This window comes from Vanessa cardui, chromosome 7, assembly GCF_905220365.1.
Source record: "Vanessa cardui chromosome 7, ilVanCard2.1, whole genome shotgun sequence".
In the NCBI taxonomy this organism is placed as follows: Eukaryota; Metazoa; Arthropoda; class Insecta; order Lepidoptera; family Nymphalidae; genus Vanessa; species Vanessa cardui.
Genome location: NC_061129.1, coordinates 4,521,628 through 4,665,806, shown reverse-complemented (window position 1 = coordinate 4,665,806; position 144,179 = coordinate 4,521,628). Strand labels below are relative to the sequence as shown.

The following is a 144,179-nucleotide window of genomic DNA, read 5'->3' as shown; positions in this document are numbered from 1 at the left end:
TGTGCCCTCTGAAGAGCTCCGAACAATCGAATGAAGACAATAAGCAGCGATACTCCGAGACAAAAAGAGGCGAAATAAAGGCTCACTTGTTTCCTGGCCGCATTGTGAGGAACGGGAGAGGGCAGAGACAAAAGCGTAATGTGCCACGGGCCCAAACAATAGGGACTGAGCCATTATTGTTACTGTAGCGCCGCTTTAGCGAAATATGTACGCGGTGGCACCAGCGAACTTGACATGCTGAGGCGGCCTTGCGTTGAGTTGAGCGCTCGGCGCTCAGCGTCGACTCACCGAGTTGACTTTGTGACGCGAACGCACTGATTCGTGTCAATCGTGTAACAGTTGAAACAAAAACGACTATTTTTCGGAAATTTATATAATATATACTTAAACACTTTAAAAAAGAAACTCTTAATTGTGATAACAAATGATAGGAACATTTTTATTAGAACCTGTTTCATGATATTCAAACCAAAAATATTAAGCATAACAGAATACTATTTATTAGTTTGAATATATTTAGAGACACAGCAAAAAAAAATAGCCAGCATGGAATAATTATTTAGGCACAACTACCAATCACATCATAGAATAGAAAAAAGTATAATTTGAGTAAATAATATTTACATACTCCTACTATATTATACTATACTATATTTACTACTACTTTTATGTCTATAAAAAAAGCAGAAAATATCTATACTATATCTAATGACTACGTTTAAAAAATATTTTATTGTTTGAATTAAACACTACGTAAAGTTAGTAACAAAAACAATATAATAGAATACCGTATATAGACCATGTTATAAAATCAAATCAAATTCCTTTATTCAATATTCAATTACACTTACTTATTGATTGTCAAATTAAACATTACCAACGGGTCGGAAAAGAAAATAAGCTGACCTGAGAAAATCCCGCTAAAGAAACTCAGCGACAGTTTTTTTATTTATATTTCTTAAATATTAAATTCAAATTCAATCACCAGTCATTAAAGCTGTCTTTAGAAATATGGTTATATTAGTTGAACAATATTATAACAGGCTGCTGTAAAACAATACAGGTACTTATGTACATATTGAATGACAAATAAAAAATATAGAAACGTGTTCAATACGTCTGTATACAAACGTCAAGATAATAAAAGGATTTTCGAGTTCTTGGATTGATATTATTTATTTCAATATTTAAAACTAAAAACTTTTCATATAACTGTTGAGACACAAGCCAAACTCCTTTGAGGTTTTGTTTCTATTAACATTTTACATTTGAACAAAATAAACACTTTTTTATTTACAAACCACAAAATATTGTAATATTTATTTGAAGCTACGAAGTGGTTGAATCTAATTCATTAATAAAATGAAAATTGAAATCTTTTAACCGGCTTCAAAAATAATATCTTCCAATATCTTTATAACTAAATTTATCCAAATATTCTAGATCCCCAATGTGGGCAGCACGCTCGGCCGGCTATGAATAGCAACCGAGGGCAAATCTCCAGACCCAACCGGAACGTATCAAAATTCAATCTTTCACTGTTACATTGCATTGCAATATGAAAATTGAATTTTACTCATCGGCATACGAGTTGGGGAGCACGTTTTACAAACATTTTTAATATAATTTAAAACGATTTTATGCGTTGTGGTTGATTTATCTGTCATATCCTGTCTGTTATTAGTTGTAAAGAAGTATACAATAATTAATATTTGTCTGTTTATTCGGTAAAGAATAACAAAGTAACTCTCAAGCATAAATGTAGAACAAAGATCGCTTTTCTGACACTTTTTAAATTGTACACTTTTGAAATACTATCTCCTAAAATACTCCATTATATGTATATAGAAAACATGTAAAAAAATAAATAGACAACATAACTATAATCTATATTCCGAAGTGGTAATAGTTTTACGTGAATTAATTAACATTTAAAATTAAAAGTTAAACTTGTTGATTCTGGAATTATTTTAAAATAATAATTATCTTGACTTAAGAACATTGATCGTTATTGTAGTTATGAATCAGCAATAAAAGATCCATTCAACTCAACCCTATCTTTGCTTGATTAATAAGATTTCGCTGCGTAGGGGTCCTTTGTCCATTTTATTCATATGCTAACTCCGGCTACTTCTGTTTTAGCAGAGAATCACTTCATTGTACTTCATAACAATAGCGAAATTGCGACGCGAACATTATCAACAGAGGCTACACGTACATATTAGGACTTGTTTTTTTGCAAATGTATAAAATACTAACGATTCTGTCGCTCTATAGTATGAAGTATCGCGGTGGTGCTTTTTGTAAAACAATACATATTTATCTATTGTTATTGTTATATATATAAATAATTTTGGAAATTATTTACAGGAACATGACATCTTACAATTAGTTTCAAAGATCAGTGTTGCATTTACGATATAAGAAATTATTTGTATTACTTACAATCTGTTTTATGGGTGGCAGTGACTAATTACCATCAGCCTCATTTGTCAGTTCATTCATAAAAACAATTGACATAATTATTCGAATCATGTAAATATTTATGAAAACATAAAATTGTGTATGTGCCTATGTACTCGAAACCTTTTAAAAAAATGACATGTACATACCTTTTAACTAAAATGTATTAACAAAATCAAAAGAAAAACCTCTTCTATAAACTTTACAAGAATAAACCTCAAAATATTTTAATTATATTTTAAATTTCGTACAATCTTTCGGTAAAAAATGGAAATGTTATCTATAATTGGGTTTTAAAAATATTTTATAGATTTATTACGACTTTGAACACATTTTAAAATCTCTTGAAGAATAAAATTTTACTTTAACGTAGTATGTCTTATCGTTTAGCATCAATAAACCTATATCAATATTGGCAAGTCACTGCAAACAATGAGATAGTTCCAAAGCGCAGGTTCGGTTCTATTGTAATGTATTAATTAATAAAATAAAGGGGGTCAGGGGGTCCTTTTGTCCAGCTAGGATGGATCAGATCTCATTAACCAGTCATTGTGAACAGAACAATGTGGTGGTCAGCGCCCGCACACCGAAGCTATGTCGCGTCATCCTTCCATACAACCTGGCTTTTCTAACGACCCATGATAGAATAGGTTATAGATAATTAAACAACGACTTTTAAGAAAAGCTAATTTTATTAGGATGTTGACTATTATTATTCTTTAGGACAACATTGTAATATGTATATATATATAAAGTTTAAAATTGTACAAAAATATAAAGCCTTAAGTGTTACACTATAAATCTCGTAGCATTACGTAGATGCGCTACGCGAATTCTACGGCTGTGCAGTATCTTAGTTCTCCGGGAACATTATGTATCTGTAAAGAATGCCTTAAATTATAATGCCTGCTATGGTTCCGAATTTAAATTCTAGATTTATTTTGCCTATTAAAATAATAATTAACCATATACTCCTACACATTAGATACAATAAAGTTCGAGTTAGTGAATAACGAATGGTTGGAATTAATGACTTGTTTTTTAAAGGAAACTGACTCCGATATCTGTATAACTTTCCATTATATCGGAGTTGTTAGAATGGAAGTTTCTAACCAGACACCCAGACTTTTGAAAACGAACAAAAATCCTTACACAAAAGTCTCCGTCGGACAATAGATGGCGCTTGATCTAGATAACGATATGTTAACATTGTCACAATGGCGGCGGTAATGGTGCGATTGTACTTTGACACAATGCTTTTAGATGTCACCTCCAACAATGGACTCGTTCGATAACTGCTACTGTTGTGCTCAGTCAAACGCACCAATCTCACGAAAATATTGCTCAATAAATACTTTGTACACGCAAACAACAATATCGTATACTCTGTGATACGACGGCACTTTATCGAACTAACTATTCAAAACTTATCGGATAGCATTTTTGTTATGAATACGTTCAAGTAGTTCTTAATTTGAAAAGTCAATCGCAAATGATAAAAATATTAAAAATCTTGACGGAAGTTACGATACCGACGTCGAAAGTTTATTGTTGTACATTATTTCTTTATTACAGAGCGAAACCTTTGAAACAGCAGGACTTGGACTCGTGTTTTTGTTATTATAAACTCAAATTGCTTAATCAAGTAAGTTAATGAAATAGCATTGATTTTATGAAAAATGTAATCGTTACATAAATTTTAAACAGTGAGCAAATAAAATTGTTAATTGTATTTAAATGTAATAAGCACTGAAATACTTTGTTTACATACATTGTAGTAGTACCAAATTCAACCTGTTCAATTTATGTAAGTTCATCCAAATATTTGTATAATTTGGATGAAAAGAGGATAACATTTGAAATAAATTACTACATAAACAAATGAAATTTTAAAACTGATAAATATATATAATGTTTAAATTAAATATATACTAATATCATAAAAGTGAAAGTATTTCGGTTTGTCTGTCTATCGCTCTTTCACTACCAAACCGTTAAACCGAATTTGATGAAATTTGATATGAAGGAAGATTGAACTCCAATAAAAGACATAGGCTACTTTTTCAACCGACTTCCAAAAGGAGGAGGTCATCAATTCGTCTGTATTTTTTTTTTTTTTATGTTTGTTACCTCATAACTTTTCACTGGGTGGACCGATTTTGATAATTTTTTTTTTGTTTGAAAGGTAGTGCTTCCCGTGGGGTCCCATTTTTTTTTATTTTTTTTTCCGATGATGGTATCCATGTGAAAACGACATAAGTCTTAAATTTGCGTTATGTATATGCGCGACAAATAGGTGAATAACTGAAAATCACGTTAACCAATTTTGATAATTCTTTTTTTATTATAAAATATATACTTCAAGGGTAATTTGGTGAAAGTTTGGTAAGGTTCTGAGCACAGGATCCATGACAAAGTGACGGAACGGAAGGGAACGGAACAATTCTGAGGAGCACGTTAGCGATACTCGGTCGAATCTTTTATTTATAGGTTATTTGGATATTTGAGTCACCTTCCGTAATGTGGTTATGTTTATGTAATTATCATAGTCGAATATTATAATCAACTAGCTACCCACCCCGGCTTCGCACGGGTGCAATACTGATACTAAATATACTACAGAATTTGTTTATTTACGACATCACATCGCAAACTTCTAAAATTATCAGTGTTTCTTTGCTATATTGTTCATGTATTATATACACAAACCTTCCCCTTGAATCACACTATCTTTTAAAAAAAACCGCATCAAAATCCGTTGCGTAGATTTAAAGATATAGGGACAGAGAAAGCGACTTTGTTTTATACTATGTAGTGATGGAACTCCTATACGGCTCGCAGTTAGGGTGCGATATGGGGCAGAATTTCTTACTATCTTTAATCAAATTTTGTGTATGTGATGTGATGTCATATGATGTACGAAATATAGTTGGTCTTTTTCAAAGTTTTTTTGCTGAGTTCGATTACAGCTCTTTCGAGGAATCCTTGTAGTTTACGCCGCGTGACGTATTAAATCCTCATTTTCGAAAGTCTATTTTTGCTTTATTCGCAAGTTTCCTTTGAAATTGTCCTCGAAGTAGTTTCTGACTCATATAAACGGAACGCTTAATCTATCCATATTAAAAAAAATTAGTTAGTCAACATCAGCTTCACTTAAAATCAAAAAATAAATAAAATTTTAACAAAAAGAAAAACCGACTTCAAACAAAACACTATTTTAAAACAAATGAATATGCACGAAAAAGTAATCAAAATAATTGCGTATTCAACATATTTTTTAGAGTCTTCCTAAGTTAAATGAAATGAAAAATATTAGACTACTTAAAAGTCGATTAACGATTATATCATGTAGTTATAATTATTGTTATATTTGGAGTCGGTGTCAGCCAATAAAACCCTACAGTATATCTATCAAAAAACAATACGAGAATACTTTAACAAATATGTTTTTTACAAATTACCTTTTACACAATAATATACTGGATCAATCAAGGGGCTCGTATCGCTTCTTTCTTTTGATTGTTGGGGCAAGGGCACCGTGGCTGACACCGGCTCCAAATATACCAATAACTATAACTACATGATATAATCGTTAATCGACTTTTAAGTAGTCTAATATTTTTCATTTCATTTAACTTAGGAAGACTCTAAAAAATATGTTGAATACGCAATTATTTTGATTACTTTTTCGTGCATATTCATTTGTTTTAAAATAGTGTTTTGTTTGAAGTCGGTTTTTCTTTTTGTTAAAATTTTATTTATTGCCTAACACATGACAACCAAACCACTAAAACGCGAGCGAAGCCGCGGGTGGCAACTAGTTCCAATATAAAACCATTTACATAAAAAAGACGAAATGTAATTATATAAAGTTGTATATTTATTATTACATCTGTAAAAACTTAAATGTATTATTGATACAACAACAAATATCATTGCAGCATTAAAGTGCTACATAAACATAAAGACATTTAGTATAATTTAAGTAATATGTAATTATATAAGTTTACGTCAAAAACAAGCAGTTAATGAAACTATTCAATACATGCCTATGACAATTCGTACTCAAAATCGACTCCACAACAATAGTTCAGTGCTACCAGATAAACTTGATCTATCCCCTCTCTGCATTCTCTGAAATATGTCCTTAAAAAGGACTTGCTCAGAAGTTTCTAGAGATCTTGTAAAACTGGCCGTGTGGCATAAGCCAACTATTCAATGTTATGTTATTCAAATCCGGTGATGGATCACAATTTTGGAGAACATTGTATGAAAACAAATGGTATAGAATAAAGCAGTGAATGTGGTGTATGACAGGCTTTGTTTATCAGCAGTGGAGTTACGTCAGTGTACTCGTGAGAATAGATTTCGAAAATTGTACGTCTTTAATATTGTTGAGACATAATTATATCTGTATTTAGGTAGTAGATAATTAGAATATGAATACTAAATATTTTAATGAAGTACATGAAAATTCTGTCTTATCATATATGGTATTATTATTTTAATATTTCTTATGCTACTGTTGTGATTTAATAGTATTCGACATTTTAATGAATGAATGAATTACTTTTCACAGACATGTATTAATGTTGATAATTTATGACACTTCAATATTCATTTACAAATACAAGTTTTCATTGACCTCTTTATATTGTATGACAGGTGTCTTCCTAAACGATATCCGATCAATCTCCATCGTGTCTTCTCCATCGCACGTGACATTGGCGAAATAATCTGTGCCTTCTTGGCACAAATAAAAGCCACGAAAAAAAAAGTTTGATATTCTATTATCGAATAACAATTCTAAATTGGAATTAAAATCGTCTTTTAAATTAAAGTCTTCATTATTTTTCTTATCATTAGTTAATTTTTCACATCTAAGAACCTTGAAAAATGGATTGTCAATTTGTCTTTAAGTAGGTACGTGGTCTGCTGATTTACAAATTCTGCGCATGCAACTCGCACTTTCGAGGTATAGGTAGCACAAATAAACATAAGCTGGCTGTACGAATAAATGGCTGCTATTCTAGAAATTTTAACTTCGATGTCGTTAACTCATGACCAATCGGAAAGATCTGAAAACGGAGTCATGGCAGAGGTAGTAGCTAGTATACCTAGTAAGAACTTGTTTCTTACAACACCAACACTCAATCACCCCCCAAACACAACTATACTGAGTATTGGTGTTTGGCAATATAATATGTGATGAGTTGGGCCCAGATACACAAAGCTCTAGCACCAAGTAAAAGCATCAATGTATATAACAATAATAAAACCTCAAAATGCATCAAATTGAGAAATACAACAAGCTGGGTAAGTTGGAACTTATGAAAAGACAAATTCATTTCGAAATTTTTAGTGTAGGCAAAGAACAATTGAGTGTTATAACTTGTTGCTTTTGTTTGTGTATTTTATTACTTACGTTAAAGCTTAGAATGTATTTTAATTAATTACTAGTCTTAAAGATTGTTTTGTTTTTTTGGCAAAGAATATTAAGGAAGTATGTTAAAAAAATATAAATTATGCCTCTAATAACATAGTGTAAAATTATAGATTTACATTCAATCTATTCAAAAGTAAACGCAACACTGTTACTGACAATGGTTATTCAAAAATATCATAGTGTGTGTGGCTTCAATCTGGCGTCTAAAAATGTTTGGCGCAATCTCGAACTCTAAGCAATATTCAGTCCTAAGTTACTCGTGTTTTATCATAGCCAATCGGACTTCAATATACATAAAAAAACCCATAATATAGGACGTCATATCGTGAGGCATTGATAACGGAATTGTCAATTAATTACAGGATACGAATTTGAGCGATACGGGGGTTGGTCGAGACGACCCGTGATGGACGACGTTAAGGGTCATCCACGTCATAATATGGTATTGATTCGTTTGTTTTTTTAAATTGCGCCAGCGTTTGAGTTGACAAAAAAATATGAAATCTCCACTTGTACGTACTCAAATATATTAATAAATTAGATCGAGAAACATTTAGAACGCGTCATCTGTTTTGTTCTTGTAAATACCGTACATAATAGCTTAATCCTCTTAAGCAACTTGTCAGGCTGTTCAAAATATAAATCACCTATTATGTTATATATATTTATTGATATATTATAAGTGACTACATTGTTCGATTTGATAATACGAAAATCTGTCAACAATATACATAACGGTAGGGTTACTACATTTGGTTGTTATATAAAGTAATAAATAATAATCATTATCACAACATACTTAAGCTTTCCAATTAGATTCTGTGTTTGAGAATTTAGATTGTCATAGTAATTTCTAGATTTAAATTTAAACAAGAATCTCATTCGTCATATTCTATTATGAAAAAAACACATTACTTACAACTAAATGAGCTTAGGGATTTTTTTCTTTAACTCTTGCAAACAATGCTACCAAACAAAAAAGTATCCTAAGTTTAAGCCTAGTGGTATTTTATTAATTCATTACGATGGTATGGTACGATGATACGATATTATTTATTAAAATATTCTAAATAACTACTTCAAACATAAATGTAAAAGATTGAAGAGGATGAAGTTTTATAACAACTTATGCACACATTGAATAAAACACGTCCTCTAATAGAACACAAACACAAAATATATGTATATATATATGAGACAACATCACATACATTACTCTGATCCCAATGTAAGTAGCTGACGCACTTGTGTTATGGAAATCAGAAGTAACGACGGTACCACAAACACCCAGACCCAAGACAACATAGAAAACTAATGGTAATCTACATCGACTCGGCCGGGAATCGAACCCGGGACCTCAGAGTGGCGTACCCATGAAAACCGGTGTAGATACCACTCGACCATGGAGGTCGGCAAAGATATCTTGTACATAACAGAAATTCAACTATTTCGGAATTGTAAGCAATTTTTAGTGATTTATTTTTGACTTTATTATGAGATCTCAAAACTTTTTACGATGGGCAGCGAGGGGCTTGGCATTTTTTTACATTTAATGTTTTTGGTGGGATAAATTTGACTTACATAACAATAATGAGATTGACTTCTTAATTTGTTTTTTTTTAATATATTTTTTTTTGAATAGTAATACTATTGAATTTGACATGCAAATGAAAACTAAAAGGAATCTTCAAGGACATTCAGAAATTCGTATATATTCGAATACAGGCTTGATAAAATTATAGTATCAAAAAAACTGTCTTATATCTTCAATATAGTGATGAGTATATTGACGACTTCGAAGCGTTTTTATATATTATTATTTTAATGAAAATGTTTAACAATAGAGTTATTTAATTACTTCTCAATCACAATTTTACGTGTGACATTAAATCGACGTGTCTATTCGAACATTCGACACAAATCATCAGATTCTTTATGATCAACATGAGCATAGTACAGATGAGCACTATGTTGACTTTATCTTTTTTAATTTTAAGTTTCATGTATCAACCCTAACGGGGAACAATGTAGGAAGTTACATAGATCAGGAATTAACAGTCATTGTCCTTGGCACAATAGACCGCGGACGGAGTCGACGTCGCACAATCTAATTAGATAACATTACTATTTCATACATCTAAGTTTGCGATTCATGTATAGATGCAATTCACATGAGAAGCAATGTTAAATAAGCCCTCATTGTTGAACGTACTAAGTCACTGTAAAAGTGCAATGTATTAGTTATTTTAAGAACATACTACATTTAGGTACCCACTCATCAGATATTCTATCGCTAAACAACAGTACGCAGTATTGTTGTGTTCCGGTTTGAAGGGTGAGTGAGCCAGTGTAACTACAGGCACAAGGGACATAGCATCTTAGTTCCCAAGGTTGGTGGCGCATTGACAATGTAAGGAATAGTTAATATTTCTTACAGCGTCATTGTCTATAGGTGATGGTAACCACTTACCATCAGGTGGTCCAAATGCTTCGCCAACCCATACCATAAAAAAAAACACTCAAATGTAACTTAAATGAGACCTATGGTAACAACTGCAATATTCATTACGTCTATGATTATTGTGTTTGCAAGTGAATATTTGGAAGATAAGAATACGCATTTTACATAAATAATGTATCACAATGGCAATAAAAAAAACAATACTATCAACAATACAACAATTTTAACTTAAAGAAGAAGTAGAAATGTGTAAAGTAAATTTTTATACACGTTTAATAGACATTTATTTTTGATTTGTCATCTTATCCACAATAAAAACTTCAATTCTTTAAATCTTCAATATAATTAATTAAAAGAATTGTATTAAAATTTTAAATTGAGTATTCTAAATGAGTATTATTGTCGGCAAAAAATAATGCAATTTCATACAAATTATTCATCCATATGCTACTTATGTAACTTATAACTTAACTGTATTTTATAATAACTCATTACCCTTAAAATCTGGTAGTTAACAAAAAACAACCATTTACATATCGATAATATCCAGCAAAATTAATATGATGTAATAATAAGAGATATATAGATACACAAGGTGGATCTATAACAAATAATATAAAGATATTTGTGTATTTCAAATATTACTCGAAATAAAGTCACACACAATAACATGCAAGCTGATACACACATACGATCTGGCTCTGCCGTATTTCTGAATGTAGCAGTATTCAGTTTCCCCTTCAAAAATGTGTCTAACGCAAATTGAATGTTTGCATTGCACTTCATTTAGAAACTTCCGCGCGCTACAATAATGCTTATCTTAGTTTTCTCTTCATGTTTCCATATGTGTTTATACGTATATCGCTAAATGTGTATGCGTAAACGTTCTAGAAGTATCGTGTTACTCTTTGACAGTTAAAATATGTATTGTAATTGTATTTTTATTGTAAGATGACTCCGAAATTAGTATTATCAATATAAAATATAGAGATAATATAATTAGACTTTTATTATGTAAAAGTTTTATGTTGGTTATCTATTTTTGATAAAATAAAAAATATAAAAGCATGCCATTTTTCTTTTCTGTAATTTCTATTGTGATGTATTTTAATAATGAAAGTGTTACCAGCTTGCTTCGCTCAGCTTAAATAAAAAGTTTAGTAATTATTTTATGAAAAATTAAAAAGTAATTTATGTCCCAATTTGCGTTATTGAAGCTAATACTTTTTTCGGAATTATTCAAGCAATTAGACTAGATTACGTAGCTGACATGCAAACTTTTACATTTAAAATAATGTTATATAAGCCTGATATATTAATTTTAGACTACAATAGTGTTGCCATTTAAAATAAATACATAAAATTTCACGTCTCGTACAGTTCATAAATTCCCCAATAATTAGTAATTTATTTCCGACTGACAATAACCTGCAGTCTCGCCGCTCCAGCGATCGTATTCACTCGCGGTCACTTTAACTACCGCAATGTGCGGGCCCTTTATATTGGGAGACAGCAGTTTTGTTCGTCTTTGTACGATATAAATGTTATAATGGGATCTTTCATGTCGACTTTCTGTGTTATTTGAAGATAAGATGAAACTTTTGTAATACGATTAAATCATAACAAAAGCCACTGACTTCTGGTTAAAGACATTTTTAAGAATTACCTACTAATATAAATAGTATTCTTCTTTTTCAGTTGATAGTTGTTAGGGTGATATACAAAGCAAGGAGTAGAATCAGTCAGAGTAAGATCATTATTGATTGACATGAAACATTATAATATGATCTTTTAATTTAATCTCATGAAGATTTGGGGACGATTAAAGGGAATGAAAATAAAACACATAAAATCAGGAAACGTTTACAAATATGTATTGCAATAACTTATTCATTGAATTTTCATAAGAAGAAATGTATTAAGCTATTACTTGGGACTATAAAAGGTTTATGTATATAAATTTTAAGATTCACGTGTAATATAAAGTCAGCATTCCGAATAATGTTATAAATAGACTATTAGAAACTGATTTCTTTGTTTAAAACAAATGACTACGATATTCTATGGATAACTGCTTATCCGCTTAGTCGATATGAATAGACGCGGGCGTGTGCGTCGCAACTTGCAGAATATACGGCACCGCAGAGTTCTTTTGTCACGATTATCGTGGAAAATCCGATCGGGGGAAGTGTGGCGGTTGCTTTCAACGGCAAACTGCATTATGAGTTATCTGAGTCGCTGCGCCGACTATATTATATACTCGAGTTTTGTGTAACTAACTTGTACTGTCCAAGTCCCTAGTTCGCGATGAATATTGCATGATAGTTTCTATCAGATTGTCAATAAAATATTTTGTAATAAATATTCGTTGTGTATGTTATAGGTACTTAGCTAGCACCAAGAATATTTCAAAAATGATTTTCATACATCGAATAAGGAAACAATGTGTTTGTATCTTTGCAACTGTCTATAATTCTTCAAAAAGTGTTACCAACATTACGGATTTTATCATTGGTGACAAAAGTTTACTACAAGATTTTTTACCTTCGATACATTTAAGCAACATAAAAGTTACCAATTTCAGTTAAGCAGATGCGTGCTTTAAAATCAAAATTGTTAACAATTAAAACCTTTAACTTGTTAGAAAGCATTGAATATATTAAATTAAAAGTACAAAAATAGATATTAGTCTTAAAAAAAACGATTTCGTTACTGATTAGCTGTTAATTAAAAGTACATTACAAATTTAACTAGCAGAACACCCATAAGCGATTAATGGTATAGAGTTCGCAACTTCATTCTCTGATTATAATCCATTGAAAATATCCATAAAAGTCGAACATTACCCAAAACAAAGGAGGGGAGGGCCGGGTATTAGGTGCTGCGCCGCCATTGAACAACTTTTGTTCCATTGTGTGTCCACTAGAGGGAGGCCGAACACAAAGACACGGCTCAGACATAGACCGAAATTCATCAGCAACACGATTGTTTGCTACATAAAGGATGCCATTGTCGACAAATATGATATAGTAATACAATGTGGATGCTCTAATTAGAACGAGGAACTTTGCTGAAACAGTGGACGGTATAATAGAAAGTTTGAGTGAGATTATCTCTTTGTTTTATTAAAGTAAAAGATAACGATGATATTGATGGAATATTAACGTGCGAGTACCTACACGACTGAATTAAAAATCATCCATTAACTTCCATTTGATTGCGTTCTTTTATGACTTCGAATAAAGTAAAATCTGAAAGCCACTTAATAGTTATGGTATAATTTGGTCTATTACATTGTCTGTTGAAGAACAGGCTATGAGTATTTAATGTGATGCACAAACACCTCTTTCCATAACGATCTACATAGCACCAAGCATCCCTCGGTCATGTGCCGAAGTGATTCCCGATCACAATGCCTTCAACTTTCCCTTTTTTCGTATTTGAACTCACTTAAACCGACCGCGATTTGCGGTTTTCTCCCTTTTGTTTACCCTATTTGCTTGCGACGTCCTTTCATATTCGCATGGACTTGAGTGATGTTATTATTGTATCGTTTTACAAAACTCTGGGGTTTCTTTTCGTTTTATTATTCTATATCTCGAATAAAAACGTGTTTTGAATTAAAATGTTTACACAGTTTTGTAGTCGGTGTATTTTTGTTAACAAACTAACCAAAAAGAGACATTTTTTTTTCCTGTAAACGTTAACAAGGAAACCTATCCAATACCATTCATCCTATACCATTCTCTGGTACTATAATAGGCGGAGGTGGGAGGGGTGTATTATATTAAACCCTGGCTAGGGAAACAGTTTTTTCTTAAATCGAATTAATTAGTATTCAAAATCAGTTATTTGTTAATTAAGACTTGTTGAAATTTTCTGTCGATAAATTTTTAGTTAACACTCATATCTACGAAAGCTTGTTTAATGTCAGTCAGTGTTTGGTTAAAACTTGGAGATACCACCCATACATCAGATGTTCTGTTGCCAAACAACAATATTTAGTATTGTTTTGTTCCGTTTGAAGGGTTAAATCAGCTAGTGTCACAGGCGCGAGGCATTTGGTTCTCTAGGTTGGTAGCGCATGTGAGAAATGATAATTTTTTCTTACAGAAGTAATGTCTATGCATATGGACATAGCATAAGGTGGCTCTCTTTCACATTTGCCTTCGAATACCTAAAAAGAGAACCTTAACACTTGCCGGTCATGACAGATTTTCCGTTCCATCGAACTTTATCATTTTATGAATAGAGATGCACTTCATTTTGCGTACATTTTGTGCACCAAATTATATTTTGTGCTTGTGGCTAGTCATAATACATACATTTATCATTGTAGAGTTTACAATTAAATTCGTTGTTACTAGTGAAATGTCGAAAACCTATCATCGATATACCTTTTTGATAAGGGTACCTATCTTAAAAAAATGTATATATCATACCTACTCGTAGTCAAAGTCACATATCAAATTCTGAGATTTCACGCTCGTATTCTGCGGCGTGTTTTGAATGTCTTCTCACAGGCGAACTGTATGACCCATACTGCATAAAATTGTTTTTGTATTAGATAATTTATTTCCTGGTGAAGATTAATTACTCTTCACGACAAAAAAAGAAACAGCTCACATAAACCTCCATTTTTAACCACCCATAAAATTACTAAGTTCCGTACACTTTATCTATTTAACAACAAAAACAACAGCCTGTAAATTCCCACTACTGGGCTAAAGGCCTCCTCTCCCATTGAGGAGAAGGTTTGGAACATATTCCACCACGCTGTTCCAATGCGAGTTGGTGGAATGCACATGTGGCTGAATTTCTATGAAATTTGTCACATGCAGGTCTCCTCACGATGTTTTCCTTCACCGCTGAGCATGAGATGAATTATAAAGACAAATTAAGAGAGAGAGAGAGTCGAGATGGCCCAGTGGTTAGAACGCGTGCATCTTAACCGATGATTGCGGGTTCAAACCCAGGCAAGCAACGCTGTTTCATGTGCTTCATCTATTTATTAAAACGAAAATATATTTTTTTATTTTTGTAGTGCTTTTTTATGTATAGTTGGTTTTTTAAGCGCGGTAGCGTTTAGTTTACCCCAATATACTTATATAGGGTCTCAGGAATAGTAAAAATTTAATGTTGACATTTTTGAACTTTATGTGTGGTACGACTTGTCAACCAATTGTCTTTGAATCTTGAGTGTACATAAATGCCAGTACGATAGTAGTGTCTTCCACACTCATGTATTGTATACTACTTTCGGGCCACGATATTCCCCTTTTGTTAGGTGTTTTGTACATTTTCTGGAATAAAAAGCCACATATATACTACACTATAATCAATTTCTTTGCCTAATTTCATTCAGATCCGTTCAGCCGTTCTGACGGGATGGAGTTACAAACATACATTCAATCTTTCGCATTCACAGTATTACCAATATGGCTGTGATGGTTAATTTGTGGTTAATATGTGGTACAAAAAATGTGATGCTAACCGATTTCACACTTGTATCTTAACCAAAAATTTCGGGTTCAATCCGGCACGAGTACCTAATTGTCAATGAATTTTCATATGCCTAATTCGTGTCATAAAGACACATCTCTTCCTTGAATGTCAAGAAAAACATGTCTGTTACCTATGTTGGATACACAAGTGACCTGCAATCATGGCCGTAGGCAGGCGGGGGTTTTGGGGGTTCAAACCCCCCCCGAAATTTTTTCGCTAACCGCTATCGTATTAACAAAAAATATTTTGCGGCAATTAAACTAACAATTTAAGCATTTAAAGGTTTTTCTCAGAAAATTAAGCCGTTTGCTCTAGATACGACAATAAATCTAAACAAAATGAATCATTTTACGCAAAGGCAATAATAATCATACCGTTATTCACATTTTATTAAGATACTAATTTTTTATGTCAAAATGTTATGTTAGTAATTTTAGATACTAAAGAGGATAAACCTTGTGTGAGAGCCATTACATTTTGAAATGTGTAAGACAGATTGTAAAATTTCTGATACATTCTATATATGTATATTTTATTGAGAATTTACAAACTATATTATTAAAAAAAACGGAGAGTCGGCGCTCTTTAACGAATAGTCGCCGTCTACGAAAGCAGTCCAACTCCTGGAAGGCTACTTTGGTGCATCCTATCCCTAAAAAGAGCAACCGCCCAAACCTGTCCCATTATAGGCCATTAGCCATCACCTCCTTGTTTCGTTTCCATCGGGGTCGTTCAGCTGGTGATCTTCTAGATTAACTTAATCTTAGATGGGCAGAAGCAGTTGAGAGCAAGGGAGAGGCATTGGCGCCCAGTCTGGACGCTAGCGAAGGCCTTTGATAGCGTATGGTACTAAGCGCTTCTTTCAAAACACCTATCGTACGGGCTTCCCGGGAAATTATGCAATTGGATCACCAGCTTTTTGGCAAATGAGAACATTAAAGTCGTTATAAATGGTGCATCAGAAGACCGAAGAGTATAATCAGCTGCTGTGTATGGCATTTGTGAACTACGAGAAAGCCTTCGATTCCATAACCTGGGCTGTTCTGGAATCTCTGCAACGATGTCATATCGACTGGCGATATACCGACGTGTTGAGATGTTTCTAAAACGCTGCGACGGTGACCGTGCAAGTTCAGGACCAGAGAACAAGACTTAATCAGCTCCGAGGCGGGGTGAGACAGGAGACATGTAATATCTCCCAAAACTATTCATCAACGTGATGGAGGACGTCTTCAAGACTCGGGATTGGACTGCAACAGGCGCCAACGTCAATGGAGAGCGCATCTTCGTTTCGCAGACGATATAGTCATCTTTGCAGAGACGCTGGAAGAGCTTCGCGGAATGTTGGACGACCTAAATGGTGCCTCCCGGCGGGTCGGTCTAGGCATGAACTTGGACAAAACCAAGATCAATAAACAGGTCGTGCCGGGACCGATATCTTCCCATCCCCGGCATCCCCCTCGAGGTTGTGCGGGATAACCTTGGCCAGACAGATTGATAGGAGGATTCGGTTGGGCTGGGCACCGTTCGGCAGGCTCCGTCGGGTCTTTACGTAGGCGATTTCACAACGCTTGAAATCGAAAGTTTTTGAGCATTGCATCCTACCGGTGATGACGTACGGTGCCGAGACGTGGACACTAACGGTGAGGCTAGTCCACAAATTAAAGTTCGCGCAGCGGACGTTGGAGCCACTTATGTTAGGTGTCTCTCTCATGGATAAAATCAGAAATTAGGTTATCCGTGAGAGAACTAAAGTAACAGACATAGCTAGGAGGATCAGCAAGCTGAAGTGGCAGTGGGCTGACCATATCTGTCGTAGGACCAATAGCCGCTGGAGCAGACGAGTCCTAGAGTGGAGACCGCGTCGCGGTAAGCGTAATGTAGGACGACCTTCGACCCGCTGGTCCGACGACATTCGCAGGAACGCGCAGTGGACGCTGGATGAGGGAGGCAGAGGACCGAGCAGCGTGGCGCGCTCTGGGGGAGGCCTATGATCAACAGTGGATAGCAAATATGTAACATTCACTGCTATGCGGACAACAGTACTGTAGACACCTCATACACCGGCCGGGATAATATTTCTCGGGAAAACTTCGGAGAAAACCGGAAGACACTTGTGTCTGAAATCGAGTCTTCATTAAACAAAGTCTCGAACTGGGACCGGCTAAACTTAGTCCATATATGATTCCTATTTTGCTATTAAAATATCTGATGGCGGGGAAGTACTCTCCCTTGGTAATCCCTTAGGCTCACTTAGAAGCTTCGGACCCCCCGGCTGAAATTAGTCCACTTCAACCCCAAAAAGAGGCAAGTTTGCGCCTTAGCCGCTAAAAAAATACCATTTTTCGTATCTCCACGAATTCAGAAGATTCCAATAGCTACCACAGCTAGTATCGAATTACTTGACGTGGATATTTCGAGGCTCGTTCAGTTCCGTGGTCAATTGGAACACAAAGACAAATTTGCATCAAAAAAGCTCGGTGTGCTCAGCAAGCCAAGACAGTATTTCACGCCGGCCCATCGCCTAAAACTAGACAAGGCGCAAATTGAACCTCATATGGAATATTGCTCACACCTCTGGGCGGGTGTTCCCCAGTACCAGCTACTTCCATTTGACCGTATCCAACGCAGAGCTGCTCAAATTATCGACGATCAAGCCCTTTTCGACCTGCTTGATCAATTGGCTTTGCGATGTTAGATCACTCTGCATCTTGTACCGAATATTTCATGGAAAATATTCGGAGGCATTGTTCGGAGTAATCCCGGCTACTGAATTTCACCTTCGGACATCTCGTCAAAATTCAATGTTTCACCCGCACCACCTTAATGTTCAAAAATCCACAAAAACGATTTTTAAGATATTTTCTTGCTTGCAAAACCACTCTGTTGAAGCAGCTTTCACCGACGCTTTTTCTGAACCGATACGACTTCGGAACCTTAAAAAAAAAGAGCGTACTCCTTCCTTAAAGGCCAGTAACGCTCCTGCAAGCCCCGCAGATGTCCATGGGCGGTGGTAATCACTTTCCATCGGATGAGCATCGTGCTCGTTTGCCCCCTATAATATAAAAGAAGTCGTCGGTTGTCTCTTAAATAAATGTGCATAAATTGTGTATAATTTTAATTTATTTACGCTTATTTTATCTTAAAATAAACCTATTGCTTTTTTTCCTGGAGCACGAACCCCCCCCGAAATGAAATCCTGGCTACGGCCCTGCCTGCAATGTAGCACCGAGGTGGAACATACTCCAGACATTCACGGTGCGACGATGGACAGTCTTATTCGTGCAACGGCACATCTATAGGCAAATACTTTACTTGTAATAACGCACCCTGAAAACATTTATAAATTACGAGCGTCATCTTCGATACAAGATCCCCACATCTTAATACAAAGAATAGGGTTGTCATCATGCCTAATCTAGCATCGCTTGTCATTCAAACTATTGTGTCTCATCGCTAAGCTATTGTTTAGGATATTTGATAAAACGGCTCTGGCTGTTTTCCAAGTGGTGGAAATCCCTTCGTAATTTAAAGTTAATAGTGTATCAGAAAACGCATTCAGTGCATGATATGAATTCTTCGTTTTACATAGTATAAAAAATATAGTGATCTATGTTTTTGATTAAAATGTAATGTTTTTACTTGTTAGACATAAATATATTCCGCCACTATACGAATCCATCTGCCCAAAGGTAGCTTGAAAGAAAATGAGCTTTAGCGATAATGCCGTCTTAGATACACCTGCTATTTTGTTTCATTACCGGTTCGGCTAAACGACAATGAAACAATATTATTATTTGTTTAATATGTCTTAATATTTCAACAGTTTAGAACAATTTTAGGTAACCAAGGTCAGATATATTTTGGCACTTGCCCTAATTGCCTACTCTGCTGCCTTATGGATAATCCGGCCTGTATATAACTAATTTATGTACATTAAAATTAGTACTAAATATTCTGTGCCTCTCGAACATTGATACTATCGTGAGCGTACTGTTGATTTACTAACTGCTACCTGTTATTTCAACTGCGAAATCTAGTTTGGGCATATAAGGTTCTCGCAAATTTTTAGTTTTTTTTTTATTATTTGAGACGACTAATAAGTAAAGCAATTAGTAAAGAGATAATAGTAACAATTTTAAAAATAGCTAATAATAAATATGTGCGATAATTTTAGTATAGAATTATTTCGTTAGTCAGATAGGTTACGCTTTGGATTTAATAAACACAGTTACTTCATAATTTAATTTTTCTGCAATATATCTAATTAGTTTTTATTTACAAATTTATCGACAATTCTCTTTTACATTTTTCTGAGATTTTTATAGAGGTATGTGTTGTAATTATTGTCGTAAGACAGAAAACATTCGTTTCTACACATTGAAACTTATTTAAGTTACTGTCATACGGAATACAGTTACTGTAGCGTGGATTGCGTGCGTTCTAAACCCCAAAATACGACACCCCTCAAACTGACAATAGTTCAATGCTGTGTAGCATTAATACTGTTAAATTATCCTAGAAAAAAATGCAATAAAGCCCTTTTGTCCACAAAAAATATAATCTGGTGTCTATTTAAAGGGCTTATATTAATTTTATAAGGGTCATATTCACAAAGTATATAGATTTTCCTTTTTATTGATTGAGAGTTGCGTGATTTTTAATCGTCAAAGTTTGTTATGCGATTCTATTTTCTTTTAAAATCCAGTGTTACTAAATTATTTTTTATTTATATAAACAAACATTGAGCTTACATAGCATAAAAATAATTTAAAAAATTTTACTGTGTCTGGTGAAATTTTGTAACTTAATTTAAAATCACTTTCAACCAGCCGATAGAATTGTAATTTGGTCACATATTTAGCGCTAGTGACAGTATAATCTATTATAACTTGTTCAAATTATATAGTATGAGTAAAATGACTTAGGGAGTTAAGTTTAAATGAAAAAAGTAGTAAAAATAAAAAAAATTAAAAATAACGAGAAAAAATCTCAATTTATTATATATACATTCTCAATTTATTTTATATTATATACTTACATACATTCCTTAACTATTGAATTCCACTCTGTATCATACTAGTAACTACTCTGAATGTTGCCAGTTAATTTACACGTATTATATAGGTAGGTTATCTTTCATAGAATAAAAGAAATTTCATGTATCCATTTGGAAATTACCAAATCGTTTCTGCATCATCACCACGCGATATAACTATTCTTATTATTATATTTTTTAAATCTTCACACAAACATTGTGTGACATTTGTGTCGAGACATTTACCTTTACTAACATTGAAGGATACATAAAATTACCAATTCAAAAGTAAACCTATTTATAATACGACTAAATACAAAAGGTAGTTCTTTACACGACACCACATCGGTCTCTTGCCGCATCATGGACACAAAAGCTGCAAAGAATGGCAACTTACAAAGGAGAATGGAAAATAGGTTACACTCTGAAAGGTTGGGTGAAAATTTAAATATTCATGTCAATGTACAACTTAACCACGAAAATGTGAGGTACTTATGATATCTACACGTACATATATTAACTGCATAGAAGAAATGAATACAGAAATAGCAGCTTATTTAAGACACTTTATATAGCATACATATATAGTGTATGGTGTTTTACTTTTATATGAACCAAAATACTACATTAATATATGTTAATATAAGCTTAATTATACTAATTTCTATAGCGTGTATTTGTATATATGTGCAAAATTGAAAGATACGGTAGGCACCACATTTATTATATATTCTTTTGCGAAGTTGTATACTAAGAATTTTAGTGTACTGTGTTGTTTAAAAGTTTAGTAACTGTATACTCCTGAACGCCTCCGATCCCTTGAAGAGAATGCTTGAAGCTTTTTCCACCACGCTTCTCTAATGAAAACCGCATTCAGTGGATAATTGTTTCAAAACATATGCATGTCCAGTTTCAGCTTTGTGCTCTACAAAAACCATGATAATCTATAACGTAATTTGAAAATTCGTCTTATAATTCAAATAAAAAAAAATTAATACACGAATCATCTACAAATAAATTTCAAAAAAGAAAAGTAATCGAATTAGTTTTGATGACTAATAATCTTGTCCACATTATGTCTCACTTTTCTTAAAAATTATATTAAAAAGCTATATTTTAGTGACTACAGCAGAAAATCATATCAGTTGAGAAACTAAAGAGTAAAAAATAAACAAGACAAGGCTTAATATTATAACATTATCCTCCTTGTGATGTAACGCTGAAATAGAGTATCGTCCACAAAGAGATCCATTCAATAAAGTGGAGATAAATCACAGCCGCGATCGAGCGAACACTTTAAAAGCTGGTTTTAAAACTTCTTTATTAACCTACTTTAAAATCTATGAGAGAGCATCTATTGAAAATATAATTAGCATTTGATAATAACCTAAATATATTCCAGAATATTATGAGAACTATATATTTCAGTACAATATTACGATTATATTCCGGTTTTAATAAGGATATTTATCGAGGAATAAATGACTTGTCGGCGATTTCCACGCATCCACTTAATGATGATGAAAAGGGGAACCATTGTTTTGTCTAAACATGACCAGCATGTTTCGATAAACAACGTAGGCGAAATCGAAACATTTAATAAATCATATTAAAAATTACCATTCGCAAACTTCAAAAGAAAAGTATGGATGTTCGATGTTATATTCGACCTCCTTTATAAACAATATAAAATAAATTTCGATAAAAACTTGTTTTCAGTCATATTACGTACTTATACTACTTACTAGTACCTACACCTGTAATTCTGTTCTTTCTATCTATTTAAAGATTTTTGTGTGACCTCAATCGACTGAAATTATAATTAAATAATTGGTGTGGATTTCTTCTATATGAATATACTGAGCGGAGATCCAAATCCGGACGGCTTTCATGCGATATTACTAAAAAAATGTACAAATACGATATCTTTGCGATTAATTTTTATGTTTAATAAATCCCTTGATTAGAAATTGTCCCATATAGTAGGTACAATCCAAAATTTTCGCACTACGATTTAGTCTATTGTCAAATTCATTTATTGCAATTAGTATACCGTATGAACATCTATCTTCACAATACATTTTGTACACTGATGATCTCAAAAAATCTCCCGCTTATTCTTCGCTATTATTTCGATGAGTTTTTGGACTGATGCTAACAAACCACATACATATCTACTTTGTAATCACGTTCACTAAAAAGAGAAAAAGTATTTTCAATTACAAGAATTCATATGGATACATAGTGTTTGTACTATTTGATGACCAGCTTAATTTGTACATTCATTACTATAGTAGCAAAACCTTCTTTAAAAAAAAGGAGTTTCATTTTTCTATAAAAATATGAATAAGACCTTAGCTGGAGTACTATTTAAATATGGTTCCGCTGCTATACCTACTGTACATTCTAATAAGATTGATAGCGTGCAGAAGATTGAATTGGTTTTTACTACTGTGGTATCTCTAAACAGGTTCACTTTTGTGCAGGTCGTCTAACAAAGTTAAATATGACATGGTGTATACAACAACTACAACAACAACAACAGCTGTAAATATTCTACCGCTGGGCTAAGGCTCCCTTTGAGGGGAAAATTTGGAACATATTCCACTACGTTGTTCCAATGCTGGTTGGTGAATTACACATGTGATAGAATTTCTATGAAATTAGACACAATTAGACACATTTGTGACTCTTTTTACATACCCATATGAGTTTTTCGAATTATGGTTGTGTCCAGAACTAGTTAAACTTGCTAGGACAGCATTACACAGATTATTTTCTATTTAACAGAACTACTATTTGGTATGCAATGTAATAATGCAGCAAATGTAAAAAAGGTAAGTAGATTATAATTTGTTATGATTGATAAACAAGACCATCTCTAACAATTTGCCCGTACTTAGTCTTAAACTAAAAAATTAAGAATAATACACCTATGCGGGTGGATATTTTTCTTTATGTATGTAGGACAACTCACAACCGACAATCTATTCAATAGAAGCACAATTATCAAAATCAATTCACAATGATCAAAGCTTTCGAGTACATATTTGAGTCAGTTTAAATTATTTAAAAAATCCGTCCTACCGACATTTTATGAATGCCAAATATTTCCCTCCAATGTTAAACCATATCGATTTTAAGTTAAACCATTAATTAGTTACGATTACATTGTAATAAATCACTAAAGTCTCAATGCCAAATTTGTTGTTGACCAACCAAGCAACAAGTTTAGGTTGAAATCAAAATATAGATAACTCAAAGATAAGGTAGTATTTAAAAATAGTAATCATAAGATGCTAGCTTGCACTAACATTTTCCTTAAAAAACTTTCACAAAAAGCATTCGTGACAGTGTTAAGATTTATTGATATATGACAAACTAGGGATCCGCTTCGCAAGGATGCGAACTATTAATACAGAAAATGATTTCATATAAATGTAAATTATACCCTATAACACTCAGGTCAGGTGGCTTTCTAGCAGATTAAAAAAAATAGAATTAGGTACATAATTATTTTCGGAGATTACGTGATAATATTAGTGTACATAATATTCACAATAGAACACATATATAATTCGTAATGATTACAAAGCTACTTAGTTCATTATTTTGATACAACGATAAAATTTCCCTCGCTTATTTCATAGTCTTAAAAAAGCGTTAATAAGGTTTATATATAAAAGACCTTTGTAAAGAAACAAAATCAGGTTTCAAACATTATTAAGAGACGAGTGATCGGCACTCTGATGAATTTCGGTTTATGTTCAACGCCGTAGAGTCTTTGTGGCTCTTTCAGCAACACAATAGGGACAAAAGTTATTCAACGACAATGCGAGCACCAAATACCGATCGTCCAGCCCCCTACCCCCTCCTTTCCAGTAGGTGCCTAACCATTGTTTACTTTAATACTCTTCTTTTATGTATATTATCGATAGAACCATCAATGTAATCGCGAAATTGAATAAGCGAACTGAAAAAGGTTAAAACAGTATCAGTGATAATGTTCTAATTTCTTTTCTCCAGTATTTTTTCGCTTATTTTTATTGTAATATTATTTTTTGTATATATATCAATATGTAATCTAATAAATATACCTATATTGGAAATTAAAAAGATCTAATCAGAATTTTATGAAAATTAGTTAGTCTTCATAACTATCAATCAATGAAACACAATAAACCTTCGCCTTACTTCACATAAGGCACCTCAAGAACGTGTCACTTTTATTTTCACCGTTGGGTATCTTAACTCTTTACAGTTCCACAGTTTTGAACAAAGCCGTGTCGAGATGATATCATGCTTAACAATATTTCGTCAGTTACTATTCACGACGGCGGCCCGTTACAAAAAGCCTGAACGTTCCTACAAAAGCTGCAAAGAATGAATGGGTGTGGGTGGTGGGGGGTATGTCGATTCAATAGGAGAAAAGAGGGATGTGTAGTTACGTAAGTATGTTTTGTGGTGCGTGCTGGGGAAAGAGTGAAGGAAGCTATTTTTAAAAAATATGAACTGTTTAAATATTAACATTCGTAAGGTGTTTTACGAAGCTGTTTCACAGTTATATGCTGAACGGTGGATGTTGACTGTTGATATACAAGGTCCATTGAAACTCTGATAATATGATACCTTTGTGCTTTGTCAAATGCTTTACGTTTTGGCCACACTGACAAACAGAAATCCAATAGTTGATGTGTGTTAGTATTTATAAATGATTTCGATGTATTTTCATCAGACGTAAATCTTGCATTTAATGAAAAAAACATTTTTGAAAATGCCGATTATTTCTTCGGGCCAATGAATCGCAATTTTTTTAATTGCAATTGTAAGTATGAATTCATTTTTTGACTACTATCCCATTTACCTTCTGTCGCGTCATTAGCGTGTTTAAATTGTTAAATTTCACAACTACAAGCTAGCTTACATAGTAACACTAGACTATTACATTTTCAAATAAGCATGACTAATGAGTTCTTAACAAGTAAATAGCAGGTTCTTTTTAGTAGTCCCTCCGACGCGGGGCTATACAAAAGTCGTATACTGGCGGTTTCACGAACAACTTTGAGTGTGACCCCACAAAGCTGTGGAACGTCATTTAAATGCACACGTTTCATTGGCTCTGAATGCTTCAGAGAAGTTGAAAAAGAACGGGCCAATTACGACGCTTTTGTGGCGACGCGACCTCTCGAAGTCTTGAGTGTAACTTTATTTTGTAGGGATCTAAGATTCCTTTCATTTTCGAAATTCGAAAGCCACATATCAAAGACTATGACAACCAGGAGCATCAATACAAGCATAATAATTATGTCAGTGTGCGTTACTTTAAGAAAACGTTACTTTGACTTAATATTCTAAATGTAGTGAACTACATTTTAATTAAAAGGCAAGTTTTTTACTTTTAAAAAAACTACAGATTTTCTTTCAATGAACTAAAAGTAGGATTTTGCTTAAAATAAAGTAGCAAAGGAACTTGCGATCTATTGGCTGACCGACCGACTGAAGCAAAATCTTTTGCGGTTACCGTTCCGTTTCTTCGCCTTCTTTGAATCGAATTCTTTTGACTGAAAATATAGACGGACTTGGTATTAAAAATAAATACATTATTGCTTTAGACTTTCATTGAACATCTTTCAATGAATGCTTTTATGAGTAAGTATAAAGTGCAGATTTGAGAAAAAATTGAATACAGGTCGTAAATCGATTTTAAAAAAGCTATACATTTATAGAATTGAATGTTTATACACTTTTGGTACTAATCATAGTCACCATTTGTGCACCTATTAATAACCTTAATTTTAAAAATACCTATGTTTAAATGTTATGTATTAATTAATATTTAAGTTTATGTAATCAGTAGTTCGAAGATGAAAGCATTGAAATGCTCCGATAATGAGAACCAAACAGGTGTAACTACTGCGGACAAGCAACCAATCGTGAATGGGTCAGCGTCATCGATTATGAACGGACCTCCGATCAAAATGCATTTATGGCGTTCGGTCGTTCGTTAGCGGGCCGTCAATGCGGCTCGGTCCACCCGCTATAAATTCCGTATTGAGCGGACACACAACAAAGCACGTTTTGTCTTGCAAATGAAAACGCGCACATTTCGCGGTATTGTGCGCGGCTGTTTCGGTGCCCGCCATTATTAACGGCGAACATGAAAGACAAAAGGTTCGTCTGCAGCACTGAGGCTGGCCTAGATAGCAGATTATTGTACTAACACAATAGAAGCGTTAATTCCCCGAGTCTACCATTATTTTGTTGTTTGCAAGTTTATCGCGTCAATCGATTTCATCGCGATCGGCTTTTGTTTTGCCACTGTTGGCGCCATTCAGATGTACACGGTTAAATTGACCAAATTCGTTGTTAATTCCTTGCTATAATTTTATTAATTATTATTCTTATATAATATTAAAATGAATATTAATTTTTTTATACAATTTTCTATGTTTTCTTGACATCGTGAGAAAAGCATTGCGATATCATTGCTAAAAATTCAAAATTACAGCTTTTATCGCATGAAAGATTTTCGTATGTAAACAGTATTATTGTCATCTTCAACGTCACATAAGTTTAAGATAGTAAAACATAGAAGACGGACAGATACCTAAAATGGTATTTAATGGCGTATAATTAAAAGACTTCTACTTTTTTTTTCACTTATTTTATAAATCGAATACACATATTGTAAAATATGTTCGATTAAACTACTCTGCGCGTACACATTATTTAGATAATGATCTGTTATTTATATTAAATGTAAACTAAATTTCTACTAGGTATAAAAATGCATAAAAAATAATAAATAATCAGGCAAAATACAAACAATTTAACATCTCACTCATGTACTTTAAATTGATTTCAATTAACTATACGTACCTAAACGTTTTTTTTAAACAATTTTTATATGTGTAAAATATTTAATCATTTTTTTTATAAAAATAGAATATTCTAAAATAATCTCTTATTAATCTTACTAGATTATTTAAAAACACTTACCGCTTAGAGTTATCCACGGCCAAAAATTCCAATATTTCCAATTGGTATCTCACAAACACAACACATTTCCACAACACATATATAATTCCGAGCCACTGATTCCAAAATGATTTGGCGGGAATTCGATGCCGGCGAAAAAGTTCAAACGGGCCTCGGTCGCTCGGCTTGCAGCCAAGCGAACGCCATAAAAGAGAGACTCCGGTAGACTGCGAGCCGGCCGGCGAGTGACGTGCACGATTTTGCCGCGCCGAATCCTTGCGCACTACGCTTTAAATCTGTTTCAACCCTAGTAGTGTAGCCTATATGCATATCAGTGCAAGAGTGCACAACTGATACGAAATCTAAGACGAAAATATCGAATAGAAATTACCATTAACTACAATTATTTTATTTTGTATATTTAATTTACCTTAACCTTTAGTCACATTAATAGGTGTTCAGCTTCGACGATAGTATAAACTATATGTTATCATGTGTGTAATAGCAAACGCGTCCTACTCTACAATTATAAAATGAAGTGTCAGTTAGTGTCCCACGACTGGACAACGGCGACATTCCACCAAGTTGCTCTCGTGTGTGTGTACTTGATAAAAATGCCATAATTTTTTTTAACGCATATAATCAATAATTGGTACCCGTATCATCTCGTATCTTATCGAGTGAAGCTCTAAGTGTTTAGCTCATCTTCATCATCAGCCTCCTGCTCTTTTCCCAATTTTATTTGGGGTCGGTGTAGTATGTCTTCTCGTCGTCGTCTCACAAGTGACATTCTTTCTAACCATATCTTCTTTCACACAATCCATCCATCGTTTCTTTGGTCGTCCTCTACCTCTATATTCAACCACAGCCATGCTTAAGGTCCACATGTAAAATTCATATTACAGAACATCGACTATATATTACGCAAGTTACCTACATTTGGTTATTGACATTCAAAGATTGTTATGGGACGAAAAAGCCTAAAATAACATACTAATCTAATAAACATTAAGCTTAAAAAAATAATAAAAAAGATACTTACAAATTTTGTCAAAGGAAGCATCGAAGACAGTATAAGTTGATATAAGGTGAAAACATTGAGTAATATGTCCGATGACAATGGTGCGAATGCGGCACAAAGCAGCGTAGTGTATTGTGTTATTCCACACAATACACATTGCATACACGAACATAACAAATTTACGTTGCTATACAATAAAACTGTCAAACAATTAACGGCTTTATGTATAATAAAAAAAGATTATCGTTAGTAAATTATACATCAATTTTACTTTATAGTTCCAAATTAAATTTAATTAATGTCTTTAAAAATGATTATAACACATAAATCGAATAAATTCGTATTCAAAATGAAAGCGTTTTATGCAAGGAGATTAAATATATTAGTAATATAGTTTTAACCACGTTAACCTAATAATTAATGAGTTTATAAACTTCTTTTTTCCTTTACTTTTAATTATTGTTTAAATATTTTATTCTTCGATAAATAAAATACTACATTCTGAAAAATGTTATACAGATATTTCTTAGTACGTATTGTACACATCTATTGAAACGACCTCATAGAGTTACTACCTACGAGTACATAAACCTACTCGACCATACACTTTAGAGTACAATAGTAGTAGTATATATTCCGGTCCAAGTCAAGAAAATGAAATACGAATATAGTCCATATGTATATCTTATTATGTTTTTTGAATTTTGAAACACTTTACTATGTAGAAAAATGTAGATAAGTACTAAAACCGAATTAAATCTATAAAAAATAGCAGTCAGCAGTCACCATGTGACATCCTAGAACCACTCCGATGACTTCACTACATAGTATAAAACAAAATCGCTTTCTCTGTCCCTATATCCCTGTATATGCTTAAATCATTGAACTACGCAACGGATTTTGATGCAGATTCGAGAAGAAGGTTTTTATATATAATAAATGGTCAATTTAGTAAAGAAACACTGTTAATTTTAGAAGTTTCTCCTGTCATATCATTGCACCCGTGTGACGCTGGACCGGGTCGCTAGTATATCAATAAATGAAGTATCCCTACAACCTAAAACCTTACGCAGACTTAACTTTTGGTCAAGACATATCCGTAACTCTGTGATAATTCGTTAAAGTGGTTTCACTTGAGTCTACGTGTGAGTGCACCCACACAATTTGTAAAACCTCATTTTCGACTGGATTTTGGGAAACCAGTTGAATCTAATCAAAATTCGGGATAGGTTACTATTTGTTTAGCCAGGGTTCGAACTTCGTTTAAAGTGAATTTGCGATGAAGCGCCTAAGGTTCTCTATGTATTTTCCAGCTGTTGCGTCAACATGAAAAAAGAAACTTCTTAAAATATTTATTCTAGTATAATCTGTAATAGAATTGATAACTAAAAAAAAGCGGACAAATTCGAGTCCAAAAGATATTATAGTCATTGAATTGTTGATTATCTATATCTCTAAATGGAAAATCTATAATCAATCTGAACCGTGATAATTATTAATATTAATGTTGTTTCTTTTTGTTGTTTGAAGTAAAAGAAAATTAAATAACGTTATTTCGGCATCTGAAAGCTTACAATGAGAAAATATTATTCAATTATATTTATCTATATCAGTACATAGATATAAGTTAATACATTCAAAGGAAAAGTTGAAAAGAAATCGTTACCTAGGCACTGAAAATAAATAAGTGTTGAGGAATAAAATAAGTTTCGCGGTCCACCATTGTGCGAGGGACCGCCTTCCAGTCCAAACAGTATTTCTATTGTGTCTGCCATTACCTAGCCCTCTTTTCGCCTTTTGTATTCGCCTCTTCTATTGAAGTGAGACCTTCCCAATGACGCTTTATGGTCGCTTTGAAGTATGCAAGATATATACTTACGTGCTTCCACATAATTCTAAAATATTACGATAACTACAATATTTTACAGACAATATTGTACTCGGTGTGACGTAGCATACGATAAAGATTACAAAAAATATAATAACATATGCCGAGGACTTTTGTTGTGAACTTTTTAGTATATGAAAATAATAATTGTAGTTTTTATAATCGAAAAAGATAATTCGAGTAGATTCATCGTAATAATTATTTACGACTATCGAATGTTTAATAATTATTGACTGACGTGACTGGTTAACCATATAATCGTCTAGTGACTCAAAGGAAGTTTTTTTATTTGTAAAATGAAAGAAATTCATTTGAAATGGGTAAACTCTACATATTTTTTAAATGATATATATTAAGAATTTAGAGAAATCTTATTAGTAGGAAAAAAAAGTGTTTTTATTTTATGATGTTCTTGGTAGATGTTTTTGCAAATTTTGCAAAGATATTAAAATAGTTTTAAATCGAATCGTTAATTTACAAGTATAGAACATCTGACTCCTTACAATAAGAAGCCTGATTGCTTCTTTTTGTCAAAGTTCTAACCTGTATAAATGTACGTAGATTTCGAGTAACTGGGTTCAAACCCAATCATCTAGAATAATCCACATGTTTTGGATACCTAATTTTAACGTGAATACGAAGATAGAAAAATCAGTGAGGATGCAGGGTGGGTAATTTTGCGCTCGTCACTATTCGAGGCAAACGGATGGGTTTCTGCAACATTAGGGGACTCAAATCCAACTTGAACGTAGATCATAGTAACCTTGAGGACGGCAAACCTGCCTTTGTCTTGCTTACCGAGACCCGGATGTCTTCTCCGGCCGATAGGTATGTCTTTTCTTTCATAACCAAGGTACAAATTGAAATATTGCTTTGTAGCAAGTTGTTGTGCGTTCATATCGCAGATAATATATGCTATCGAGGCGTCCACAAACTATCACAGAAGCTATCCTTTATCTGGCTGTGTAGACTGCGATGACCGTTCGTAAATCGACGTGTGCCTCCATGGCTCCCATAGCGGTGATTTCGAAACTGACTGACTGGTTGAGCACGTCTAACGAATTTCTGTCAGTCTTCTTTTCTATTTCTGGAGAGGGACGCTGTGTCATGGCCCATACAGTCCAAACAAAGGTGATCTTTTAGGTTGAATTCTGTCATCCCACAGTTCGTAAAACACCTCTTTCCTTATATACAACTCGCATCCGGGTCCACTCGACTTATTGTATATATATTCAATTGTGCAATGCACATTTGCAACCGCAAAAAAAGGTAACCCATCACATTCGTCCAAGTATAGGCCCATAGCCCATCACCTCCTAAAGCTCTAAGGTAATAGAGTCGTCTTATAGTTTACCAGTATAGCAGTTGATTAATATTGAAAGAACCGCTTTATACAAAATTACAAAACTATTCTTATTACCATTTTCGTCTGGCTATCTATTTGTTCCGCTTAGTCCTTGGACGCCTGGACTGAATTTAAAGGAACTTTCACTGACAGATAGTTGATGTAATAAGGAGTAACTTAAGTCTATTTTTATTTTAAAATTATATATAATTTAATAATAAGTCACCATGCAATGTCTGAATACTGTCCAGTAATGCGGGTAGCACTCATGTCGGGTGCCTCCCAATTACGACTTACTATCACAAAAGCTACCTATTATCGAATAAACACCTTTTAGTAAAAACTCCGAAGTGCGAACTGAATAATAACTTTATTGTAATATAATAATAACATACTTTTTTTAAATTAAATACGTCACGTGATTTCATTAATTATGATTTGAAAGGCACATACATCATCCGAAGTGTGTTTAAAATTTATGTATTCATTACTATCAAAAATATGTAATAAATTGTTACGATAACAAGTGTATCTTATATACCTACCATTACATTTTATAAAATTTTATTAATGAGAAGCTTAGAGGCTTTTTATATATTACTTGATTATTTCCTCCCAAAGAGAAAAAAAAATTAAGTAGTATCGAGCTGGCAACACTGTTACATGATAATTGTCAAAGCGAACGAAATGCATTTCGGATTTCGATTCTGTGTTCGCCATTTTGATGTCGGCGTTTAGTGCCATCACAATGAGCGAGTTTTGTTAAATTTCAATGAAACAATAGATTCAAGTGTATTTGACAAAAGTGTATTATCTGCAATTTAAGTCAAGGTAATAAATCTAAATAAGTACATATAGTTAATGTAATTTTACATTGTGGTTTTATCAAGATGGCCGAAAAAATTAAATGCCAATAGTTTGATAATTATAAATGCGTATAATACATTTTCTACACTTTTCAGAAAGTTGTAAAGTTATGGAAACAACCCTGGATGCGTCTTTAGTGGCGCAATCCATAAACTACCATGGACAGCAACTACAAAAAACGTGGGAGGGCGAGCGAGGCGAGGAAGATCTGCCGAAGATTGGCGTAGGCCCATTGGATTTTGCAGTGTACCAATCCAGGCACAAGCATTTAACTTTCCAAGATCGTGGAAAGAGGCTTAAGTTACATCAGTTTATCGCTAAAGAAGCCAATGCATTATTTGATGCTTCATTACTGGAAGAAACTCCATCGTCGTCCAGTTTAGGGGCTGATGCTACCACGCCAGAAGACAGTAAGACATACTTCTTATTACCTACACACCTTTCTTTTAAACGATGTATTCGTCTATTACCTAATATGAAAATAAGCTCATACTTCCTTTTACGGACAACATAAAGTTTCACCTACGCCCACTATTCTCTACTTGAGGCGAATTTGTGCCATTTAAAAACTATATTGCTGTTTCACTAATGATATATACTTTTATGTTATAATATTTCTAAATCTTTTTTTTTTTTTGTTACAGATTTGTTTGCATTGATGCCACCATTTGAAACATTTTTGAATGTGGACAAATCAGCCAGATTAAGACATTTTTTTGACGTAAGTAAATCATTAAAAAACCAATACTATTAATAATAAATGTTACAGTTATTATGCCCTCAGAAACTGTATAAACAGTAAGTATAAAATTATTAATTTTTTTGTTTACACAGAATGTGAAGACAGGGGAGCTTATCATAGGAGCTGTGATCAACAGAACTGCCTCGGGAATGATGTTGAAGGTGCTTTGTACAGCTGGACCCACGTCTAGATATGTTGCTGATATCAATGTTAAGGTAAACCTTAAATATTAAAGTATTAAAATGTATACATTCAAATATAACTTTAATAATATTTTAACTTTAAGTAAATGAATATTTGACAATTAATATATACCTGTTAAGTGTTTCTCATGCTTGTCAATTGCCTATTACTTTATTATTGTATTCAGTATTATGGTTTTGCCAAATTAACATAAGCTGTAAGGCAAAAAAATTTGACAGATGCAAATCTTAAGCTTTGTCTATATCTACTACTTTTATTGAAGTATAGCTGTAGCTCATGTCCAATTGCTGGGTATACCAATGTATTTTACACATTGGCGAGATTTTCTAATGACAAAAAATAATAGTAAATTTATACAGATTTATTGATGTTCATATAACATGCATTTTTGTACAAATGTTGTTGTTTAAAAATATTATGCAATATATAATCAGGATGTTATCATATTTTATTTAATTTTTTTTGTAATTGTCATGGTAGAATTTATACAGCATGTTTGATAATGTGTACACTAATTATTTAACAATCATTGTGAAATTGGGATTCAGATATGAGTTTTCTAGTTTCTGCAGTTTTTTCATATTCAAAATAAAAAAAATAATTATGGATGATAATCATTTTCAGGAAAAAAAAAACTAAGCCAATTATAATTGTAATATTATAATTAAGACCAACATAAAAATATGGAAAATACTTAATATTATCCTTTCATTCTTAAGTTTTGGTAGCATAGATTGGCATTTAAATTAAAAGAAATTTGAATGGAATATATTTGAACCATATTTTTAAATGTGGGGTTTTGGGGTTGGAAATAGCTGTTTCATTCACAGCATTACTGTACATTACTATAGTGTCAAAGTCTGCCATTATTCTTAGAATTTTGAAAATTAGCATGCATTTAACAAATGTTCTTTAAAGAGATTATTTCGAATAGAGACAGACACTTTAATACTATTAAGCCAATGTAAGCCCAAATTCAGGATATAATATAAGGAATCAAAACTGTGTTTGTTTGACCTCATGTCAAAGGGACTTAAATTGACCAGACAAAGTTAAGTTTTTATAGCTTTAGTAATAGGCAATTAGTCAATATCAGTTGTGATGCTAAAATGATTTCAAAGTCTGTTAAATATATTTACATATGTCACATACTTTGTAAGCAATATCATTAGTACAGTCAAGGCAATATGATTGTCCATAACATAACAAATAATATGTGATTACTTAGAAATGCGTATTTATTTTTTATCATCTCGAAATGTAGCATTAAGGAGGTTAAATAAAAATCATAAAGCATTATTACTTTTAGGTTCATGATTTTACGTAGTATATTTTTAAACTTACAAGCTGAAAAACCCATGCTTAACTATCGGAATGCATTACGATATTAATTACAAAAATCAAGTTTTCAACTTGATTATAATTTTTAACAATATTCAAGGTTTACTTCAGGGTCATTCATCACATGTTCTAAAGTTTCATCATCTGATTTGGTTTACATTAAAAAGTGTTATAAAATTAGCTTTTCTGAAGGTTTTATTTAAATATGTCTAGTGTTGAAACCTTAAATTTATTTATATGTTAATGATATATTTTATTTAAAATAATTTCATATTGTTCTCAGGCTTTTTTACCTGTGGCAAATATCATACCAGCAGTGGACAAGAAAAATGTGTCAAGAAACTACCTGATGAATGACACTGTGTGCTGTGAAGTTATTGAAGTTATCCCAGACACAGACAAAATGGTGTGCGGCATGAAAGGCGTCACTCGGGGCCCGGACGACCCGCCACCTAAGCCTCCTCTCGGACTCCTCAGCACTGACGATTTTCCACTAATCTACAAGTATGTACTAAATCTTACTAAAACAAGTGAATCACAATTTTGTCACACCTTTGCAGGGTTGTTAATCACATTTTTATCACAATTTTTGTTTTTGTATATCATTATAACTGTGAAGATGTCAATATCACAAAATCAATAATGTCAAAATGAAATATTTATGAAGACATATGCTGATCACTAAAGTTAAGAACTGATTATTTGGAGAAACCTAAAATTATTGACTGCACTTACTAATGTGAAGATGAGAAGACTAAGATGACCAAACTGAAAATAAGATTTCAAATTCAAAAATCAATGAAAAATATGTATTTAGCTCTCATGGTGCTTGCCATTATTGGTTCTGTTTTGTGTGTTGTGGTTTATTCAAAGGATGTTATTTTTATATTTTCAATGTTAATCAAGCATTGGATAGGAACTTGCAACAAGCTATTATTGTGGATGTTTTCACTGTTTTCTGGTCACTTTTTTCAGTACAGAATTTATACATAACACCAATAGTGACTGATTGCACAAAAATATTGTTTTGAACTTGACAAATTTTTAAAACCTTGGACAATCACGGATGTTATTCATAAGCAGTATTTGGACGCGTTGTTAGCTTTTATAAAGGATATTCATCTGATTTTGCATCAAAAACAATATTTTACTAAAATGGAAAAGGTCAGTACATAAACTAGGGTCAATACATTCTGATGTCTGTAAACAGAAATTTTAATTCTGTATTAAACTTATATTTAATATTGCAGCATTAACGCAAACATTGATTGGACTTTAATGTAATCAGCATTTGTCGGATGTTGGCGTTGTTTATTTATTAAAAACTGGACTAGCCGTGGCCGTTAATTAATTAAATGATATGAGGCTCCCAAAGACGATACAATAGTTTGACAAGCAGCAGCCGTTTTCTTCATTTAGTACTGGACACTTATGCAGGCTACAAAAGGAAACAGCTTTCGACATTATTTTAGGGTGTTTTTTTCTAGGTTTAGCGACAACCCCCAAGACTCGTTTGTAAAACCTACATTATATTGTGACTGTAGCTGAGACATTTTGGTAATATTAATGTCACATTGTCGAAGCAGCATCACCTAATCTATGATGTTATATTTGTGTGTGAAAGAAATAAAATTCAAGTAAAATAACATTTTTTGAACAGCTTCAAAGGAACAGGTGAGGATGAGTATGTGTGACATTATGACTGACATTAGGATCTATTCTAGAGACGATTTGTTCAGTTCATTTTGAATGTTCTTACAGTTAAGTAATAGTCGAATGGCTCGCGTCAGAATTGAAAGGATTATGAAAAGAATATTGTGGCAAAACTTCTGCTTTTCTAATTTATTGTTTTTTGACAGGAAAACTATGGAAATGAAAGGAGAAAACTATGAAGCCATATTGGAGAAGAGCCCTGGATTCAATAATCCAAACTGCGTCCAATACCTCTCTGAACTACTTGGAATTTCCAACATGCACTGCACGAATTTTTCAACATTGAGGTAATATATTAGCACTTTAACATTGATAATCAATTCATGATTTTAAAAGCTGCCAAGCCAATACAATATACAAAAAAATATTTGCTAATATATTGTTAAGTAAATAATCATCACATTTACCTAAGATGAAGATGAATATTTTTATGTTATTGTTTCATAATTTAAAACTGTATTGTATCATAAATCAATAATTTTTTTATATTTATTTAGGGGAGGTTTTTCAATTACCGATTATGCTGATGAACTTCGTCAAGCTCAAGCAAGCAAGTGGGCATTTAGATCTGTAGCCGAAGGTATTGAACACTTTAAAGCAGGAAGACATTCAGAAGCATTCCAATGTCTTAATAAGGCATTGAGCATTGATCCTAGAAATGTTGAAGGCCTTGTTGCGAGAGGAGCTCTATATGCAAACAGTGGAACATTTAAGAAGGCCATAGAAGACTTTGAAACTTCTCTTAAGCTGAACCCCAACCATGCAAACGCACGTAAATATTTGGGAGAGACCCTTGTAGCTTTGGGTCGAAGTTATGAAGATGAGAACAAAATAGCAGAAGCTCAGAAGGCTTATGAAGATTGTCTTGCAATAATACCGTTTCATGAAGAAGCTCAGAATTCATTAGATTTTCTCAAGAGTAAGACATCTACAACGAAGCCATTGATTGAGCCAGCTGAATTACTTTTGCCAGGTTTGACAGGAGCGAAATCATTTGAAATGAAAGAAACATTGAAACAACTGTTAAATTTAACCGAGAAGAAAGAAAAGAAAAAGAAGAAGAAGCGTGGCAAAGGTAAAAAGAAAAGATCAAGCAGCTCTTCGTCATCATCAAGTGATTCATCTAGCTCCAGTTCCTCTTCGGAGTCTTCATCGTCATCGTCAGATTCAAGTGGTGAGAGTAGTTTTGTTTGTTTTCTTTTATTCAATAAACACTAGACTTTTCCTGTCTAATGGTGAATGTCCTTTGTGCAGAGCAAATGACCATATTTATAGTTTATATTTAATACTAATAAAATACAATTAGATGTTAATTTACAAAAATTTATCAAATTTTTATCGTTTACTTATTAACCCAATTGGAAGTTTGTTGTTTATATAGTGTTAGAAAAATAATAGGTCTGAGTAGATAAGATAAGAATGAGCATTAAAACACAGACTTCTGTTGATTTTGAAATGACCAACTAACAAACTAACAGCTTGTTTAAAATTCTTTACATCATTTCATCTGTCATTTTATAACAATAATGTATGTACATCTGCTAATCTTGATTAACACACTAAAAACTACTTAATAATATTTGGAACTAACAATAACTGTGGCCGGGGACTCATGACCCATAATATCATAGATACAGAAGTGCATGTTTTCAGAATCAGAAGGGCCAAATCGCAAGAAGAAGCGTCGATCGCAGTCAAATAACAAGAGGCAGCGCTCGCTGTCACCTCTCAGCAAACGCATGGCTATGCTTGGAGACTCGGACTCCGCGTCGCGTACGCACAACTCGCAGTTCAACCACCCCTACGGGTACCAGCCGCCCCCTCCGCCCATGGATGAGCCCAGCAATGTGACCGTGAGATCGCAGGCTGATATCGACTACGAGTTAAAGGTAAATCCTATATTTATGTTAAAAGAAGCAACAATGACACTATACTTATCTGGTGATAGTATATGAAGTACTATATCATATAACCTGTACCGCTGAAACAACCTAATAAATATTAATTATATAAGAAAAGTAAATTTAATTTAATATATTTTTAAAAATAGGTACGAAAGTTCCTTGAAATGACCAAGGAAGATTCTGACTACGAAGAAAAGGTACGCAACTTTTTAGAAGAAACAGCTCAGTATAAACGCAATCGTAAGATGCAGGAATTAGGTCAGCAGACACAGCCAGGAGCTGCTGATCATGACAAGAAGAAGAAGAAAAAGAAAGACAAGTAAGTGATACAAGTGTAATCTATGTGATGTATACTTGATGTAACTAACTATCAAAGCTATTTAAAATTTCAGATTTCAAAGTGTTTGGATATATATAATATCCCAATTATTTTACACATGATAAAAACCTCTATATATCACCTGTACAGCATTAATAAATATTCTTCTACTGACCTACAAGCAATCTTAAAGATCTGGTATATGTAATATAGCAAATAAATCCACAATTATGATATATTTTAATTGCTCTTTGGTTTTAGCTGCAAAAAGTAAACGTTTTTCATTCGTTCTTTCATGTTATTAGAAAGAAGAAGAAAGAGTCGAAACGGAAACGAAAGGAACAAGAAAGAGAAGAAAAGAGAAAAGCGAAGTTGGCGCGAATGTCCAACAACTCTGAATATAATCTTCGTGACTTAGAAAACATTGGTGACAAAAAACTGAGGGATGCAATAAGGTAAAGAAATAATTTAAGTAGTCTATTTATAATTACGAATTGTGAAATCAAAAATATTTATATTATAATTATGTACAAATTACAGGAAGGAATTAAAAGGGAAATCGAAGCGAGACCTAAGTTCGGAAGGAGAATATGAGCGCAAACACACCGAAAAAAGGTAATAATCAAAAATATATTAATAGACTAACTTATTAATGAATAGAATATTAATAATGAAAGACACAAGTTACCAATACATTGTTTTTTGTTCATACTGTCCTCAGTTATTGCTTATAGAACAGTAATAGATTTATTAGACTGATTATTGATAATTTACTTGTTATATAGCCGGATATTAGATGACATGGACGGCTTAAAAGAGCTGGAATCAAAACTGAGCGCATACCACGTAATGGTAGAAAAGGAAGTTCTGGGCAAACGAGACGGCCGCAGTTCGGCGAGCCCCATCGACCAAGCACCGCCGCCGCCGCTCGAGAAACCAAAATGGAAGATGTCTATGAATGCTGTTAAGGAACCGTGAGTGATAGGCATTTCATTTGTATATGAAAGCTATAACTGATGACATGTTGTGTAACAAAGTCCTTTCATTAATACTTTTTATTTTATAAAAAAAAAACTTAATTATTTATTGTTATGTAAAAAAACTAATAATTTCAGGGGCGTAAAGAAAAAAGACACTCCAGTACAAAAAGGATATAAAGAGCGCTACGCATTCGAAGATAGTTCGGATGATTCACAAGACGGACGGTCTAAGGTGAGCTGATATATTTATTGTATTGACATTGCTTGGAAATAATAAATAAAACCTAGGAACCATTAGTGTTTAAAAATCGTTAACATCTGACACAAACAACAACAACAACAGCCTGTAAATTCCCACTGTTGGGCTAAAGGCCTCCCCTCCCTTTGAGGAGAAGGTTTGCAACATATTCCACCACACTGTTCCAATGCGGGTTGGTGGAATACACATGTGGCAGAATTTCTATGAAATTTGTCACATGCAGATTTCCTCACGATGTTTTCCTTCACCGCTGAGCACGAGATGAATTATAAAGACAAATTAAGCACATGAATCAGCGGCGCTTGCCTGGATTTGAACCCGCAATCATCGGTTAAGATGCACGCGTTCTAACTATTGAGCCATCTCGACATCTGATATGTAAAATAAAAAAGAAAAATTGTAATATAATACGATAATAAATAGATTGGGTTTTCGTTTTAGCCATCTCCTTCGAGTGGCGATAAGAACGTGTCGGTGAGGCGCGCGATGGCCATGAAGGAGCCGCCGCCGCTGCCGTCGGCGCCGCCGCCCAAGGCCGGCCGCGAGCCCGACCCGCCCGGCACCGAGCCCTCGCACGCGCACCAGCACTCGCACCAGCCGCACCAGTCGCACGCCTCGCACGCGCCGGTAACTAATGTACTACACAATGGACGATATTCAATTTCATAAACAGTAGATTGATTAGTCATGCCATCGCTGTTTGTGCAAATTAAGAGAGATGATAGTGATGAAGATAGGGTTTAAAATTAATGGAGCATACATTCATCAAATTAACTTAACTCACATACATTATCTAACAGTAAACATAAAAAAGAATTGTCAAAATCGGCCCAGTCATCTTCGAGTAATTCGGTAACATACATAAAAAATAAAATAAAAAAAAAAGGCCTCGACGTCCCTCCTTTTTTTGAAGTCGGTTAAAAATAGACACTCTACCTCTCTTGTTGACTATGGAAATTCATTGCATACTATTAAGAACAACTTAGAATACTGACTTAGGATATTGTGCTGCGTATAATCATCACAGTTGTAAAAAAATTATTCTATTAAGATTTTACTAAGGAGACACAATGAAAACATTACTAAACTAATGTAAAATGGTTTTACACAGCCGGTCCGCAAAGGAAATATTGTTCTGGACAAATTCGGTTCATTCCGACTCGCGCAAGAGGGCGAAACACCGGTGTCAGTGGGAGACGGTCGACCTGAACAATTTGTAACACGGATCAAGCCACCTACTCCATCTGGTCGCAGACCGAGGTCGCCTCCCTCGCCGCGCAGACATTCTTCTAACTCATCAGATGAAGATCGTCGTTCACCGAAACGATCTAGAAGCAGGTTTGTAAAGATACTGTAAATTTGTTTAGAAGAGGGGCACAGCCCTTATTAAATAAATAATAAAGACGCCATGATTACAAAATTTAGTGTTTATATTTAAATAATTGAATTTAGATTGTGCTATTCTCGTTGGTATAGTGGCTTAAGTGGGGAGTTCTAATTCGTGGTGAGGTAAATATATTCGGGATTTACTGTAACTCTCGGTAGAAATTCGGGTTAAAAATGTTAACTATACAAACCTTTACAAATGCCAACGGAATCAAGACAGAGCTAGAGCAAAAAAAACGAGTTTTTGCGCTCTATATCTCTAATTGTAGATTTTGGTAGTTGGACTAGTCCAATTGAACTAGTCTTTAGACTGACCGGTGTGGCGAATGGCGAAAATGTATTATAATTAGGTACTTTGTTTACTTAGGTCTCGTCCCCGCAAGTATCGCTCCCGGTCTGGGTCCCGTTCACGCTCGGGCTCGAGCGCCAGCGGGTCCGTAGCGTCACGCAGACGCCGCTCCGCCTCGCCGCGCTCGCGCTCGCGATCAGACGCGAGGAGCTCGTACTACTCGCGAAGCAGATCCCGCTCTCGCTCTGGCTCTAGAGACAGGTGGGCTATGCTGCATGCAATGATCTAGATTAGTCCAGTGTCGTTGAGTTCATCAGTTCAAACAAACAAACAACAGCCTGTAAATTCCCACTGCTGGGCTAAAGGCCTCCTCTCCGTTTGAGGAGAAGGTTTGGAACATATTCCACCACGCTGTTCCAATGCGGGTTGGTGGAATGGACATGTGGCAGAATTTCTATGAAATTTGTCACATGCAGGTTTCCTCACGATACTCCTTCACCGCTGAGCACGAGATGAATTATAAAGACAAATTAAGCACATGAATCAGCGGCGCTTGCCTGGGTTTGAACCCGCAATCATCGGTTAAGATGCACGCGTTCTAACCACTGGGCCATCATCAGTTCATTATGTTGCTAATGCTATAAATATAAATGTATGTTTTTGATATGAATACTTTATATTTCTCTGTCCTGTTCTAATTTCAAATAAACACTTAGGTTCCGTCGTTTCGGTCGCCGTGGAGGTAATTGGCGTGGTCGCGGTGGTTTCGAACGTGGTACATACTATCGCCCACGTTTCCACACGTACAACGGAGGCGGCAACCGTGGAAGAGGCAGAGGCGGTGGTGACTTTCGTAGAGACGACGGGCGTCGATTCCAGCCAGAGTGGAGAGATAATCGCTCTAGAGGTGGCAGACCGTTCCGACCTAGGCGGGGTGGCGGGGGACGTGGTAGACCATTTAGGTATGTAGACAATATAAACATTTGTTTGATCGTTATTTTTTTGGAGTCATTTTAACTTAAATCTATATTTTTTTAGCTTACAAGCTTTGTAGCAGCAATGTAAACCAACGTAACAAATGTTTATTTATGTGCAGAGGTGGCGGTTTTCGTGACTTCCGTGACAGACGCGGAGGAAGATATTCCCGTTCTCGAAGCCCTGACAGAACTCGAAGATCCAGGTCATACAGCCCTGAAAGACGCGAAAAAGAAAGAGACAGGTTGGTGCTGACTTCCCAGTATAATAGTATATTTGTTAGTTGAATTTTTTTATGTATATTGTGGTTTAATAACATTTTGTTAACTTTGCGACAGCCACCGTAGCGAAGGCGAGTATGAAGAAGAAAGATACGTGGACAGAAAGGAGTACGACGGTAAGTGGGCGGATGGAAATGAACCTGAAAGAAACCACGTCGAGGAAAAACAAGAGGAGCAACCACCCAAGGAGTGAACAGCACCGTAACCTAAACAACCACGCACCACCGCCACCTTTCCTAGTTTTAGTTTAAGATGATATATAGTTCCCTTCAATTTAATTTTAAGGGTGCTTCTAATATTAAATATACCCTACTAGTTGTAAATATAGATACGAAAGGTCGTTAACATATGTTAATTTTTCATTTAAATTGATACTATAATGCAATTTTGCCTATATTTCCTTTAAAAATCTGTATGCCTTAAATGTAGTTCTAGTAAGAATTTAGTTTAATGTAATCAGTTGATGAATCACTTTTAAAAGAACCATTCCACATTTAGAATTTAACATTTTTTGGGTTTTAAGTCTTTTGGACATTTGGTTCTGATTTTGTGTGAAAGTGCAAATTAAATAAATGTTTACAGTAAGTAATTGTTTTTCATTTAACTATTTTTTTAACTTCTAATCCTTAAGATAAAGAACTTATGAAAGAACACAAAAAATATTTGATTTGATTTAATCTGATGTTTTTCCAATTCTTTTGATTCTAAAAATGTTAAAATAGTTTTTTTATTGGATAGTTGAGAATTTAAGTACTAACTAAAATTAAGGTTAAATTAGACTAATTTCAATCAATTAATTCATTATTTGAAATCAATTATTTCCTTTTTTACTCAATGCATATGTATGTATTATATGGTACATATGCTAAAATAACATTTTTTACAATTTTTGTCTGTCTGTTCCGACTAATCTCTGGAACAGCTGGACCGATTTTCGCGGGACATTCACTGGCTGATAACTGATATAATAAGTAACTTAAGCCATAATTTTTTTTTTGTTACATTCAAACGCGTACAAGTTCGCGGGTACAGCTAGCATATATATATATAAATATATCTTATATCTAATTTGTAGATTCATCGTTTGTCTATAAATAATTATGATATAACATAATGTTTTCATCTATGATTGATTTGATTTAAATGAACGGCTTATACCTTAATTCAAACCCTGTTCGTTTTATTTCTCTAAGTTTTTAGAGAAACAAGTGTTGAATATTTTCACATGAACTTGGAATTGTTTATAATAAAAATGACTATATTTGGCAGTCTACATGTTACATAAAGTAACTTGATGGAGTTGACATATGATTATTTTAATAATAGCACAATCATAAATGAGAAAGAAAGAACAATTGTCTATGCTCACAAGAACCTGGAAACTTTAAATGGATAAATTTACACCATACGTATTTACTCCGCGGGATCGCATCAGAAATGAGGCGATTCGCCAGAGAACCAAAGTCATCATCATCATAGCTTGAAGTGGCAGTGGGCTGGCCATATTTGTCGCAGAACCGATAACCGTTGAGGAAAACGTGTTCTAGAGTGGAGACCGCGTCTCTGCAAACGTAGTGTAGGACGTCCTCGGACCAGGCCCGCCGCTAGCCTTTTTGTCGCCCGCGTGCAATACCTATGATGCCGCCCTTTTTTTCGCTGCAAAAACGCATACCACTTTTCCTCCACATGAGGTGGGGGGCGGGGTGTATACCTGCTAAAAAACCCACTCCGTCTTTTTGGAGGATCTCACGAGATCGTTTGTGCATACTACCGTGACGTCCTGACGGTAGGCTCACCTCTGCGGGGTTCCACTTCCTAGGGACTTCTTAGGGTACAGAAACCCTTAATCCCGGGACACGTATGGCGGGAGGAGAAGACATCCATAGTGAAGACTCCTTCTTCTGGTCTTCTTCGGCGAAACGGGTCAACAGCACCGTTCGATAAGAGCCTTGTTACGAGCATTAAGGGAGTCCAACCAAATAGGTGCATTTTCCGTCCAAGTACATAATCAGCAAACAAATCCCATACCATTACATCGAGGAGTGAGACAAGGGGACGTTATTTCCCCCAAATTGTTTACTATTGCAATGGAGGATGTGTTCAAGACGCTGAACTGGAAAGGACGTGGCATCAATATCAATGGCGAATACATCTCTCACTTGAGATTTGCAGACGACATCGTCATCGTGGCAGAAACGCTGCAACCTAGAACAAATGCTAAGACCTACAACAAATGCTGAATGAGCTGGCTGATTCTTCTGTGCGCATCGGCCTACGAATGAACTTGGATAAAACTAAGTCATGTTCAATGAATATGTTCTACCGGAACCGATTGTGATACACGGTACTGTCCTCGAAGTTGTTCAAAAACATGTCTACCTTGGGCAGACTTTGCAATTAGGTAGAAACACGAGGACGAGGTGAATAGAAGAATTCAGCTAGGTTGGGCAGCGTTTGGAAAATTTCGTCGAATCTTTACATCGTTGATCCCACAGTGCCTTAAGACGAAAGTCTCCAACCAGTGCGTCCTACCCGTCATGACATATGGAGCCGAAACGTGGACACTCACGGCAAGGCTGGTCCACCAGTTTAAAGTCGCTCAGTGTGCTATGGAAAGGGCTATGCTCGGCGTTTCTCTGCGGGATCGAATCAGAAATGAGACGATCCGCCAGAGAACCAAAGTCATCGACATAGCCCACCGGATTAGTAAGCTGAAGTGGCAGTGGGCTGGCCATATTTGTCGCAGAACCGATAACCGTTGGGGGAAACATGTTCTAGAGTGGAGACTGCGTCTCGGCAAACGTAGTGTAGGACGTCCTCGGGCACGGTGGTGTGACGACTTACGCAAGACGGCTGGCAGGAGCTGGATGCGAGTAGCCCAAGATCTCAGTGGCGTGCAATTGGAGAGGCCTATGTCCAGGAGTGAAGAGGCAGGCAGGCAGATGGAAAGAAATGGGCTGATTGTTTTATTGATTGATATTTATACCAGAATAATTTCAGAATATAGTCCACCAAATTAGACAAAAAATATCAACCAGTTAGTTTTTTTTTTTATCTAAAATGATTAAACTTGCTTTGTTGGAAATTAAAATCATCAAGTAGTAATAAAATTATATTTCATCAATTACATAAGTAAAAAAAAATGATTTAAATAGTCCTTAAATACATTAATTGACTATGTACGCTTCTTCTTATTTTTATTCTTGGCAGTCTTACTAACAACATTCCAATACCAAAATAGTTGCAGGACCAAGGCCCCATTGGCAATTGTTGATACACAGTAAGTGAGGATAATAATGAAATCACCAGTTTCCTGTATAGAAGTGAATATCCTTGCTATACTGCCTCCAAATAGCAACAAGCAAGTAACAGCGGACAGTTGGCCAGTACTTCCATTCTTGTAATTTGTAAGAATTTGTATTGACTAAAATAGAAATAAAAAAATATTAAAACCATAGCATAAGTAACCATATATCTTTGTTTGAAATATTGGTGCTACACTTTTGTGCAATATGAATAAATCATTTTCAATATATCTGTGACATTGCATTGTGTATATTAAATGAGCACATGTAACTGGACATTTCCTGTATTGAATGTATTAACTAGACATGAGCAAATAATGATAGAGAAGAATAAAATATTATCCCATTGACCTTATAACACACTTAAAAATGATATATTTCCTCCTCCACACTAATGACTATTGATTTAATGAAAACTGTTTATTAAGTGAGTAAATTTTTGTTTCATTGTAAAGCAACAGAGCTTAGTTGTAGTTTCCACTAACAGGACAAATTCAAGAATTAAGAAGGATCGTCTAGATATGTAAAATGCTATATAATCAGATTCATTACAATTGGCAAATTGTATATCAATGAAAACTGCCCTTGTTAAACAATAAAAAATTCCAGGTAAAAAATAAAATTAATATGAAACTTTATAATTACCTTTGCGATAACAATAATAGGAACATTAATAGCTTGCATCATCCACAATATATCCTTTGGTGTATACCCACTGACTAGTATAGATACTATGCCTACATAAGTAGTTATAAACATTATAGCTTTGCTCGGGGCTCCTCCATAATGCAGCACCAGTGAAGCGATAGCAGCTGTTTGAATAGCAAGAAATGTTCCTTCACCCCACGCACTGTAACAAAAAAATTCATTTATTAATCACCTAGTATATAAGATACAAAAAAAATTAAATACATTTAATATCTTAAAATTTTAGTACTTGCCTAAATGGAAAGTTCATAACATAACTGTATGCAAAGTTTGCTGTTATTGCAAATAACTCCAAGGTAACTCCATAAATGTTAATACCCTCAGCGCTCTTGCTACCGAGAATCTTCAAAATTTGTGGCACTTTCACCAAAATCGAACCAGCAATTATACCGATACCGAGGCCTTTACTTAATGTTGCTTTGAAACATGGTTCTGAAACGAAAATTTTAACATCGTTTATTGTAGAAATTATACTTTTTAACAGAATTAACGACATCAAGAAAAACTTACCGTCTAAGAAATTATATTTGACGAAATATTCATGGTAGCATTTTTCCGATAAAATAGACAATATTAACCCCTTTAAGAATTCTGCCATTTTTTATAGTATCAATGTTAATAACATTTATTTTTAATGATCAGTATTTCATGTAAAAGTATAAAAAATTACCAAGCAATTGATAAAATGTTTTGAACTTTGATAAGCCAAATTGGCAGGCACTCAGGCAGATAGTAAAATCTTGAATTACTAGAGGTCATTGACAACACTGACAACACACACAGTCTTGACGTTGTTACAGTGTCGCCAACTCTTGATTTTTTTTAATTTATTATAGATCAGATTAGAACAAAGTCCTTACAACAAAGGTCCAAAATATTTAAAAAATGCTATTTATTGTTTTTAAAATAAATTTAATAATTCTAAAAAATATCTGTAAAGCAGTAAAAATGAAAAAAAAAGTGTTGATATTTTCCACTTTTAATTACCCTTATATACCCTTACAATCTGTATCGAAAATTTTGTAGTGATCAGTAGGGTAACTAAATAGTTAACAAATATAAACGAACTCATTTTCTTCGTTACACATATTAATTATTAGCTAGAATTGCAAAAAAAAAATGAGTCTTAAAAGCATTAAGGTAATTTTCACTCAATATTTATTCGAAGGTATTATACGTTTATCATCAACACTCCTTCGAATAAATATCTTTTTGCACACTTCAAACACAAAGCGGCATGATCTATAAAATTAATAGGCCAATTCACTAGGCTTTAATTACTTTTATTTGCCGTGGGGTTATCACTCGCGAGAACAGCTTGAAGGAAGCTGATCTGGATAAGTACCACACGTACATAATGATAGAGGACCATTAGTGTGTACTGGTTCGAAGGATTCGTAAGCCAGTGCCATAGGTACTTCAACAATATTTCCCAAGATTGGTGGTGATCACCAGGGTCGGATTACCCACTTCCGGGCCTTTAGGCAGTGCAGGTTTGGCAGCATTTTCTAACTTAATAATAGATATCTTTCTACCACACTGTATGATTAATTTATTATTATGGTTACTAAGATTATATGGGATAACCCGATTCAAATTTATAAAATAATTTTATGCTAAATTATTATTTTCAATTCATTAATGTATTATAAATATCTTCTTTCTAATTTAGTGCCTACACTGTTTAAGGTCCCTAGGCACTTATTACCATTTGATGTATGTACCCATCTGCTAACCTAGTTTTTATTTTTTCTAACTGCTTCCATAAACAAGAGGTTAAATATTGAATAAAATATTCTTCTTAAACTTTATTTTGATACTTTTAATTTTCGACAGTGAAACGACATTGTGCTCAAATTTGTTATTGGATATAAATAATGAAAGATGGTAGGTACTACTTTAAAGAGTGCATGGATTTATGAAAATTTAAGTCATATAGTTTTAATGCATGCACAAACTTTATTTTAATTTTTACTTATTGAAGGGTTGAAGAAATATTATTCGAATGAGTTGAACTAAAATATAATACATTTAGAAAAAACAAATAGTATTAAATACAAGTTTTGCAGCAAAATTCAACAGTTTACTTTATTAAATAATATTCTAATGATGATGAATATATAAAATCTAATCTAGTTACAATCTATGATTACGGATATTTTGATACAAAACTTTTATTTTAGACAATTTCGACAAGACCAGTGGAAACATTTCACTGATTTGTAACAACTCTTAGAAGATACCTTTGTTAATAATTAAATTTAGCGTTATATATTTGCATTTTAACAAATATCTATATCTACATAACAACTTTCACAATATCTAAAACGTTCGGATTCGTATATGTATTGCTATATAATGTTAATTCAAAGGCCTCTGTCTCAACTATTTGTTATGTTGATATTTTGTTGATGATTATGTTATTTATATAAAAGAATACAATTATTTGACAGAAATGGTCTGCATTCGCAATTTTCCAAAATCAACGTTTTACATGCATATGTTGTTATATGCTTAAGTATTCATCTGAAATGTTAGTACTACAAGCATATATATAAAAAAAATCGTTGCTGCTTTCACATTATTATAAATTTACATATTAACAGAATCTTTTAATGAATAGCTTTTAATATTGGTTGAATTCCTTCTGATTTTTACTTCTGATTTTCCATAACACAAGTGCTTTAGCTACTTACATTGGGATCAGAGTAATGTATGTGATGTTGTCTCATATATATATATTTTATCTATTAATCAACTGGTACTGTATTGTTAATTATATAATTTAAATTCAACTAAGATAATTGATCATTTATTAGACGTTCTTGTGCGGCGCGCTCTTCTTTTACTTTACATTTTGATCGTAGTAACTCTTTATATACATTTCCTTTCCTACAAACTACATACTAATTTTTAAGCGAATTATAGTCAATACTCAATCTTCCAAAAGAAAATTCGACGCACACACATAAATTGTCAAACTTGTAGGTTTCAAGATAGTACTACTGTATAAGGTTTGTTTTCCAACTATATTCAGATAGATCTAGCATTATTTGAAATATGCCGTTAAATAATAATTTATAAGAAACATCAATAATGATAGACTGTTGATTAATTCTTCATCTTCTCCCGTTTCAGTCACAAAAATTTTAAATATGACAGAATATTTATTTTTCTCCAATACATTTTTTTTAATATACCTTATATTTTCTTACTGGAACAACTATGTTTTTGAAAAGAATCAGTTTTCTGCTCTATAGTTCTGAAGTATAATAAAAATAAAGTAAATAAAATATGGATAAACTATGTAAAAGTTTTCGTGTGGACGGACTTCAATGGAGTTGAAAGATTTTTTGATAGTGAAAGGAATTAGTTCAGTATGAATCAAACCATATACAAATTAAAATTGGATTGTATTCTGTTATATAATATATATTTGTAAAAAAGAATGTATGATACTATAAATAAGATTATTTACTACTTAACATTATCTTGTATTAAAGAATGCTTTTGAAATTATTTACCCTTAAATATTACTGACATTTTACAAAAGTGTGTTGTGTTTATTATATATCGACAAATATCTAATAAGACTTTTCATAATCAATGTGTGCTTTCAAGCATCCGAGTTTTATTTCAACTTTCTGTAAGCAAGTTCTATTTTTGAGAATTACGACAAATTAATATAGAATTTCTAACTAATTTGACAGATATAATCACTATCTCTTTTTCTCTCTTACTTTTATTTGAGTTTGAAAGGGACAACAAAATTCGCCATTATTATATATTGACAATACAAAATGTTAAGCCACGCCGTCAGTTAATCTAATTTTTACTTTTTCATGAATCAAATGGAATAAGTTGAAATGTCGCTGTTATCATTATTCCTATTATTTTTCAGATTTTATAAATCAAACCCTAATTACGACACTTGGAAAATTTTATCTAACACAAGATACATATAACTTTAACTTAGCAAAAGTTTATTACATATTGACAATACCCATCAGAGAGGCTTCAGTGAAAATGATAGTTTGGGTCTTGAATTATTTTTGCCTAAAATTTTCTTTTGTTCCTCTTTAATTCGCTTTTCTTGTTCTTTTTTAAGTTTTTGTCTTTCTTCATCCATTTTTCTTTGTTCTTCTATCATTGCTAGTCTTTCTTCAGCCTAAACACAAAAAAAAAAATTGTATAAATTTATTAATTTTTTTCTTTTATTTGCCCTAACATTATTAAACTACAGGAAAGGATTTTACAAAATAGAATATCAACTAACCAGCTTGCGTTGGGCTTCCTCTATCTTTCTGTTATTTTCTGCCATGATTTCCTCCAATTCTTTCCTTTTACGAGCTTCTTCCTCCTGTATGATAGAAACATCATATTAATACAATTTTTAAAACAGATTTAGTGGCAACAAATATTAAATAAATATGCAAGAATATATTAATATTGTTTTAAAAAAATTTATGAACATAGAATTTATAATATTGATGATATACAAAATCATTTCATTTTGTGTTATTCAAATATATCTCCTATTTGTATTGTCCCTACAAAAATTACATGTATGCACAATCTATATGTATGGTACACTGTACAGTTTGAGTCACTACATAGTTTTTATTACATACCTATTCAGTGTTCACTGTTATTGTGTCCTACAAATCCTACAACATCATTATATATGATGTTATTATGTAATCTGCCCGAGTATAACATAAACGGTATTGGTTTACAAAAAATAGTTTCAAAAAATACCTTCAGCTGTCAGGCCTGGATCCTCAAGCAGCAACTCCTTAAAATTCTTAGGTCTTCTGGCTCTTGATCAGTCTTCCGACCTGACTTATAGACTACGTGACTGCCAAGGACAGTCAAGTGAACAATTTTAAAATGCTAGCCGGTCACCTTTATGGCATTTACGGTTCAACAGTTCGTACAAAAAGAATCTGTCTCGGAGGTGCAAATGACATGCATGTTGTTATTGAATACAAAAATTGTAAAATAAAGTCTTTCTTAATGAGTGAACAATTAAGAATTCATGAAAAATTCTTGTAAGCACTCGAACTACACCTGACTGGACCTTTAACAGATATGATCGAAAGAATACTTTTATTAGTTTCTTTTGTACATAGTTTGTATAATAAACATTCAACATTATTTGTAGCATGTGTAAGCTGGGAGAACAATCACATTGCTCCCTCAGTTTTTGTGTCACATGTAAGAGCAATATGGCATTGCTTTTACAGATGACTGAAGGGTACAAAACATAGTTACCTGTCTAGCCATCTCCTCCTGACGTTGCTGTTCTCTTTGCCTTTCCAGTTCCTCCATCATTTCTTTCTCCATCTTTCTCTTTGCCTCTTCAACTCGTTTTGCAACTTCTTGCTCTATTTCATCCTTACGCTTCTCTAGTTCTTCCTCAACCCTCTTCTTTACAAGTAGTTCTATTCTTTTTGCTGCCTCTTCTTCTACAACCTAAAAAAATATTAGTTTCTTTAGTCATTTGTACCTAAATACTCCACTTAATGAATCAAAGTTTTTTTTTTAAATAGTTAACATATTTTCTGTTATTAATTAATAAACCAAACACTAGAAACATATCAAGTTTATTAGTTTTAGAAACAAATAAGGAAAATAAAAATGATTATTAAAACATATACTTGGGTCGGTGAAGGTTTATATTCGTATATTAATATTATAGTTAATAAAATGTAGGAACATATTAATATCGCTACTATATACATATCCTGTTAGTTCTAAGCATTGTCACATGACGTTTTTCCAATTGCATATTTAAATTTTTGGTTACATTTTAATGGAGTACAATTACCTTTTGTTCTGCTTCTCTAATACGTCTTTGTCTTTCCATTTCTGCAAGCCGATCGACTTCGTCCATTTTACTGCGTCCTTTAGATTTCTTTCTGCTAGTTCTATTTGCATCATAAGAACCGCCACTACTAGATGTCGATGACGCTGAATGCGATCTTTTTCTGCAAATTATGTACGAATTTTATTAATACATATTTTATTACATTCAAAATAACCAATTTGTCTCTGCATACCTTGACTTGGAACTCCGTTCTCTAGTTTTTTCAGCATGTTTAGAACTTCTACTTCGCGATGAAGAGCGATCTTTCGAACGACTCTTCTTTCTTGAATGTTTGCTGCTTTTATGATGTCGTCGTGGTGTTTTACTTCGAGACCTTGATCGACCCATTTTAGAAATTATTCGTTGGTGTAAACTTTAATTAATTATCAAGATATTGTAAATTTTCATAACACGATTGTTGAAACTCCGATGAACGCATTCCATTTTTTTTTAAGCATTAAGCATAAACTTAACTTCAGATAGTTGCACTAGCATAATATTACAATAGTAAGGATATTCTTACTCAAATGTTTATGAAATATCTTTTAAAATATTAATTTTAATTTTGTGATGATTAAATTATTTATTTAACTTATTATAATAAGTAAGTAATTTCGTATTTTTTGTCATTACTTTTTATAAAGCTGCGTCTACACTTGCTACGTGTTGTATTGATAAGAGTTCAGATTAGAAATAAAACATTTTAAATGTTTTTACAAGTCACTCAAACTAAATACAGTGCAATTACTTATTACAACGATATAGAGAGAGAATTTAAAATAATAATTTGTTATAAAAAACGCTTTGAAAAAACAGTGTAATTAAATCCAAAGATATTTCATTATTAAAATTTTCATTCGAGTTATAGATTATTGCTGGTTAGGATAAATTCCGAGTCAATTTATTCAGTGGTAAAAATGTTATTGATACTAAAAATATTTCCTTGTACGTAAAATTAAACAGTTTTCAATCGCATTAAAATACTTAAAAAAAGCGCATTCGAAAAACGCAAACAAATAGTAAATAGTTTTATTTTATTTTTACAACATTAGTAACATATACTACATTATTCATTAATTGTAACCGATTATATTATGTTTATATTATATAATTAATATGATACCGTGGTTAGTGCCGCATTAGAAAATTGTTAGAAATCGTTTAATACTTCTTACATTACTAATGTCTGTTGATGAAGTTTCATATGGCTCGTGTAATTCCCTTGAATAAAAGAGTACTTATATATGTAAAGAAAGTACTTCATTTAATTTATTGCAACATATTGCATAAAATTTTATACCTAAAAATGAGTATAATATTCTCTTTCCTTGTCATTAATAAAAGATAAAATTTTTGTAGTTGCACTTAGCACATCTTTGGAAAAGTTTGAAATTTTGTAGATTTCGTGTTGATGTATTCGATCAAATTTAGAACAAGAGTAATTTAATAAGTTTTCAATTTTACCCAATTCTATAATACTACCCTTTCCTGCTGGCCCATCATCTAGTTTACTAAAATTAAAATTATTATCATCACTTTGAATAGATTTCAAACGACTCGAGGACTTTCCAAATAATGATTTCATGTTTGTTACGCTAGAAATAAGGTGATTTTGTTTTAAATGCTGGTCTGAATCTTTCTTTAGAAGGCATTTAGAATTTGAACTGTTTTCTGATGTAATTTTATCGCTTAATTCTCCGATTTGACCGTTTATAACATCTGTTACGTCTGATGTTTCTTCGTCTCCGGATATAGATTTACAAGGTTTTTCTTCTATTTTGTTTAATAAAACATCATCTTCTTGTGGTTGTTTCATTATTTCATCTTCATCATAATACTTCCTTATTTTTTTTAATATCCTTTTAATATCACTTTCTTTTGTAATGTTTGGACTATCGAATGATTTTTGTATATCTATTTTTCCTCTGTAAAAATATTCAAAAGGAAGGGAATAACCACGCGCTACCAGTTCTCCTGCGCTTCTGTATCGTGGCAATGATATAGGCTGTCGATAAATGCATTCGAATTTTCCGGTTGAAGCTCTTGGGTTTTTTGCATAGTCAATTACAACTACAAAAAAGAATATTTTTTGAGGCTAAAGTTAATGGAACACAAATTATTTAAAAAATATGTATAATTAATTAATTAAAAAATAAGTTACGCTAATGTATTTTGTTATTTTTGAATGTATCGTGTTGTGAACAGTAACTCAGTAAGTAACAGCTAAAAATACTCAAAGAACAGCACGAAGTATGAAAAATAACAGTTAGAATGAGTTGTACCGCCTTAATGTCTATTTCTTTAGTAATTATTGATTTTAATACCAGGACATTCGCTGCTCTGGTATTCAAATTTAGTTTAAAACATGATTCTTGCCTAATAATTTATTTACAGTTGTGTGTTCTGCAAAATACATCAAATTAATGTACTGCTTCGCAACAGGAATGGTATAAACATAACAAACAGCTTTTAACGTTTATCACAATTGCTGATCAATGAAAATATTACCTTTTATTATGTCGGATATCACTGCAGGACAGATTTTAGCTGTTACTTGAGTAGTATTGCGTAAATCAGGACAAGAATTAATTTCTATTAGCCAAGGGTTGAATTCTTTATCTAAAATAAAGTCACAGCCGTAAAGTTCAAAACGGTTTTTGCTCACTGATAATGAATCTTGACAGCTCAACATTATGCCTATAATAGATTTCTTCATTCCTGGATAAATAACATTTTGCCAAACATCATCTTTGCCGATTTTGGCCAAGTAGCATTTATATTTGTCCAAGTCCCACATGTTATTTGTAGGCAATTCTTTGCTGCGTTGCTTGCAGTTTGTATAATTTTTTTGCACAGCATTGTTAGTCAGGTGTATAGATTCATGATAGTTTTTCAAGCTATATTTTTGAGAGCTAAACTTTAAATAACAATCGGTGTACATCCAAATTATTAATGGATATGTGCTCGTCACAAGATAGTATTGCCTAATGTCGAATTTTGTTTCGTGTATGAGTAACGGTTCCTCTGAAAATTTAAAAAAGTGGTATGTAATGGAAAAATATTTTTACTATGGTTGTTTTAAAAATCTATCTAATTTTTACCTATATATTTTTGGATCACGTATTTCGCGTTAGCTTTGTTCAACAAATTCATAATTACTCCCAGTTTTGATGCCATTCTTATACCTCTGCCTCTTGAACAATATGCAGGTTTTATTATCCAAATGTTGTGACAACCTTCGCAGCTCAGTTGTGGACGGTACCTATAAATTTCTTTAAGCAAGAACTTAGCATAACTTAAATATAAAGACAGTTTATTGTCTCTGTCGGCTTGAAAAACTTCTTCTTTTGCTATGATACTGTAGTACTTTTTTAAGAAGGAATGCCACTGTCCAGCACTTACAGATGGTATAGACTGATCGATATCTTTGTTCTGTTTACGAAAAAGATACTCCTTGCATCGATTTAAAGCAAAAACTATAACGTTCATAGAAATTTTACCAGTAGCAACAAAAACAGGTCGCTCGTTTGAAACCATAGATAGTACCCATTTTAACAAACTCGTACAAGTCGTAATTTTATAATCTTTAACAAAACCTTCTATTTCACCACTATCACAAGTATTATAAGTACGCGGCCCAATAACCTCTGCTACGTCTTCAATATAAAACCAATAATTTCTCTTCAATGAGGAGCACAAGCCTTGCTTGGATGTCCATACGGCATCTATTTCCAATTTGTTAATTATTGTATCACAATCTGTCTTAATTTGAGAGGCAGTACAGCGGCGCTCATCTCTTGTGCGCCAAATGAAGTTTGGATTATACTTTTCTACGAAATTCGACAAAAGTAACCCCTCAAGCTCGCTCTTTATTTTAGTTTTGCTTGAAAAACTTCCATTTCGTATCTTAGATAAATTCATTCGATTTGATGGAATTTTTTCCACCCAATTTCTCTCTAATAAAGCTTGCCGTACCGCGTTGCAATTGCCGTATATAGAAAATATTTTCTTTTCTTTTATAGCTTCCGCTGCTTTGTTTTTTAGTTTTCTGTATCTGGTTGATTTACTTTGACAACTACATATTATGTAACTTTTTTCTTTATAAGACAATCCTTTGTGTAAATTACTACTTCGGTCTGCCATAACATTTAATTTTTGTCTTTCGCGTACTGATTTATACATAAATTTACTAAATGGTGATAGAAGTCTTTTGACTCCTGCCTTATCATAATTATGTTTCTGCAATAAAAATAAATGCCTGGCATTAAATTACTCTCTTTAAATTTTGTTATATATTTTTTGTAATGTATGTAACTACTTGATTAACAACGTTTATATTGTCTACTCTATCGCCAGAAGAGGAAATAGAAATAGCGTTACCATAAAAATACTGTTAGCCATTGATAAAGTCCAGTTACTTACTCTTTTCCTATGATAAATTTTCTTTTTTCTCATTGGCATGGTTACAAGTTTGCTGTTTTAATTTCGAATCCGGATGCATCATCACAAAACTAAAATTTTAAAAATAGTTACGAGTTGATAGCTGTATATATATATATTGCGACAAATGCTACCTATGATGATAGAAATCTTTAAATTTTGAACCTAATTCTTATATTAATTAATTTCAACTTTGCACGAGGAAAATCATGTATCAAAGAGTCGGATTTTTGGATGGATACCTGGTATTTACAATTGAAAATATATATTTAAAAAAGTAAATTACTATTACATTTATTTACACACCTACCTTTTATGAAATAAAACACGTTATTTTATTATGGACTCATTGTTAATTTTTGTAATAATTTTGGTAATGAAATATTTACATTTTCACTAAAAATTTGAAATATGTCAGTTGATTAAAAAAAGTTACTTTCAATTGACAGTAATTAGTTTCTCGTAAAGGTCGGGACAAAAGGAATTTAAAGGGCGGGATGCATCTGAAATTAAGGAAAAATATTATTCATTTTTAATCACTATAATTTAATTTGTGACATAAAATTTGAAAACTTAAACAATAATTTAACATTTTATAATCTTAAATTTTAGTCTTTTTTCAAATTAAACAACAATTTTGTTAACTGGCGCAGCTATGTTGCAGTTTTACTTTTAGAATATAAATTTTGAGGATCGTCATTAAGCGGTGTAACTGTTACTCGATAGGGGGTGTAAATGGAAGTACAACTTTTTGAAAAAGATATTGATTTCTTAGCTCTACTTTCATCGCGGAGTTTACAAATACTTCTACCTATAGCGCTTAACTTTTTAATAGTATTTGATTTGTCAACGCAGCTACGTGAGCTTAGGGGTTCCAATAGAGGCTTATGGTTCGAATTAACGTTTCCAGATTTAGTTTGTCGTATGATAGGAACAACGGTTTCAGTTCGTGTCGATATTTTATTTTGTACGGATATCGTGGATCTGAGAATACTAGCCGTCTCCCTCTCCCATTCGACGGGGTCTATGTAACATCTTTTATTACCAACCGACCTATCAATCTTGGGTTTGTCAGATTTGCTTGCTGATTCTGTCCGATATTTACTATTGTGGTTATTAGAAAGGCTATCTTCTGGGCGACAGCAGGAATGAGGTACAACTCGGCGCTTAGATTCTGCGTTTTTTTCGCGTCTTCCTCGATGTGTCCTAAAAGAGAGCGCGGATGTTTTACGCCTTTTATTACAGTTTTTTAGGTTTTGACTCGATTTTACGACAGTAACAGCTTGGCGTACCGTAAGAGAATCCTTTGGACCCAGTAATAGACCGTCTCTGTTCATAGGTATGGCGTCATATGGATTTAACCAAGTCAAAAAGTCTGTTATTATGGGGCCACTATATTCTGATGGAATCGGTTGATCGGTTTCAGGGATAACATCACCGGAGGGTATACGAGGTGCTATAGGAGTTACGCTTCTATGTTCGTGTTTCCGTTCTTTTGGCTTTTTAATAATTCGCTTTCCGTTTATACATAATGATAGTCCGAGATAAGCCGGAGCCTTTGGAATAACTTGTTTGTAAGCCAATTCAAACGTTCCGGTATCAGCATCGGGATTGGACCGTTTGTCTAGTACGACTGTAACAAAATAGATATAATGAAACATATTTTACCGGTATATTTCAAAGTAATAAAGTAAATTTTGACGATAAACGGTAAGGTACTTTAAATTTTGGTCCTACCTTTTATCACATCTTCAAGGCACTGGGGGCATAACCTTGCTGTGACAGAGGTAGTTGGCGCCAAATCAGGGCTGGAATTAATCTCAATGAGCCACGGAGTAAAGTCGTCCGTCAACATAAAGTCGGCTCCGTATAATTCGAAGCTATTCTGTCTCTTGTCCATCGTTTCCTGGCTCGCTAACATAGCTCCAATGAGGCACTGCTTCATTCCTGGATATATTTTAGAATCCCACATTTCGTATTTTCCTATCTGTCTTCAAAATTTTCATACATTATTAGTTTTACTTTATACTGCATTCATAAATATCACATTTTATATTTACCTAAGATATGCTTTAAATGTGTGGCAGTCCCACATATTTTCGTCGGGCAGTGCTTTGTCACGATCGCCATTATTCTTATATTTAGTTTGAACAGCGTTATTCGTGAGATGTACGGACTCATGATAGTTCGACAAACTGAATATTTGGGAACTGAATCGTAGGTAGCTGTCTCTATAACAAACATTAAGAACATTATAATTCTTATCAATTATTCGTGTTGATAATTAAAATATTTACTCACTTGTACACCCAGATCGTTAGTGGTTGACAATTAGTGATAAGGAACCATTGTCGAATATCAAATTTAGTATCGTAAATGATTAATGGATTTTCTGGAAAAGTTTAATTTTTAATGAGATTTTACTTTTATCTAAGAAATATTAAGGACATTATAATAAATGTGTCATTACATTTTGATGATAATTAAAAAACATACCAATGTATTTTTGCACGACGTATCTAGTCTTCTGTGCAGGAATATTAATAAGGCCTATAATGTCTTTGATATTATTCATAAGTTGGATGCCTTTACCACGGCACTTATTTCCCGGCTTCACGATCCAAATATTGAAAACACCATCAATATCTATCTGAGGCCAAAATTTTGTCATCGTAGCTAAAACCTTAGTCGCTTTTCGTTCCAATGCACTGAAAATGAAAAACTTTCATACGATAACGAAATAAGCCATAAGACAATTCGAAATTAAAATGAAATCAATTGGTTATTCGTATGACTAGATATTAGATACGAAATTATATCTATCCATCGATAATCGATAAAATAAATAATAATTTACATCAGACCTACAAAACCAAGTACGAACAATGATATCGAATTATTAATTGTTTTTAAACAATTTGAGTGATAAATGTGACATTGATTTTATGTAATTATATATAGACATATAATATGAGGAACATCAAGACTCACCTGATACTTGTATTTTTGTCTTCTAAAAATTTGGAATTTTCGTGTACCAAGAGGTAATGATGCGTAAGAAATTGATCCCATTCATGTTCCCATATGTGCTGTGTCTGCTCGTCTATATCGTCAATATCTTTATGAGTGTAGAAAGATATATATTCATTTAAGCGAGAAATTGCAAATTCGATACAAGTAAACGGGACTTTTCCGTTGCTTTTTACAAGATCCTCTTCGTTATGCCCTTGTAGCGTGTTGTTTAGCCATTTTAAAATGCTTATACAAGCTGTTATTCTAAAGTCATCAATGAACTCCTCTAGACTGTCAGAATTATGAATATTATAACATCGGGGAAATTTAGTTAGTGCTACTCCAGGTTCTGTGTACCAATGCATTTGAGTTAATGAAGTGGTTAAGCCTTCTTTAGTTGTAAAAATTGATCTGCAAAATCTAACAAAAAAGAAGTATTTTATTAATATGAACTTGTCGCGAGAAAAAGAAATGGAGATTAACTTACCTGCTTATTACAACCTCTTTATTACTTAGTAGCCAATCATATTTATCTCTTTTAGATGTCCAAAGAAAATCGACGGAATGATGCTCCATAAATTTATAAAGAATCATTCTTTCTACTTTAGACAATTCTTTTCCAGACACTTTCTTCGGATCGACGTTTGGTGGTGGATGGCGTACCTTGAATGTATACAATTCATAATTGAATGTATACAAATCACAATCTGGCTTGAAAATCGAAGCCAAAAATATCTTTGTCTTTAATTTTAATAAAATTAAAAAATTATTAAGAAGAGTTCGAGGATGATGTAATGATACCTTATGTGATTCATATTTTTCAATCCAGCCTCTTTCAATTAGCGCACGTCGTACCGCAGGGAATCCGCCTCCCTTTATCATAAACACTTTCCGTTCTCTCATCGCGGTATCCGCAACCTTTTTAAGCTCATTCCATCTTTCATTACTTACCCAACTTTTGTATTGTTTTAGTTGGTCTATCGAAGACGAGGTTTCTAATGGTAAAAAAATGCTATTAATGTATTTAATAATTATTTTGTATTTTTATTATAATATCAATTAATATTCGTTTTGTATTAAGTAAAACTTTTATTACATTATGGCTCATTAAATTAAAATAAAATGGCATATATTTGACCGATTTAATAAATGGAAAATTAAATATAAATTTTGGGATAAGCCTATAATTTTTACATTTACAAATATCTACATAATTTTATTAGACACACCTGGTCCATGTTCAGATTTGGAGAAGGAGACCGCACTAGATGGCCGTAATTCTTTTTTCGCAAAGCTTTCCTTATGAAGTTTAGAGTCTGAAGCAGTCTCTTCCAAATCCATAGTTATAGCCATGAGAAATGCTTACAGAATATTAATATCCTGTAAATAAAAGCGCCAGATACTACCACCATTTTTTTAATTTATTTCATTGAAACGTGTAATCCATTCACGGTTCTGTGATAAACTGTGGTAACTACATCAGATTACAACAGTAGGTAGTGCAATAACCTAGTTTAATTTAACCTACTTTGAGAATCCCTCAATATCATCAAGGTATCAACGGCGCTCATCCGCGCCTGGCACAATAACGGTGACGTCATAAGCACAGTCCGTCCTTCAAAAAGCCTTTAAAATGGATACGGAAATCAAGAACTCAAATTATCCTTACCCGTTGTAGTAATAAAAGTATTTTAGGATTGTGTCAAGGTAACATACACAATGATTTTGAATAATATACATACGATTTTCAAGGAATATTTCAAATTATAACTATAAATTTATTTTCATTTTACAAGCCGTTACGTTATAATGGCTTTGTCATTTTGTCATCTCATGATATTTACTACGTCATTATATATTTATTTTGGCAGTTCATGAAATGTTTCCTTTCAAAATACAATCTTATCATAATAATGAATGGTGCGATATGTATTAATACAATATAAACATTCAAAATAAAAGTCTCTTCACCTATGTACATGAATTGTACCGCATTTATTTGATAAAATTGAAAAACGAAAATGATTTTACCAATAGTAATTAAAGAAAGTATACGAATTCATTTAAACTATTTATATTACTAAAATAATATACACGTTTTATGAGATATGTACCATGATAGCTTATGTCTTTCAAATCTTCAATATTTAGTCATTATACAAACCCACCTACACAAATTCTAAAATATTTGTAATTATAATGAAATTTTATTTACTCATATCATACATAAAATTAAAACATATACATTGTTGGTATTGAAATAATAATTGATCACTTCAATTATAATCATCTAAAATTTTCCATAATATATGTAGAATATTTATCAATAATTAATGATATTTGTATTTATAATAACATTTATCATTATTATAAACATGGATGTTTACTTATAGTGTGTGTATTCTTATATTATTCAATCAAATATGTTGATACTTTTTCCAAAACACTGTTTTCACGCAAAAAATTCCTTGATTCCAAGTAGGTACCTACTACCTATTATTAACGTATATTATAAAATTGTGGAGTGAGATTTTTTAAACATACAAGACTGATGTCGATGGTAAATAAGGTATGAATATTTGCCATCGAAGTCTCCTATAAATACAGTACACTCTCTTTAAAAGTATCAACACAAACATACGTATTTTTTTTAAGTTCATTATGACTAATAGTAGCAGAAGTTTGTTATATTTGCGAACATACGCTACGACGCGGTACTTAAACACACTAAGAAGAAACGCAAAAAAATTGTAATAAATATTAATAAATTTCATTCAAATGAAGTTTAATAAAAGTTAAATTTGCTCAATACTTTTTATTTGCATTATTTAATGATTGTCTGTAGTTGGCGATACCAATTATATTATTATTATGGTATTGAAGACAATTTTTTATTACTTAGTACATAAAACTTTAATGTTCCATCTATTTTGTCGATTACAATTGTTAATTATTATTATTATATTTATTCTTTGGTATATTTTATATAAAAAGAAAGTGTTATTATGAAATTCAAAGAATTGTTATTTTTGTGTTTAAACACTTAATTCCACTATCGTAAGATTAAGCATAAATTAAATTCGATTTAGATAAAATATAAACAAGAATTCAGTGATAATGAACAGCTCGCTTTAAAAAGATAAGAACTTCACAGTTAACTTGTTAGGTTGCCGAACATGTACGCATTTGACAGCGAGTTAAGTTTTAAGGTTTGCCTGTACTGTCTATGACATGAAAGCAAGATGGCGAGTTCATCTCCGGTTGATTGTTCGTTCCGTGTTACTTCAATACACATTTGATGACATTTTTTATTCGTTTTCTATTTCGTAATGGGCTGGTATTCTTGATATTAGCAAAAATAACAGTAGTATTATAGTGAAATTAACATTAAAATTTTGTAAATATATTATAATCGAATGTGCATCTATCCCACCTGAGGAATGTTGGTTTTTTTTCAGTGATTTGTGATTCGGTCAGGTGTTTTCATTTTAGGTATAAAATTTTGTTCTTGCGCAGTGAGTGAAGTTACCGAGTTCAGATGTATTTGTGTCGTGGGGATGTTAGATGTCGGGACTGTCTTCAATGTTGGGAAACAAAAGCTTGAACTATTTGTTTTGATAGACCGTGATAAAGTTAATTAAGAAGGTCGGACGGAGATACAGCCCCGGCCAAAGTGATGGCCTTCAGTGAGGTGAGTGTCGCTTAATATATTCTAAAAATTTAAAATAATCTTAATGACAACACTTGAGAAATAATTTGCAAACAAAGTGAAGAATATCATTATTAAGTTTGAATTATATTGTTCGAAGATAGTGTCATTCTAGTCACTGAGCAATGTATTCAGTGAAGCATAGCTGTATAATATCAGTTTTTATATCTATATTCAGGTATGTGCATTTACTTAAGTTATTATCTACATAAATCCTCTTAAGAATGTGTCATACTTACTGATTATTTTCTATAAAATGTTATATCAATATCAGACAAATTGATAAATTGATTACTACTTTTTGAAGTACTTACAACTCTTAGCACCTATTTTAATGACATATATTTGAACTTTTTAGACATAAAATTCCTCATACATATTAAAAACTAAATAACACTGTGAGACATTTTTTTAATCTGACGATACATTTTCAGGCTGCAAATATATTTTAAAATATTAGGATGTATTTAAAATTGAAAATTTTTACCATATTCTATAAGTATCTATAATTTATTATCAAATAATTAAAGTGATTATTAAAATATAAAATACCGACTTCAGTTAAAAGTGGGGTTTGATTTATACATAACTGATAAGATTTCTTCATGTGTATTGCTTTCAACTGCATGAGAAATTTTAGCATAGATATTGTACAAATTATATGAAGATTATTAATATTATTCCTGTAAATTTGAATACAATAATATGCAAAAAAAATCCTAATCTCGAGAAGATAGGTTTCAATTAATTGGTTCCAACTCGAGCTGAGAACTTGAAACGGCTATCCGTTTCAATACACTTGAGGTTTTAGATACATTTATTATATTGTTAATTAACTAACAAATCAGAAAATTATTTTTTACCTATTTCATTTGTTTTTATTATTTTAAATATGCGCTGTGTAATTTAAGTCGCATGATAAAACATTGGATTTTAAAATTATTAAAATTTATACAATAACATACAAAATTCCTGTATAATAAAGTAATAGATTTCAATGATATTTGGTTTGATGTTATATTACTTTGTAAATTGTTAGTCATTGATTCTACACTTGCTTTTATATAAGTAAATATCTGTTTTGGATGTTTACTGTTGAATTATTTATTTCTTCGAGGGAGTTAAATTGTATACTATAATCAAGCTTTATCAAAAACAATATCCAGTTAAATAGTAAGCTATTTTTCTTTAAATTTTTAGCTATTTTTTTAATGTGGGCAAAATTTTTTTAAATTATTTCTAATTAAAATAAAAACGGTTTTCAAATACCGCTGTGTAAATAATTTAACAATGTAATTTATAACTAGTGTACTATTGTATGTTTAAATTAGCTATGTAATTTCAAAATGTTGTGTTTGATGTATTCCCACGGCTCGATTGTTATTCCGCAGCCGAAGAGAGCGTGCGTGCGTGGCCAGCGAGGTGCCCGATATCGCTCGTGAGACCACGCTGTTACGTTTTCGGAGGTCAAACTGTACCGTAACGAGTTTATTAAATGCATAGTAGTTGACCATGTTTGTGACTTCAATGTTACAACGCTGAATTCTGGTTCAAGCCGCCTCTGACCGTCGCGTCTACGATTGCATCTTATTATCGGTTTTATTCAATATTTAATTCGCCGACCTCTTTTATTTATCGTGAACCTAGCAATGTGCTTTCATATTTAATCTGTGACTTTACTTATTTCGTCGGCTATTTAGTTAGAAAAAAAATATATAAACAGAAGTTTAACCTAAAAATGAACACTTCAAAACTCTAGTTACAGCGTTAATCTATGCTACTAGCGACTAGAGTTTTATCTATTTGGCTCATAGTATCCATGTTGGCCCCCGAACGCACATATGACAACAAACGTAGCTATGGTGTCGTAACTAGTCTCACGTGGTCCTGTTTAAACAATGACACTGTGTTGATTGTTGCGATAAATGCTTCCTCACTTAAATACATTTTAATGCAATACTGAGTATTAAAATAAGTACTTTACTCACTAAATATAATAGTTTGCATTGTTGTTAAAATTATTGTTTTTAACTACGACATAACGTACGCACGATAAATTTTGAATACATTTAATATTGAATGTAAGAAATATAATCTTATTATAGAATACAAATTGAGGTGAACGTTATACAATGTAGGAAGTAACATCGATTATTATTATTATAAATAATTAACTTTATAAAACGTTTCTACAGATAATACATTGAACGGTTAAAGGCTTACCGTGAAATTAATTGTGAAAAAGCCTAATAGAATCGAACACTCCCGTCAGTCATCGTGTCGATTTGAGTAAATCGCAGTTGGCAGTCGTGCGCGCAGGGTCGTTGACCCGGAATTATCAACAATCAAACTACAGCCCTCCAATTTTATGGAAAAACTGCTGCATTATAGCTTACGTGTTTTGTTATATTTTAAAGGTTTCTGTGTTCATTTTGCTTTGCAGAAAATTAATTGTCTACGGTACTTTAAAACAAGAACGATCGTTTTTGTTTAAACGTTTTTTTGTAAAGTTAATTTCAAATGTTGGATTATTTTCAGAGTAAAGTTAGCAGTTTGGTTACATTGTAGTGTTTGTCGTATATAGTAAACACCTGCCCGAGCCAGACATACTTTTGTTTGACTTTTCTGGACAGAAATTCCGAGCTTACACGATGCTCGTTTATGTACAATATAAGACAGTACATAACATAAAAATTAAATTAATACCTAAAATATACTCGCAACAATAATGTTTCATTTTTTTCATCAGTTTATTATCAATATATTTATTAATATTATTCTGTAATCTAAATATGTATTCTGCATTTTATGTGTCTATGTAATAGGCCTTTCCTGTGTCTATTCATTATAAATAAGGAAGAGCAAGGAAATAATGAAGATGATGAGTTAGTTTACACTATAATGTCACTATTTATTGCAGTCGACCACAGTAAAATTCAACATTTGACCTCGCTGTTCCATGATTCATATGAACTATTGGGTCCGTGGGTGAAAGGTAGGGTACGGTACTGTTTGTTCGCTCGCGTGATCTCTAACGAGCGATGAAAAAAATTAGTCGGGGTTTAAAGAAATATGTATTGTACGAATACAATGGTTTTACAATTATATTATTTTTTGGCCGACGAAGAACAGACCTTTGCCATGAACATTGTAATTATGAGAGATTTTAATTATACTTTGCATTGTCAATGTTCTGCTCATCGTAAAAGCAATTTTTTTTTTGCTCTTTCTTTCTTTTTCAACCCGCAAAGTACTTCAATCAGACCTACATTACCTTGAGGGTTGAATGCATTCAGGCTAGTCACGTCATCGGAGAGTGTGTAATACAAAACATTATTTGGCTACTGAAACATTTGTTTAATAAATACGAATGAGAAATATCTAATATAAAAATAAATATTGATGATATTATATAAGAGAGTTTCTCAACCAAGAACTTCGATACAATCGTAAGTAATCGTAAGTCTCCTGTATATGAAATAGTACATGTAGTATATGAAATAGTACACATAAATGTAGACTACAGAATATGTATTTACGCACACACATGCGTATCTCCCTGTTTTATCAGTCTTATGACAATCCGATACCACCGGAGCGTTCAGGCGTAGAACTAAGGGTTTTCTTGTTTTTGAGTTCCGAGGCATGGTAATCCCCGAGACGCTTTATTGAGAATTATATGAGAACAAACGCAATAATCACAAGAACAGGTATTTGTTAGGTATCGATGAGGGTACGCGTCAAATTATAAAACCCAGTGGTCGTGACGTCGAGCTCTTGTTACATTTTCAATAAATTATTAATCGTTTGTTCGTTATTTATATTAAATTTTTTTCACATTGTTTTAATCGATTCACTCGAAATATTTACATATTTTTTTAATAAGTTATGTTAATGAATAGAATACATGAAATAATTACACGAATGATTTCTTTAAGCCTTAGACAAAACAGAGCGGAACATTCGGTATGTAATACAATATTATTTATTCAGACCAAAATGGCAAATATGAGGAAACAAAATAAAAGGAAAAATATGAAAATAACTAAAAAAAACCAATACGAGTTATCATCAGTTGCTCTGAACATAAATATTCCACACAAAGAGCTATCTACTGCGCAATAAAAACTTAAATTAAAAATCCTCTTTTCCCATTTCTCCCTAGCCATTTTCCTTTTTTTTAAACTTAATTTGAAAATATATTTATCTGTCCTATATAAAAAGGTCAATAGCATTATTGTTCAGAAAAAAAGTGTTCTCATGAAAACAAAAAAGGCAATTTACGATGAAACACGGTTGCATAACAGCGTTTATTACCCTAACGTCCCCACCGGTCGCCCTACTTACCGATCATTTAACAAGTCACCACTTTATTATGAAGTATCGCTGGATAAAATATACTGAGGCATGAAAATACATTCGACGAAGCGAGTTTAGTTTTAAAAACCGCTAGAAATAATGTTTTATAAATATTTTTAACACTCCTGTGTTTACATATACGATATGTTCGAAATTCGAATTGAAAAATAAAGTTGAATGAGTTATTTATATGAAATACACGATGAATACTATTTTAAGATCTTATCTTCTCTTAAAAGGGTTTTCGACAAAGTTTATTGCGATATAAGATATCGAAAAAGATCAGTATCAAGAGATCTATATCGAGATATTAGTAGACAGGCGATTTTTTCAATAATTCTGTATAGTACGACACAAATTAGATGTAGCATCGGAAAATGCAATGAAATGAAGATAAAACCGATTACTGCCGCTATACACGACCAATGGAAATAGCACCATATCGCGCCATTCGACGCTATCCGTCGCTATAGATTCTCGCGTCGCTTTAACCCGAGGAAGCAAGTGCATGTAAATCGACGTGTCAAATTGATGAACACATTAGGTCATATAATACTACAAATTATTACGTTTGTGTAAAGATAATATTTACATGAAAATTAAGTATTGATAATTTGGGATAGCGTACTCAATTCGGATGTGATCGGTTTTACGAATTTTGCCGATGCTACATCTAAGTTGTGTCGTACTATACCCATCAATATTTGTTGAATATAAAATAATACTACGTAACTGTTTTGTTGTTCATATTGTATAGATTATTAAGATTCCATTTAAACGGTAGCTCAATGCCGGAGGGTCAGTCATCAATATTTACGATTCCATTTATAGAGAAGCATTGTTAACTTCTATCGCATTAGTTAATAAAATTATATGGTTTTTAAGACGGTTATTAATTTGCCGTGTATGTCGTTTAATGTGTTATCTTAATTATATTTCTTCTTCTTTATTGTATGTAGACTGATGTCCTCATAACTGATTTTGGACATAGATGCCATTCTTAATCAAGATAAGCCAAATAGTCAGGAGATAAGTAATATAGTGTAAGGTAAGGCTTCGTTCAATCCTGCCTGGGTAGATTACCATTCTTTGTCAAAATGTCTTTCCGCCTTGTAATACAGTATTGAGTTCCGGTTTGAATGTTGATCGAACCATTGTAACTATAGCTACAAGGGACATAACATCTCAGTTCCTAAGGTGGGCGGCGCATTGGTTAGGTACAAAAAGGTTAAAATTTTATACGGTATATAATGTGTATCGTGTGTCGATACAAAGTGCAGTGGTGATCATCACGACCACTTGCTCTGCCTCAAATCGAGACCATTAAATCAAAAATATAGTTATGTAATACATATGTATACGCACATATACACTATTCACATAGTCAGAACGGGTCCGCAATTAGACAGAATTGAATTGCAGAGAACTATTGCTTTACTTGCTTTCCGTGGCTCTGGGATGCAACGCAATTCGTAAGTTAATATTCTTCTTGCGTGTTGAGGCTAAGAATTTTATGAAGAGGCCAAACCGATGAATTTGACGGATTTGAGCTAGCTTGTACATATCAATACTAAGAAATAGCGAAAAAGGTTTTTATAGCATGTTCCAATACCAATACTTTTATCAACTTTAATTCTTCTCCCTAAGATCAGATTGTAGAAGTTCTCAACGATTTAAATGTCAAATGTTGTTTATTTGGCTAGACCTTAGTGTCATTTATTAATCTCATTCCACAAAGCTAAAAATGGAAACAAGTTTATATTTACTTATTTAAATAAAAAAAAAATATACATCCAAACGAGTTTTCTACATATATTATGAAATGAATGACGATGAACGAATGTTACTATAACCATAAAAGTGCAAAAATAATAATTTCAGATCAGCAATAGAATTATACAATCATAACTATTATTGGTAGGCAAAGTACATAAGAATGAAGAACAATGCTTATTTTAATTTAACAAAGATAAGATAATCAGCATTCGAAGAGTGTTGTATAAAATTCTGACGTCACATACAGAACAATGAGGAATTGCGGCGGCCAAGTTGAAAAAGTTGCAAGATACAACTTACAAGTGATTGGCCAAGAGTTCGATAGAGGTTATTAGTTGAAAGTCTGAATGGTACAAGCAATAAACGAATGGTACCGTTGCTTTAATCTCAATAATAAAGCGAAACCTAATTGATTCAATTGATATAATTGTGCACGTTCAACGTTAATGTATTCTAGGTCCATGATTGGTTTCAGAAATGAATGGTTCGTTTTATGTGCGAATTGTTTAATTAAAAAAATAAAAGAAGTTAGAGACGTTCCACTCCTGACGTCTAGGGAGATTGGTGACACATGTAAATGATTTTCAATTCACCCGGATATTTTTGAGACAATTTAAGCATGTGAAGATATAGAGGTGCGAACCCACGTTCTCAGTCAATGGTCTATCACGACTTTTTAAACTGTTTGCATTATGTGATAATTATGTTACACTATTACGTTTATATCTACTAGATCGGTCTAGGTCCTATATGTGGTAATAAATATTCATGAAGTGACCAGCTAACTAGTTCCTAATGATAAGAAGCCGCATCACATCACATCTATCATCTTGTGATTACGTTTTTTTTTACGACGGTTTCTGTTTTTCAATCACGTGCGTAACAGGTTATAATAAATATCTTTTGTGGAGTTTTTGCTTGTTTATCTTATAATCGTTTTGTTCAACTACATACATTATTATTTCGAATATTATAACGGTTTTTAGAGCATGTACATATCAAGAGCCGCTTTTTAACAAGCGACCGTACCTACTCTAAGCACGAATTGTATTTATCAAGCTCATTCGTTTAAATTGTGTCGATTTAAATGGATTAAGTACAATGCAAATGTTAGCAGTACTTGGTTAATTATTAAAGCCGATCAATTCATCGCATTAATTGAATTTACTCTACATGTGTCCTTGGCCTTAGGTCTCAGTGTTCACCTCTAACATAGAACTGCGATAATATACATTTCATTATTTAAATGCAACTTAAACAGTTTATATTTTAATTAAAAAAAATCGACAACTAGTTGTACATAACAACTAGTTGTCGCCTGCGGTTTCACTTCAATTTAAGGGTTTGGACGTCAGCTGTTTGGCAAAAAAGTAACCTTTGTCTTTTCCTGAAGTTTAACCTTGCTCTGTACCAAAGATCATCAGACAGACAAACCGAGTTAATTTCGCACAGGTATATAATATTAGTATAGATAATAAACCTTTTAAAAAAATCGTTGTTCCAACTTAAACAATAATGAAATTGAAACAAAAAATGTTACTAAATAAAGTGTAATAAGTGTTACGTAGCTTTCTGAATCTCTTTCATCAGTAAGTAGGTTACTAGGGTCAAAAGTTGAAGACGATGCAAAGTATTTCGTCACGATCGTGGGTGTGTGTTACCTTTACTTATCTATACATCAAACGGCTGTAATTCATGCTAATTGAGTGTGTCGCAATGACCTTGGATGTAGGTTTCTTGTGCATGTTGCATAGTGTGTCTTCTCGACACTGAATTGGTTATGTAAAATGCAGTTCATTAGTATTGCAACTACTTACTGTACATAATTACTTCAACCAAGATAACTGCTACATGCTTATCGCCAGGTTAATAGTCATGGTCTGCGTTCCCAAGCTACGTAAAGTCGTAAGTAAATTGAAATAGTTTATAGTGACAATACGATTTCTATGTAATTGTGTTATAAGTGCATTCATTACAAAAGTGTACATAGAGAATTTATTACGCGATAATCATTATAACGTAACGATCACCAGTCGTTGATGGTAGTTTTTTCTATAAATAATTTTAAATATTATAATTTGACGATTTAAAATATATATAACGACGTAGAAAGTAAAATAAATATATTTTTTAAATTGCCTTAAATTATGTAAAAGGTAAAAGTGAGTTTGATTCTAAAAAGACATTTTTGAACATTTGATTATAGACAAGACAATAAAAACGAAATAACATAGTTTTATATTATTATTGCCGCTTAGCCTAACCGCATTAACACCGCTGTATCATTAATTCAGATTGCGTTCCTTATATCGTGTGTCCGATGTTGCGTGTCGGTTCGAGTTAGCGACCACTTTCCAAAATTACGCTCATTCTACTGTCGCTGTCCACATGTTGCTGCCGTACGTCATTTATATCATAAGTTTCAATTGTTTAAAAATCAAATAATATGCGAATATTAAAAAAAAAAAACACGAAATAGTTTTTATATTTATGTGTAAATAATTTCCTGGCGTTTCTGTTGACGTGGACGACTGGTTCCATCGTCTGAAGGCTATTTTGGGGGTACGATCACGCTTACTACAAATAGGCATTTTTATCAGATGTGAACCAAAATGTAAAATTTTAACACCATAAGAGAAAATGTTTGAAATTTAACGAACAAGATTTAAACTAATGGAACTAATTAAAAAGACCCTATTAGATTTTTTTAAATTTACAAATCACTGATATTCCAATTTTTAAACATTGCAGTAAGTTCAGGTTTTCTATGTTACTTTTCTTTAATACCTATTCGGATATGAGTATTAATCTCGACCCAGTACCCTAAAATCGACGATATAAACAGCAATATTAATTATGGAGGCAATTTTCTCAAACGTGTTCCAATGTTCTTGTCCTCGGTCATAACTTATGGAGATGTCGTGTCTGCATGTTAACTGCTTTATATCATGTAATTTGCATTTCTGATAGTGTTGTAACACATAGCTTAACGCAGCAGTCCCCATACCTTATTAACTTTTAAGACTCGTATCGTCTGTTAGATAATAATGTTAAAAAGTTTTAAGTTAATCTATTATCTTATCTAAATAACTAGCTAAAGACAAAACGGTTTAAGACTTTTTGCTCTTCTGTTTATCAACCGATTTTTCTTTTTTTATTTCGTAGCTACGCAGTGCTTTTAGGAATAAGAATAGAACGAAAAATGAACGGAAAATATGAATTTGTTTTCGAAATACTTTCAATGATTATGATTGAATTTCGAACACCAGTATCAATAAAATTCTGTACAAGCAAGGGAGGTCAAAATTTCAATTTCATAATTGAATCCTTAAAAATATACTTGAAGGTTCAATATTTATAGACTTTATTCATTTTGCTTTTGAAAGTATTACCTTATAGTGCAACTGTTTTATTACATTTATCGAAACAAAATTATTTTAAATAATAAAGTAGTTATACTAACTCTGGGTTGAGACAAAATGTTATGTTAATGTATATACTATATGTTCACCGTAAGGATTGACACACTTTCGTGTAAGTTAAATTCCTATACTGCATTAAACCAACTTGGATGAAGTAGTCGCGACGACACGGCTGAGAAGGAAATGCTGTCTATTTCATTGGAATGTTACGCAGAAGTAAAAATATGCATTCAGGTCGCGTTCTTGTTTATTTTTGAACGGACTTCTACGCGGTTTACTTTTTTTTTTTTTTTGATACATCTTATGTAACAATCTGTATATAAAAGAGAAGTATTATAACTATTAATTGAATCATCATTTTCGTGGGCAACGATTCGTGTACCGTTATTTATTTCGTTAGGTAATTATATTCTGACAATAGTTCCGAATAACAACTATTTCAGTTGCATAATTTTCTTGACACATACCGAAAAGTATTTTCTATTACCTTCGTAATTAGATACGGTGTGAATGCTAGTTCCAGGTAAGCCACATGGACTCTCATATTCTCAAGTGGCTGCAACTCAAGGAACAATGTTGTCTGTGTGATATTGTTAATATTTATTGTCCACGTACTTGTATCGATAAATATTCATAATTATGACACATATATTATTTTATTAAACGTCTGTGATTGTATACATTATCTTCACAGTTTAATTAACAGATAGCTATGTTTATGTAATACAAGCAGCTTCAAATATTTGTACAGTTTATTTTATCTACCGAGCTGTCAGTAAACAGACCAAATTGAATGACGTGGCTTATAAAAAAATATCGATAATCAAACAAGTCAATGTTACAAAACAAGACAGCATGACATTTTCTCTTGGCTTACGAATTATTATTCTATTAAACTGTTCCTCTTTATGAAATAGCAAATATATATTCATATGTATGTATATAATTATAATAATTCTTTAATTCATATGAAATACATTAATCTCGACTATTTGCATACCAGACAGATTTGTTACGCGAAGTGCGCGAGAATTTTACGTTATGCTTCAATGAATACTTTGCACTAGCACACTCGGCGTGCTGTAAAGCGCTTTTATTTTGATATAGCTTTGCAAATCAAATCACGAATTGAAAGGAACTTTTTTACTTTATATTCAAATGAACCGAATATAATCAGACGATGCAGTTTTTTTAATACGAATAATTACACAATACCCTATCAGACGATGGACCAAACAAAAACATCAATGCAACTTTAGGATATATAATGTATTTTTTAAAGGTTATTTTTTTAAACATTTGTATCGTTTTATAAAATCGTTCACGCGATTCCAAAGAGTATATATGTCAGTTGCATAAGCCATATTTTTTTCAGAGACCGTTGAAATAGCATCCCCGCATGCGATGTCTGTCGTAACTTTTGGTTCAAAAGAATTCAGATATTATGTATTTCTATGTTAAATGTCGTTTTGATATATATTGAGTTCAGTAAAATTATGCATTTTAGTTGAGTGGAAATGTTTTCTTTATAAAACGAATTGCCTTTCTTTTAGTTCAATTTTTAAATACATCAACGTCGAGTGGTGTTGGTCTATCGATTTTCTCATTCTCGTTTCAGGTGGAAATAGCTCTTTTCGGACCATTGCATCCGCGCTCGCTGCACAAGTCTGTTTAGATCAAATAAATCGAGTGCTTTTAAATAAGACGCCGCTAGACTGTAAACATTTTATTGGATTTCTTCTCGCCTTCGTTGGAATTGCGTTTGTGTCTTTTACTGATAATCGGATTTATAGGTGTATTGTTTCTTTTTGAATTTCGTTGAAAAAAATCTCTTTAAATGTGTTTTCTAACGTAGTGTATTCTCCAGTTTCAATTAAAGACGGGTTTTCGACTATTGCCGAGTCTGTTTTAAATAATTCATCATCCTTATCATCCTCCTGCCCTTCTCCCAATTTTATTTGGGGTCGGATTTAAATTGAATCTGTACCTACGTATAGATGAAATGACTTTTTATGTTTACTGAAATATTTTAAACGACTAAGTCAATATTTTAAACTTATACCAAACGATGCCATACTATTTGAAGGAGGTTTGCCATAAAAAATTATTAAAATTCGTTTATTGATGTGACAAGCGTTGTCCATGTAATTTATAAATGAGCTAATTCTAAAACAAACATCGTGTACGGACATCGTTCTACGTTAGGTTTTGTTTTCACGTTGAAACCAGTACGTTACGTTGCCGGTCGGATATTGCGCTCTTATGGCATCGTCGCGTTCGCTTAATGCGTTTCCGATGTGACGCAAATGGTATGTTTTGTACATCTACAACTTCAATCGTAAAAAATACCAGGTGCTAACAGTCCAACAAATAAATTACTTACAATCTCGTTTCCTTCGTCGTATATTCCCTTGATTCCCTTCCTTCATATTTAATAATCGTTTCGGTGTATTTACACTTCTCATGCTATTGGTTGGCGGACGAACATATTGCCTTCTGATGGTAAGTTGTAAACACTGCCCATAGACAATGGCGCTGTAAGAAACATTTACCATTCCTTTCATCGTTAATGCACCACCTTGAGAAATAAGATGATGTGTTCCTGTATCCTGCAGTTATACTGGCTTACTCAACCTTCAAACCGGAACACAACAATACCAAGTACCTACTGTTGTTTGGCGGTAGAATATCTGAGGAGTGGGTAGTACCTACCCAGACGGCCTTCCACAAAGCTCTACGATCAAAATTATCATTAAAAAACAAAAACTAAAATTATTTTTTATTAGAGTGAATTGTCTTTGTTGTCTAAATATGTATGAAAGGAATAGTCGTGTCGGGAACAGTGAAACCTAAACCACGTCGATAAATTTTGGGTACAGTACAGTTGAGAGGATTTATGTTCACACCAACGATGAGGTTCAGTGCTATAGCGGCAATTGAATTGCATCCACCTCGAAATATAATAGCGCTATGCGAAATATGTTAGCCTCATTTAGTATTCAATTTTTAAACATCAGCATTATCAAATAAGCGATCCTGTGGAATGTTAAAACATCTTAGACTTATTTGTCGTGTAAGGAATTCTTAAATAAACTTCATACAGTCCAAATTGATGATAGTGACCTCTTAGAATCGGATTGTTTTCCTATTTGCTTTTTATGCTAAAGTTTTTTTTTTTAATTTTCGTATGTATGATGTCCATACTGATAGAATAGCTCGTTAGTTTTGTAAACTCACGATATTGTTGTTGGTAATTTTAGTCTTAATCACGCTTTGATATTGATGATTATCGATTTAATCGATATAATTTCTTCTTTTAATCAAGTCTATCCAAAATTATATCTATGTGATAAAATTTTGCTAAAAATGCTGTTTAAATATTATTGAAGTGTCCAACTCCTACATATAACTAAATGTATTTTCTTTTTCTTACTTCGAAATGCGAAAGAAAAGTAAACGTTACAAAAACCTCTAAATCCACACGACTTGCGCACCTGTTGCGTACGTTAAATGCACAGTCGTTGCCTATTCGAGATCTGCTTGTTTCAGTTTTCAATGATGACACTTTTCCAATTGCACTTTTTTATAGTAGTGTCTAAAATTGTCAAGAACTAACGGTCGTAAATGATAATATATGTAAGTCGCGTCACCCAATGTCAAACTGTTAAAACAATGTGTGCCATCACCGAAGAAGAATAGGCGACAGTCCGAAATGGTTCGCATTCAGATCACGGTTCCGAGGACGGTGACTCCTCAAGACGGTTCACCCAGCTGCCATGGCCGTCGTGGTTCGCGCATAGAATACAAATGTCAGATATTGTACGTCTGAACGAAGTCGTTAACCGTCGCGGGCCAGCGAAAATGTTGTAATGCTTTTATCTTGACTTTCGCGTTCACTTACTGGAACGCTCTTTTAGCTTAATGTTATATATGATAGTTAAAATGTTTATGAATGAAGAATGTTTGGTTATGTTATAAATATATTATAATATTTTAATCATTGAGTCGTTGCGTTAGGTGTTCTCTATTCAAAATTCTATTGGCTCTTATGAGGTAACTATCTACTTCTATTATTACAATTGCAATTGGCACTCTGCGCGTGGGCAATAAAATCAGATTCACTTAGGAGAAAGATTGAATTGATGTTGAGTAAGTACCGATGCTGCAGCGTTGTAGCAAAGCAGCTGGTACTGCACGGTTCGCTGGCGCCGTTCGCCGCCCGTTGCCCGCGCGCTTGCCTCTCCCCCGCTCTCCCTTGCGAAAAATCATAATGCAATTGCCAGGACGGCCGATGTGGAACGCTTAACGAGCACTGGCATCACGCAACCAGTCTACACTCAAATGCGTTGTAACACACACGCCATCCATCACGATGGATTAGTTGTTGTCGGGACAGATTTCTCCTGAGGTGTTCGGTGAAGTGGAAACTAGTGACCGTCTAAGTTGCCATTGGATTCTGATATTCAGTGATGTTAACTTTTAACTAGTTGTAAATAGTCTAAACGTGTTGAGATTTTGATCTTGTAGGCATATTTTATTGTATTATCAAGCATACCTGACATCTGACTTGTAAAACAGACCACAATTTGAAAAGTAATTAGCATAGTCCTTCATAATGGATCGAATTCATTAGTGACCTTTTTCGTCGAAACAATTGTCCATCAAACGAGAATTAATTCTCTACACGTCTTGCTGACGTCCGGTGGTTCATGCTTTCCAAGTGCTCATGTCAAACCGTCTTTGGTTTGCGAACCGTCGGCTGGAATGCCTGCCTGTAGCAAATTTATCAAATTATTAAGATTATAAACGGTGGTAATCGGTTAATTATCAGTTTTAGGATGATAAGGCTATTAAAAATTGGAGAATGCCTTGTCAGTGTGCGATCATCGTTAGTGTTATAAGGTGATATGTGTTGTTTAAAGTGGATGTAAGTGATAAGTGCTTTGTTTTAAAATGTGGGGTGCAGCAGTGTCAAATCCGCCGCATTACCATTACATACAAGGCTCAAATGGGCCCGTTCCTCAGCGGGGCCCTTCTGGGCCTATATTATCCGGCCCCAATAACAGGCATCTAAGGCCTCAATCGTCATATTCATTGCCACACGGAAGCAACGGTCCGGGGCGTTGGGGATGGTCTGGTAGTAATTCATCTTCGTTTGACCGAAGGCAGATGAAAGTGCCACCCCAACCAGCAAGACCAGCGCCAGTTCGGCCTGCGTATAATAAGAATACTGCCAATTATGTAAGTTTGGATAATAAGAATGTTATATTCTTTAAGAATGTTATCGTCTGAAATTGCATAACAGTTTTTTGCTCACTTAAATATATTATGTTTTAAATATTAAAGACTATTAAAATTATACTCTGTGACATTATATTGTAGTTCATATAACAGTTTTATTTCCTTGTCTCTTGCAATGCGTGTCGGATGTCGACTACGCACGCGTCACCCGACACGAACGAGTTTCTAATATTCGTCCATGGTATGCGGCTTCTGTCACACAATCTACAATGTTGTAAATTTTATGAATATAACGACAATATCCGCAAATTGCAAATCGATTAGCAAATCGCACAATTTCATGACTCAAGCTGCAGAAACAAGTAACTACGTCACTTTCATTGAAAACTGGTTTAGTCCGTGAATCGGTTTAGAGATTGTGCGGACAGCGACAATTAAGCACTTTAACCAGCAAGTAACTTACGATTTCATCTTAGATAATTCATTAATTCCTGGCTAATCCAGTTTAGAGCGCTAGGCTTTCATTGCTGTATTAGATTGATAAATTATTATGATTATCAACGTAAATAGACTCACTATGCAAGCTAATACGCTGCAAGTGATTTTTGCTGGCAATCCATAACGATTTATCAAATATGTATTTGTTTTGCTTAAAACACTTTAACATGTTCTTACATTAGTGTTGTTGTGAAATATTTGAAACTAGTTGTCGCCCGCTACTTCGCTCGCGTTTTATGGAGATGGTTTTCAGGGTTGAGGCCATGTCCTTCATTGAAGTTCAAGTTTGATTTACACCAAATTTCATCAAATTCGGTTCATTGGTTTCATCGTGAACGACCGACAGACAGACAGACAGAGTTACTTTCACGTTTATACTACTAATATAGATGAATAAGACGGTCTTTCTGTAAGAAAAACGCTTTGAATTTTTCTCAATAAGTAGCATAGGTACATCTTAAATTGTGTTCTACTATATAAATACAGCAAACTTCAATGTACTCGTATAAATGTATGTTCATAAATAAATCATCGAAACTTTATTCATCGGTATTTACGTAATTCTTATGACTAGACTGTGGAAATAGATATTCACATTCCATTGGGTCGTTTATCGAACTGTTTGCTATATAGGGTAGAATCTAATGAATGGCAAATGTAGGCGTGCGGACAAGCGCCGATTCGAAGCCACTGGGGATTGATACGGATATGGATTTTTAGAAAATATTGTCTATATACATATTGCAATTTTATAATTTAACAAATAAAACATAAAACGTTTTTGCCGTTATGAAAAATTTATAACAACAAAAATTTCTTGATAGTAGGGCTATGTGCAAGCAAACCCACGCATAAATTATTCTACCGCTAAATAACAGTACTCAGTATTGTTGTGTTCCGGTCTGAAGGGTGAGTGAGCCAGTGTAATCGAAGGCACAAGGGACATAACATCTTAGTTCCCAAGGTTAGTGGCACATTGACGATGAAAGGAATAGTTATATTTTTTACAGCGTCATTGTCTATGGGCGATGGTGACCACTTACCATCAGGTGGCCCATATGCTCGTCCGCCAACCTATACCATAAAAAAATCATTGCAAATAATATGTTTTTAAAATTATTTATCAAGAAAACTGGTTTTTATTATTGAATGAAACCCCATAATTAATGTTTTAAGTCATTATATATTAGTTAATTATGTTTAAAATTTACATTGAATTGAACGCGCCCGACATGCACGTAATTAGACTAAACTTCATTTTATATGGAATATTCACTAAATTTTCCTGCGCAACGGCGACCGAATGAAATCAGGCTTAACGTGCGGACGACATTGCAGGTTTAACTAGTATTATATAGAATGTGTTAGCAACGAACATAATGTCAGCTCGCTCTAGTAGCTAATCAAGATCAGCTCTATTTATATAAACATCAAAGCAACTTTGAAACAGCAATTAATTTTAGCGAGAATTTGAACTTTACCAAAGTGTATATAATCGTTGAGTTAGACAGTTCAGTATCGTCTGACGTTTCGTGTTAAATACATTCGGAGTAAAGTATATAACTAGAATAGAAAAATGTATTTATTGTATGCCTTGAAATTAGCTTTTTATCATGGCTCTTACGACTAGACCAGTTTTACTTAAAAGGTATAATGGTATAATTAGCGTAGGCTCGATTTTCACCGTCCGAATATTTCCACGACAGAAATAATTACTAGTCTATAATTTAATTATTCATAGTTTATTATGTTTTTTAACTATGATAAGTAAAACGATAAAGATAAGTTTTTTTTGTTATATTTGTTAATGTGTAATTAATAGATTAATAAAGCAAATGAGTCAATTAAGAGGTACTTTAAAAAGGACATTTATTTATCATTGACGTCTTTCGATCGAAACGATTAGATTGTACGAAGGAATACCTATTGCTTTGGTCATGCAGTAAAAATCAATACACTGAATTTTAATTATTTTGTTTACAGTAAGATGAAAAAATCTTTGGCTGGGTGTAAATATGCCAATAATATAACAGTCAGTTTTGATTTCAATTTAATATTTATTTCTCCTAGTTGCTACAAAACATTACAAACCATTCAAACAAACAAATTTGTTTTTGCTAGGAATAAATGTATGGAATCAAGATCTTGTTTATATCGGGTAATTTTAATAAGATCTTGATATAGTCTTTTGTAACAAAATTCGTTATTTAATTTAAATATTTATAAATTAATTTCAATTTAGTTTGGTCGTTGGTAGAATGTAGCAGTGTATGGGTGGGTACTCCACACATCTGTTATTTTAACGCCAAACATAAATTCTCTGTTTTGTCCTTGTATTTATCCGGAATGAAGTGAAATAAGCGAACCAATGAGCCAGTGTAAGAATCATTTTCGATTTACCAGTGGATAAAAGTGGTTAATGCTTCTGGCAGAAATAGTGTTTTGTTTGGAAGTTGTTTAATGAAAATCCATCACTCAAATTTATTACAGATTATTATATTATTCTTGTGTTTTCTTTGGTATGTAAAACATTACCTATGTAATTAGTTGTAGTTTTGCGTATACCTAACAGTATATTAGTCGTCAAATCCAAATGCCTTTCTGAAAGTTTAAATTATTTGATATAATATAAAGTCAGCGTTATTTAACCTAGAGAGGTTGAATAGAAAATGTTTACCCAAGCAGATGTTTGGGTAAATAATTTCTGTGATAAAATAAAACAACTGATATTTTTGTTATGAAAAATGCAGCAACCCGATCCTATCCAAGTGTTGATGTATTTTGTTGACGTTACTGATTATAAAACATACTACGACATACAGGTATATACGTACGAGTAGAAAATATAATGCCACGACATAAAATGTTCTTATTTAATTCAATTAAAATATTTATATAATCATTTAACATTTCTGATTTATATAAGTAAATGATTTTAATATGTTTTACATTGGATTTAGAAAAATTAAAGTAAGCTAAATGTATATGCTTAATAATTATATAACATATTATTAAACCTGTTTATGAGATTTATATTTTGTCAGATAAAGTAGTTATTTACTGAAAACTTTTTTGCTGGTCAGAGTCGTAAACATTTGTGATACAGGCATTCATTTTGTGAAATGCTGACCAAAATCGATTTAATGAATTTGCATCATAAAACAATCGAACTTAGGAAACACAGGTCACAATCTTAGTCCTAATTGCATAAAAGAAAATAACGAATATTCGAAAAGGTGTTTTTTGTGTGTGTGCTTAAACAATTTCGTTAACGTTTACAAAGGAAGTTTTAATACTGCTCGTCGTTATCCGATTCCGCTGTACCCAGCCACGATTTTTTAATTAAAATCGAAACAGCGTCTCAACAAAGATAGGATAGAATCCGCTTCTATTAACTTTTTTGAGGTCTGTAAAATACTTTGCTTTATTTTTTAAAACGAAACTCAATAAACGCTTTTGTTCGCGATGAGTTTCATTTTATCACCCCTTAGGGCCGTTTACGGATCGAATTTAAAGAGGGAATTATGACGTTACGTGTCTCAGTGTTTTATGCGTTGGGGGAATCAGAACCTTCAATGCAGATATAAATGACGTACGAACAGATTTAAACATTTAAACAAATTCAACCTCATGTGACTCTTAAACTCTTTGCTAGTACTTTTTTGATTAACAGTATTATCTGTTTTGGATTTAGCATAACTAGTACTATATACTTACGTTGTGTGTGGACGCATTGTGTAATATTGTAGTCTAGCTTTGTTTTTGTATAATGATATTGCTTTTATTGACAGTAATGAGTTATGTGTACCGAATAAATAAACAAACAAACATACGGTTAAAATAATATTTTTTATATCAGACATCACTTTTGCAGCAATACTAGGGTGTTATAACAATAATGTCATTAAACATTTCTACTATTTGTTGTTGATATACTTTATTTTTATGTACTTATGCTTATTTGCGTCGGCTTCATATACACAGTCTATTGTACATGATAAAATACTGCTCTACACGAAAGTGACAAGACATAAGTCGCATTTAAACACGTATATAATATACCTTTTTAAAAATGTGGAAGATGGAAAATGTCAGGGATTTAGGTCCCAATATGCTGTAAGCCCCGTTCTCATTTAATCTGGTCACGTCCCCTCCAATGCCCCGCGACTGAACCATGTAAAATGATCCACGTGCAATAACTATGATTGCCTTTTTATTTTCCTCGTTATCATCATGCTCTAGTTTCAAAATGTAGCCGATAAATTCCTTATGAAATATACATACATATGTAGATCGCCTCTTTCGTTTGTATAGATATAATCTGTATTTTAAAAGCGAAATTGTGTTGACTCATATCTACTTTTAAACTATCAATCGTATGAATCTGAATTGTTGTAAACACGATCAGCTAAATAAGATAAAAAAAAATAGATTGTCTACAGACTGTAACGTGTCATAGATTTTACGTTGTTTCGGCGTAGCAACGTACGGTTCTATAAGCCGAAAGGAATTCAAACAGCGTACCTGTCGCATATATGAATAATACCAAAACAATTTGGGACAGAGTGAGTTAAAATTTGAATAACAATCGATTTTTCACACCGTTGTCGTATGTTTTGTAAAGGCGTCACGTAGCGGCCGGCTCCGCGAGCCTTGACTCCTCGGCAATGTCAGCCAAATGCCAAGAGGTCTTGACTCGTTTGCTAACTTCAGCTTAACATCCCAAATGTTGCGGTATTTTGTTTACTGCGCAATCGTATGCGTCGTCTGATTGTTTTCTTATATCGACTTAATCTTATTATACGTAAGTGTCAGTAAATACGCAATTAGGTTTAATATTATCATCAAATATATGTGATAGTTCGTGGTATGTTAATGTCATAGGAAGTTAGTATCTAATAATCGACGATAAATTAATCGCTTCGTTTGTTATCTTAATCCATAATTTATTAGAGATTAATGACAGGAACTCAGTTCTTTAAATATATTAGCCTCGACTGTAACTATATATATCCATTGAGATATTTTTTGTTATAATAAAATATCACAAATCAACCTCTATCGAAATTCCTGCGTTTGAAGAATTTAGTTTCTCGTTATCTGATGTTCAGTGAACATCTTATCATAATAATAGCTGATAAAATATTTTTATTGTGTCACTTCAATAGAATGAAACATTTTTTTGATAAATTTTTGTTATGAATAGGTGAGATTAAATCGTAAACAGAAATTTATTATGTTTTAAATGGACGCCATAAAACTATTAAAATTTTAGATTATGTATATGCCTTCTGTTCTTACCGACGTTATTTCTCTTTTTCGCTTGCATACTACTCACTGAAATTATTGAAAACCTTATCGCTTTGAATAAAATAAATCATTTCTTGTATATCAAATTTCAAAAATGCAATTCTTTTTTTTATCTTTTAAGCTATAAAAACAAGCTCATTGCCAATAAAGTATCCAAATTTCTTAATATCTACTTAATATGTCATATTTATCTAGAGTCCACAATGTATTTTACAGTTAAGGAATTCGAATGAATATGATAACTAATTCATAGAATTATTATTTGTGTTTTTTATAGTATATGACTTTTTAGGAGGTAATGGGTAATGACTCAAGTTTTGTACAATAAATTAATGTGATATTAAGAAGAGCGGTTATCATCTCTCAATGCTGGGGCGATATTAATGCGTTGTCAATTTGATCCAATTGATTATGATTGTTAAACATCGTTGTTTGTTTCAGAAGGTCGATCCCGAGCTGATCTTCACGAAACAGGAGAAGATCGGTAAGGGTTCCTTCGGTGAGGTCTTCAAAGGTGTCGACAATAGAACGCAACAGGTCGTTGCTATAAAGATAATCGACCTCGAAGAAGCCGAAGATGAAATCGAAGATATTCAGCAGGAGATCATGGTGCTGTCACAGTGCGATAGCCCCTACGTCACTAAATATTATGGATCATACTTGAAGGTAAGGTTTTTAGAAAGCAAATGAATAATTACCGCGCTCGACATACCGAACAAACGTCTTTAATACGACGTATGTAATTTTCTCATTATACGTACAAGGCCGTTTATGATTACGTTATAATTTGTGAAATTAAAAATGAGGAAACCTCGTTTGTACGGAACTGTGGACGGTTTCGTAACTGATATTTATTTAACTATCTATAATATCAGCGTATGAATTAAATTTAAAGGCGTAAATCGTACGTAATTATGAACATAGGATATCCTCACCAGTTCGATTCTTAACTTTAATTAATTTATACTAGGCAATAAATATATATATGTACATTAATTACGCGTATTAATTGATTGGTTGCTTTTTAAATTAGTTTTTAATTGTAAGTATTCATTAAAGGTTAATTAAAACTATATTAATAAAAATATAATTTTATTAGCGTTTATTTTATATTATTCAGGTGTGAAACTGCTGCTTATAAAATTGCGTTATTTGTAATATTCTTCTCTCTCTTACTCAAGCGTATATAAGAAATTGTTACCACAATAAAATAAGCGGGTAGTTATTACAGACAATTTCACAAAATTGCCATTGTCGCTTTTGTTACTGTACTTACCTCTACCTGGCCTAGGTGACATACATTAAATATTTAATCGGAAAAAAGATAGTCTGTTATAAGTGATTTATTTATTACCACTTTCTCTCTTTGATTTTGTTTATGAATAAACACAGAAAAATAATCTAAGTGTACAGTAATATTTAGGATTTAGGTATCAATTAAAAGCGTTACTATTTAATTGATGCACATTGTGTTACATTAGAGGTTTCTAAGAGACTTATGTTTTTATGTAATACCAGATTTATGAAAGGTAATTTATGTAAATAGTTTTCGTAATTATTCATGTAAATTTTTAGAATTAGTTTTAAAAAAATTGGATTTTTTTTTATAATTCTCTTGACGTAAATGTACTAATTATAATTTATTCGTAATATTTAGTCCAGAGTTCGCAAACGTATAACGGGAGATTGACATGATACAGTCCATTAATCACCGGCTCATTGCCATTCTTACCTGGCGTGCTGAAAGGCGTGATTATATGTGGGCGATTTCGTGAATCGCTTCGAAAACAATAGCTGCTTGATTGTTGCGTAAAACGTTTACTCACGAGAAAGTTGTATTATTTACGTTAACCTTTTGCTCGTTGCTTCGTTCTCATAGCCAGAGACTTTATACCAACCCTATTACGTATGAGAATCCCGTTAGGTATCTAAAAATATTCCTTTTGATCATCTTATTTGATTTTAGAAGCAACCAAATAGGTATTATATTTATTTTTGAAAATTCTAATACTTTTTTTTTACTAGATAATATACGACTTGCCTTGACTTTATAAAGTATATTTTAAGTAATTGTAGTCTATTTTTTAATTCTTTCGGAATATTCGGTACTGCAAGCTATTGTTTGATCAACACGGGCTACACGCCACATATCATCATCAGCTAGTCATCGTGTTTTGTCGAAAACTGATTATACAAGAGGAATGATGTACAGTCCGGGTGTATATCACGTGATCCCTTTGAAAGCGAACGAGAAGGGTGGCATTTCGCCAGCGCCGACAATAACGTCTACACCAGTATGAATGTTATGATCGATATTTGCATTTTTATTACCGTCTTCGTTACCGTCCGGTTCTGTTTAATATATCCTTTGTTTACTTGGACTCGTGTCATTATTTTATCTCATATTTACTTTTATAATATACTTGATTAAACAGTCTATGCATATAAATTGGTGAGGTTAATATAACAGCTACTTATTAATCTTTTTGTCTGTTTGTCAGTGTGCACGTAACATAATTCCGATATATAAAACCGTTACAAGCTTGAAGAACGTCATTCGTTTCGGGTGTCGTGGATAACGAATTCGGATGTCGAATGTAGTGCAGTTTCTATTTGAAAAAAATATAATTTATGAGGAAGATCCCAGGCAATACGATATAATACTTTCGATGCGTTGCATTTCTCGCTTTGAATAGCTTTGGAATACATGTTGCTATTGCAATCTTGACACACTTTCGAATGCCGTTATTATGCGTGCCTTGCAAAATACGATGCAATATAAAACGACTTCGTAGTCAAAATTGCGATACGTGTGATTTTATGCAAATTAAGCAGTGTTACATAGATACATGTATAAAATGGAATATAATTGAAATTAGAAAAAAATGACCATGGTTTTTAAGTATTTCGTATTGTAATTGATATTGCGAAATTATATTATAATTAATTGAATTTGTTTACTTTATAAAAAATAATATAAACTACGTAAGTTTTACGGCATATTTCCCGAAATAATTTTGTAGCAGCATTTGATACAGCTATGATACGTTAGACGTCAAGTTAAACAACGTCGCTGTTAGACAAACATCCGAACACCTTCAACCTCGAACGTTGTTATTACTAGTTCGGGATGTAAGAGGGAAGTTCTCTCTCAATTAATGAATAGACTTGACGTCCGATGTCGCTCCTCGTGTTCTATACAATTCGTGCGATTACGAAACTTAAATTAAATTCCATTGTGTTTAATTATTTTTGACAGCTGACATTTGCTGTTTTAGAGTTTTGATGTAATTTGAAAATCATCATGATATGAAGGGTTAATTATTTTTTTAAAGTTACTATAGACAAGTAGATAGAACATGCGGAAAAATATTATAAATATATTAAAATATAATCAGCAGTGATATAGTGCAGTTTTATTTGTTCAACGTTGTCACAAAAACACTGGACGAATATCAAAACTAAAGCGACAAATCATAAATAATTGAAGAAACCTAAAACACAATCGTTTTATTTTTTTCATACTGAATATATAGCCAAGAAAGTTTTTAATTTTATACATTAATTGTAGCCTATGTCCTTAATTGGACATACTAATTTTAAACGAATTCGGTTCTGTTGTTCGGTCGTTAGACAGTAACAGGTAGACAGTCAGAGTCATATATGGTTTATATTTTTATGTGTACAGCTTTTGACGCGTTTGTCAGATAAAAATATATTTTAACGAAATCATTGCAATAAAAACCTCATGTCTTATCTAAAGTTTTGTGCAAATAATATCAAACCCATAGAAGATAAGCATAGCTTACATAATGTAGCATATATTATTAAGTTAATGAGGGTTTGACACGCCATAAATGGCAAAACTCAAACACGGTGACCATGACAGTGTATTTATAGCGTGAAATTGTTCCGACTCGTCCTTGAAACATTTTCGTCACGCTAAAGTTAAATTTGTCCAACATTACACAGATATTTGCTTAATATTCAAGGTGTTAACCCAGTCTATGCATATCGCACATTATTTGTGAAAAGAATGAGTTCGTAAAAGCATCGTTGCTGGACAAAGTAAATTCTCCATGTCCTTCAGCAAAGTCTGAGTATATTTTATGTGACTGTTCTTCAAAAATTGTCCGAAATGTGCAGATTTACTTACAATGTTTTCTATAAACTCATTAAGCGACAACAATGAATCAAATACGGTTCTATTTTATAAAACGAATAGTAATATTGTATTAGTAAGTATTCTCTAACTGCCATATCAGAATGTCAATTATTTGATTGTACTGAATGTAGAGTAATGTCGCTCTTAAGCGATATTACTCGTGAATCTTAGAGAGTTTCTAGAGAAAGTAAACAACGTAATTTTCAAATTATAACTTTGTTACGGTGATATAATTCGATTGATGTAAGATGTGGCGTTAAATATTGGAGCGAACGTTTGTTCAAACTTTCGTATCGTATCTATTTACAACAAAAACAGCCTGTAAATTTCCCAGGCTAAAGGCCTTCTCTCTCCTTCTGACGAGAAGTTTTGGAACATATTCCATCACGTTGTTCCAATGCGGGTTCGTGGAATACACATGTGACAGAATTTCTATGATATTAGCCATATGCAGGTTTCCTAACTATGTTTTCCTTCAACGCCGAGAACGAGATGAATTATAAACACCAATTAAGCACATAAATTCAGTGGTGCTTGCCTGGCTTTGAACCCAGGTTAGGTTGAGATGCACGCGTTTTAACCACTGGGCCACCTGGCGTATCTATTTGATTGCTAAATATTCACGTGTGAAAACATTAATTACGCTATATTTAATGTCTTGTTAATCGTTATTTGTTGTTGGTGAAAGTGCAGTAATGTTGCTTTCGTGCCGTTCGAATGCTCCGTGTATTGTTGACGCTTGATGAGTTTCTACTGTGTCTAAAAAAAAAACAAAAATATTTCTTCAATAAAAACGACATCGTAAAAGATTTTCTAATTTCAGTGCTGTAATATGTTTTCTTTATGACAACATTTTGAATTCTTGCAAATAAATAATGAGAACTGCTTCTAAATTAAATTAATTGTATATCTATTGCATCAGCTCTAATGTATAAAGTAATAGTTTGTTTGAGCACGAGAGAAATATTCGAATGTAGTGAAAATTGTTTCATAAGAATTCAATTGATGTTTTAGACATTTTTTAGTTATTACAGTTAACATACGATTAAATGTACGACAAATAAACATAAATGGCTTATGACGTGTTCAAATTATTCAATAAACATGTTCAGGCTTGCTTGGATATCGTATTATGTTAATGAATCAACTTCAACTATTTACGAAATAATCTTATTTGTTACTTGCTATGTGATACACAGAATATTTTCCGCCTTGACGTCATCGCGTGAATGAATTCAAATGTCGTAGTGAGTCGTAGGGAGAGGCTTTTACGCTAACACAACGCCAATGAAGGTTAACAGGCCTACGATACATTTTTTTTTTAATAATATGGATTCACTTACGTAAGACTTGACGATTGTTTTCTATTTACGTCATCGCGTTAAATTAATTTAAATGAGTTTATTAGATTAACGAAAGTGATTCAGTGAGATTAGTAATTAAATGGTAAAACGTATTCTCATTATTGTATTAAATTTTAATCTTATTTGCTGAAATAAATTTATGTACGTATTTTAAGTTATATTTTACATATAGACTAAAAACGTTGACGGTTATGTGTATTTCGATTCGTTTAATATTATCGATAGAGGTTCAGAATGTTTATTTATTTTATTAAATATAATTATTCAAAACGATATAAAATAAAATAATAATTAAATAAAACTATTTCTAGTAAGTGATATGAAATATTTTACTAACAAACTATTTATTATTACTTAAACGTATTAAATTGTTACTTTTAACACTTGATATGATCCTTTTATTTTTTCTGATTAATTATTTTTCTATTGTCTTTCAATAATAAAAAAAAAAAAACTATTGTGAATGTTGCGAAGTCTGTAGTTGAGTCTTTATATATTATACTCCATTTATACTTTAATTTCGTGTTCATCATTTCCTTAAACAAAACCACTGGTTTCGGTTTAGAGAAAGGAATTTAATATTTCACAATAAGCGTACCGACGCATGTGTAATATATATGCCCATATGTATAACTATGTAAAATGTGGATGCGGATATAGAAACGTCCGAGGTGAAGGTCGTCGCTGACTCATCGGGTTTTTAGCCTTTAAGATTCAAAGAATGTGGATAAGCAAATGAGCCCAAAGAAATATGGTACTTATGAATGAAATTTCAAACAATGCGAAGAATGTATGTATATTTATCATATAAAATAATTTAAATATATCTACATATATGTTCATAATATATTTTTTTACTGATTACTGATCATTTTATTATTTATTTATTTATATATAGCTGGGTATAGATATAATATAGTGTAATTCAAAATGTCTACATTTTAAGACATTTATTACCTTAGGCGAGTGTATTTTTTACATAAATTTTATCTAGTTTTCGAATAAACAGGTAAACGATTCATATACGAACTTTTTATGTAAACAAACGTATTAATTATACGGTTCATTTCCGAAAATTGCTAGCGAATTTATTTCTCCATCCCCCTCATAAATATTCTTCCATGGAACTTCAAAGGAGATTATGTTATATGAAATATAAAGAGGTATTCCTTTATTCGTAAAATATATTGAGCGGATATTTTCCTAGAATATACATGTATTTTCTGTGTACAAAGATTTTTGACAAGCACGTAATAACTTAAGTAATATTCTAAATGAAACGTTAAATAAAGGCCTTTGTATCTGAGCTGTCTTATTTTAACGAAGGAATAATATAAATGGTTTCAGTCGTATAAAAACAATAAAGTTCACGAGATTACATGCCGTAAACGCTACATATCCAACCTTGAACCTTCCCTTATACCGTCTAGTGTCAAGGTTCCCGTGAATTTATGAAAAGACTTCTTAACAATGGAAGTTCCACGGCCGAAGCCCTGGCACGAAATTACCAATTGTCTCCAATGAACGTTTCGTAGGGATAGCGTACATAAATTACTTTTCGCCGTTACGCCGATATTACTAATAAACGCCGTCCGTTTATACGAAGGTCATCGACATAACAAAGGCAGATGAATGTTAAGTCTATGAGTAATATTGTCGAAGGGATTTCAACGGCACTCGGATGACGGATCTCGTAGTTCGGTTCTTATTTGAAACGTCCTTTAGTTTGCCTGCAATGCGGACCCGCGGGGTTGAATCGTGGGAGGGGGGTACCCTCGCTGGCTAACTTGGAAGGTCAAGAAAGTTTGCAATTTGCTTTATTGGCAGCATTGAAAGCGACGAACCGAACACGATTATGAGAAACTTTTAATTTTGACACAATCCTCGTAATTGTTTCTTAACTGTTATTAAAGGGATTTGCCCGGCCTTTTGAAACTTTAACTTTAAATTGTTTATAAATTTCAACATTCAAGATTAGATATCTTACTCTAATTAATTTGTGCGGTTTTGTTTTCATTTGCCCTTTTCTCTTGCTTTGTCTTTAAGTTGTTTTAAAATTATTTATTTATTTTCATCATAATATTTTACAGACAATTATATTTATTGAAATATGTATAAGTAGGTATGTGTGTAAATATGTTACAAGTTGAAATTATAGTAAAATACGAGGAGTTTAAATAATTCGCTTATTTCTTCTCATATCATTATTTTCGAATGCGTTCTTTATATTGTATTATTTTTAAATAAATACAAGCACTCCTTTTTATCGCGCACTGAAGAGAATCGAGGTCATAGATTTGTATTTGTTTTCAAATGTGCGTCCACATTCCTTAGATTATATCAAGATAAAGAAAAAACTGAACGATATTAAAAGATTCTGCGCAAGAAAAATATCTTCGGATGTAAATAAGTGTAAATGATAATAACAAAATCGATTGATATTGGAAATTAAACTTAAATAGCAACAAAATAAGGTAAATAGTAAGTTGTCTTTTTTGATTTCCATGCGTTTGAATAAATTTAAATTATATATAATGTAATTATATAGTGTCAACGTAGAGTCTACTGTCTAATATACATGATTATGTTTATGTATAATTTATTAATTTTACTCTAAAATAAGTTTATAATATCCGTGTATAGATAAATTAATCTATTGATTTGTGGAGTTGGAGCTATAAATATATTTATTCAAAGCGTTAACCAACGTATTTAATGCTATTCTAAATAGAGGTTGCCTGCTAGAAATAGCTGTAAACGATAAAGCCGTTTTTGCATGATAAACATTTATTTGTTTTTTTAAAAGCTTTTATTTAACTTCACCTGCTAGGATATGTGGGTCAAACCTTGCATAACAAATGACTTAATTTTATTCGGTTAGTTCATGGATTGTATATGTTACAATGATTTTTATTTTAATATTAGAAATTCGAAAGTAACTATATATGTTTGTTGATCTGTCATAGACAAACAATAGAACTGAATTTGATGAATGACTTTAGTATATCTTTTACATTTATAATAATAAAAAATTAACTAAACAAGTACTATAAAATATAGTTTTCTGTAAAATGTGCAGATCAATCAAATGTATCATGTCCAATAGAGCTATTTAGCAATTACTATCGTCATAGTCAAAAATAGTAAGTATTCTAATTTACTATGGGAATGATTATGACATCGCGTTTCATTGAACTGTAATCGATTTGTAGGTTAAACTAATCATAACGGCGACGATTTCGTTGCTTGCGTTGACGGTGAATGTTATTTAGGCAAGGCCCTAATGTTGGCCAATATACGGTCTTATTTAAAGAGCTGCTGAGCTATTATGTAAGCACAAATTCGAAACTCAACGAGGAACACGATTGTGGTATGTCATATGCGACATTTACCATTATTATTATACCTAATATTTATAAGGATATAAACGTTAAAATAACATATCGCCATTAGTTCGTTTTCAACATTTCTGTGTACACATTTGTATGCTTTAATTGGAAAAGGAGAATATTTGTAATAGACTATTGATAAAAGAAGGTCTTGATAAAAAAATATTTCAGAACTACATGAATTAATAAATAAGCATTTTATAAAGAAAGTAGTTGAATCATTGTTAATATTTTAAAATACTTTTACAGTTGAATTAAATTTGCTCTGTTAAAGCCGAAGGAGGATTGGTTTCTTTGTGTCCGACAAGGCTTATTATAACTTCGCGTTCTTGACATAATAAAATATGTTGCGAAGGATTTCGTTGATAGGCCAATCAGTATTGTGTAATATTTGTATGAAGCACTTGTAAATTTTACTGAGCGAAGGTAATGAGGGACGATATTGAAAGGAGAAGGTTCTAAAAGGATTTTATTTCGTACATAAATTATGTCTCGTTGCTAAAGTCTAGTGGTTAATTGTGAGACTGGTCTTGGCTTTATTAAGCCCACTTGATGAAATAAATTACGTATAGGGCTCATGTCGAGAAATTTTCAATATCTGTACTATAAGTGACCTGGAATTACTTTATTGGCAATGTTACGCTCCCGTTCCTCGGAAAGCAGCCTTTGACACTGCGTCTCTCTCACACCGTTGGCGTTGGTATTCTATTCAAACGAGCTATGCGAATGAAGTAATAAAACGTGCCTATGATCGCGCACTGCACACTAATATGTCTGTTGTATCTCTTTAAGATATTTATGGCATCTTAGGTTTTCCATCATGAGATTTTTTTTTAATGGGTAGAGATTAAGTTTCATATCTCACGGATGTGTTGATTTGGTAGAGGAAACTCGGTGTTACCTACAAGTTTGTGTTTACGTTTCGTGTTTATACTTATAGAATGTTTGCCACTACGCCTACCAAAATAATCAATATTATTGTGGATATACAAAGTATTGTTGTGACTAAGCGGTGAAGACACTGCCTTAGTTGAAGAATTTATATTGTTTTATATTTGACGCCGTAACTGAATGTTAAATAACATAAAACTTGATACTATGTACATGTCATATCATTAATAAATTACGTATATATATATATTAAATCATCAGTAGATTTATATAATCTGTTTTCACTCAACTGAAACGATGTTTATTTTATAATTAAGTTTTGCGAAAAGTTATTACATGAAATCCATCAGTCACTCTTTATAAATTACCTCGATATTTCAGAATAAAGGTGATTTTGTATTGTAACTAACGTTGATTGCTTATAATTCTAATTGTAAATTATATTTTTAGTACCGGACATATCGCCTTATAAGATGTTATTAATGGGATATAACTTAAAAAACATAAGTTGTATACACAATTATTTTATATTCTACCGAGAAAAACCGACAAGAAATTCACTTAGAAACGTTGAAAATCGTTAAATCTAATTAAACCCTCTAATATTAAATTGTAGCGTTAACTTGTTTGTGTATTCCCTGCTGCTGTTATTCCCTTTGAACAAAGGATCTTAAGAAATTCAAACATAATATTCTGGATACCATATTTACAAAGTCATCACACCGAATTGAACCATGCATTCTTAATAACGACATAAGCCTTTAGTCGTAGTTAGACTAAAAGCCTTTAGGATGCTCTGTAATCCTAGCATTACCCTGAGATGATCTTACTGAATACTAACGATACGAAATTCTATCTCCCTTATAATATATTCACTACGATTGCTAAAATATACGTGGGATCGTGCTAAATATTTTACATAGTTTTCTGTTATTCTATTATATTTGTCTTATCCTTTGTAATAATATTTACATTTATCGCTCAAGATCAGCTTTTATTATGTTCGCGAAAGTTTTTATTTGGTTTTGTACAAAGAAAAATTTTATGGTAAAACTTTAGTAATTGTTAACGTAAGAAATATTGAAGCTGAAATCATATTCCGAACATACGTCCCAAAACTTTTTCTTTTGTCCGGAGAGCCATGAAAGAATTTAATTTTAAAATACGGTTGCAAGAAAGTAAAACTTTCGTGTAAATTGTGTTTGAGTAGTCTCGATGTAGGAGGGCTGGTGAGGACCTCCGGGGCGTTTTGCACTGAACGAGTACCTACGCTGTTAAAGGTCGTGGCCCTAAAATTGAGCACTCGTGCAGTGTTGTCAAGAGCTCGACGAGTGCTCTTACAAGTTAAATAAATAAGCCCGCGTCTAAACTTGTGCAACTAATTGAATTTTTAAATGATTTCTAGCCTTCATACTGAGAAATATAATATCAACGAATTTACTAGAAAAACTAGTGTCGGCATCAATCTTATCTTTCTCGTCAGTCGTTCGTCAACGTTCGTCAAGTAAATATTTTATGTTTGCTCTTATTGATATGCAATTCATTGTGAAGCGTTACATATTGAAGATACTGTTTGAAATGAATAGCCATTGATGTGCAGTAGGCGTCGTAAACGTATAACGACATCGGAACAGATAAACAAGATTACAATTACTCAGCTACGATATACGTTATACGTATGTACACGTCGGTGATGTGGACACTTTGCAACGATACAACCTTTGATACGACCCGACGCCAATAAACGAACACGGTACAGTGGCAAGAATAAACGAGACGGGAAATTACTTGAGAGATCGCATGTGACAAATTTATTGTCTTAAGGGGATTCCCGTACAAAGATAATGAAATTTATACACGGATGAGCATACACATGTAATGAACCAAAAATCCATGAACAATTTAAATGCTAAACACGTGAGTTCTATATTCTTCGTGTCAATTAATTGATGTCCAATACTTATTTATAAAACATGACATTAGAAACTTCTTAAATTATCAGCATTTCTTTACTGTATTGTTCATGTATTTTATAAAAAACCTTCCTCTCGAATCACTCTATCTTTAAAAAAAAACTGTAACAAAATCCGTTGAGTAATTTTAAAGATTTAAGTATACATACGGACAGACAGAATTCCTTAAAACCAGTGGCATTTTTTAGTATCAGAATCTGAATTTGAATTTTACACACTCTTCTCGTGTAAGATTTCTGTCATATTTTAGTTCTTACCTGTTTAGAAAGATACGTCGGTGAAATGAGATGCTATCAAGGGCTTAGGAACGGTCATTTGCCTGCCATCGGATCGCACGAGTTGATACAAGCGTTTCGCTTGTCATACCTCAGGGCATATTTAAACGATGATTGTTCTCGAGAACATGGGGAACATGTTATCTCGAAAAATATCATACGCGGTACAGTTACGGCGAAAGTAAAAAGTTCTTTTTTAATAAATGTCGCTCTATACCTACGTCATAATTCGAGAAGTGAATAAATAAATTATACGGGATGTTACATAGAAACAAAGACATTTTTAGGATGCCTATAGTATTAACTAATAACAAAAAAGCATGGGCTAAAAGTAGTCAACAAGCAGCTGCAGGAAAGTTTTATTTGTTGCTAAAGATCACATAAAAAAAAGTTCTCGTCGTTCAACGTCAGATCGATGTCCAGTTGTACGGTTCATGAAAATCCTGTATTTTCCGCATTTCGAGTCATTTGCTTTATAGAGCCAGGATTAAGATAAGCTGCTCAGAGTGGAATAGTGTGAAAGACGGCGCCAGTCCAAAGTTGGTTTAACTTGGGTCACGTGGTCGCGCGGCGGTTAATCTCATTAAGGGCCGTAGCGAGGTTTCCTTAATAACTTAAACGCTCTGGCCCCTGATTGTGGAATTTGACGAGCTTGTAATACTTCAGGATTTAATAAATATAACGCAATTATAACAGATTAATTTCTCAAAGAATTTGTTTGTTCGTTTTCCATTGAATGAAAATTTTGTTTCCAAATTAGATTTAATTTTGGGTTTGAAGTACAAAACCAAACTGTTTTAGGAAACAGATAATATTACAATTAGCTACTTTTACTCTAAATATGTAAAATGTTTGTAGCTAAGTTTTAACCTGAACAAAACGAACATAGGGTTATGAGTAATCCTTCTTGTTTCTGGTTGTTTGCCTTTTGAAATTGGATCACATAGGATAAGTGTTGAAAGGTTGTTTTATAAGTAGCTGCCTGAAACAGTCCCACTACTGGATTAAGGCATTTTCTTTTGAGGATAATTGTTTAACCTTTTTGCACGATGTTGCTCCAATGGTCGATACAAATGTGGTAGATTTTCATTTGAAATTAGATACACCCGTTCTAACCTCTGGATCATTTCAGCTCAGAATTTAATAGAAAAATAATCGACTTATGTAAATTTATTGTGATAAAGCTTCTTTGACTAAAATAAATAGAATTTTAATCAATATCGACAGCATTTGATTATGAACTCTATTGACTTTCCGTCGAATTGAATTACACGATGGAGCTGCATACTAAATTGGAAGTAATGCTATAAGCGAAAATTAACGTTAACTCGATAACGACGAGCCTTCGACCGGTCGGGCTTAACCTGTAAATAGAGGTTATGTGCCGGCGAAACTGGACCCCGGTGATTGGATTATTGCAAAGCTTCAAACGTGTATGCAACGATAACACGATTGTATTGACGTTTTTGGTACATCTCATGGTTTAACATCAATATCATTGAGATCACTTTGATTTTATTTCGCTACTGCGTCAGGATTGCAAAGTCATTAAACTCATTGATGTACCTCGAGTATTTAATGTATTTAATTTTGGGTAAAAGAAGATATGTTTATGGTTATGGATGTCCGATAGAGAAGTATGGAAGGAGAAGACCTGCTACGCCGACCGCAAATAAAATTGGTATATAATTATGATGTATCTCAAGTATTTAAGAGACAGTACCAATATTCACAGGAGCAAGCCCTGCGCTGAGTTTATTTAAATTTTGAAACGTTCCTTTCAATTACATTTTTCGGATAATGATGATTGCGTCGCTGTCATAAATACGCAATTTTTGAATCTTGTATTAAAACGATTATCGCATTCTTCAGCATGCATTATCAGTTAAATGCCTCACTGAATTTCGTAATCAGTACAACACTTTGTTTTTCCATTGATTATACCCATTAACGGATTAAATTACAAAATTACAGATGTGTATTTGTGTTTTATTTGAAGAAATAACAGCTATGTTTATATCAGTGACGATTTACAAAAGTTTATTTCTGTTTTTTAAATAAATTATTTTAATCAAATTCAGACTCATAGTTGTTGGAATAACAATGGGTAAATTATAAAAGTCAATTTACTCTTGCATAAACTATCGCAAATATTATATCAGTAGTTTGATTCATATGATTTATACGATTGTTTACTCGGTCGTGATTGGTTTTGTAACATAACGGATCGTTTTTCGTAAGCGACCTTGCAGCTGCTATAAATTCAGTGAATTAGTTGTTGCGCGGGAGAAGCGCATGCGTCACTCAAGCCGTGAGGCCGATGATCTCAAGTTGGTGGTATATTGAAATTAGTATGTAGCTTTACATTTATTAGTTCGCGCTACTGACGACATCCTTACTATTGAACAACCTAGCAATATCATTGCCGAGTATAAATTTTCGTTTTGGTAAGAAATGTATAGCTATCGCAGCCGATGAAAATTTATTTCATGATGCATTTTCATATACAAATTTTACAGTTCTAGATTTAGAAATGAATGAAATCTTTTATAAGATTAGGTGAGTCTCGTGAACGAAACATCCGTAGATAACGTCGAAATATCGAGCTCTACCAAATAAAAACATGGTAAGTAAGTATTTTATAACTGTAAGAATGAAATCTTCTTAGTTTTTACTATATCGTTAAGTTAGTTAATTTACTAATTGGGACAGCTAAGAGGCGCGGTAAACTCAAACACTTGACTCGGTAATCAATTGTAATCAGAATCGAGTATGAATGTTCGTCTCTGCCAATCTTCTTGATCAATGCGGTATAACCGGATTCGCTTGCGCTTGTAGAGTAACTCGATGTAATCTCACCTGTGCTGATACTAGTTTTTACAGCTACAACTGTAACTCCGATACATACACATTACCTCACGACCGTCGCAACCGGTCTCAAGGTAGGTCTATTATTTATAGCTTTTAATTCGCTTAATAAAGTTTTAAATATTCAAGACTGAATATTTTAAATGATAAAATCATATATTATTAACGTAACGCAAATAAAAAAAAAAGTAAATAAAATACAGAAGAAATAGCCGATAGCTGGTTTTCATTATAATGTTTAGCACTTTAACAGAATCCTATTACAGTTCTGTTCCCTCTTAAACGTTGGGGCAGCTGATTGAATTGAAAGGAACGTTTCGAAATTGAAATAAATTCCGCACACAGCTGAGCTTGCTCCTGTGAATATTGGTATTGTCCCTTAAATACTCGAGATGCATCAATAGTTTAATGACTTTGTGATCCTCTTGGTCGGTGCAGTAGTAACAACTACGGACTTCTATCAATGCTGTTTCAACATAAATTATATATAGGTATATAAATATTTTAATAAAATTGTGTTCGAAAATCAGTAACAGTAGGTGCACAATTTATCTAGGTCAGCACGAAAACGTCATTAATACGGGACGGAAGGCAATTAGGCCAGGCCAATAAAACATCGCTATTAACGAACACAGGTCGTTTCTCTGCGCTTCATGCACATACCGCCGCTGTATCGCACTTTACGATTACGGCATCACTTTCAGAATTTTTTAAGATTATGATATGTCATTAAAGTAATTGTACGGACTTCGGGTTCTCTTTCTTTGACAGAAGTTAACGTACGATGTAAATTATCCTCATATTCCTGTGTTAACAATTCGTCATTACTACACGTATATAATTATATTCTATGGTGTTGCTTGTTAAATTGAAGTTGGCCTGTTTAGAGTGGCCCCGTGGACGGAGACGCTGTCGCCATCGCCGATGTCAGCGTTAAGTGTTCGTACTCGTAGTATCTACACAAAAGCCGCTCTCACCGCTTTGTTCCGCATCTTTGTTTGAGCCGAGGAAGCTACTGTAAAAAACACGTCCAACGCCTTTCCTCCACCTTGAGAATAAATCTCAGGATCTTTTAAGTTTCAATTATAACTACGGCGCTAGAACAACGTAATTATCTTAACGTTTATTTACTCGACGGAGTATCTACTAGTCGTGATGGAGCTCACGTGTATTCCTAGTGTCAAATTAGACTAAAAGGCCCTTCCTTATTGACGTTTATGAGACGTCAGGCTGCGGAAATAATCCATTGTCGTCTACCCTTGTCCCCGTCATATGGGGTCTGCGGCTATTTGCGACGATGTGTGGATCGAGTGTCTCTTTATAGCGTAGGTACAATGATTAATTAAACTTGATATGTTGTTACCAAATAAAAAAGTTAGCAGGTTGTGTTGAATCGTTTATAAGTTATAACCTTTGAGTTGACTTAAGTCTAGACATCCATTTTAATTAGTTAAATGGCTTGTATGTGGTACGTGCACAGCAGATGTATCTTTTAATCGAAGAGGTTAAGAATGAAATATTATGTTTTTTCTTGCTATATACAATTTAATATTATTAAGTGGGAAAGAACGGTTCCTAATAAGAAATTAGATCCGATATTTTGATTATCGTTTATTTTGTGTGAGTCTTAAGTGAGTAAATATACACTCGTTCTAGCGCGCATAATGGTTAACTATACGTAGGTACTTAATTATACGTTATTTAGGCAATGAATGGTTCAACTGTTTGAATATACAATTACGTGTGTATTTAGTTTTAATGTATACATTAAATACAAACATTTATTAAGCAGTTTAATAGTTCACTGGCATACAATAGGTTTTAGTTTTTTTGTATATCCGCTGTTAACAGTGTATTCTGGCCATGTCAACAGAGTCAACGACCGATCGGCCGCACGGCTGACCGGAGTCGCGATCTGATTGTTGCGCCAATAAGCAATTTGCATGCGTTGGCGCTTGCCATTTGTTTGCCAGAGCTTTGTTCCTTGGTCCAATAGGATCATTTTCTTTATAATTACTATAAACATTTTATCAAATATATATTACAATTATTTCGAAGTTCCTATGAAAACAACGGCGATTGTAATTCCTTAAGTAGTGATTCATATTTCTGGTATTTTTTTTTATCTATAATATTATCTGTATTATTATTTTAGCGTTAATTATTGAATACCTTACGTCGTGCTATTGATAAATAAATTATTTATTTTCCATACTATTGACACGTATCTAATGTGTGGAAATAGTTAAAGCGTTTTATGTTGAGAAGTCCGTTCGTTAAGTGCTACAGAAACCCACACAGGAAGGTTATTAGGCGTGTTAGTAGAAGTTGTTTGCATTTGTTTAGGACGATGAATATTGGAAATGGGTGTTTTTGATTGAGTGGACTCTATAGATACTACACTCTATGGGGACTAAAATAATAAAAGATAAATTAAAACATATTGTAAAGATGACGTTAGTTTACTTTTTCACCCACGTATGAATCGTGCCTATTGTTACGTAATTTCTTTATATTTTACGGAATATTCGAAGAGTTTATATATATTACGAGTCCGACTCCCACTTGACCGGTTTTTATGCCATATGATTGCACAATAAACTCGACATATAAAGTTCAGTATTACGTCGTGCGTAATAAATAAAACCAGTCTTATGTGACATACTAGACAAACGCAATCTCGACATCTCAACACAGTCGAAAGGTTTGTCCTACAAATTCATTTGCGGTTCCCTTCAATAGCAAAGGTAAACCGAATAGATTGAACGACCGATGTAATTCTCATTTCCTATCGCTATCCTTCACCGGGATTCACTAAAGCGGTTTTATTTGCTTTCGTATTTTAAGATAGATGAGATTTTTCCAATTACCTAAGTTAACACTGGCAGCCGATAAAAATGGCATTATTAGAAATAGGAATTCAAATTTAAAGAAGATTAAATATGGAATACAATCTTCATTTTTCAATTGTTTTATTGAAAGGTTCGATCATTTCGGATTCTACATAGCAATGTTAAATAGTATTGTGACTACAAATATATACCATGACACTTTATTGACAAAAAAAAAGTTTTGTTTTTACTTGACAGAATAACCTCTTTGGTTCATTAATGAATAAAGCAACGACTTAATCAGTTTCATTTATCTAATCTATAACATATATTATTATACTTAGTAGATATATAAATCGTGTATTAGAAAGTGCACCACTTTGTATTGGGTTGATTACAATAAGGCGCAGTTAGACTTATTTGTTTCAGATCCGATACTAAAAATAACGTAATGGGAATAGTGTACAGTAATGCTTGCATTTAATGCTCATGGAACCACGTGATTTATAACCCACTTAGCTTAAATATATCTGAACATATTCAAATTATCCATGTTTTCATTATACAATACTAGATTACGATCGGTCTTATAATTTACCAAGGGAATCGTTTTCATTTCATCCATGATATGGTAAGAATGTTATAATATATTTCTTATAAGTATTTGTCGCTAAGTAATGGCAATCATCCGTCATATTCGATTTCAGGCGTCGTCATATGACAGCGTCATATTTACATATCTAACGACATATGATCGAATAAATCGTTTAATGCATTAAGGTTATATAAATTTGTCCACGTAAATATACAATTCAATACATATATAAATCAATGCTTCTTTAATCTTTTTTTGTTAAAGATAAATAAGGGATAGATTACATTATGGTTAATTTATAGTTCCGTAGGTATGCTATGTATGAAGGCTGTCACAAAAAACTAATAAAAGCAATAAAATAATTCTAATAATATCGAAGACACAGAGCAGATTTATTAGATGAAAAAACAAGTATATCTACCAATCGGAGAGGAGTATTGAAAAGACAAGTTTTATACAAAACCCATGCCAATACAACAGCACCATTGTAATTAAACATATCAATAAAGAAAATATTACGTCATTTTTGTATTTAATGTTACAACATAGCTTTCGCGTGCTCAATACATGTTTATTTAAGACTAAAATAGATGTGATTCAAAGATGTAATCAATGCCATGCTATACGCATTTGAATTATACATATTAATTTAAATTTGCTTTTGTTACTTTTTAAATGTTTAAATGGTATATACATCATCAATTTTACTTGAGAGATATTAGACATTTATGAAAAAAAAAACAGTTATAAAATCGTTACGGATAACGATGAATCGGAATTCATTCATGTTATTACGTGTTTAATAAATTTGGTACTATTAAATAGTATCTACATGGTATATGAAAGTACGTATACTTGGTGGTAGGGCTTTGTGCAAGCCCGCCTGGGTAGGTACTCTCCACTATTGTTGTGTTCCGGTTTGAAGGGTGAGTGAGCCAGTGTAACTACAGGAACAAGGGACATAGCATCTTAGTTCCCAAGGTTGGTGGCGCATTGATGACGTAAGGAATGGTTAATATTTCTTACTGCTTCATTGTCTAAGGGGTGATGGTGACCACTTATCATCAGGTGACCCATAGGCTCGTCCGCCAACATATTCCCTAACATAACATAAAAATAAAACGATAACAATATATAAACACAAAGAAAAACAGATTCTAAAAATGCTATAATGGAAGTCTAGAAATGTCGAAACGTAAATAAAAACTTTAATAAACCCTTTGATTCAACCATAACTACCAATTTAAATAAAGAATAAGAAGTTAATCTGACTGGTAAAGGACGAACGTATTTGTGACATTGTGAATATTTTATGTATTTAGTAATAAGTTTAATAAAAGCCAGTGTATAATATAAAAGATTTAGCATTCAACAAAAACTCGGGGCAGAAACAATTACTTCCAATTTGACCGTTATCGGACTTCTCATTAGTCGAGCAAAGGCTGTGTTTAATCGAATCTGTGCCGTGTTCCACTTGGGAACCCTTTTTTTTTCTCTAACCTACTTTTTTCTTCAATATAACCACGAAATCAATGTTAGTAACGAGGTATACAACGTTGGCTTCATTTATTTTTATATAACATCAGTATATACATGTTTATTTTACCAAAAGAGATCTCGAATAAATATACGATTTTTCTGTTCAATTTGCCCGTGTATCTTAATGTCGTACTTAAAATAATAATTCTATCTTCGAACCATAGTTGAAATTACTCATGTTATGTTTATATTTAATATCGGTAATATTGATTTGTTAAATATTACTTTATTAATTATGAGGTTTATTGTAACCGTTTAGACATTAGTCGTGATGATCCGTGATCTCGGCATCCCATTGTAAGAGGTTTTCGACCAACAGTAGAATATTTACAGGCTTTTACTTTCAACTAATTATCGTATAATTTGTAATGAGTATAACAACAACAACAGCCTGTAAATTTCCCGTTGCTGGGCTAAGGCTTTCTCTCCCTTTGAAGAGAAGAACATATTCCACCACGCTGTTCCATTGCGGGTCTGTGGAAAAATAAACCTAAAATCATGACCTAAATATAATTCTATCGTCTTGTGATGTTGTTCTATGGCTAAGATGAGAAAGTTGAATCTAATGTTACTGCATTAATATTTTAGAGCAAGGATTATTTATACGTGCTATAAATGTAACAGGAAGTTGCCAGCGACGACAATTTTCCATTACCGAGCCCATACTCTCACCTCCCTACATTGAATATTTAATTATATTATACTCGTTGAAATGAAATTTCTCTACCATTATCTGTTGTCGGATACATCATGAATTCACGATGTTATTGTATACAAAACAGTTTAATTACCAACTCTATGAGTCACAGTGCATTGTTTACCGTCGACCCGTCCCTATGACATATTTGGAAATGCATATGACTAGACTAAATGTGAAAATCAATTAGTGATGTGTCATCGCAAATGATGGATTATCGTTTTGTTTGTGGGATGAATGCCAAGCGTCAACTCAATATTATTTTATTTATAAAAATAGCACTTATAAATAATTGACTTGTTTTTTAATTAACACGTCTATAAAATTTGTTTGGTGGAATAGTGTAAATACTGATTCTACTTTTTTATACTTTTTATATTGTGCGATAATTTTTCTGATGTTTCTCATATGTGATACTATAGAAAATATTTCGTTCTACTCTCTATAAATGAGACGTATAATTTAAACTTCATTTAAAACTTTTCACGTTGAATCCATTTGTACTAATTTACGATAAAACAACGTGAGTAAAATAAATATTTGATCATATACTTTATAGGGAAGCAGACTGTAAAATCTATTCAATTTTTTTTTCGAAGTAACCAATGCAGCAGTTTCTCATGATCTCGACACTCAACGGCTTATCCCTGTTGTTTCCTGCATCGATTGACATGGAGTGCTGTAGTGCAACACAATACTATTTAACCCAAATACGACGCGGGCGGCCCCGTTCAATGACTCACCGATAAAGGGTTGTCCCGTATAGCCGAGTAGGGCCGATTAGAATGGTCCCTCACGGTATGTATCCTAAGCGTTTTTAGGGTTACATACTTAATATTAAATATCGTATGTAGTTGTCTTGAAATAGAGCATATTCTCTTTAACGTTAATTCAGTGGTATTCTCTTTTTAAATTTTTTAATGTCATATTTTAATGTTAGTAATACTAGTTACTTTTTGTTTATTTAAAACGTGATCATATCAGAATGTTATGTAGTCTCGTTTAATTAAATCTTGTAACAAAACAAGTTTATTCTCGTAAGTCGCTGTACTGTTTAGAATGGTCGGACCGGTTAAATAACTGGAAGTAATTATCATCGTCCAAAATACATACAAAATGTTCGAACATTAAAAGACCTTTACTTAGTTGATTCAATAAGGGAGGCGTTTGACGAGAATTAGCTAATTTGTAAATGTCGAAAGCGGTTGTCTCTATAATTATCAAATTGCCTTTTACTGAGCGTAATTTGTTTTTCAAAACACTTAAGGATTCAAGTATATTTCTTGGAGTATTTTTCTTTCTTAAACATAAACTTCTATTAATATTAGCTTAAACAGCTATACAAAGCTCATGATATTACAAATGTCACTGTAAGGAAATATAAAGTATTACAAATGTTTTCTTTGTTCCCTTTTTTATAAGCCAGTTCTTGTAAAAAATACTTGACACTGCACGAACAGCAAAAAATATTTTGTCAGTAAGTTGCATATACTCTTTGGATTTGATAGACAAATGACTTTGGGTATGGGAATCTAGGTCTATATACAACATAATACATATCCCCATATTTCGCATTCTGAATATTATCTCAACAGATCGATGGAGATGACGCATAAGCGCCCGCATACTAACACTATCGACATATCAAAGCCTCGGACAATTACATTGGCCTTATCAATATCACTCTACTCTGATATCAAAAATAAAACTATTGATTTAATGCTTTCATCCTGAATAGTTAAATAATAGAGTTGAAACTAACACTATATCCATATAGATCATACAGATAGAGGATGCAGAATATACGGCATGGATTTTCGGTCAAACTGTTCCCCTTTATAAGTGAATTTGTCCAGTCGCGGTGTTCTGATTGGTAATTGGTTCATTCTCCACACAGAACCACATAATTTGTGTTTATTTAATCACTTCACGGTTTTCCTGGTCTGATTTTAGCAACGAAAATTAATAATTTTATATCTAAAGTTGCGTTTAATTTAATTCTAAATTACGCAGCGTTAAAAATGATTCAAATATTTATTAATTGATCGAATAATAAATAATTTACACTACAAAGGTTGAATAGCTCTAGTTAATAAATACACGAAGATGCTATTATCATCGCTCGATTGAACGGTTAATGGGCCTTGCTATATTTGTCTTATAACCTTTTCCGCAAATCCTCATTGCTTGCTACTATAATTAGAGACGCGTGCGGATGAATTTATTTACGAAGGGATGCGATGTCGGCTCCTGGCACGGCCTCGCGACCTACATTATTTATACGCTCCGTCTGAGTAAAATACCCCGTATGTGAATACTTCCATACACGTAACACGCTGAGTCGACTCGGGCAGTTCGAATTCTTTAACCTTATGTTTGTAGGAAATGAAATAAGGGAAGGAGATCGTTAAATATTTTTTTTGTAAAGTTTAATGCATCGAAAATTCAGTTGTTATTTTTAAATAATATAACTAACATTATTTATTATCATACTAAAACAAACTATAAAGTTTAGTGGCTGATGTGAAACCACAATTAGGTCAACATTTATAATTTTCAAAGTTTTATATTAAAGATTACGTTTTAGTGAATTTATTTAATAAAAATACATTTAATTTTAACATCATAATATATTACAATAATGATAAAAAACCTTATTGTATATTATACCCGTTACGAACGAAACAAAAATAGATTCATAAAAGGAATTTGATTAAATATTATAAAATTTATAGCTATTTATTTTATTAGAATAAAATATTAACTGGTTATCAGTATCAGTAATATACATTTAAATTTAATCCTTTTAAATTGAACGCAGCTGCTCATATTTATCATTAGTCATATTTATAGTTGCAATCAATTTTTGTCAACAAATTTATTTGAGATCGCACGCCAACATAATATAACCACTTGTAATTAATCACATCTCGAGAAACATGACTAAACGGATCGATCAGGGCTTATCTACATTACGCTCGTGTTCATTGCCGGTCCTAACCACCACCCTCGTACTTAATTGAATGACATACGTTGACCAATCAATAGGATACAAAGTAATATATCATGGGGTCAAATGTTGGACCAAATATTAATAAACGTTGGAGTATATTTGTAATTTTTAAGCCAAAGTAATTTTCCGCTTTAGTTGTTGCGTTTTTGTCGCTAGCGCGTGCCTCGGCTGCATTGCAGGCGAGTCCTATCCATTGTGCTTCGATGACAATAGTTCCGGTGGTAATTCAAGGGCATTCTACCATTGTCCAGCGTCGATTCGAACCACTCCCGTATTACGCCATCCTCTAAACACTAAGTCTGTTATTCAAATAGATAAAATCTTTGGCTCCTTTCTGTCACATTACTAAAATTTCTTGGCATTTTCGTAGCAAAGTAACGTGCTGACACGAAATTATGTCATGCAATAGTGCAATTTGCGCTAACTATGTAAAGAAGCCGTGATTTATGACTATGATAATAATTTCCGTGTTGAGGTAGGAGTCGTAACGACCCGGCAATATAATAGTGGCATTTGCCTCTGCACCATTAGCGGGTCAGCGTTTTTTTCGTAATAAAAAACGTTTTAAAGCTCTACCTTACTGATAATAGTTCTTAAGTATATGATGTAATAAGCAATAAAATGGTTTGGAGTGAATTTATAATAGTTAACAAAAATTTACTGCTTCGATATCTGAATCGAACGACGAAAATATATTTGATAAGAGAAATAATAGCATTTTCAAATGAAAATATTTCCAATTTGGTCGAGTTCTAGAATACGTTAATTACGCCTTCAGCTTGCAGTCGGCGGAAATTTGAACAACATTTTATCTGCAGACGACAATAACTTCACTCCAAGTTTTGTAATGACAAAAGTTGTGTCGCTGTCTTTTCGCATTTCGAATCTCTGAAGATTCTAATCTTTGTTATGTGTAAGATAAAAAAAAAATAATCTTATCGTACGAAAATAAGTGTTCAGTCTATCAACATGTTTCTTTCTCAACTATTAATATCCAAACAATATTCTGATTATACTTATTTTGTATGAACATAAAAAAAGTTAAATCGTAATTAAATTTGTAAAATGTTCTGATTTCCATCTTCCAATGCGTGTATAGACACGAAAAACTTTTTCTTTAAATGTTAGAAGAAGGTTATTTTGCACTTCATTTGAGTTGAATACCTGTAGTAGATCATCCTGTTCTACGAATGTTTGTCTCAGGTTTTTTGGCCACGATCTGCGAGGATGACCAGGTCTTAACAGTACGTTTGCATATTTCTCATAATTTAATTGACTATTTTTATATCTATATTAACTTCATTCCTCGTTAGTTAATTTACAGCAACACCATGGAAAAATAAGGATTTTTAGTATTGTCTAATCGTCAGGATGGTAGTACATTGTGACCATGAAGCGAAATAAATAATCACTTTGATTAATTACACGAACTCACTGACCGACTTCGCCATTACCTTAAGTGTAGTTGTAAGTTCTTTGTCACTTAACTATTTACAGGCAAAAGTTGATGCTCTCCATTCCATCAGCTGTTCGTAAACCTCTCCTAATGGGAAAAGTTTACGTTCACTAAAAGTTTTCGCGATGAAACCTAACCGTTACGAAAAATTAAAATTACGATGTAGAAATCTTGTTATGATATCTACGTGAATTTAACTCTTGTATAGATAAGGGAAAATTTCTCTTCTTATTATTAAAACGCTATGAAATAACAAGGAAAATTTTGATAATATATGTAGATTCGTTTGACTAAATGTCAAACATACATCATACATCATGTATTTATATATTTGTAAAGTTAAAACCATATCCTTATAAGTTCTTATTGTTATTTTTAAACTCTAATGCTTATATCGTGTCCTTGGTTATCAAATAGGTACTCTCATTGAGTTCAACTTATTACGATTTCTAATTAAGACTGACTGCTGGGATGGAATACTAAGTACCTTTAGGTCTGTAATTAAATTAAAAACCTTTGATAACCTGTCTGTTGTAAAACACTTTCATTTGTTTAATTTTATTTATAAATGGAATTTTACCGCAGATGTTTAAATTTCAATAATTACTTTTATTAATGTTATGCATTGATTGATATATGTTCTAATAAACTTACTATTTTGTTCCAGGTAACTAAAGATATATCTTTATTTATATGAAACACAAAGAGAGCTGTAGTTTCAAGGTTTGTTACTATCATACTACATCTATCTCGTTGTCATTTGTGACTCTATTAAATATATATTAAATATATCTACGTGTTTTGGATATTGTACTTTGTTTTCGTTAATAGATTACTTGGTTTAGTAATATGGCATAGCTACCGTATTTTTTTATGAGAATAAAATGACAATAACATTACCAAAGATATATTTTTTTATTACACTTGAACATCTAAGAGTTCTTTTAATGAATTCAATGAGTATACAGTTAATGGGCGTTCGTTCGGTCCGATGCTTCGGCTCGAGTGCAGCGGCTCAAATTGTTTACGTCTCCTTGCTCAGCGTCTCTAAGGAGGGCTCGTTCCGAAGTGTCTGTAGCCATTCCGATAATGACCAATGATTTTTTGCTTAAATATTTTTTTTTTAAATGAACATTCTCAAGTGAAAGCTTTAACAAAATTGTTAGTTAAAGTATATTTTTATCTACGAATGTTTTTGCGTAAAAAATCGATCGGAATGAAATTTTAGATGGATAATCCTGCTCTAGCTTATAAAATAGACGCATTTTAAGACAAAGAGAATAAAAAAATATATACAGGAAAAACTCAAAGAGCATTTGTTAAATTCAACAATTTTAAAACTCTTATATTCTTTTAAACGAGACTCTCAGTCGCCTTCGGGCCATTTTGCTCCATTTCGCAGATCACGATGCGACTGTAGTGGCCGTAGAGCTTGTTTGTGCCAGACTAACGTTGAAAAATTGAAATATAATAGTTTGTAGACCGGGGTTCAGTTTAACGTACCAATCTGTATCCCCACAGTCGACTCCGCCTTTGTAGTTGTCGATTCAATCTCACGGTCGTGACTTCTAACCGAACTGAAATGCGCGCCGTCGATTCCTTTCCAAACGAGAATCCATATAGAATCAGTCAATTTATGTGCAAGGTCATTCGTATATTCAATTTAGTGTTAATCTCATATGATCGGAGATGGCTCTGGGCTTAAACATGCGATAAAGAGGTAGTTTCAAAGCCGCCCAAGAATTCGAATTTGTTTATTTTTTAAATTATTCTCGTTCGAAAAATATTGCGAAGAAATAATATACGTCAATGTAGTAGAACATGAGATCATTCCAACTCGTATTAGCGCAGTACGGTGATAAGCTCCAAGCCTTCTCCCCAACGATAGGCCTTTGTCAAATAGTAGTTCATTTATGGGCTACATTTTTACTTTATATATTATCTTAAAATACTAAATGCTGGTATAACGAATATAAAAATCTTATTTTGAATTTAAGTGTCAGAGCAAGATACTCGTAACTTTCACAGCGAACTTTAAAATATTTTATTCGTAAATACAAGGAAGAAACGTCCTTTCAGTCTGATTGCAACCCAATTTTATATATCTCGTTGAAATTTTCAACCCTCTATACTTTTCGTTTTAAAATAATGGGTGACAATCTTTAAGCTTTTCCAGTCTCGGACGTCGTTCGTTTATTTGACTTGTGCTCTAAATGTTGACTTTACATTATGTTTTCCCAGCCTTTGGCGATTCGTTCACGTGTTGGCGTCGACTTGTGAAAACCTACAAGCTGCCGCTCGTATTTCTTTAGTATTTCGTTTAACGTGGGACGTTATATGAAACATTTGTTATTGTAAATTACTTTATCGTATACAATTTGATGTATTTATTTAATTTGGGTTTGTAGGATGAGTAGATCTAAGGGACGTATAATATTTTTTTTATACAGAATACTTTTTGTATTTTTAGATTAATATTAATAGTAAATTGTTAGGACCTTGCTACAAAAATGGTTTAATTGAAACGATTTGGTTTTATATTAGAAACTAATTATTTTAATTAGTCTTAATGATTATGATTTTCTATGATAATGATTGTACAATTAAATGATTCGTATTTATAATAAAACAAATTCATAGAATATAATTTTCTAAATCAAGTATTGAATATATTATACGATGCTCTTACTTGAACCCGTGTTCGTTTTAAGAAGTACTAAATGCACCGAGCGATACCGGGTCCGTTACGTTGCGGTCACACGCGATACTCGCGCGAACAAGGAAACATTACACTATTGCTGTTAGATTTTCTTTCAAGCAATTCCCCTCGTGTGGCTCGGGATGGAGCCATTAGGCAACACAAAGGAGTTAAGATCAGTTCGCAAGTTTCATATTGTAGCAATAGGATTCCATTTGTTGCCTTCTTTTGAGTTCAAACTTCAACAAAGTTTTGAATACACTGTAATTTTGAAACTTCGTTTTGTGCTCCTAAGTTTTATACTGGATATTTATAGTCATACTATTACTTACTTCGCTTACCGTAAATTCAATTTGGATAAGGTATTTTTAAGCATAAATGAAAATGCATTCATGCATTTGATAATAGTATCATATATATTTAGTCTTTGTTAGAATGACTTGTATATTTTATGCAAGACTCAAAAATATAACTGATCAGCATATTTAATTATTCCTTAAAATATAATTTGTTTTTGAAATGTTTTTACTTTTACCGAAAATATTAGTGTCCCTTAAAATCTTTATGTTTTATGATAAAAGTAATAGGTTTAGTAGTAATGTGAATAATATTTATAGTAGTCAATAAAAAAATAAAAGTTAGTTTGTTTAAAAAGAGCAAAGATATAAGTTATGAAATATATCTAAAATAAATTGCATAAAAAAGTAATACACGTATATAATTTAACAGGCTTATTATTCTATTAAAATAGTTTCAATTTGTTGATATATTTGTGCACAACACGATCCAATTATCACTTTTTGATAGATTACAGTACAAGTAATAAATATAATCAAAAATCACTATCAAAATCAAAATATACTTTATTCAAGTGGGCTTTTACAAGCACTTTTGAATCGTCATTTAACATTTAAGTGAAGCTACCACCGGTTCGGAAAGTAGATTCTACCGAGAAGAACCGGCAAGAAACTTAGTAGTTACTCTGTTTCAACATTTTAAAAAAATACAGTCATGTTAGTTATACAATTATTTAAATTAATACATCCTGTCTGGAAGTCAACAGGTATTAATTCCACGCTTTTTTATCATCTACAAAATCTTGTATCGAATAATATAAACAGAAACAATATTAACGTAGATAACATAATAAATATATTAACAATTCAATTACATAAATCCGTACCGAAGTAATGTATGATACTCACGCCTCAACACATAACTTTGTCGTTGATAAAATATGCACAATCTCGTTCCATCGAGTTGCTACCATCAATCCATGTTTCCCTAGTACCGACTTTATAGCGATCCTGAAAATATCTTGATTTGTTGGAAAGGTTCATCATTTATTATGTACGTTGGTTTGCAATGAATCTTACATACTAAACTTAACTAGAACGTATCAGTTATTTTATTTTAAATATAGGGTATATTAAATAAATTATATTTTACTAAAGTAGGCTCTTACAAGCACTTTTGAATCGCCATTTCGCGTAATCGAATTAAGTATTTGCACACGTGCTTCTAGTATTAGTTTATAACGTTTTATTAGAAAACATATAACCGATTTCAATTTTTTTTCTACGAATTTAATTCGGACGGCAGAGGTAGTAATTTTATAGTCCAAAACAAAAAAAAAAAATGATTTACCAAGTTCGTAAATAACAAACATAAGAGGTAATATAACCGATTTCCTAACCTCCTTTTATATATTAGGTTATTTTAAATACATGTATCATATATTTTGTACGTTTACATCGGTTGATATACATTATTTCACAGATAAAAAATAATACATCTTAACTATATATAATATCAGCAAGACGGTGCAGTTATACAATAAGTACCAATAAAAGGTGATAATGTCATGAATCGAGAGTCGTAAGTAATAATGCATTGTATTAACATTAGAAAGTACAGTTTCGGCACGAGTGTCTATTCGCTGGAATAATGGGCAGTAAAACGACATCACAACTACTTACGAGGCAATAACAAGCGGGTAGAGCCACGCATAATGCGTCTCTCGTGTGCGTGGGAGTCCCGTTTTACTCGTACTTCTCTGTGCTTGGCTAACACGTAACCGAGTGATCGTGTGTCATAGGTTCGATTATGTCATAAGAAAATAACGCGTGTCAATCTCGTCTTACTAAATATTTTATAATTGTATTTATGACAGGTTATTTTTATTGTCATATTAGTATGTATTAATTATCAGGTTTGCCTCTTCTCTGTCACGCTATTGTACGATCTTGTGATATGAAAAATGTTTGTTCTTAAATTAAAAGTAATTACGATAAGCTAAGCACTATCGCATTGCACCTTTATATATACATGTATGAAAATGTACTAACTCGTATCAGTTAATTCTATTCAAACGTATTCTACTTTTATAATCAATAAGCGAAAGAGTTGACGTTGCTGCATATGTATATATTTATATACTAATGTCATGGCGATCGGTTGTACGGTGTAGAAGTTAATGTGCTGTATTGTGTGATCCAGTGGCGTTTACATCAAATTGTAAATGGAACTCTACGAAAAAAATTATCTACTAGCGACCCGCCCCGGCTTCGCATAAGTGCAATACTGATACTAAATATACATAACTTGTTTATTTATGACATCACATTAGAAACTTCTAAAATTATCAGTGTTTTTTTATATTGTTTTTGTATTATATACTAAAACCTTCCTCTCGAATCACTCTATTTATTTAAAAAAACGCATCATAATCCATTCCGTGATTTTAAATATCTAAGCATACATAGGGACAGACAGCAGTAAGTGACCTTGTTTTATACTATGTAATGATGATATGACATTTTTTACGATAGTATTTCAATCGATCACTTAATCTCAAATCGGTATACAAAGATCCATTTTTCAATGTAATATTTTATTGAATTCTGTACAACCGTTCGCACGTGGTAGCGTGACGAAAATACTCTGCAGTATACACATTTACATAATATTCGTAAGTTATTCGATACCAAAATTTATGATAACCCGGGCACTATTCAAATACCGAAAACTGTCATAGCCTCGCTTGCGAAGAGACATATAACCTTATGAAATCGTGAGTATCTGTTGCTAATAAAATTTATGTTACGGTACGGTTTAATGATTCATTATTATTATTATGTTAGCTTTAGTTCGATGTATGCGTACTCGTGGAAACAATACAACAAATTCAATAAGGATATTGTTAGAAATTAATTGAAAGTATCAATGGTATTATTATTATTATTATTGACGATTACGATTTCACTTACATTATCGAGTAATGCTTGACATATTTCAGGCACATTACGGTTCCCATGATTATGGTGAGATTAAAATAACATCGCATTGTGATCTTAGAATATTGGCTACTTAATATTTAACCATTTCAGAATTAATTAGTTTTATTGCTCCCAAATTCCGATTCTATTTGAATATAATTTTACTCCGTGTAATTTTCTTTACATTTTGTTTGTAAACATAAACCATCATCTACCTTATTATAATTCCGTAACTGTACACGAAGTGACGACTACGAATTATGGTTACTTGTGCGAGTTTTCATTGTATTCAAAATGGTTAGTAGGTACACAGGATTATTCATGATCTGACTGTGCAATGTTTCGAATAGTAAAAGTGCACGGACCGGCTGTGATGGGTCAAGGACTAGTATCATTGTATACGAACGACATGATCTTAATTCATATCGGCAATAGTTTGCCACTGAGCTAATGGCACGAAGCAGATTAATGGCGCGGCGTTCTGACGGTATTTTAATAATAATAATATCATTCGTTTGTTGTGTTCTACGCTGAATGAGGTCTGTTGTTGAATGGTGAAAATAATAAATATCGTTTATTGCACGCACAATAAAGTTAAGTAACAGTTTAATTTTCCTTTTGTGGCTTATTTTTAGAAGCACGATGTTTCGTATTGAGAGATATGCGAGACATAATGCGTAAGATTTTGTTTTCCTCCATTGTCGAACACTAGATGATAATAACTCGCTATAGTGCTGTGGTGTTTATATAATTTGATCTACTGGACCCTACACTATACCTCGACTACACACACAAAACACAAGTCCTATAAAAATAAGACAGATGAACTATACAAAAAGAAAACAAAGGTGCTCTAATCGCATTTGAATCTTTTCGAGGCATCCCCTTAGGTAAAGCGAATATGGAATATATATCCAATCTCATAATTGAATGTGAATAAAAAATAATATATCGATAATATTTTACTTCTATTCCCACCAGAACAGTACAGAAGAAGTTATAAGGTTTCTATAAGTAACTTATCTTAAATGTCCCATTTCCGGGATCCATGTCCATCTAGAGATATGCAAGTTTTTTTTACTGCGTAAATTTTAAACATAAATTATGTTCTTTAGTACTTAAGAGGCTTAAAATAAGGCGTTTGTAATCTACGACTTTTAGTCGAGATCTACCATTTTAGTCGAATATCTCTGCAAAAAATTTTGAGTGACGTAATTAAAAAAGTCGACCTTTCATGCTTCTTAAGTCAATTCAACGGGTCCCACTTATCTACTTTTATCTCGGGGTCAGGAAATGCAAGCAAAACAAAAATAAAGCAATAGGCTACGGACACTTATTTAAAAAAATATTTGTCACGATCCGGTGTTAAGTTGGTGAGCGTCATAGTTAAAAAATTACAGAAATCACTTGGAATTATGTCTAATCTACTAAATAAAAGTGTAAAGCTGACTGACTAACTGCTTGTGAGTCAAGGTACCAACATAAGAAATTGCATGGAAGTTCTTTATGTTAGCTAGATGCTCACTAAGAAATTATTTCTTAAAATTCATTCGTTGCGCAGCATAAAAAGGGGATGAAAGTTTGAATGGCAGTAAGTATGTCATTTTTGAAGTAAGAAATATTACGGTAATTAATGTTTCGTCCTGTGTTTTGTAAATTCAATTATAAAATAGCCGTTTTATTTATTACAAAAGTTAATCGTAAAGTTATTTTCCTCCCCGCGGATAATTTATCTACCCCTTAAAGTGTCGCGAAATAAAAGAATAGCAATAAAATCGGAATATTCATTGCTTTGTACGATTCAAGTTGTGATTAATGATACCGGCATCACACTTAATGTTGCGTGATAAACGACGATACTTAAATGAGAAAACAAGTGGTCCAGTGTTTAAAGACGGTATTGACTTATTAATAATTAGTTTGCTATTAAAACTCTTTATAGGTAAGAATGTACCGATTTTGAATACCGTTATTTCGACTTTTATTTTTTCATTAAGAAACTGCTTTTGTATAAATGTAAACAATTACTCTTATATTTTTTACATTCATGCTCATATAAGAATAAGATTTGTTGCTAATGTTACTATTACTTAGTATGTTGAAAGATATAGACATAAAAATAAAACGTATTGTGGGAACATTTAAACTATGAACGGTTTTAAATTACATGTCATGGCAAAACTATAATACAAACCAATTTCTTTGTGTTATTTTAGTCTCTGCATTTAATTTTAAAGTTAATATATTGTAAGGCTTTACTGTAAATGAATACGAAATTGAAAACAGTTTAATTACATTCTTGGAAAGTTGTCAAAAACAGTCTGTTTTTGATTGAATAGTTTAGTTGAACAAACAAAAATTAAATTTCAATATTTTAATCGAAGGTCATACTTTTCAATTTTCATTTACTCATATATGTTTGAATTCGTGACTAGAGTAAAGACTAATACGTGAGTCGGCGGTATCCTTTCCAAACAAGCATACCTCTATATTTGCTACAATACCCTAACCCAATATTATCTGAATACATCAAAAAAACTCGCTCACCCGTTACAATGTGATTAGAATAATAACATTCTCATACGAGGTACTTGGATTGAAGTTTATCTTCAAATAAAATTGGGCCGTAAAACGTACGTACGTATCAGATTGCTTTTATACGATGCGAAAATAGATCCAAGACTTGTTTAATTTTCTACTTGTAATATATATGTAGATAATGATAATGTATTTGAATAGTAAATATTTAAATCTATATTATAAAATTATAAATGTGAAATTAACTCTGTCTGTCTGTCGCTCTTTCACGACCAAACCGCTGAATTGAATGTGATGAAATTTGGTATGAAGCAAAATTGAACTCCAAACACTACCTACCAACCCTTACCCTTACCCTTTTGCCTACCAACCAACACCCTAAAACGCCAGTGAAGCCGCGGGCGACTATTAGTTATCTAATAAAAAGATGCTGTAAGTTGTTTATTTACTTGGTGGTAGGGATTTGTTTAAGCCGACTATGTAGGTACCTCCTACTCATCATATTTTCTACCGTCAAACAGCAATATAGTATTGGGAGCAACTACATGCACAAAAAATCTTACATACATATATAAATGGTTTGCTGCGCATTGCTGTTGTAAGGAATGGTCAATATATACATATCGTAGCGCCAATGTTATGGGACATGTAGCTGTTTACTGTAATCATTTACCATTAGTATATTTACAGGTCTGCCTACCATTTCATAAAATGACGGATATTTAGATAAAATACTAGCCTGATTCGGCGGCTCCACCCGCGCGAAAATTACAAATACATACTTTCGACACACGATTAAGGGTAGACTTTCGTTAAATCGTTCTTAGCGCATGTCTACACACTAATAAGAACCTAACCACTAATTTCAATTTCAACTTTTTTTGTAGGTGTTATAGTTTCTGAGATTTTTTGATTAATCAGTTAGTGGTGTATCGCTTTTATATCCATAGATTATCATTACTATTTCATTATAATAATTAATAGAAAACCTGAATATTATATATGCAAAAACCTATACGTTTGTTAGAACACGCTTTGTTATTGACATGTATATAAATATGTCAAAGATCTCACAGATTAAAATATATAACGTAAGTTATTACTCTTTTGTTAAATTATATTATCCTAAATTTTTTTTAATGTTTAACTTACGCTTCGCAAACCGGACAGCGCTCTAATAATATATTATAATTACATACTAATATAACCGTTGCTTCTGCATCAAAATATTCATATTATGGTATATTTTACGATAACGCTTTATAACCGATATCATAATAAACCATATCCATCATGACTGTACTCTCATAAACAGGTATCTGGGTTATCTCTACAAAATTGCCGTGTTTAAATTCTCAAGGTTTCCATACATCGCTACCTCGTAAAACAATTTATATCTTTAACGATATTTCGATAGATGTATATCGTACATTACAAATGTAATCGTTTTTGTTAGTTCTCCTGGATAGCATGTAATTTCCGTATTGTTTATTATTGCTAGAACCGAGATGGCCCAGTGGTTAGAACGAGTGCATCTTAACCGATGATTGCGGGTTCAAACCCAGGCAAGCACCACTATATATATGTGCTTAATTTGTGTTTATAATTCATCTTGTGCTCGGCGGTGAAGGAAAGCATCGTGAGGAAACCTGCATGTGTCTAATTTCATCGAAATTCTGCCACATGTGCATTCCACCAACCTGCATTGGAACAGCGTGGAGGAATATGTTACAAACCCTCACCTTAATGGAAGAGAAGGCCTGATCCCAGCAGTGGAAAATTTACAGGCTGTTACTTTACTTTACTTACTTTTTATTTATTGCCAAAACGAATTACGCTTTCAAGGATTATGGAACGTCTATAAAATATCCATTATCGTCATTGTCCGTTCATCAAGTAGACGGTTCCTAGTGCGTGACATCAAGTTTTTACTATTTGAATACTTAATTGCTCGAGTGCTATTTAGTAGGCATATGCTTTCGACCCGAGAGACAATACTTCAAGACTTCTTGTGCAGTTTTTTTGCTTCGAATTCGAAGGTTCCGTATTCGAATAACGGGTCAGGACAATAGTGGTTTTGTCAATAAACACACTCAATTAACTAGGAAAATGATTTAGTTTGGCTTGTGCCATTAAAAACAGTCTATTTAAAGAAAATTTAGGAAATTCTGTAATGCATCATTTGTTTGCGTTGTCATGATATTAGTAGCATAATGGTAATTAATCTCGAGTTACCCGAAATACTATAATTTTGACCGAAAATTGCTGGAATAACTGATCAGTTTTTCTAGGGTCTAATTTGTTGTTTTAATTGGTCTCGTATTTTTCGGTTTATTTAAATACGTCTAGTAAATTTAGATATATTAGGCGGATTGTTGTGAGATATGTATTAAATCAATTGATAATGATAAATATTGGCATGGTGGAATAATCTCTCAATCTTCTCTTTAAAGGCGTTTGCTTATTATTATTATTATTAGACATTTTTATAAGTTGTTTGTTTAAAGCTATGTAGCATAGCACACATAAATAAAAACTTGTTTCGTGAGATTGACAATTCATACCTATATATTTTATTGATTTTTTTTATGAATGAATATATTATTCATAGTATATAAATAAGTATTTCGCTTCAGACTCAGACTCAATAAATATCAAAAGGCGGTTTAAATATTTATGTCTCGATATTTTATTTGAAAATTGTCAATAAGACTTGAATGCTTTATTGTGATTCGAGTCCCATAACGAATGCTCGAGAATAACATCTTATACAAAGTCAAGTGAGTATGCACTGCTGTTAAGATTTATTTTTTATTTTTAACAAAGTAATGCAACCACAGCGTCTATTCAAAAAGTTGCGGGTAATGTAGCAAATAACATTGTTGGCGTTTCTATCTTGGGATTTAAATTTTTTACTTGAATTTAATTCAGTCGGCGTTTATTATCAAATAAAAACTACACCAAAGAGTGAATCACGAAACGGCTCGTCATGAAACCACTTTATCGTAAACATGGTTTGCTTTATTTTTACGTAGCGTAAAAGTAGCCAGACACATTAATTTTGTATAACAATAGTGTCGCGACGCTCTCGACTCCATCTAACCTATTATAGAAAAATAAATGACGTCTGAATCGTTTTTTTACATTATCGAGTCGTATCTATACTAATATTATAAATGCGAAAGTTATTCTGTCTGTAAACTGTTCACGCTTGAAGCGCTGAAGCGATTTAGATTTAAATCGATTTAGATATAGAAGTTTGGTATGGAGAGAGTTTGAGTCTCAGGTAAGAGCACAGGCTACTTTTTGAAATTCACTCCTCAAGGGGGTAAAATGTGGTTGACGATTTCCGTGCAAGTTTTAAAAATTTCGTGCAGTCGTAAAGTCGTAGGTTCAGCTAGTATAAACACTAAATTAAACATAAACTTCGACATTCCAGTTATCAACTTGTAACTAGAAAGTAAATAGATGTTTACTCTATATACATTCGTTTGTAAAATCCAACTTATGGTGAAAAAGCTTTGAGGGCCCTCACAGGGATTTTATGGGATGATGGCACCGACGGTTTTACGGCAGCACGCGAGAGGTGCACTCGAAATGTTCGAACGAAATCCGTAACCGACAAAGTCGTAGACGTGCATAGTCAATTTTATAGAACCAATAAAATACTTTATGAACCGAATCCGTCTGTTCATTCTGCTTTGCAGTCAAATTTTATTATACTTCATTAGCCGCGAACCATTTAAGTTTTGACTGACTTTACTCGCTGCCATATAAAAATATACGGTCAGTTTGCGTGTAACACGTATACCGACTTTTTATACTTGCTTTTACGTTTTAAGTCGACTTTTGGCTAATTTTGTTTGTTTAAATGGGTGAATAAACTTTATATTATTTTAATGAACAGTTAGCATATAAACTTAAACATATTAAGCCTATTACGATATAAATAATGACGCTGTTTTCAAAGTTTATGATTAATATATACTCTGCCTGACTCACCTAAACTCTTTAGGGATAGTTAATACTATCCCCGAAGAGTGTAAGTTTCTGAGTGTGTTTCCGCGTCTAAAGAAATTTCCTTCGACGTACTAGCCTCGGAGGGCTAATTTCGCTGTCAAGATTAGTACGGCTGTCAGTCCCGTGCACTCCCCGATGACAAATGAGGAGAAGTCGACACTAACTTATGTCGTAAGGCGAACAAACTCGATGGACACGTCACGGAAAATTATTCTTATCGCTAATATAAATGAAACGTAACTTTGTTGTTATTCCGTTGTATTGTTATTAGAAAACTTTTTTCTTTGCCGTCTAAATACTCGGTTTGTTTTTTGTTTTAAGTATGAATGGTCTAGGCATATTCATTTCATTTCTTTCATTGTTTTGTTTGAAGACTGTGCTAGTTTTGTAAATTGAACAAAATAAAGACACCGTTTATAGCTCCATACTCTGAATCCCTTGCGTTTTATCCTATCACTTTAAGGATAAGCGGTCCGGGATCTTAAGCATGTCTAATTCTATCCTTATGTGGCTTGAGCCTCCCTAAAGATTTATCCAAAGCTCCTCTGTAAAAACAAATCCGTAGATAAGTCCAAAGTAAGGGACAGAGAGATATATACGCTACAAGAGTTTTGTCATCGCACTTACAAGGATCCCTACATTTTCTTCTCTCTTCGAATAATATTGATTTCGGTACACGACTGGAGTGAATTAATTCGTCCCTGATTGAAAAGTTCGAGTGTCGAAGTTCCAATGGATATTGACATTTTAGAGGAATATTTGCCCCTAAAATAAACGATTACCATTTTAGATATGAATTTAGTTGACATTTTCTAATTGACTGTTGATTTAGTCATTAGAAACATTGTCAATATTAACATTTATTATCCTTGTTTACCTAATATGATAGTTGAATATAAATCGTTAGTTAAGCTTTATTTACACATTTTTATTTTAAGTACTTTTGAAAAAAAAAAGTGCCAACAAATATAGATCGGAAGATTATTTAGGTAGGATAGAAGGTAGGGCGGTCGCCCTCCATGCGTTGCCATGGGAACCTTAGACTTGAATTAGTTAAACCAATGAACCTACCCCTTGTTACTGTTCACTAATACAAAGCCTTTTGTTCGTTTCAAAATTATTTCTCTTTCTGGCAATTATTCAATAATTTAAAAATGTCATTTAAAGTCGATTATGAAGAGGAAAAAAATACACAAGCTACAATATGTAGATGAGTAGTTTAATTATTTTAAAATGTTGAAAGTAATAAGTGTTGAAAGGTCTAATTGGTCTATGACAGGTTGGGCCAACTCGTTATTTAAGTGTGAACACGTTGGCCAAATTTTATACAATAGAGTGCGGTTAATGAATCAACTTATAATTAATATAACTTTGGGGTGCTGTTTTCAGTCTGTCTCGTTGACTGTGCGAGACTTTCGGCTAGTCTTGGATATTATACCCTTATTTAAAGTTCTCTTAGATTAATAGTTCAACATTCTTGTTTTACTTGGGATGTCGCGACGGAGAGGTCTTTGACCTGACGCCTTGCGTCGTCATGGCAACGAGCATACCTACGTGATGCATCTAATAAACTGAGAAAAGGAAATAATTCATCTTCCAATAAATTGTACTTCTTTATTCCTGTGTTTAAAGTTTCGTCTGCACTCCTACAGGCTGGTTTTATATTTGATTCAATATATAAAAACGTCAACCTTATTTATTAAAAAGAATTAGTATATTTTGAAAACATAAAAAGTTAACATATTTGTTTACAGTATTATTTTTTATCGAATGTTGTTTATTGGCGATGTTCTTGTAGATAAAAGGACGCAAAAATTTTAAATTATTATCATGTTATCGTATAATCGAACAGCGAATAAAAAGTATACACACGACTATCTTGTTATTTCATATTCATTAACGTGATCATAGCGTGTCCCTTTAAAATAACTAAATAATACATCAATCTTGGATGAATTATTGATACTTATTAAAGCAATTCCAAGTACGGAACACAGTTATCATAACGAAAAACATTGTTTATCTTTAGCATTCCACAATTGAGGCGTCTTAAGTGTGCTTAAATGAAATAAGCGAGCTATTTTGATACGATCGGTTTGTTTACATAACATTATACGCATTAAATTGATTCCTGTTGCGGCATTAATAATACGAAATAGCATTATTAATATCATTTTCCACTCCCTCGTAACCGGCACTCATCGTATATAATAATGGCGGTGTACTTCATGTGGCCACAGCTTCCGAAGAGGTGAATTTCGTTAGGGCTGTCCAAGGAAAGGTTTTATTAATGGTTCATTATTTTGTGATTAAATCGTTTCTGTACCGATATTTTCATTTATATTTTGCTTTGGTTTTACAATTAATTTTCTACTTATGATACAGCCAAGGATAAAAATAATAATCTACTTTGAGATCTTATTATATTGCAAGGGGACAGTATAGGTTTATATAAAAAGACTTATTATGTATTAGTAAAGATATTGGTTTAAGCCTCGCACGTTACGTCGACTCTTTCATCGTTACGAATTATTATCGAAATAACCAATGCACTTAAACTGTGTACACGAATGATTCGGTATTGTTAAATATGTTGGATATATCACGATCAGACAAAGAAACAAAGATACATACAGGCGTGGCGGGCTTTGTTTTATTGCGTGTAGTGATTGTGAATATATAAAATTGTGTGGATTTTTGTACTGTAAGTTCGTTTGTCAGTTCGTTTACTTTCTATATTTCAAAGTGATTCTAAAACAAGTTCCACCAACCCGCATTGGAACAGCGTGGTGGAATATGTTCCAAACTTTCTCCTCAAAGGGAGCGGAGGCCTTTAGCCCAGCAGTGAGAATTAACAGGCTGTTGTTGTATAAAACAAGACTGTTTGTCACTCTTGTATCGTTATTATATTGTATGTAATTAAAATGTTTGTACAACGCACGTTGATATAAATTCCATTCTGTTAATTATAACACTTGCCTGTTGACACGTAGCCGACGTCGACGCGCCTCACGAATCTTACACGAGTCTTATCTATTATTATCATTGAGCAAACGAACGACAAATTAACACATTATCTCGCGTTTGTCTTTTAATTTTTATCGTAATGAGTTATGTCGTATTAAATATTTTAAACTTCCTAATTACGAGGTGTTGTAAAATTTTAAGATTTCTTTCCAGAATGTTCTTCGATTCAAATTTTTATAATACATTTTACTACATTTTAATTTTCAAGAGTGTTGTTGTACTGTTGTTTTTCAGTATCTTATACATATGTGGGTTTTGTACTTTTAACATACACTTTAAATACATTTGGATCCAAAATGTATGATCTAATACCTGATAGAGGTTTTACCAATATCGATCATAGAAATATTGCAAGGGGATAAAGGTAGAACGTATATGAGTATACCGGTTTCAATATCAGCTACAACAATTTTATCAATTTTTATTGTACGGTAATCTGAAAACATATTTTATGACCCTATAACAAATCAGCTGATGGAGCGTGAACGAGACGTGCCGGATCCTCGGCCCGTTGCCTCCATTGTCGTCTTCCGCGTCACATTACGCTACGTGGATACGCGCATCACTCACTAGGCACACGAGATCATATTCATAACTTGAAACCAGCCCACGCCCCGCGGCGCTCCCTATTCTTTTATTGTCTCCCGTGGCTTTTGGCTCCGTTCCGGAAAGATTTACGACCTATATCCAGTAGGAACTGCAACCGATATCGTAAATAACCGCTCCAAAAAGGAAGGTTCTCAGATATATACTCAGGTTTCCTCCTCTAATAAATGTATTGAATGTCTAAACGTTCGTATAAAATATATTAGTAAGTATGAATGTATTCATTATGGATATATAACCAGCTGCTTTTATTATTCGCCTGCGTCTCGTGCGTATTTTAGTATATTTTTCGATAGAACAAAAAGTTTAAATGGATGAATAAACGTATTGAATTAAAAACGTCACGTCAAACGGCTTTATCTAGTGCACCAAACACAAAAATAATTATCAACATTAAATATAAATAAAATACATATACCGACTATTTCAGAGCAACCGCTTTTTTGACGATTGTTAAAGATAAAAAATAATATTTTGCTCATATACTGCCCGAGGCATGACGCAGAATTATAATATATACAAATATATATACTGATATAGATGTCGGTATTACGTACATATATTTCGTTACTCGATCCGTCACTGTCAGTGGCGATAAATATTATTAATTATCCAAATTAGCTAACTATCTATTATAATATTATTATAACTTTATCTTTTCAAATTAAATTTTATTTTATTTTATAATTTGTAATTCCCCTGCGTATAGACCTAGAAAACTTTTTTTATCATGTCTTAATATTAATTTGGAAATTACTTTTTTTATATTATAACTTTTGTTTCTTTTTGTTGGATGTTCTAAATGAATACAACAACAACAACCTGTAAATTCCCACTGCTGGGCTAAAGGCCTCCTTTCTCTTTGAGGAGAAGGTTTGGATCATATTCCACCACGCCGTTCCAATGCGGGTTGGTGGAATACACATGTGGCATAATTTCGATGAAATTAAACACATGCAGGTTTCCTCACGATGTTTTCCTTCGTCGAGCACGAGATGAGTTATAAAGACAAATTAAGCACATGAAACAGCGGTGCTTGCCTGAGTTTGAACCCGCAATCATCGTTTAAGATGCACGCGTTCTAACCACTGGGCCATCTCGACTCGAAACTCGAAATGAATACATATATCGTTTAACCGATCGCCATGACAATAGGTATAACAACACAGGACGATACGACGTTCGGAAGTTTTTGCAAGTAGAATATAATTTTCGTATATTAGCTGACAATCAACTATAATAACATATGATACGATATACTCGCTACGAAGGGCGTCGGTGGCATTTACGCAAGAAACTTGCGAAAATGTCAAGGTTAATGCGTACTACGGACGATAACTCGACGAATGTTTGTATTGTAACATAATAAAGATTACATTATAACTAGCTGAGGGTTATCAATAATTAATATGTATATATTCAATTAAGATCATACGATGGAAGTAATACGATACAAATATACATGATTACGTACCAAAAATGGAATTAAGTCAGGTCCCATGGCGATGTTTATATATCATCTGCAATTAACTTGAACAAAAGTAACTCTATGCCCAAGGGTGGATTTGTTATCTTTGCCGCACGAGGTCTATATAAAATTTATTGATTATTCTTTGGTAAAAGATTTATATTTATTAAAGTTATTAATTTCGGGATATTTACCATATTTTTATTTTTGTTCGATGGAGCTCGATATTTCGACATTGTCTACGAATGTCTTGTTCACGAGACTGAAGTGTGCGGGTAGATGCTGATAACGTACAAGAAAGGAGGTAGTTCGATACGGACACCTCTAACATTATCAGCATCTACCCGCACACTTCAGTCTCGTGAACAAGACATTCGTAGACAATGTCGAAATATCGAGCTCCACCGAACAAAAATAAAAAACATGGTAAATATCCCGAAATTAATAACTTTAATAATAAAAATAACCATGTTAGTTTAAAATCCTAGATTTATATTTATCTAATGAATATTGTTTTTTTTTTCCAGGGAACAAAATTATGGATTATAATGGAATACCTCGGCGGGGGGTCCGCGTTAGACCTCATGAAGGCCGGGAGCTTCGAAGAGATGCACATCGCAGTGATCCTTCGTGAGGTACTGCGCGGTCTCGACTACCTACACTCTGAGAGGAAGCTGCACAGAGATATAAAAGCAGCAAACGTACTGCTCAGTGAGATGGGAGATGTCAAATTAGCTGATTTCGGTGAGTAAACAAAATTTGAATCTAGTTAATAAAGTATATTGAAGCCCCTATATATAAATTTCTCCGAGCGAAAATCTCTTGGAGACCCAATCGCTCCTGCTAAGTGGAAGGTATCCAGCTACCACTAACCAGAAACTTCACTGCATTTACAAATCCATATTTGTAAATGCAGTGAAGTTTCTGGTTAATGTCCATGCACTTATTCGGCAAATTTTATCAAACATATTACCTACCTAGCGACGTTGGTACGAGATGAATAATAAACACCAATATTATCTTTGTTTTTGGTTCTATTGTTTATGTTAGCTAGTGATTAAATAACAGCCTTCGTCAAAATCAAACATATGTAGTTATATATAATTTGCATTAAACGGTTGGTCTTAGAAAGTCCCTATATTGTACTGTGGGTACAATATAGGGACTTTCTAAACAAAACAAACACAAAGTTAATAATGTTCCGATACTTTAATTACAATTCTTTTATTAGGAAAATTGGTTTCGATCGTATTCTCGATAGAGTTCAATCGCTTTCAAATCGAACGAGTATATGTTTTGCGTATTAATTACTTAAACTGGCGTTCATATATCGAAGGTCTTTTAAAAACCTTCAAATTAAAAAACAATCTGAAAGTCATTAAAAAAAGACAATCGTATACTTGATTTTTGATTGTGAAATTTGATTTAATTTTTTCGTCAATAGTTACAATTTAATGAATTAACATAAAATGCAATATATCCGATAATAAAATCCGATATAAGGAGTTTTCTTGTTAATATTTGCCTTCATAGTCAGACACGAGATGAATGGTATAAACATAAATTAAAACGCTATAGCGTGAATTCAAACCCGCAATATTCGATTGAAATCTTAAAACAACGTGTTCTTTCCATTGTGTCATCTTGGCTCTAATAGGTTTTTAATAATTTGCAAACGACTTCATATAAGATTATGGATTTATTGCTTTAATCATTAATGTGATGCGGCGGGGCTTCTGCAACCATTGTGCCACAACAGATTTAGTGTCCTTATGTAAATAATATTTTAGTTTTATAGTGTGCGTATTCATGTATTTTCATGTCTATGAGCATAGCTACTATCCGTTAGGTAGCCCATTTGCTCGTGCGTTGGTTATAAGTGATGAAAAGAACATGCATTCAATTCAAAACAAAAAGGCATACAATCAAACTCAATACAGGTTTAATTGTAACGTGCAATGTCAATATAGATATGTATAAAATTTCTCTTTAATGCAAAGTTAGAATCAACACCGTAAATTGGATGAAAACCAGTTAACAAACAACGCTGCACTTTCCCCCTTTCATGTATAACAGTAACGGGAATGTAGATAATGTGACCGAACCGCGACAAACGTTGGTTTCGCGTACATGTATGTATTTACAACCGGTGGAAATTGAAACCGCAACCCATACACTAGATTATACTCGCTGATATGTAGAGTATATTTTTGTCACAGATAAAAAAAGGTTTGCTGTAGTGTTTTTGTGGCGACCTCGGAAAATTATTGCTGCGGTAGTTTTTGGTCTAGTTCAATTTGTAGTATTGAGATCCTACTTACTATTATAAAGGCGAAAGTTTGTAAGTATGGATGTATGGATGTTTGTTACTCTTTCACGTAAAAACTACTGAATGGATTTGAATGAAACTTTACCACAATATAGCTTATACATCAGAATAACACATAGGCTACAATTTTTGAGGTTTCTAATGTGAGGTCGTAAAAAACACATTTTTTGCGCTTACATTGCAAACGCTGACTGAATCCTACAAGGTAGATCAAAACAATGTACTACAGTATTGTACAACTTAAAAAGGTCTACAAAAAAGTCCCTGATGTTATATGTTTATCTCTTAGGAATAACCCACAATAACCATTTTTATCCTTTATTTTGTACGAGAAATAATGGCTTATTTACGAAGCGATTTTAAGCGATTACTAGACTAGACGGGACGAACCTGAAGTCCACGCGAACGAAGTCGCGGGCAAAAGCTAGTAACCAATATGATTGTCCCTTGAGAAAAGCAAGCCGCTTAGTTTGGTTTGCGAATCTTGTTTGACATTTTTCTCATATAGGATACCAAATTTAATCGTTAAAATGAGATTTAAAAAAAGAACAGGAATATAAGAATTTAGTTAAATTTTATAATTATGAAAACGTAAAACCAAATATTTATTTTCGGAACAATTAATATAACATCGGGTGTTAATATTTATTTAATTTGTGTAATTACCATCAGCCCGTGTTCGTCTGCTGGGCCATAGGTCTCTTAGTTCGTGCCAATGAGCGATTAACTACAAACTAATCTCTTACGTCATTTTTCGTATGCCGTCACTGCACCTAGCTTGATGCTCTCACGTGTCAAAAAAAACTATTTTCTTTGTATATCTGTCTGCTAATATAGGCCTAGGCCTCTTCCTCTACACGTGCGGTGCCGGGATGAGTTAATATAGTAGAGTATAAAAAGAGTAAAATAGTAAGAGAGTAAAATAGTTTTAAAATCATTGTATTTCATGACATAATATGACAGTGATAAAGTCAGTTGACGTCATAATCGTTGCACTCTAAAGTAATCTTGTGATAAAGTCTTATTTCAATATAATAGTTTCGCCATATTATTTACCACTCCTTTAAAACTTCTCGTACGGTAGCAATATCGTTATTGTACTGGGATTCCATATCGGACGTGATCGGTTTTATTATATTATTGCGTAAACTCGATGCGGCACGCTTGAACAACTATTCGGAAAAGATTTCAAACGTAGCGACTACGTGAAGGCTTATACATAAGTGTTTGTTGTATTAAATCTATATTAATATAAGAGCCGAGCGGCCTAGTGGATAGATAGCTTAAATCTTAACCGATGATTACGGGTTCAAATCCAGGCAGGCGCCACTGAATATTCATGAGCTTAATTTGTGTTTATAATTCATCTCGTGCTCGGTGGTGAAGGAAAACATCGTTAGGAAACCTGCATGTGTCTAATTTCATAGAAGTTCTCCCACATGTGTATTCCACCAACCCGCATTGGAACAGCATGGCTTAATATGTTTTGAACCTACTCCTCAAAGGGAGAAGAAGCTTTAACCCAGCAGTGGGAAAATTGTAGGCTGATGTTGTAATATATGACGAGAAATTATTTTTGATCCTTTCTTACTGAAAACAATATAGTAGAAGATGCAGCGCGTTTCGGAGGTTATAGTTAATAATGTTATTGTTTAAGTACTTTGCTGCGCTTCGAATTTTAATCTGTTTAAATTTTAGACTATTGTTAACGAAGACGAGCGTGAATTAAATGCGCTTGTATATAATTAACTACTTAGTACCGTAATATTTACTTATGAAAACAATCAATTATATTAAGATGCTACTAGTATAGTCTTTCTCAAAAATTCAATAGTTCAAAATTTGTGATTCTATCCTTACTATTGAATTTTAGTGTCCGTTTTTTTGAGTATCACGTTATAGAACTTCTCCGGTATTATAACTGACTTCGGTTTTCATACTTTTTGTGTCGTTTCAATATAGGTAATTCCTAGGCTTTTGGATATTTGGTTTTATTTTAGTTAATTTTTTAGTTGTATTCTTTATTCAGAGAAATGTTAGAGCCGGTTGTTTTGATGAAAATATTTTGTATAGTGACTTATTCACTAGTTTGATGATTGATTTTATATTTTTTATGTAATCAAAATGTGTATTTGCTGGCACCAAAAGCGAAGGACTACATTAAAACCGACTTGTATTTTCTTAAATATACAAAACCATTTAGTTTTTATCTATTTTTCCAAATTTTGAGTTGTGCCGAGATTTCAAGTCTTTGAAAAATTTTAAATAAACTTAGGTTAGAGGATATGTATACCGTACTTGACACATATACATGAGTACATACACACATATAGTTTACATAATATAAACAGACGATATTACCAAGTGTATAGAAATACTTGAGAGCAGATTTGAACACGCTATATTCAAATTTTTTTGTTCATCATTATTTATGTGAAAGTTACATATCGTGAATGAAATTATCGAGAAGGCAAGAACTTATTGAAATTAATTCTGCCACAACTGTTACTAACCGACCAACCGTTACTAGAGTAGAGTGACAGAATAACCTTTAAACCTGCTTGACATGAGGGGATTGACATTTGTACATCTCTGCATTCTCTCTTTGTATAAAACAAAGTCGCCACCCGCCATCTTTACGTTGTGATCTTTTAAACTACGCAATACGGTTTTCATCGGGTTGATTCAAGAGGAAAGTTTATATACATGAAAAATGTATATAAAAATAGAAAAAAAAATGTTGCCAGAAAAACAGTAATTTTTCTTTTTATGTTCGTTCTAAACGTTGTATACAGAACCTTATTGTACTCGTGTGGAGCCGGGACGGGTAGTTAGTCATATTTTCTTTACATTGTATAAAACAAAGTCGCTTACCGTTGTCTGTCTCTATGTATACTTAGATCTTTAAAATTACGCAACGGATTTTGATGCGATTTTTTTAATAGATAGAGTGATTCAAGAGGAAGGTTTTGTATACAATACATGGACAATATGGTAAAGAAACACTGATAATTTTAGAAGTTTCTAATGTGATATGTAAATTAATCAAATTCTATAGTATATTTAGTGTCTGCATTGCTCCCGTGCGAAGCCGGGGCGGGTCGCCAGTATTGTATGAAATAAATAATTTAGGCTTTATATAGTAACCGATATTTGAATTTTTTTTTTATTCTTATCAGTTTGTTTCGAACGAGCTCCCCGGAGAGTGACATCGCGTGACACGCTAACTTTAATAGTTTTCATAGATCGTAATTGTTTTAGAGTACAATCACTTTATTTTATGAATTCGTAATATCACTGTTCTATGAACGATCCGCGAAAGTCTTATTGTCTCTCTATAACAATATAAGTACAATTCTGCGTATACTACGTTAGGTTTGAATTTTATTTTATTAATTAATTATTATTTTAACCTACGGCTAACTTAACCGCTTGAACTGAACTGGTTTGCTTTGCCTGTCTGTTAAATTTTGTTTTTCAAATGTCACATTCTATTGACGAAAGCTATTTGCCGGTCTTCAGTCTGAGTTCTTATCAGGAAGATATAATAATATTCTGAAAAAAATAAACCATATTGCATCATTCAAATTAAGCTACGTCTGGCTCTACAAACAGTGACGAAGCAAGTAATTGAACGTTACTACTTTCTATACATAATAAATATAGAATAGTTCATAAATATCATATATGAATAACTACTACTACTATAGTATAAGAGAGAAACGGCCAATTAGTTCTTGTATTAGCCCGTCATTAGGTTCAGCCTTGAACATGAATCTGTCAATATTTGTTTCTATATTAATGTAAGTGATATCGTTTGATGGACGGGCGCACCTCACAACACTATTAAATTGTCTCGTCATTATCGTTCGTTTGAGTCCTGTCAGATTTATCGTAGGTTTTATGGATTATTAGATAAACGTTATCAATGTTTCCCACGTAGATATTCAGACTGATATCGTGAAAAAACTTTTGATTATTTTCATTCCAACTGCGTTCTACGTTGAAAATAAGAGATGTTTGAAAAAGATAACCCTGATATATTTCATATGGTATGGAATCTCTGCTCGTTCTTTTTTAAGACAAAGATAAATTCTTTAGTATGGTTTTTTTTTACTTAAACAAATATTTGGTATACTGCTTGTTTTATTTGTAACGATTTCCATTAGATTTATTACAGTCTAACAGTGATTTGGAATATGTAATTTCTTAATATATACGAATTTATATGAATTATCAAAATAATTCTTTGTCATTTGCCTCTTGCGTATTTTAAATTATTATAGTTTAGTTTTTTGTTAGCATTTAAAATAATTCTATAACGAATACTAAGTTTACATAATCGGTTCTTTTTAAATTATTGATTTTGATTTGAACAGTGGTAATCCTGAGTGGTCATATTCTTACACAATGTGCCTTCAACTAAGGTCTGTTATTGTTTATGTTTGTCAGTAGGATAAATAAAGCGTGGGTGGGACTCAGATGGACCTGTCTCGCGGACAAAGCCCTGCCACCGGGACATAATATACGTCAATCATATCTTTCTTTTATATTTCGAAGGCTTCATGTTGTTATATTTCATATAGAGTGGTTAATCACATATGATTCTTGTCGTGTCGCATAGTTATAGTTTTATGCACATATATAGTATTTTAGTATTGTATTTATATTTCCCCAAATATTTTAGCGTCTGCAATACCACATATTGTTCGATATAAAATTATTTGTTCGCATGGGTAGGTTAAACCAGAGACGACTGGCTAAGTAAACCATCTCTATACTGGCTGGCTTGGAGCCAACATTCAATATTTGAACCGTTTGCCTTACTGTATGTGCATCGGAGTCAACGCTAAATGTACTCAAGTTTTCGCTGGTGACGTAAAACGTTATGTATATTTCCAAGAACTTATTATATTATGTCGAGAGGAGGATGAGACATTTAGAGTGCCGTCGTCTGTGTACGACGAGTGCCAAAGTGGTCTTGTACCTTCAGGAATATCTCAAACACTAACCTCTCAAGGGGCGTATTTACGTCATTTTGTTGTTACTTGACCTCGAAAGTGGAAGATATTTTAAATTTAGTATTTTCGACCTAAAGATTTATATAGTAAAGTCTGTTTTAGATTTAAACTTTTGCTTTAAATAGAAACGTCTTAATCGTCCAATTTTTAGTATAGGATTTTTATCTAAGTGAGAATTAACATTTTAATTAAACAATAGTTTAAACGGCATTACATATTCATTGGTAATTTCGATTATCTGGACAAGTTGAACTGGTTTTCGTATTGAATTTTTCATTACAATGATAGTTAAAGGGTAAATTAAATAGTCAAATATTTATATGTAACAAAATATATATGATATTTGCAGGTGTCGCGGGCCAACTAACGAATACAACGAGCAAGCGTAACACTTTCGTCGGCACGCCCTTCTGGATGGCGCCTGAAGTGATCAAACAGTCTTGTTACGACAGCAAAGCCGACATATGGTCGCTTGGAATCACAGCAATAGAACTAGCGAAAGGCGAACCCCCCAACTCCGAACTTCATCCCATGAGAGTGCTATTCCTCATACCCAAAAACAACCCCCCTCAGCTGACCGGCAGTTACTCGAAACCGTTCAAAGAGTTCGTCGAGGCGTGCCTGAATAAAGACCCCGAAAATGTAAGTGCGTCCGTTATCTGTGATCGATTAGTGATTGATCGTAGGTTTGAATGACAATGTAATTCTAGGGATATTGCCCTCTTTAGTGAGACGCTACTTACATATAAAACGTAGTATACGATCTATATAGTATTTCATATATAATACTTAACATTCATACGAGCAAGATAATGACATTGCTATTTATATTTCTATTTCTACTCATTGCAAATGAAACATTAAAAGTCAGAAATAATATTAATTAACTAATTAATAAGATATTTATAATACTATATGTTTTTTATAAATGATATTTTCTACGTTACAGAGGCCGACAGCGAAAGAGTTGTTAAAATTTCAGTTCATCAGGAAGGCTAAGAAGAATTCGTATTTAATGGATCTTATTGATAGGTATAAGAAGTGGAAGGCGCAGAGGAGCGAGGAGAGCGAAACTGAGTCGGAGAATTCGGATTCGTGAGTACATTGCAAACATCTAACCGTCTTATTTGATATTTGAACACATCGCACCTACATACAACGTTACCGACGTTTTCGATCACAGAAATCCATTTCGATTCATTCGAATGACGTAAAACTGCTCGATCTACATACTTTAATTTCATTAGTGACAAATTTATAATGGGAATTTGAATATTGGTATCAATAATACGACCAAGTATAATAACAGGCGTATAGATATGACAAGTGTAGTTAGATAATTACCTATTTAATAAAATCGATTTATCCTTCTAAATGAATTGTATGTTATTGTTGTCTAATTAGTACCTAATTACGTAACGTTATTAAATTATGCAATTTCTAGAGTATTATATTTTCGTATATTTTTATAATTCACTGTACTATGTAAATTAGTATTTATCATATGTTATTATTTTGTTAACATCGTAGAATTTATGTGATTGATTCGATTTTTTGCCATGGACATTTCGAAACGACACGTATTTATTTTATAAATAATTAGTTTTTGATTATATTATGTGAGTAGGTACTCTAGAATTTGTATAGCGTAAAAGTAATTTAATTCATGATGGTTCTCCTCGGTATAATCGACATGTCGCACGTGTGGCAGCAGCACGTTTAATTGACACGATACACTTGTAAAACGAAAGAACACTTGTGAAATTAAAAGTGCCCTCTAGGGTTTACGCACATCTGGTGGAGTCTTGCGCAGAATAATCTTGCAGAGAATTCAGCAAGCATAACGCATAACGCAAAAGTATGATAAATGTATGATTTGTTCATAATAGCAAAATCTCGCGGACCAGATTGAAAGCGACCAGTTATTCGATTTTTTTTTTCAATGTATGCAATATTTTTCATTCGTTAGTAAAGGCGTGTTTCCAATCTTACATACTTTTATCATAAATTCGAAAGTTTTTGAGGATGGATGTCGTTTGTTTGTTACTCTTTCACGAAAAAACTATTGAACTGATATGGATGAAATTTTCCAGTAAAATAAGCTATACATCACAATAACACGTATACTACAATTTATAATGATTTTATGTTATTTTGTCATAATATGATAGATATCAAGTACCCGTGCGAAGCCAAGGCGGGTCGCTAGTTACATAATTATAATGCTCATATCGCTCTATAAATATTGCCGAGGACTATATTTCGACAGCGATTAATGTATATTAATTGTATTAAGTGTTATACTTGTGACTCACATCGTATTTGTATCAAGGATAAATTCGTTTATTTATTGCTTAAATAGCGCAATCAATGTAACCGTGATCACCGTATCGCGTGTGTTGCTGAATTATAAAAGGATCTAATATGTTCCTTTGTTGGAATCTGGCTACTATTTGTAGTAGAATAGGATATTAGGCTTTGTAGTTCCTTACGCCAGTGGTTCTCAAACGACTTTAATACTATTAAAAACATTATCCTAAAAAAAACTAGGAAATTTTCTTTTACAAGAGTAACACTGAAACATACATATCATACATTTTGTAAATAAATACAACCATCATCCTCCTGCCCTTATCCCAATTTCGTTTGAGGTCGGCGCAGAATGTCTTCTCCTTCCATACTTTTCGGACGTCATATAACAAGTAACATTCTTTCTAACCATAACTTCTTTCACACAATCCACCAGTCGTTTCTTTGGTCGTTTATTTGGTAAATTAATACAATAAAATGTATAATTAAAAATGTGGTCGGTTATTGTAAGGAATTTCTGATTTTTTGGGGCATATAATGTATAGTTTTTGTTCAGCGCAACAGAATACTAAAGTTATAAAGGGAGTTTTCGACTTTTGAGAACCGCTGGCATTAAATGTATCGTGAGTCATTATTGTGATTACCTTTGTCTTGGTTCATAATAGTATATTATGTCATCTGGTTTCGTAACTCGTTTCGACTTGTCTATTTTATAGATTTGTAAATATTACATGGGTTTTAGTATGCGTGATTTATCTCTGTGGCAGTTTGTTTGTGTTAATATTAGATATTATTTCATGTCAAATCATAATTTGCATAAGGTTGTTAGGTTGAAGAATTATGGACGTAATATGTAAAGTAAACATTCCAATTCGCGATTCAAAATGCATGCAAAATCAAATCTATTTGTTTATTAAAATACAAAATTTGTTCATATTTACGACTGATTTGCGTACTGTTGTTTGTGCTTATTTCTTCCTTCGTCGTAGTTTCTTCATTTAACCCGGCTAGTAATTAATCAGAAAGAAATTGTAACTTTAATTTAATCTTCTTAAAATACCGATTATACAGAGACTGTCTATTATTATTTGAATAAAATAATAAGTTGTAAAATCACAAATATACGCGTCTGTGGTTTGAAATAAAGTTAAAATTGTACAGGTATCGTTTTCAATTAACGGATTACGGGTATTTTGGTTAGTGAATCAATGCCACCTCTCGTTTAGTATTGATCAATTTAATTAAAAGCAAAATATTCTTTATTCATGTATACTCATAAAAACAGTTATGAATCGTCATATTACACTATGGAAAGAAAATTTAAAATAGAAAATATTTGAATTTAAAATAGATTCTACCCAGAAGAACCTTGGTGGTAGGGCTCTGTGCAAGCCCGTCTGGGTAGGTACCACCCACTCACCGGTTATTCTATCGCCAAATAACAGTACTCAGTATTGTTGTGTTCCGGTTTGAAGGGTGAGTGAGCCAGTGTAACTACAGGCACAAGGGACATAACATCTTAGTTTCCAAGGTTGGTGGCTCATTGACGATGTAAGGAATAGTTAATATTTCTTACAGCGTCATTGTCTATGGGTGATGGTGACCACTTACCATCATGTGGCCCATATGCTCGTCCGCCAATCTATTCCATATCAACCGATAAGAAATTGAGTAGTTACTTTTTTTTCAGGATTTTAGTTACAGAGTATGTCAGTAAATTCGGAATAAACAACAATTATATTTTATATATTCTGAAGTCAATAAATACTTAGTTTGAAATAAAAGCAAGCGTTTCGTGGTTGCAGTGAGGAGTGCAGTCGCGGCGACAGCGAGGCGGACGAGCCGTGGATCATGACGGTGCGCGGCGGGGCGGGCGCGCGCGCGGCGCCGCTGGCGCACCACGCGCACATCGCGCACCACGCGCACCTCGCCGACGACAAGCGACGCGCCTTGCACGACGACGCCGGTAAGCACCGTGCCACGAATATTATTCTACCTTTTAATGTCTTAAACAAACACCCCCCCTGGCAGTTCCTATACAACATTGATATTTAGTTTAACAATTGAGTCGAGATTGCCCAGTGGTTAGAACGCGTGCATCTTAACCGATGATTGCTCCACCCAACCCAGGCAAGCCTGCACCGCTGATTCATGTGCTTAATTTGTCTTTATAATTCATCTCGTGCTCAGCGGTGAAGGAAAACATCGTGAGGAAACCTGCATGTGACAAATTTCATAGAAATTCTGCCACATGTGTATTCTACCAACCCGCGTTGAAACAGCCTGGTGAAATATGTTCCAAACCTTCTCGTCATAGGGAGAGGAGGCCTTTAGCCCAGCAGTGGGAATTTACAGGCTGTTGTTGTTAATTACCAGTAAACTTCATAAATTTCTATCTGTGTGCAGCTGTCTGCATATACGATTCGTTTTAATGTATTGACAATGTCGTGTTCCAGTGATACCTTCGCCGACGTCGCCGGTGTCGCCCAAGCAGAACGGCTCGCTGAGCGCCCGCGAGGACGCGCCGGCCGACAACCACAACAGCCACAAGCCGGCGCCGCTCAACAACAATACGCCCGACAAGCAACCCGTTAGTCGACGTTCATTAAAATATACAACTTTTAGACTAGCTTGTATTCGAAATAAAAGATCAATGTTTAACAGTTATTGAAAAAAAATCGGTTCAGTAGGTGATCGCACTAAAATTCAACTTTTAAAGTACGTATTTTTTCGTCTCACATTAAACGGGACGAAATAAAATCGTCGTCCTATATCGTAGGTAACATAGTAGGTATAGTCTATTCCAATGGGAAGAGGAGAAAAGATAAATAAACAACTTTGACCTTGAATTGATATGTCATTTGCGTTCGACTAGTGAGGTGAAAATAATTGAATGAATGGGTAATTAATGCTAAAGAACGATGTATTATTTTTTGATTTTAAAAGTAATTTTCCGTTTAAACAAAGTCAGGTCGTAATAAAAAACTTCAGAGAATTCCGAATATGTATCCGTGCACATGATACGAAAGATGAGAGACCAATGTCTTTCTTAACATTGTATTATTTTCAAAACTATAAAATTGCTATGAACAAAACTGATCTACATTTCGAGATAAGAGATTATTTTTAAGTAAAATAATTCTTTTAACATTTTTGGTAAAAATATTATTTTTATGTAAAAACCTTAATGTATAAAAATAACTTTTTTGTCTATCGTTAGGTAACTTTTTACGTTTCTAATAAATAATTCATATTATATATTACAACCAATTAAATAAATATATTTAAAATAAATATCCATAATGAATTTTAAAACTAAAATAATATATTTTTTATCTGTATAAATTCATTCGTCTACATTCGTTTAACGAACATGCCTAGTTGAGGCCTCTATTTTTAATGTTCGTCATCGAGAAATGGCGTCTTGAATGTCGACAAAACTGTTTTCGTTACTTTGGAAGTGAAATTAAAGTGGATCTATGTAGTTTAGTGAAATATTGTTGTATTACAAATGAAGATATATTAATCAAGAACTGTTTGTAGTTAATCTTATAGTGGAATTATCAACAAAACACTTGTGATATTGAAAAATACGGTATGTTTTGAATGTTTCCTTTTGTCATTGGAATGGACTATATAGTAGGACACAAATTAGATGTAGCATCGGAAAATGCAATGGAATGAAAATAACACCGATAACTGCCGATTTACACAACCAATAGAAATAGCTCCCTATCGCGCCATTCGACGCTATTCGTCGCTATAGATTCACGCGTCAGAGAAAGCAAGCGCATGTAAATCGACGCGTCAAATTAATGAATATATTAGGTCATACGATATTACAAGTTATTACGTTTGTGCAAAGATCATATTCGCATGAGAAATAAATATCGATAATTTGGGATAGCGTACTTAATTCGGATGTGATCGGTTTTACGAATTTTGCCGATGCGACATCTAAGTTGTGTCGTACTATATATATTTTAATAAAGCAAAGTGACGAGACTCGTTCTCATATTACGATTAAACAATAAATCGAAATGAAATGAAACCATGTGTCACTGTACTGCAAATAACACCAGTGTGTATGCCAACAGCAGTCGCGGCAGTCGCCGCTGTCGGCGGGCGAGGCGCGCGGCGGCAAGGAGCGCGAGCGCGCCGAGCGCGCCGAGCGCGACGAGCGCAAGGACCGGGACGCCAGCCGCGACAGCGTCGTCTACAACAACAAAGCGGTGAGCGCTCGACACACTGGCACAACAACAACAACGGCCTGTAAATTCCCACTGCTGGGCTAAAGGCCTCCTCTCCCTTTGAGGAGAAGGTTTGGAACATATTCCACAACGCTGTTCCAGTGCGGGTTGGTGGAATACACATGTGGCAGAATTTCTATGAAATTTGTCACATGCAGGTTTCCTTACGGTGTTTTCCTTCACCTCTGAGTACGAGATGAATTATAAAGACAATATATACTATAAATTACTTTTTAGTCATTTTACTCTATGGGAAAGAGGTAAATAAAATTTGACCTTGAATTAAGAAATTGAGGTATGCGCACGTGGTTTTGAAGACGACTTTCTTTTTCTTGATCTAAAGGACAATATAATGTCCAACTCTTTGGTTTCCATATAAGTATTAGTTTGTCATTTGCGTTCAGTTGTCACGAATCGTTTATTCTATCCAAGACGACTTTTTTTGTATTACTTATCAATCCTCATAGCATAGGTATCACACGGACTCGTTTTAAAGTATACAAATTATCTTAACGTGACCGTAATAGGGCATTTTTTTCGAAATTTATAGGGTGATTCTTATAAGTTCGAGGGAAGCCCCCTTGGGCTTATAAGTTGTATAGGCTTAGAGTCGAAATTATAAAAACAGCTGATACAATAATTTATGACCAAACATAACACGTTGCTATATGATTTCAGTCATCGCCGTTGGATCACAGAGGAGCAAACAACGAGGAGAACAAAGTGAGGCGACACGCTTACCTCCAGCAACTTATATATCCGTTATTAAACGAGGTAACACACATTCTTTATTAGATATTATTTCTATTTAGAAACTCATTTATTAATATTTATTCGATACTGTGTTTTCTAAATATGGTATGATTTTTCTTAAATATAAGTTGCTATTAGAATTGAAAGACTATTGCGTTGTTTAATAAATACTAGAAAAGGGTATTTATTCACCTGTAAGTTAGTATGTAAACAATAATTTCATAATGTAAATTTAATAGTGATAAATGGTAATTTTTTAAGTAATAGTCTTTAAATTCTATTAATTTAACTTATTAACTTACAGTTTATTTATTGATAAAGTTAGTCGATATTTAAGATACATATGAAGAAATTGAATGTTGTGTATAATAATCTGTACCGTGTCCACAGCTGTCTCGCAAGCACGGCGCGGGCAGCGCGGCCGCCGTGGAGGAGCTGCGGCGCGCCTTCGACGCCGCCGAGCGCGCCGCGCCGCACCTCACGCGCGCCTTCGTGCAGCAGGTACGCACGCACACACGAGCGTTGCGCGTGATGATAGCACACGCGTACTCACGCACACTCACGCACGAGCGCTGCACGTGACGATAGCACACGCGTCCATATGCACACGCACACGCACGCATACGCACACTCACGCACACTGTTTTAAACGTCCACTCGTCGCACGCTCGCATGACACACATGCACACGCACGTACTAGCAACGTGTTTGCATGCTACACACTAAAATGATGCAAAAGTGCCTGTACTTTTTTATTGAATATTTATATTTATAATAATATAACTCACAATATAATTAAATTTTACTATATACAAATAACTATTTAATGTAATTTATGAAAATGCTGTTACATGCCTATATACACCTATACAAAAATATATTTTTTTGTTTTTGATAAATTCAAGTATGAACACCGATTTCAATTACCAATTATATTTTAATTTGATTGCTTCTTAATCGATTAATACTAATATTTAATCCTTATTTTTGGTTTACATTCCCAGGTGGTACAGAGAGTGGCCACGCAGTCGCACCAACCGTCCCCACCCTCACATAACTCGCAACAGTGGATGAGGTAGGTAAGTAAGATCACAACAAATTTATTATACTATCGATATACGCCTAAAGCGATATAAAGTCAACTGTAAGTTTCATTAGCAAAACAATCGAAGTTATTTATTTTTACATCTAAGAAATGTATCGTAAATTAATTTTGATTAAAATGAACTTTAATAGACGACAGACAAAATACTTTTAGAAAGTAATTTTTAATTCGTCAGCATTTTCATTGCGATTCATCCAACGACATCTGATCGCTTTCTAATTAATCAATCTCCACACAAAATACTGTGTTTTATTCATATCTTTGTAATTTTGCATTACATAATAAATTATTAATTGTATTTTTAAGGCTGGTACGTAATGCATTAACGTGTCCGTCGCAGGGCCCCGTAGCGCCGGCGCCGCGCCCGCCCGCGCCGCCGCCGTGACGTCACCGCCCGCCGTGACGTCACCGCCCGCCGTGACGTCACCGCCCGCCCTGACGTCACCGCCCGCCGCGACGTCACCGCCCGCCGTGACGTCACCGCCCGCCGCGACGTCACCGCCCGCCGCGACGTCACCGCCCGCCGCGACGTCACCGCCCGCGGCGCTGCATATATTATATTTTGTTACCCTAACCTAGTGGCTAATATTGAACTAAATAAGAGAGAACCTAAATTCCTGCGTCATCGCGTCGATATGAGTATCTCGTTGAGGTGGTCGAGGGGCT

General features: G+C 33.1%; 6 protein-coding genes across 17 annotated transcripts; 2 read left to right on the top strand and 4 right to left on the bottom strand.

Moving 5' to 3' along the window:
* The first annotated feature begins 32,814 nt into the window (after positions 1-32,814).
* Positions 32,815-43,994, top strand: LOC124531463 (tetratricopeptide repeat protein 14 homolog). 5 transcript variants are annotated; one of them, XM_047106057.1, is made up of 19 exons: positions 32,815-32,976; positions 33,108-33,422; positions 33,657-33,733; positions 33,847-33,969; positions 35,583-35,803; positions 37,159-37,299; positions 37,510-38,186; positions 38,675-38,901; positions 39,063-39,235; positions 39,541-39,690; positions 39,776-39,850; positions 40,021-40,209; positions 40,351-40,447; positions 40,916-41,110; positions 41,586-41,812; positions 42,228-42,410; positions 42,866-43,111; positions 43,246-43,368; positions 43,463-43,994. In XM_047106057.1, exons 2-19 carry the CDS (start codon positions 33,122-33,124, stop codon positions 43,596-43,598), a joined length of 3,561 nt encoding a protein of 1,186 aa, XP_046962013.1. In that variant the 5' UTR covers positions 32,815-32,976; positions 33,108-33,121; the 3' UTR covers positions 43,599-43,994. The 5 variants fall into 5 exon arrangements, with proteins under 5 accessions (XP_046962013.1, XP_046962011.1, XP_046962012.1 ...); XM_047106055.1 differs by having other exon boundaries at positions 38,672-38,901; XM_047106056.1 differs by having other exon boundaries at positions 38,666-38,901; positions 40,916-41,101.
* Positions 43,995-46,504: 2,510 nt separating this feature from the next.
* LOC124531025 (mannose-P-dolichol utilization defect 1 protein homolog) lies at positions 46,505-48,212 on the bottom strand. Its single transcript, XM_047105417.1, has 4 exons — positions 47,929-48,212; positions 47,652-47,850; positions 47,356-47,560; positions 46,505-46,829 (listed from the first exon to the last, which is right to left on the bottom strand). The coding sequence occupies exons 1-4, from the start codon at positions 48,014-48,016 to the stop codon at positions 46,581-46,583; spliced, it is 741 nt and encodes a 246-aa protein (XP_046961373.1). The 5' UTR covers positions 48,017-48,212; the 3' UTR covers positions 46,505-46,580.
* A 2,456-nt stretch (positions 48,213-50,668) lies between these two features.
* On the bottom strand, positions 50,669-53,755 carry LOC124530871 (UPF0430 protein CG31712). Its single transcript, XM_047105224.1, has 5 exons — positions 53,481-53,755; positions 53,249-53,408; positions 52,693-52,893; positions 51,695-51,778; positions 50,669-51,586 (listed from the first exon to the last, which is right to left on the bottom strand). Exons 1-5 carry the CDS (start codon positions 53,633-53,635, stop codon positions 51,425-51,427), a joined length of 762 nt encoding a protein of 253 aa, XP_046961180.1. The 5' UTR covers positions 53,636-53,755; the 3' UTR covers positions 50,669-51,424.
* A 601-nt stretch (positions 53,756-54,356) lies between these two features.
* On the bottom strand, positions 54,357-58,076 carry LOC124531372 (tubulin glycylase 3A-like). Its single transcript, XM_047105925.1, has 5 exons — positions 58,038-58,076; positions 57,710-57,798; positions 56,389-57,526; positions 55,796-56,311; positions 54,357-55,357 (listed from the first exon to the last, which is right to left on the bottom strand). The coding sequence occupies exons 2-5, from the start codon at positions 57,746-57,748 to the stop codon at positions 54,588-54,590; spliced, it is 2,463 nt and encodes an 820-aa protein (XP_046961881.1). The 5' UTR covers positions 57,749-57,798; positions 58,038-58,076; the 3' UTR covers positions 54,357-54,587.
* Positions 58,057-62,533, bottom strand: LOC124531371 (tubulin glycylase 3A-like). Of its 4 annotated transcripts, XR_006966514.1 has the most exons (11): positions 61,969-62,296; positions 61,541-61,734; positions 61,227-61,402; positions 60,719-61,159; positions 60,224-60,435; positions 60,029-60,119; positions 59,788-59,958; positions 59,465-59,718; positions 59,020-59,360; positions 58,781-58,933; positions 58,093-58,230 (listed from the first exon to the last, which is right to left on the bottom strand). XR_006966514.1 is itself a non-coding variant. In XM_047105922.1 (10 exons), exons 1-10 carry the CDS (start codon positions 62,090-62,092, stop codon positions 58,113-58,115), a joined length of 2,361 nt encoding a protein of 786 aa, XP_046961878.1. In that variant the 5' UTR covers positions 62,093-62,300; the 3' UTR covers positions 58,057-58,112. The 4 variants fall into 4 exon arrangements, 3 of the variants coding, with proteins under 3 accessions (XP_046961878.1, XP_046961877.1, XP_046961879.1); XM_047105922.1 differs by having other exon boundaries at positions 58,057-58,230; positions 58,781-59,360; positions 61,969-62,300; XM_047105921.1 differs by lacking the exon at positions 58,093-58,230 and adding an exon at positions 62,409-62,533 and having other exon boundaries at positions 58,313-59,360; positions 61,969-62,119.
* A 1,410-nt stretch (positions 62,534-63,943) lies between these two features.
* Positions 63,944-143,904, top strand: LOC124531172 (serine/threonine-protein kinase 26). Of its 5 annotated transcripts, none has more exons than XM_047105653.1 (12): positions 78,342-79,246; positions 85,496-85,720; positions 128,273-128,489; positions 135,445-135,737; positions 136,045-136,190; positions 139,211-139,371; positions 139,862-139,995; positions 141,503-141,637; positions 142,334-142,429; positions 142,799-142,909; positions 143,413-143,487; positions 143,854-143,904. In XM_047105653.1, the coding sequence occupies exons 1-11, from the start codon at positions 78,959-78,961 to the stop codon at positions 143,485-143,487; spliced, it is 1,881 nt and encodes a 626-aa protein (XP_046961609.1). In that variant the 5' UTR covers positions 78,342-78,958; the 3' UTR covers positions 143,854-143,904. The 5 variants fall into 5 exon arrangements, with proteins under 5 accessions (XP_046961613.1, XP_046961612.1, XP_046961609.1 ...); XM_047105655.1 differs by having other exon boundaries at positions 85,499-85,720; positions 143,854-143,868; XM_047105654.1 differs by having other exon boundaries at positions 141,506-141,637; positions 143,854-143,868.
* The last annotated feature ends 275 nt before the right edge of the window (positions 143,905-144,179 follow it).

Bases quoted from the DNA above. Each gene is read 5' to 3' on its own strand.
- LOC124531463 (XM_047106054.1), top strand. From the start codon at position 33,122: ATGGAAACAACCCTGGATGCGTCTTTAGTGGCGCAATCCATAAACTAC. The intron at 37,300-37,509 runs GTAATATATTAG...ATATTTATTTAG, and splicing joins ACGAATTTTTCAACATTGAG to GGGAGGTTTTTCAATTACCG. The intron at 43,112-43,245 runs GTATGTAGACAA...ATTTATGTGCAG, and splicing joins GGACGTGGTAGACCATTTAG to AGGTGGCGGTTTTCGTGACT.
- LOC124531025 (XM_047105417.1), bottom strand. From the start codon at position 48,016: ATGGCAGAATTCTTAAAGGGGTTAATATTGTCTATTTTATCGGAAAAA. The intron at 47,851-47,928 runs GTAAGTTTTTCT...TTTTCGTTTCAG, and splicing joins CAAATATAATTTCTTAGACG to AACCATGTTTCAAAGCAACA. The intron at 47,561-47,651 runs GCAAGTACTAAA...TTTTTGTTACAG, and splicing joins GTTATGAACTTTCCATTTAG to TGCGTGGGGTGAAGGAACAT.
- LOC124530871 (XM_047105224.1), bottom strand. From the start codon at position 53,635: ATGGGTCGATCAAGGTCTCGAAGTAAAACACCACGACGACATCATAAA. The intron at 53,409-53,480 runs GTATGCAGAGAC...CATAATTTGCAG, and splicing joins GAACGGAGTTCCAAGTCAAG to AAAAAGATCGCATTCAGCGT. The intron at 52,894-53,248 runs GTAATTGTACTC...ATATTTTTTTAG, and splicing joins TTAGAGAAGCAGAACAAAAG to GTTGTAGAAGAAGAGGCAGC.
- LOC124531372 (XM_047105925.1), bottom strand. From the start codon at position 57,748: ATGCCAATGAGAAAAAAGAAAATTTATCATAGGAAAAGA. The intron at 57,527-57,709 runs GTAAGTAACTGG...TTTTTATTGCAG, and splicing joins AAATTTATCATAGGAAAAGA to AAACATAATTATGATAAGGC. The intron at 56,312-56,388 runs GTAAAAATTAGA...TTAAATTTTCAG, and splicing joins CGTGATCCAAAAATATATAG to AGGAACCGTTACTCATACAC.
- LOC124531371 (XM_047105921.1), bottom strand. From the start codon at position 62,092: ATGGCTATAACTATGGATTTGGAAGAGACTGCTTCAGACTCTAAACTT. The intron at 61,403-61,540 runs GTATCATTACAT...TATACATTCAAG, and splicing joins AAAAATATGAATCACATAAG to GTACGCCATCCACCACCAAA. The intron at 61,160-61,226 runs GTAAGTTAATCT...CTTTTTTGTTAG, and splicing joins AAAGAGGTTGTAATAAGCAG to ATTTTGCAGATCAATTTTTA.
- LOC124531172 (XM_047105653.1), top strand. From the start codon at position 78,959: ATGTGGGGTGCAGCAGTGTCAAATCCGCCGCATTACCATTACATACAA. The intron at 136,191-139,210 runs GTGAGTACATTG...TCGTGGTTGCAG, and splicing joins GAGTCGGAGAATTCGGATTC to TGAGGAGTGCAGTCGCGGCG. The intron at 139,996-141,502 runs GTTAGTCGACGT...GTATGCCAACAG, and splicing joins ATACGCCCGACAAGCAACCC to CAGTCGCGGCAGTCGCCGCT.